This window comes from Nyctibius grandis, chromosome 3 (genome assembly GCF_013368605.1).
Source record: "Nyctibius grandis isolate bNycGra1 chromosome 3, bNycGra1.pri, whole genome shotgun sequence".
NCBI classification, from domain to species: Eukaryota; Metazoa; Chordata; class Aves; order Nyctibiiformes; family Nyctibiidae; genus Nyctibius; species Nyctibius grandis.
In genome coordinates this window covers 56,968,644-57,112,822 of record NC_090660.1, presented here as the reverse complement: position 1 = coordinate 57,112,822, position 144,179 = coordinate 56,968,644, and positions in this window count along the sequence as shown.

Here is a 144,179-nt window from a genome sequence, read left to right as displayed (position 1 = left end):
TAACAAAAGCACCAATAACTGCTTGTACTCTGCTACAACAAAGATGGCCGCCCTTTGACCAAAAGGGCTGTGCAGTGCTCTCTTCCTTCATTTATATAACTGACTAGATTGTAAAGCTGATCAATCCACTAAAAAGGGAATTGAACTCCCATTGCAATTGTTCTCTTTTTAATCCCGGCTTGTTTCTCAGCATTTCCCACATTTCTTAGACACTCCACTGAGACACTGAGTTGAGAGATTGTTCTAATTACTAGTGCTGAAAATGTCCAAGGGAGCTTGGATATATGCAATACATTTACACACTTATTTATTTCAGCTCATTCTAATAATGTTTAGATGTTTTAAGTTTTCAGTTTTTGCATACATTTAATTGATGGAATTTTCTTTCTTTTGTTAACAGTCACAAAAACAATGTAAGCATGAATACTTCTAGAAAGTACATTTTTAGAATGTGAATATACAGGAATATGCATTGAAATTGGTGTATTTAGTGTTTGAGGGACAGAAGCACCTGAAGCCTCAGCTTATTTTTACCTAAAAGCAACTGAAAGATATCACGTGTCTAAGAACTTGGCCCAAGTTTTCTCTTCTGTTTTCTTTAAAAGCCAAATGAAACACTCCATAACAATTCATCTCAGTGGTTGTTCTTGGTGTTCTCACCATTTCATGCAAGGGAGTGGGCTGTAATGGGCTGTAAAATTTTCTTTGCGGATGCATGGTAATGGATATGTTTAATAGAATTACACTGTTGGAGCTGATCACTTCTAATTTGGGCAGGCAGTGATAGTGCTAGATGCATTATTGGTCTTGGCATGGGGTACGGAGGAAAGAAGTGGAAATCAAAGAAGTATCAAAAGCTAAGTTATGATATTACAACATGGTAATCTCCCTCTTTTCATGGAAGTTAGAAATACAATTTTTGTCTCTCATTTCCTAATGTGCAGCACTGTTCCCATAGCCCCACACAGACCATTGCTTTTTTCTCCCCACAACTGAATAAGTATTCCTCTTGCATTTAGACTTCTAACATAAATGGTCATAAAAAGCTAATGTAAACTGGCAGAGAAACTCAAGGACAGGCATAGAACCTGAAAATAATTTAGTTATTTTTTAAAAAAATTTACTAGATTTTAGATGCCCTATTATATCCTTTATTTTGTTGCCAAAGCATTTCTGCAAGGCTACCAATGGGCAGAGTTGCTTTTTTGCATGATTTCCAAGATAATTCTTTGTTCTCAAAAAGAAATGCCGTTATTTCTTTCCTCTGAGGGAAAAAAATCACAATATGAGGGGTGAGATGATAAGGATAATTAGACTAAATAGTGGTATAGAACACAATGGGAAAAATGTCTTTTATGAAGACCACCTGTCTACTCATTTTTGTAGGCTGAATGATGTTTTGTTTTGTTCAGGGAAATAAATTCACTTAATAAAATCCAAAATACAGATGGCAGCTGCTAGAAAAAAACAACACAAGATTTTGTTGCAAAGGGTATAGAAGTGATCTGAGCTCTGAATGGAAGAAAAATTTCCTCCCTCTCTGTCAATGGTGCTGTTTTCCAAGAGCTCTCTCTCATGCAGTCTGGGATTTAGTTAGAGCAGCAATTCTAATCCTGAGTGTTAGAAACAACGCTTTCTTTCATGCCACTCTAAGCTGTTTCTTATGTGTATTCTTTTCATGCATCTTCATTATTTTATTGTAAATGATTTGAAAAACAATGTTTGAATCTACATAGTATTTATTCAGACTAGTTTAAAATGGATCAGGAGAAAATTCTTAGATTTCCATTCCTCTAACAGGTTCAAAGGCATATTTTAATGCAAAACCACATAATAGTTCGAGAAAAGACACCAGATTCTCTTTCTTTAGGTGCTACTGTCCTTTATTAGAATAAGTTTGCCTCTCAGTTTAAATTCAAATCTACAGCAAACGTTGACTCGTTTGGCCAAAAATATACCATGAGATATTTACAAATAATAGTAAAACAAGAGTTACTCCGAGAATTATTTAAGAAAAAAATAATTTTGCATATTCACAGTCTCTCCTTGGAAAGTCCACAAAACCAGAAAAACAGCTTTGTTATGAATTCAGTCTGGTTCTACTCAGGTGTTTAAGAATACGAGGGCTTGACTGAAGACATTTCTAGATGGCAGGTCAGAAGCACATGAGGTGTCTCAGTCTAATTTCAATCTGGCCTAAGTCCTTCAAACACATTTATCTAAATATGCAGCTTAACTGGGAGGTTAAAACAGAGACTGTGAACAGCCAATGGATTTTATGGTTTAGATACAAAATTAATCTTATCCTAAAAAGGATTATCTTTCAAGGAACAAAAATTTAAGTAGTGTTGGAGGCCTACTTGATAATTTTCCCTTAGAAAGGGAACCTCTCCCATGGGAATCTTACCTGTCATTAGAGAGGAAGGTAGATGCTTACAGCACTACTATTCCTTCAAAAAAGCAGCACCTCATCCAAAGAGATCAAATAGCACAAAGACTAGTGCAGACATCTGGTATCACACAATGAAGTTCTCCAGTAAAAAAAAAAAATAAAAATAACAGTATAACAGTCTCTGAGGAGATTAACTTTTCTGTAGTCAGTCTTTGGACAATACGAGTGTCTGGCCGATGGATCATGGCTGAGCATCAGAAGGGTCAGTGCTGATACAGGTTGTGGAAGTGGTTGGTCTGGACGATTCAGTTGATATTAAAAATTTTCTATTTGCTCCCCTATCGCAAACATGTATGTTAAAAAAAAAAAAAGTTTTCCTCTTATAAGATCTTTCCCAGGAAGACTTCCACAGAGTTTCTTACCACATAAGCAAAATGAGAACAACATAACAAGTTGCAGATGTGTTAAGTTCTTGGTTAACTAATTCCATCCTAATTAACTAACTAATTAACTAACTCTGAGACAATCATTATTCTAAGGGTGGTCACAACAATAAAACATAACATCATTTGGAATTGAAAAAAGAAGGTGAAAACCACACAGGCAACATGATAGAATCTTGCCACTGAAATCATATAAACCACCAAAATTTTTCTCACAACTCAGGACAATCGGATTGTAAATCACTGCTTGACAGGAGTAAACCAGGGTGGGTAATAAGCAACTTTTAATTTAAAATAGATGGACATGCATCATACAAAGCTCAATTCCCATCTGCTTGAATGCTTTTTATGCTACTCTGGCAGCAGATTCACTGTGGAAATATGAGAATGCAGCCTTAGTGAGTACAGACTTGCCAGATATCATTGCCAATGTATGCTCCAATCAGATCTATTACATGCATTGAAAGCCTCAACAGTTTGTTTCTGGAAGTAGGGAAACAGGTTATAGAGATTGGTATTTCTTTGGGATAACTTATCTATAAGGAATTTCTACCAGACACATGGTAAAATGTATTTTGTCTTACTGTCATAAAAGTCGAATCTAAACAAATTAAGCACAAATTTTGAAAATAATCTCCACTGCAACCTGAATGAAAGCTCAACAAAGTATTACATGATGAATTTTTACCTACTTCCAAATAATTTACTGAAAAGCGGGAGTAGACTTTGACCAATTGCTTGAGCTGTGAGTTTCTGTTATAACTGGAGAGCATTAATTTCAAAGCTTCTTTTGCAGCATTCATTTACAGCTTCTAGAGCTTGTGAATGTCCAGTGCCTAGAGCATCTATGTTAATATTATGCACTCTAAATCTCTCAGCCAACCAAAGAATGGAGTTGAAAGTAACTTCCCCGTTAGAGGCAATTTCCCTGTAATATATACTGCTTACAAACCCTTTAGAGTTGCTACATTCCCTTGTGTTATTAAGACTAAGTCTATTAAATTAGGAGTGGCAGGTGGTATGTCAATGCTAGACCTCCTCCTGTCTTACATACAAGGGCCAACAGAGTCAGTTCTCTCCAGCTTCATGGTTCTGAAGTTACACCTGTCCTTCCTGTCAGTGCCCCGAAGACTGAAGAAAATCTGAACACACAACTGCTCTCATTAGCAGCATCTGTATGAGAAAATATTACCTTCTTTGAGGTAACAGCAGTAGGTATCCTTTTGTTTGACAACATCTTCACTGAGTGATTTTTATTGCTGAGCATTGCTGATACCACAGCACGTTGGTCCCTTGTCTTGCACTTCTTTCATTGTCTTGGCAAACAAAAATACAATACATTTGACCAGGCAAAGTCTGAGGTCCGCAATCAGAAAATGACTGACTTAACTTACCATATGTCTTTAAGAAGCAGACTGCTTGTGCTTCATACAAAATAATGCAATGGGCTGCATGCCATTCCATAAAATGAAAGCTCAGTTAGAATGGCATTGCACAGAAAAGAACTTGGCTTGGCATTACTCTGTGCTTTAACAATGGATCCCTTTGTCCAACATGGTAAATCCACTAGGATCTGTCACAAAGACAGAAACACTTTTAGTAGCATGGCTGTTAATTAAGGCATCAATAAAGCAAATAGACACATTTCAGAAAGATGATTTAGCTGTTTAAACATATTGTAATTTGATTTTTTTAAAAGGTAATTGTAACACCAGATTCCTAAAATGAACGTAGCACAATACTCTAAATGCCAATGGAGCAAAATTACTATTTTAATACTTTTATGAAGAGTCTTTAAGGGAGTTTTAAGGCAATAATAACCTGGAATTTAAATATCTTCAGAATTTTCTTACTAGACTGACAATTTTTGTCGACAGACATTATACATGAGCCTATTACCTCTGCTAGAGAACCATATTGATAACAGTATTGATAAACCAGAACATTTATATAGGGTCATATACTCTCCCTCTTTATACACATATGTGTGTCTGCATGTACATACCTGTGAATATGCAGTGTCTCCAGCACGATGCCTCGTGCACATGTTGTTATGGATAAGCAGGTAAGAAATGAACCGAACAGATAGACCACAAGATGGGTGGAAAATCAGCTAACCTGCTGGACTCAAAGGGTGGTGAACAATGGCTTAAAGTTCAACTGGCAGCTGATCATTACTGGAGTTCGTCAAGGTGGATACTGGGTCCAATAATATTCAATATCTTTAGAAATTATTTGGGTGACAAGAGTGACTGCACCCTCACCAAATTTGTGCGTGACACCAAATTGGAAGGAGAGATAGATAAGCCAGAAAGAAAAGCCACCACATAGAAACATGTCAACTGGCTGGAAGATTGGTACAGAAGATTTGTAGGAGGTTTAACAAAGATAAATGTGGACTCCTGCATCCTGAATAATTGCACACAGCAGTATGACCTGGGCTCTGACTGTGGGGTGAGCAGCTCTGTGGAAAAGGCCCAGGCGGTCCTGGTGCACAGCAAGCTGAACATGAACCAGCAGGCAAATGTGTCCCAGGCTGCACCAACAGGAGTACAGCCAGCAGATGGAGGGATGTGAGATTGTCCCATTTGCCCTGCACTTGTTAGGCCAAACCTGAAACACTGTATCCTGTTCTGGTCTACCAAGTCCTGATCTCCTCAGTTCAGGAGAGACATCAAAAATTGGAGGGAGCCCAGTGGAGAGTCACCAAGATGATCAGAGGGTTGGAGAAGTTAAAATAGGAAGAAAGGTTGCTGGAAGTGGCTGTGTTCAGCCTGGAGAAGAGAAGGCTTGGGGAATTATCCACAGTCCTGCAATATCTAAAGGTAGTCATAGAGCAGACGGAGTCACTCTCTTCACAAGGATGCCCAGTGATAAAACACTAACAGTGATACAAGGATTACAAACACACAATGGTTGTAGTGGGTTTTTCACTGTATGAAAAATTTACTTAAATTTACTCATGAGCAATCAAGCCATGTCTGAGATATGCTATATATTCCAAACGAGTGTGGACAAAGTCTCCCAAATTGTATCTTAAATGCCCAAGTTTGGTGTCATATTTACTGTGAAATGGGAAAAACTTTGAAATGTTTATAGCATTTTCTAACTTAAAAAATCTTTACTGGACTATTCCTCTATGCATATTTGTAGGCTCTGGATCTTATTGTAAATGAACACCAGAGGATTGAGAAAGAGAGTGAAGTAGGAACACATAATTTACAAAAGTCTAAACCCATCATAATCTAAAGTGATATATCAAATACTTCTATGCAGTAATACAAATGCTTCTGAGACTGTACTTATCAACCTTGTAGTAACAAAGACAATTGATAAACTACAAGATACTGCCCATTGGACTGAGACAATACTGACCATTTTGCATCCGAGGTTACAGCAAACTTAGGGAGCAAAATGAAGCAAAGCCAGATCTCTAGGAACTGAAAATAAGGAACAGCTGCTATCTGACCATGCTCAGAATCTTGGAAATATGTAAAGAGCTGGAATAAAGCTGCAACACAGGGGAATGCACTCTTTCCTTTACATATTGTTGCAGCAGATATAATGTATTATATGAAGGACAGGGTTTTCTATATTAAAATATCGACACTTGAGCAATGTAATATCGCGAGTCAAGTTAACTGAGGTACTCAACACCTCAGTTTGCCTTTTTCTAAAACTGTTTTTTTTTTCCAGCAGACTTAACCAAGCATAGCTTTAGCTGTAGCCTAGATTCTTCTCTGGTGGACAACCATACCTCCTTTCTGTCTGAGTAGCATAAGTCCCTGTCCTATCAGGTCAATGGCATCAATCTTTTTTTTCCTCTGAGGGCCAACACCCGCTAACAGACTGAAATGATAAATGCAATTCTGCCACACTGTTACAGAGAGACTACAGCACTACTCTGTGTTTTCAATTTTTAAAGGCCTATGAGAGAGAAGGAATTCCTTATGTTTCAAGTCACAAGACAGCACACACATCTTTCCAATATTAGAGGGAAGGGAACAGGTAATTTCATCAAAACCCAAAAAGCATTTGCGTGTGTACTTTCCTAAAATAGTGCACAGAGGTTTTACTTATGCAAAACAAAATGAAAACCAAGCATTACGAATAAGTCAGGAAAAATACATAGATGTTACTTGAAAATCTTTTAATGAAGTCTTATGTTTCATAAAACTTACTCTCCTGCTATAATAGTGCCGGCTGCTTCATGTTTGAAAGAAGCATGCAAAGAGGCTGCTTGAAGCTGTAGATAAATAATAGATGATGCTCTTCCCAATGGAAAAGCAGTAAGTGCTTTAAAAGCACAGCAAAATGAAGAAAATCTGTGCTAAGAAGTTGGATGGAGCTAGGATTTCACATGAAAAGAAAGTGCTATTCTGTTTAAATTTGTAAATGATCACTGGATTTCTGGGTCAGTGTCCATTCCCAAGTTAGAATAACTTCTGACATATTTTAAAGTGTTACTCGCACTACTTCAAAGAGAATACAGGAAAAAGAAAGAGAGCTTTCAATGCAAAAAAACCTAATCACTTTCTCTAGTGTTACATTAAGCAAGAAGTCTCTGCACATTTGGAATTTTGAAAGACATTGTAACTTAATATTAATAGGTTAGACTTCACTCCATTACACAGGAAAATATTTTATTTCCTGGTTCATTTCTAAATAAAGTCACAAAATGCAGAAACTATTCTCCTGAGTCCAGGCAAAGATTTCCTTTCCCAGCATGAGAGAAAGAAATCTGTATTTTATTCAGCTTAGCAAGGCCATAAATGAGATCCTGAGACATACGGTTTTCATGAGTAAGAGGAATTTTCTATTTTTTTTTTTTTTCTGCTTTCAAGCTTCATTTTCTTAATCATATCTTTGCATTGAAGAGTGAAAAGCTAAGAAACACAGGCATTAGTCAAGCAAGGAATGACAAAGGATTCCAGTTACTTAGCATGTCCTGGAGTACGAGCCAGAAAGTTGTTTTTGTTTCCATCATAGCATTGTTGTGAAAAGCCAAAGTCAGCACATTGCTGAAAAGCCCCCTAAGTGGAAAGGGAACATTTTGTAAGAAATCCTCTTCTCTCACAGCAAAGGAGCTCTCTCTGAGAACTAAGCTGAGAGAGAACAGCACCACCCTGAAGGAACAATTTCCCAAAAGGGTCATGGGCAGATATTTTCCAACTCCTCTTCAAACAATACCCAACCAGGCAGCCTGCAGTCTGCTTCCAGAGGCTGTATCCACCGTATCTTACAGCTTTTGAGAAGTTTTCTTTGCTTTTGAGAAGTTCTGTCCCAGTCTGCGACTTCATTTAGAAATTTTGTCCCATAAAGTTAGATTACGGACATATCTAAGGGGGGGATTAGGGTAGACTAGTCAGATTGCCGTGAGAAACTTCATGATTACACACACTCTCTCTCTCTCTCTCTTTGTGTTGATATGCTCCATGAGGATGTGTGTGCACAAGAAAACAACAGGAATAAGAAGCAATTCTCCGACTCTTATTTTACACACATACAAACCCTGTTCCTATTCCTATCACCTTTGTTGTCTTTACCAGAAGGTACATCAATTGGTGGACTTGAATAGGCGTAACTGTTCAAGCATGTCAGAGTCCACCTGGGCTGTTGCCAGAATATGCTGCAGCCACAATTCTCCATGAAGCAACACCACTGAATCTGTGCAGCACAACATATAGTTTAACTCCTGACAGTGCTTACCTGGGCCAGTATTTTTGTTCTTAGCATATGCTTGTTCATGTCACTTTTAACAATTAACCAGTTTTATCATAGAATCATAGAATCATTTTGGTTGGAAGGGACCTTTGAGGTCATCGAGTCCAATCGTTAACCTAATGCTACCAAGTCCACCACTAAACCATATCCCTAAGCACCACATCTACTCATCTTTTAAATACCTCCAGAGATGGTGACTCCACCACTTCCCTGGGCAGCCTGTTCCACTGCTTGATAACTCTTTCAGTGAAGAAATTTTTCCTGATATCCAATCTAAACCTCCCCTCGTGCAACTTGAGGCCATTTCCTCTCGTCCTATCACTTGTTACCTGGGAGAAGACTAACACCCTCCTGGCTACAATCTCCTTTCAAGAGGTTCTCAGTTATGATTCTCTTCAGAGACTATTTTGGCATCTAATGGTATTCAGATAACTGTCATTTAGATAATCAAACCTAAACTGTATTTACAAGTATTCAAAGAGAATTCTTTCATCATAACTACTGAAAAAAATCAGGATGCAAAACCCAGAACCTACATTCTCCTTTCTCAACAAATATCCCAACTGGTCCCACAAATTGCTTCTTCTCTGCTCCCTTCTTCAAAATTTGCATTCTTTATTGCACAGTGACCCTGTTAAGCTCAGCAGAGGGAATGGGAAATGCTGGGCAGTTGGGGTACTCAGTACACACTTTGGGGCTGAGGGAAGTCCAGAAGTCAGTTGTTGTACCTCCTAGGCGAGTACTCTAATAAAGCTACCAGACAAAAACTTGTATCATCACCCAAAACATCATCATTACCTTCTTCTCCAGGCATGTATTTTCTTTTTCAGTTTAGCCCAGCATATTCCAAGCATGCTCTGAGTCTACCTAGTAAATCAAGATCTTCAGAAGGTGCTTAGCTTTTGGATCCCACTGTTGGTCTGGCCAAGACACTGACTGTGTAAAAACATACAGTAACACAGGTTTGGATGTGTGAAAAACTTTAAGTGGGAAACTAAGACATCTGTGGTGTTGCAGCATTTTGCTGCTCAGGTGTGCTTTTGCTTTCTAGAGCTTGGACTGCTTTTTCTTCAGTTGCGTTTTAAGGGCCTGAGGACCATTTTGCATCTTACATTTTGTCTAGAATTGTTCTTATAACACAAAATGAAATAACTTTGAGTAACTCGTCTCCTCACTGACAGCAAATGGATTATAGAATACCAAGAAACTGTCCTATCATTAAACAAGTACTGAAATGTATGTATGCTACTTATTTTCATCTCAGTACCACAGATGGTGTCACACAATAACTTTGTAATTCACTTTCATCTCACTTTAAGTGAGCTCTAGATGTTTGCTGCTGTTTTCACATGCAGCTGAATGCATGCATGCATCATTGAAAACAGGTAACATCAATTCAGGATATTAATTTATCAGAAAATGGAAAACATTTGTAAGTTTACCTACATATTGAAATGTATTGATTTAAACACAAGGTTTCCAACAGTTCATGTCACAGATACAGATTTTTCACTATGTAATTAGCAATAAAGGTGCAGTTATAATTCACAGTACACAGGTAATGACATATAAACCTTAGATTTTATGCACTCTATTTTACATCAGATGCCTGCACTTTTACATCTAACAAACTGGAAAATACAATCTTATGCCTGAATACTGAACTAAGAAGTGCAAACACGTTACTAGGAAATTAGTCTTCCCCCCAACTCCCTCCCTAGGACAATTTCACTGGCAGCATCTAATTACTGACAGTTTCTAATAAAAATACAAACCTTTTAGTGAAAAAGTACTTTGGCCAAATCCTCAAATAACTTCATGCTGAAATACTGTTGCAACAGGGCTCTGCATTGCAAAACATATTCTTAAAAAAGTATGACAAGTTCTTATCCTTGTCAAAAAATTAAATCATAATTAAATCTATGTGTAAGTGAATCAGATACATTTTAATGTGCAATCAGGAAAATAATCACAGTTGAAAAGATTAAAAATTGCTATTTCAGTGTGAAATCCCTATCTTGCTACCTTTCAGTGTTCAATTAGGGGAATTTTTAAAGCAGAAAGACTATTCTTAAAGATGCAGTAGAAGTGTAATTGTAATATTCCTCTTCCTTGGGCACTTGAAAAGCCATAGATTGCAAAACTGCCTGCTCAGAGACCAGATTGTGTTGTCCACTAAACTGAGAACGAGTTTAATTGTGGAGTTAAGATGGTGTGGAGTTTTTTTTGGAGAATTTAGGTGGTTTTCACTTCTTCCAAAGGCTGTTCTAACACTCGCCCTTGTACTGCTAGGATTTACTTGGAAGCTCACCTAACACTAATAACATTGTTTTGAATGTGGAAAAATGCACCGGACAGAAAGAACAGATCTTTGAAGTACCAGAGCAACCACACCAAAAGAATACTGTAACCACAGAAGTTTTGGTATGCCTGCACCTCCTGAGCCAGGTATGTTACTGCTCCCAGCATGTTTCAATGCTGAAATACTTTGTGCAGGGAAATCTTGCTGTCATTTTCTAGTTTCCTATCAGGTGCTAAACTGTCTTAATCTCTTTAAATTAGAGATGTAACTGACCAAGACATTTGCTTGAAAGTACACAGCAAGTAAGTATATATTAGCTGTCCAGAGTATACAATTAGTGCCTCTGGGTCGATGCTTGCAGTTGGTTTAGTCCTCAAATGAGCTTTTGCTGTACTCTAGTAAGATATATAAAGGAAAATATTGCAATCTTTTAAGGATTAGGAATTAAAGCACTGGTATAGCGAAGAACCTTGAGCAACATTCTTTTTGTCACAATGATCTGAGCAATGACTTAAGAGTTTGGATCTCCATTGAGACAGTGCATGCTGTAAGTGGGATCATGCCACAAGGAAGCAAATAGCTCCAAAATGAGCTGCTTCACTATTTCCATTAAAGTCATAACTGTGAAAATGGCCTGATCTACTCTACTACTTTTGCAATCCCAGCAAGGCCACCTATCCACTGTACAGCTTTCTCTACTACATCATCTCCGGTTCCCACTACAGATGTGCTCAAAGGAAGACTCTTGTCTTCAAAAGATGAATATTATTTCAAGTTTAGTAAGAAGCAGACCCTTTGCTTGAATCTTCAATAAAATACACTCAAGTGAAAAACATTGCATTGCTGGTACCAACTCTCAGTATCCTTGTATTGCTACTTTTTGCAACTATTTGTTGTACTCCTGAAAGGTCTGCAGTTTTGTTAAGACAGGTGAAAAATGCTAATGAAGAAGTATCCTTCTTAGGTTTGGGTTGGATATTAGGAAAAGGTTATTCACACACAGGGTGGTGGAGCACTGGAACAGGTTCCCCAGGGAAGCAGTCATGGCGTCAAGCCTGACAGCATTCAAGAAGCATTTGGACAATGCCCTCAGACACATGGTGTGAATTCTGGGGTTGTCCTATGCTGGGACAGGAGTTGGACTCGATGATCCTTTTGGGTCCCTTCCAACTCAGGACATTCTATGATTCTACGATTCTATCCTGAGAAGTCAGTGCTGTTATGAACCCAACAGATGTTAGCGTTCTATAGTCCCTGAGGCTAAAGAAATTATTCACTTATAGAATGTAAGACTTTAATTGACAAGTATCTCAATTTGAGACTTTGAAAAATCTCAGATCTTGTTTTACCTCTGTATGTACTGCACTAAAGGGCAAACCTGTTTAGATCAAAATGCAGGCAGAAATTTCACTTTTCATTTGAAACTAGCCCTTTCTGGTGGTGCATGTAAAGAATCAAAATCTGGCCTTACGGTCAGCTCCACATAAGCCTGAGAAGTTTCCAGATGAACCAGGAGAAATGAGACAACTTGGATCTGCACTGTTTCGCTGACGTAACTCAAGTTATACTCAAAAAGCCATCAGATTCATTCTGCTGTTTTGTCTCTTGAAGTCAAAGGACAGTTTGCTGTCAACTTCAATGGGGCGAGACACTCTTATCAAGTGTTTAGCTTGATGATATATCACATGATTAAAATGGGTTTCAAAAAACTTTTGAGTGGAGTTGGAGAGAGACATCCATTAACACTTCAGAGATGCAAAACACGTTAAGGAATAACAAAACAGCACTGTGTTGATTCCAAAAGTGCAATTTTCTTGTCTTGGCAGAAGAGATTTCATAAATAATTTAAGTAAAAATATGTGCGAGAAGATAAACATCTCGTAATCTAAATTCATAATGTTTTGCATAACAAGTGACCACTGAGAAAAATACCACACATGAGTCTGCGTAATGTTTTAACACTGTTCAGGGCATTCAAAAAAGCAAAAAGAAAGAATTTGGAATTTTTGTTAAGGGTTCAGGAAAAGTCAGGGTGCTTGAGCTAAGGCATTTAATCTCTCTCTTTATAAATTGCAGATTTGTATGTAAGATGCATTTTATTTGGAAACAATATATTTTCTTTCTTGGCATGAACTTCTGAGCGTATCATATGGAGTTTTGTGCAAAGCCAGAATGTGCTATAAAGCCTAGTTGTTTTCCCCAAGATATATGGTTCATTGGAATCACATATTCAGAAACATTGTAAAAATCATTTTCAGTGGAAAATAATAATTTTTTTTTTTTTGCAAACTATTTTTTAGGCCAGACACAAGGAATGAAAGTCCTTTTCAAAGCCAGGCTGTACCCAGCCCATTATGAATAGCAAAATTGGACGTTAGAGTCTTTCCTATGCTTTTGTACATAATACAGGTGGTATAAGAATGAATGGAGACTGGGTCTCATTACCCTTTTGTAATACATCCTGTGGCTTCCTGGGTCATGAATTTCATGGATATATGAATTTATAAGCTAACTGTACTATCAATCAGCTGTGGCTTGAAACTACGTATTTGTCCTCTGTGACGGTAGATACATGCACAAACATAAGGCTCAATAAAAGTTAAGACTAACTTAAAAATTGTTACCTATGAAGTACCTTTAAAAGAGACCCCTGGAATAAAATGAAGAAAATGAACCCTACTCAGTAGTAATTTTAACAAAGTTAAGAGGTGGCAGATAAGGAATTAGAACAAAAGTATCCACCAAATCTTTCTTTAAGAGGTGCCTGAGCTGACCCCAGGGAAAATCTATAGGTCAGTTCTAGAGAAGGATGGGCTGGTGGGGAGGAATGAGAAATATCAAAAAAATTCACAAAAATGTAAGTGCTAAATTTGAAAGTTCAAAATACTTGGCTTTCTTCCCTGTTTTTGAACACAATAATACATAACAATTCTAAAAATAGGTATCTGTTATTTGAGCAAGACAAAAAATATCCATTGGAAGAATCTAGGAGGGCAAAATATGCTCACACAATCTGAATTTACCAGGTCACCTGAGCTATTATTAATACTCTTTCAAAATTCTGTAAGATCACAGAATCATAGAATCACAGAATGGTTTGGGTCGGAAGGGACTTTCAAAGATCATCTAGTTCCACTCCCTCTGCCATGGGCAGGGACATCTTTCATTAGATCAGATTGCTCAAAGCCCCATTCTAACCTTGAACACATCCAGTGATGGGGCATCCACAGCTTCTCTGGATAACCTGTTCCAGGGTCTCACCACCCTCATTGTTAGAAATTTCTTCCTTATATCCAATGTAAATCTACACTCTTTCAGTTTAAAACCATTGCCCCTTGTCCTGTCACTACAGGCCTTGGTAAAAAGTCTCTCTCCCTGTGTCTTATAAACCCCCTTTAAGTACATGAAGGGCCACAATAAGGTCTTCCTGGAGCCTTCTCTGTTCCAGGTTGAACAACCCCATCTCTCTCAGCCTTTCTTCATAGGAGAGGTGTTCCAGCCCTTTGACCACTTTTGTGTCCCTCCTCCGGACCCGCTTTAACAGGTCTGTGTCTGTCTTGTGTTGGGGACCCCAGAGCTGGATGCAGTACTCCAGGTGGGGTCTCACGAGAGCAGAGTGGAGGGGCAGAATCACCTGCCTCGGCCTGCTGGCCACGCTGCTTTCGATACAGTCCAGAATACAATTGGCTTTCTGGGCTGCAAGTGCACATTGCCAGCTCACATGTAAATTTTTATCTACCAGTGTTAGTGGATGTTACAGCAGGACCCCTCTCAATTATCTACCAAAGGTCTTGGGAGTCTGGGGAGGTCCCTCCTGACTGGAAGCTAGCCTGCATTATTCCAGTTTATAAGAAGGGCATGAGGGAAGACCCAGGAACCTACAGACGTGTTGGTCTAACCTCAGTTCCTAGAAAAATTATGGAGAAGACCATACTGGGTGCTATCGAAATGCATTTAAGGGACAATACAATCATTAGGCACAGTCAACATGGATTCACAAAGGCAAAGTCCTGTCTAACTAATATGATATCCTTCTATGATAAGGTCACCCACATAGCAGGAGAAGTTGGTGGATGTAGTTTTTCTGGATTTTTAGTAAGGCTTTTGATACTCTCCTTCACAGTAGCCTTCTGGACAAGTTGTCTAGTTGTGGGATGAGGGGGTTCATGGTGTGCTGAGTGAAGAACTGGCTGAATGGCAGGGCTCAAAGGGTGGTGGTGAATGGGGCAAAAACTGGTTGGTGGCCAGTCACCAGTGGTGTTCCTCAGGACTCAATTCTAGGGCCAGTTCTGTTCAATATATTTATCAACAAGCTGGATGTAGGAGTTGAATGCACCATTAGCAAGTTTGCTGATGATACCAAACTGGGAGGAGCTGTTGACTCTCTTGAGGGACAGGAGGCCTTGCAGAGGGATCTGGATAGATGGGAGCATTGGGCTCTGATTAATGGGGTGAAATTTAACATGAACAACGTCTGGATTCTGCACCTGGGATGGAGTAATGCTGGGCACAAGTATAAATTGGAAGAGGAGTGGCTGGAGAGCTGCCCTGCAGAAAGGGATCTGGGGGTGCTGGTCAGCAGCAGGCTGAATATGAGCCAGCAGTGTGCCCTGGCAGCCAAGAGGGCAAATAGCATTCTGGGGTGCATTGAACACAGCATAACCAGCCAGTCAAAAGAGGTTATTATCCCGCTGTATTCAACGTTGAGGTATGGCCTCAACTCGAGTACTGTGTGCAGTTCTGGGCCCCACCATTTAAGAAGGATGTGAAGGTCTTTGAATGTATCCAGACGAGGGCAACAAAGCTGGTGAAAGGGCTGGAAGGAATGTCCTGTGAGGGGTGGCTAAGTATACTGTCATCAAAACAGGCACCATTTTGATCTTAACTGCTCTGGCTTAAAGAAACATACAGAACTGTTTACAGAAAAAAAATGTCTTGAAGAAACTAATACCTACTTTGAATTTGACACCAGTTAATTTACTAAAACATAAACAACCGTAAAAATAGAATACATATCAGCTGTGCAAATGGACACACCTCTATACAGAAAGAAGCACCACAAGAAAAGGTAACTGCACCAAAACTGGCCAAAGCTCAGTTTAAAAGGCCAAATGATTATCTATTGGACTGTTTTGCAGCTAACTGAAAGAAACTTGGCTTGCTGAAAAGACAAGGAGTACAGCACTGAGGAAGACAAATTATGTCCTGGCCAGACTGAAGTAACAGAGCTGGCTTCCGCTGGCTTCTCTGTGATGTGCCCATGTTATAATGAGCTGATGGTTGCACCTTTCCACCAAAAATGGTATAGAAGTTCCTTCTGGGTATAGGGCATGAGAAAGAACAGACACCAGTATTTGTGTTTATTCTATCAAGACCAGTATTTGTGTTTATTCTATCAAGATTAACTTTTATTCTGTCAAGACGTAGCATTTTCACTGATGTGGGACTATTTACGTGCTGCCCAATCTACCAGCTATGCTTCAGGGACTAGGCAAAATCTTTATTCTTTGTCAAAATTGTGGCCTCATAGGTGTGAGTTTTAACCTTATGAAGAAGACACAACTAGATTGGATTGGGGAGAATTCATCTGCTTTCCTTTCCTGCCTTTCTCAGATAGGTAAGGACTTTTCTGCGTTTAAAGTGATTATACTGTGCTTGACTAGGATTTGCACTCAACTTGCTCTTCTGAGTCTAGAGCATGGGGAGTCACCTCATAGTACATCTTAAACTCTGCTTGCATTACGGATTCATATAAATTGTTTTGCTCCAGTTGTGAGCAAAAGGTAAGCTGTGTTTTACCTTCAGTAGCACTTGCGTTATTTCTGGTGTTCACTCCTATGAGAGTTTGGACTAAAATGAAATTTCTGCTACTTTCACATGGAAAAAAAACCCTTTTTCCTAAAAGGAAAACAGAAATTCTGAGGTAATACTAACGTTACTGTGGAAAAACAAGTGGGTGTTGAAAAAGATTTACCAGCCACCATGTTCTAGACCACTGAGCATCCCAGATGTATGGGAAGTTGACATTCTCCCTTTAGAAACAACTGTTAACCTTTCTGACATATATTAAATGTTGACATATGGTATAGCCAGCAAGAGCAGTACCTGAATAATTCAACAATGCAGTCACAGCCAAAGAAGCTGAAACAACTCATATTTAAAGTAGACTTTAAGGATGTGTTCTTGGACTTTTACCTACAGTGATGTCACCTGATACTATGCCACTTGCTTTCTGCCAGCGTAAATAAAAATAAGCAAGGTACACTACTGCTTTGATTTTAGTGATAAACAAAGTTACGTATCTGCTGATTTCTTCTGAAGTGAGTTTGTGACTTTATCCAACACTTCTGGTGAGACTGACTGGGCAAAACATCTCCCAGAGGTAATGGTGGCTAATTTGACAAGATTAAATTTCTGATGGAGGACACAATTTTTGATTGTTAGTTTTTCTATTAATTCAGATTTTCTGAGAAAAATATGGGGATATTTAAATGTTTGCTGTATGTGTCTCTAGCATTTCACAAATTATCAGTGCAGTGATAAAACTAACTTTAAGTTAAAATGAAATATGATGGTTGAAGAAGTGCACAAATTGTTTTCCTATAAATATCTAAATTCTCAACAGATTAGGGATTCTCTGCATGCCATGCTGAGTTAGGTGTGTCCTAAGTTAATTTGTAAGTTTGTTCTAACAATGTTTATTATATGAAAAAATAATATTTAAGACAACATTTCTGTTTCAAAAGGCCTGGCTTAGAAACAGTTGAATTCAGTGATGAGTTTTCTGATTGATTTTGAAATATGTTGTATTAGCTGCTCGAATATTCCTCTTTTGGAGGCTAAAAGACAGCATTTCAAAATTCAGTTAGAGAATTACCAACAGGCTCATTTGACCCAAAAGAAACCTCAAATGGGATTTGTTCTCATTTCAGTCAGATAACATGCTACAAAAGAACAAGGTTGTGTTATGTGCTATATAAGCTGATACTGCTTAGGAAGGAGTAAAAACAATGTGTTTTGTTACACATGCAGGGGACTTGGTACCTTCAGAAGTGCTTCCAACTATTGACAAATGGACAAAATTTGCATACATATATATATATAGATGCTGTACACACAAAACATATTCTAATCATATCAGATATTATCCATGTAGACTTCCAGTCAGTATGTGACAGATGTCTAAAAACTAATCTGTGGAAACCAAACCTTCCAGGAACGGCTTTTTTTGGTGAAGGTGCAAGGACTAGTGCAGCTCTTGACTTCTCTGCTGTTTCTTGGAAGCATACTTCCAAACGACAAACATAATTAGGCACTTCTCTTGCACTGGAATAAATGTTTTTTTAAATGTTTGTGTTTTTTTTTTTCTAAGGGAATTTAATTTCTAAAATAGAGACTTAGCAGATATAAAAACTTTGAGGATCTCAGCTTAAGCCTACAACTATAAATCTGGAACCATTAAAACAGATTGCAGTCACCAAATTCTGGAGGGCCTGAATGCCCATGACAAAACAGCCTCTTGGCCTGTAGCATGATGTCCTAAAAGCATCTATTTATTGTTTTCAGAGTGAATTGGCAGTTTAGCTGTCAAAAGACACACTTTCATGTATACAGCCTTTGCATGACACACAAATACTTACACACAGGCTTATATTCCCTCCCACAAAAAGTATTTTTCTTTTTGCAAAGCCGTACCGGTAATCATTAAACACGTAATGACATACATTCACAGAATGTGACAAACACAGAATCCAAGTGTAGCCATGTCCTAAGGTCCCTGTTTAGCTGAAAATATTAGTGACCTTTTAGGCTAATAGATGCTGGCCCAGTGTGAATCCAGCCTATTCAGCAGAAAGGTCAGCAACTCGTTTCTCATCCTCCCCAAAGACTGGGTTCAAGACTCCCTTAGTCCTCATTCCCCACTGTTTGCTCTTGAACAAAAAGGAATTACTCGCTTCATAAGGTCTGATGCTTGTTGAAACAATTCTCCTCCACAGTCCTATATGCGTGACTGGGGGAGGTATTGCCTACTGCTGACAGTGTGCAAAATAATTTATTTTCTCAGGCTGATGCTTCAGTTACTGTAGATGTACGAAGGGGAAAAAAAGATGAATTATTTAAAACTAGATAAAATTGAGGTTTATGCAACAAGAGATTGCAAAACTGTGACTATCTATTTGAAAAGGAGGAAAACAGGTTTATTCATCAAATCATATAATCATAGAATCACTTAGGTTAGAAAAGACCTACAGAAGCACACAAAGAACACCTACAGCTAAGTTTCACAGAACTCACCTGCTTTTCCTATCACCAATGTAAAAGACCATGGTATGGAAAACAAGGGGAGCCAATTTTACATTTGAAGAACATGGAGCAGAGTCAAAGAGAAAAAAAAATCCACTCAGTTACCATTTGAGCCATGGAGGTGAGACACATGTATACCTGCACTACTTTAACAACTCACTGAAAATACGTTTATGGAGATTTACCAGGTAAAACTATCACTTGTGTACTTAGGCTAAAGAAAAACATGCAGCTTTTCTGGAACTTTGAGCAATAGCTTGAAATTGTGTTAAATCATTTATTCCCTAAAATTACTTTGTAGGTCCATCAGGGAAAAGCAAATGAAAATCTTCCTATTATGCATTTCCCTCAGTTTCTCCAAGCAGACAGTAAGAGGCAAGATTGCTACTTCTCCTGAAGCTTTCCTTGGGGAAGAGCCGTTTCAGGTTATTGCAAATTTCCAAGTAGGCACTTGTGTCAGAGGTACTGAAAGGAAACATTGAGTAGTAACCCCAGCCCCACTGGTTTCTGGCAATACAGCAGTTTCTCTGCGATGTTTAGCTGATGGCTCTCCAGAGTCTCCCTTTTTCAGCGAAGTGGAACTGCACCTGCTTTCCGTTTCAAATAACCACAAGAGCAAAGCCTCTCTGTTGCCAAACCCTTAAACCTGTGTATGTGTTCTTTAGCTAAGTGTAGCACTAATGGTCTATATAACAGGAGCGTGATTAGCAGTGTTCAAGTTCGTTTTCACAGAATCATCTTGGTTGGAAAGGACCTTTAAGATCATCGAGTCCAACCATTAACTTAACACTACCAAGTCAACCACTAAACAGTATCCTTAAACAATATCCCTAAGCACCACATCTACACGTCTTTTAAATACCTCCAGGGATGGTGACTCCACCACTTCCCTGCGCAGCCTGTTCCAATGCTTGATAATCCTTTTGGTGAAGAAATTTTTCTTAATATCCAATCTAAACCTCCGCTGGCGCAACTTGAGTCCATTTCCTCTCATCCTATCACTTGTTACTTGGGAGAAGAGTAACACCCTCCTCTCGACAACCTCCTTTCAGGTACTTGTATACAGCAATAAGGTCTCCCCTGAGCCTCCTTTTCTCCAGGCTAAACAACCCCAGTTCCCTCAGCTGCTCCTCACAAGACTTGTGCTCTAGACCCTTCACCAACTTCGTTGCCCTTCTTTGGACTCTCTCCAGCACCTCAGTGTCTTTCTTGTAGTGAGGGGCCCAAAATTGAACACAACATTCAAGGTGCAGCCTCACCAGTGCTGAGTACAGAGGGATGATCACTTCTTTAGTCCTGCTGACCACACTATTTCTGATACAAGCCAGGATGCTGTTGGCCTTCTTGGCTACCTGGGCACATTGCTGGCTCATATTCAGCTGGCCATCGATCAACACTCCCAGGTCCTTTTCCACCAGGCAACTTTCTAGCCACTCTTCCCCAAGCCTGTAGTGGTGCATGGGGTTGTTGTGCCTCAAGTGCAGGACCTGACACTGCCTTGTTGAATCTCATACAGCTGGCCTCAGCCCATCAATCCAACCTGTTCAGATCCCTCTGCAGAGCCTTCCTACTCTCCAGGAGATCAACATTGCCGTTCAACTTAGTGTCATCTGCAAACTTACTGAGGGTGCACTCGATCCCCTCATCCAGATCATTGATAAAGATATTAAAGAGAACTGGCCCCAACACTGAGCCCTGGGGAACACCGCTTGTGACTGGCTGTCAACTGGATTTAACTCCGTACTCCACAACTCTTTGCACCTGGCCATCCAGCCAATTTTTTACCCACCGAAGTGTACGCCCATTCAAGCCATGAGCAGCCAGTTTCTCCAGGAGAATGCTGTGGGAGACTGTGTCAAAGTGCCGGATTTTGCACCTGGGACATGGCAACCCTGGATGTACATACAGACTGGGGAACGAGAGGCTGGAGAGCAGCCCTGCAGAAAGGGATCTGGGGGTTCTGGTCGACGGCAAGTTGAACATGAGTCAGCAGTGTGCCCTGGCAGCCAAGAGGGCCAACCGTGTCCTGGGGTGCATCAAGCATAGTATTGCTAGCTCTTCGAGGAAGGTGATTGTCCCGCTCTACCGTGCACTGGTGCGGCCTCACCTTGAGTACTGTGTGCAGTTTTGGGTGTCACAGTATAAAAAGGATATGAAGATACTAGAGAGTGTCCAGAAGAGAGCCACAAAGATGGTGAAGGGTTTAGAGGGGAAGCCCTACGAGGAGCAGCTGAAGTCACTGGGTCTGTTCAGCTTGGAGAAGAGAAGACTGAGGGGAGACCTCATTACGGTCTACAACTTCCTCACAAGGGGAAGAGGAGGAGCAGGTGTTGACCTCTTCACTTCTGTTGAGTTCTTCACGAGTGACAGAACTCGAGGGAATAGCAGGAGGATATGCCAGGAGAGGTTTAGGTTGGATATTAGGAAAAGGTTATTCACACACAGGGTGGTGGAGCATCGGAAGATGCTCCCCGGGGAAGCAGTCATGGTGCCAAGCCTGACAGCATTCAAGTAGCATTTGGACAATGCCCTCAGACACATGGTGTGAATTCTGGGGTTGTCTTATGCTGGGACAGGAGCTGGAGTCAATGACCCTTTTGGGTCCATTCCAACTCAGGACATTCTATGATTCTATGATAGGCTTTACTAAAGTCCAGGTACACAACATCCACAGCCTTTCCCTCATCCAGTAAGTGGGTCATCTTGTCATAGAAGGAGATCAGGTTAGTCAAGCAGGACCTGCCTTTCACAAACCCATGTTGACTGGGCCTGATCGCCTGATTGTCCTGTATGTGCCCCATGATAGTGCTCAAGATGATCTGCTCAATAATTTTCTCTGTTTTAGAAAACTCTATTTTCCTATGAGAAATCCTGCCACCTATGAGCAGAAACTTTAAATGTCTCCTCCACAGACTGTCTTGAGGTGTTAACAGCTCTACCTAGAATTTGGACAGGAGTGGTACCTGCCTGTCAGCAGCCTTTTCACTGTTTGGAGGTGGCCTGATGTAGATTGGATGCATATGCATTAATAAAAACTTTCAGTTCATTATATTGGGAATCATGGTCAAGGATATCTGTGCACTGACTGCAGATATGTGAAAATGGTTGCTTTCTGCCTCCTTATACCAGCAATGATATATTTAGCAAACCTAGTGTACCAACAACTACTCAAGTGATTAATATTTAACTAATCTTAGCCTATAAATAAATAAATAAACCCGTCAGTGTCACTGCACCTAGAAGAGCTACTCCTCTAATCTAGTGGTGGATGACCATGTTTTTTGAAAGCATTATGCTTGGTCTGACAGGCAGCCACCCAGATTTCACTGTACTGCTTCTCAACTAAGCAATTTCACTGGAAATTGGTAAATTCATAGAATTTTTCTACAAAGGATGAGAGTTATGAAGTTGCAAATTTAAAAAGTAGATTTAAGATTGGGTTTTTGTTTAGTTTTTATAAGAAATACTGGAGCCTGACAAAGAAGAAAGCAAGGCAGTAGGCTTCTCACATGATCTCTGTATATTCAATCTGGTCATCGTCCCCTTTTTACTTTAGATCCTCTTCAGGTTTTACTTGCTATTTATTTAACTCAGATATATTTGAATTCTGAATACCAGGACTTTTTTCTTCTCCTCCATCTCATTCTTATCATCTCTGTATGCATAAAACATCAGAATCTGTGTCTTTTGTTTGTGTTTGGATGTCAACATGCTTAAATAATTTTCTTTCAAAAAATTCTAGGTTTAATTGCTGTGTAGATGCTTTCAGCTTGCCTCTTCAATACATGAACAAATTCATTCTTATTCTCTTTTTTCCTCTTCCAACCTACTGTATTTGTAGCTTTCTACTCTTGCACATCACGTTTTACACATTATCTGCTTGGATTCAAATCCACTTTGACAAATGGCGGTGATTTATTTCAAAGGACTTAGGAGCTGAAATTCACCATCTCAAATATACCTTATACATTGTCCAGGGGGGGTGTGTGTGAGAGGGGTGGGGCTTATTTTGCTTGGATAAGCAAGAATATACTTTCTAGTAAAAAAAAACAGCAATGAAGTCAGCTGCAGAGTTATCAGTAATCATTATATCTGCCACAAAAAGTCAAATACCAGATTAATTTTTCTCCTCTATAAATAGATACTTTTTGTTGCTAAACAACCCCCTACCTTGATATTATTAGGTATATACTAAGGGTGCAACAGGTGTTAACAGCTGAAAGTGCACTCCTTCCAAAACTCAATCTAGTTTCATTAATAATGCAAATTTATCTGAGAAAGCTGTTCGCAAACACTGTACATGCTGCCAGCTTGCTGAATGCACGCCTGGATTGCATAAAGGCAGTAAATTTCAGATAAGATGGAAAAAAATATTCCTTCCTTTCTGAAAGTTTTATCATTTATCCCTCCAATAAAAAGGTGAACACATACCCTTTATTAGAAATTGTTAAGCAAAGATTATGCCTTTGTATTCCAATGGAGATGCAGTATTCCATATTAAATCTTTTGCTGTCTTGTTCCTTTTTATTTAGGAAATCAGGATAGTCATTTTATATGCCAAGGTAATTAAATGTAACACAGTGAGCTATGATAGTATATTTATAAAATAGGTAATAAAACGGGTGATAAAAGAGTAATAAACCTCAATTCTGTTGCATAAATCTAGGCTTTACATGCTTTTCCACTCCATGTTGGTACATCTCCTGTTTCCAAACTGTACTGAAATTTATTTTTCCAGATTAGTTACAGAGAGTACAATGACAAAGCATGGTAAAGCATTTCCAATTTGTATAGGATTGGACAGACTGGTTACAATTCCTTGATGGTTACTACTGACTATCCAATCAGCAGCAAATCTAGCTTAAAATAATTTTTGTCAAATAAAATAAACTACAGATGAATCCTGCTGTCCATAGTCACAAAACACTGATCCACCTCAACTTCCTCTTTAAAGATGTAATCATTATTTAAGATAGTACCTATCCTACAATGATTACATTCAGGTTACATAAAGGAAATGTCCTTTCTCTTTGTCCCAGTGAAAACAAAAAAACCCTAAAACCAGATTTTGTGGTAAAATGTACATATGCCACTTTTAGAGAGCCAGATTCCCCTCATTTATATGAGAAAGAAGATGAAGTCCTTCCAAAATAACCAAACCCTGTGTATTTTAACTAGTAGCTTTTATAAAACAGTCTAATAAGAATTTGAAAGCAAAGTGCAGGAGTACGACAAAGGAAGAAAGAAAATAAACTATCCATCTGCCTAATCCACCCAGCAATGCTACAGAACTTCATACTCAAAACTCTATACGGTCTCAGAAATCTCAAATTAGCAGCTGGCACTACCCAGTTTTAAAAAAGAGAGTGGAGGATAACACAAAAATTGTTCTCTTTTATATTTTCTCATCATTCAGAGAAGATATTATACTGTACCTGAGCTACGGTTGAGTGACCTGAGCACCTAGATGAGCATGCACTAAAGCAGGCAGAGACAAGAGGAACTGTGGAAGGGTATTTGACAGTGGGAGAGACACAGTGGACGAATGTCAGGCAAATTAAAGGGGAGGGAAGAGGGGAGAAAAACCCAACCCATTCCCAAACACCAAGATGATGTCTTCAGTTCTGAGATAACCAGCCAATAAGGAGAAGCATGGGCACAAGGCAGTCTTCATGGGGAATGCCCTAAGCATTCAATTTCAAATGCTAAGTCCATAACATTATAAACTCCCAAAGCAGACCAAAGGAAACACTGTAGGTATTTTGCTGTAGTAATGCCATTTTAAAATGTAATCTGTATGATGTTTATGGGGATTGATATTTTCTGATTTGTAGTTGAACTATTTTATACATAATTGTTTTGTAATATAAAGCAAAAAAAGCAAATAAGCTTTAGCCAAATTGCAAATTCCTGTACTCTAAGTGTTAATTGAGTCTATGTATATCATAAACTTTGAGGCCTCTTCATGTGATGTCTGATCATTCATTTTACATATTCAGCTCACACAAATACTGGTAATAAAGTATTTTGGATATTTTCTTTACAGTGCTATCTCATTAATTTTGAAAGATATTAGTTAAAAGCTGGGGTTACCAGTTTATCACCAAGTTTTGAGAAAAATGTAATGAAATGAAAGCAGCAGTCAGTTTTCACAGCATTTTTCATGGTTGTAGAAGCATAAACATCTGCTTTTGTGCCTTTTTTCCCAAGTTTCTCCAGGCTTGAAAAATGGTTATGCACCATAAATATCACTCTATGAGTCATTTACTTAAGTGAACAGCTGCCTGCTAATTAGACAAATGCTCTCCATTTTAAATCATACAGTTAAATGAACACACTGCAACAGGCACAAGAATGAAGTGCAGGAACTTTACTAAAATGATGAAATGGCAGAAACTTATTATTTCCATAGCAGCAAACAACAGAGATCATTTCCTTACCCTGTATCTATGGACTGAGACACATAATGATTACTTGCAGTAGACTGTGGATCTGAATATAGAAAACCAGGCAAACACCACAGACTCTTGGTTAAATATGTGAAATGATACAGCTTTTAGACCACACTGTTTTCTACTAATTTAATAATGCTAGCTTTCTTTTTTCTCACAGAACTGCCGAACAGTGCTAACATCTGAAGAGCCAGATTAATAGGCATTAGCAGCGATGACTGTTCACATTTACTGGAAAACTCTTCTGTTCTACAGTGATTCAGAAAGCTAATCAAATATAGACAAAAGATGGAGCAAGCATGCCTTCCTGGAAGAAGGCAAAACACAACAAAATAAAACAAAACACCTTTTTCTCATGACCATTCTCTTCCATCGCTCAAATCTTGTACTTTTTTTTTTTTATTAGCACAATTGTTGGCAATAGAAAAGAACTGTACAAGTCAGCACTTCCCTTTGAGCCTCATATCCTGCCTTCCTAAATTGAAATTCTTTTCATCTTAAATACGATGAAAAAACAACATAGAACCACAGTTCTCAAATGAAACTCAAGTTGCTGAAACAACCCCATGTGCATAGTGAGAACAAAGCATCTGATCTATCTGACTGTAGCTAATGCTATGCAGGTCCACCTTTGAAGGTTACTAGGTTTCAGGCATGCTTTTGCAAAGTTACTTTGGGACAGGATTTAAAGAGTTTTTCATCATCTATTTGAGTCTTTAAGCAATCAAGAAAAGTCAGTTGACATAGGAGCTAAGAAAGTTAGAGCCATATGATCCAATAAATGAATATTTGAAATCCTTACTTAAAGTACATTTTTCATTAAATTCTCAATTCAGATTAAACCTGATGCAAAAAAAACCCCAACAACCAACAAAACAAACAAACAAACAAACAAACCAAGTTAATAATACTCAGGTAATTATTTTTTCCTGAGAAACCTCTGTTTTTCACAGAAAACTGACATAGCTTAGAGAGAGGGCTATTGTGCGTGGTTGGACACATTCTGACCTGATTTTTCACTAGAAGAATAATGCACACATTTCTTCTTTTTTCTATTCATTAAAACTGAGAGGTATACTTAAACAATTAACCAGGTCTACAATATCATTACAACAGTGACCTCCAGTGAAAGATAACCATAAAATGAATCACTCACTGACAGGATAGCCATAGTGAGGGACTTTTAAAATTAAATTGCTTTACAGTATTTGCCATAATTCTATTTTCTTTCAGAAACATTTAATAGAGATAAAAGCTATGAGTACTTTATGAACAGTTTCAGAAGTCCAGTATTCTACATCTTTGCTTACATTATCGAAATATTTTCTGAAATGGTGTGTGATACATTTAAAATAGAATTGTGTGAGAAGTGATTGTTTGTAATAGAAAAAGATTTGACTCAATAATCCCCCAAAATCCTTTAAAATCCTATATTTATACTTTGTGTTATTTTAGTATGATCCCTGACAATACCTTTCTACCATCAGTTACAAGCACACCCTGACCTCTCATTTCAGATGACCTCATGTTACTGTGTTTTACGTTTTCTCATCAGTGCATCAGAGCTGGGGACTTAAAGTAACATACAATTAAGTACACCTACCTTCCTGACGGTTTATCAGTTTTACAGTGATCCATCCACTCATCTAGTTCCACAACCCTGTGAATTCTGTTCAGTAAACCAGGTAAAACTAAAATTAAAAAAATCCACTCCCTACACATACATGCTGGCAATGACATCCTGCTGATTTTTATTTCAAATGCAGCCCATCAACTTTTGAATTTTGGGTTTATAGCTGCTATTCTGTTCTTTTGTAAGATGTAAATGACTTCTTGAGGTCTATGAAAGGAAATGACCAGTGGACAAACAACTTCTGCTCTAATCTGTGCTGCCACTCAGGAATCAATTATTTTAAGGAAGGTGCTTTACCACATGCTCCTTTCATTTGGTTTTCCTCTGTATTTGCAAAAAGAGTGAACATATTGCAGTAGTTTAAAAAAGATTTTATCTCAAAACAACAAATAGTCACAAATTGAAAAGCTTTGCACAAAACCTCAATTGTTTTACCAAGGAGGCAGAGGGCAAAATTTGTTATTAAAAGATGCAGATGCCATCTGTTCATTGGGAAAATAAATGGCATCATTCACCTAGTATGTCTCTCATTCTTGCCAATATGCATGATTCAAACAGAAGTCACATATTTTTGCAAAAATTATTCATATTGCACATGGAGTAGGAACACTTACTTTTTAAGCACAGAGCTCCCCTCTTACCGAGAGCCTTCAGGAAGGCTCCCTGCAACAAAAAACGACTGAATCCTCATAGCTTTCTGAATCCAGCTCTCACCCGGCCAGCAATCTCCTTCCTGTCCTATTGACAACACCGCGTGCCAAATAAATAGGCAAATTCTTTTAGGAGTGGAACAGCCACAGGTATAGCTGAGGCAGGATTTGAGTACTGTTACATAAAGATTAACTATTTGAGCTCTATCTTGTCATGGGATTAAGCACAAATGCGAGGAGAAGAACAGTAACAGAAAAGGGCATAAGGAAAATAAGAAACTTTTCAGGAAAGGGAAGAGGAGCATATGTTTTGGGTTTCAAAGCCAAAAGTCAGAAGAGATTTGCAGAGGGGGTTACAAATGTTCATGTTTATGAAAACCACCTCTACTGTGGGTCAGGACTCTGGGCACAGCCATATGCTTTTTTAGCTTGAACTGTCTATGACTGTTGTGTGCATACAGAAAAGACACACCAATGTCCACAGAGACACACTAAAGCCAAACTGACTGCAGTACATTTAAAAAAAGTATGCAAGCACCAAAAAATGCATCAATAACAATGAAAATCTGCAAACCATAATCAGAAGTTCTTAGCTTACACAGTCAATTATTTTAAATTAACTGTTTCTTACATAGAAGAATAAATAACAAGACACAGGAAGTAGAAAATCGACTTTAGATGGATACCTTCATTATTTGCAATGTCTCTTTCAGTCATATCTGAATATGTCAGCAATGATATGTCTCTTTCATCTTAAATATCCTAAAAATGCAGAAATTGGTCTGAGATGCTTCTCTCCACAGGGTTTAATGACAGTTAGATTTTTCCTCTTTGTTCATAACACTCAAACAGAAGTAGTCACCTTGAACTTCTGTGCACTAGTTATGTGTAAGGAAGACATACAGCCCAAAGCAAATGGAAAACCAGTCAAGATGTTTGAAAATACAGCTTCTGCAGCAGTGAAATGAAATTAATTTGTATTCCCAGATTAGGGGGCAGAAAAATCAAGAGTAACTTCCCTTTCTCATTCTCTCCTTTTCTCAATCTCCAACCTTATATACGTATTCTATAGCACAGGACATTTTCATATCTGTATTAAACTTACAGTGCTACTTGCCTGGAATAAGACAGCCGTGAATTTTACTGACAGCCTCAGCTGTACGTCAAAAGCCTACACACAGCTGAAAGTCTTCCTAGCACGACCAGCATATGACTCTATGCATTGTGTGCCCAGAGACAGATCAATGCCTGAAGACTTTCCATCTACTTGTCCAATTACAAAAGCAAAGTTCACAAACTCGCAGTCTTCAGCTTTGTAGCTCTTCAGTGTGGGTGTTTTAATATGCATACTGGGCTAGGTGTCACAAAAGGATGTAATTAATTTAAAAGCCTTTATGTATTGTCTCACCAATGCAGGGAAATTAAACTCGGATGGCAGAGAACAGTTGCCATCCTCAGCTGTTTGCTCTACTTCTCTCCAATGGATTACCATCAACACTGCATGGATGGGCAAACCACATATGAAGCATATCCTGAAACCATCACAGTTAACAGCCCGATGCTTTCAGGCAAACGAAAATTAATTCTGGGCTGTAAATTGCAGCAGGAAATGCTTAACAAAAAGCTCAGCAGTTTACATAGTGTGAGTAGGGCAGACTGCTCAGGACAGCTGCTTAATCAAACGTCTCAAAAAACTGTCCCTGTCCAACCTCAAACTCAAAATGGATCTAAGCAGCTTGACGCTTTGAAATCATGCAAGTGCTAAACAGGTTTTTTTTCAGCAATATTGTTGCATATTTACTTTTGCAGGTAATGCAGGTATTTCTGTTAATCTCCTTCTGCTTTGCAAACTCAGAAAAAACAAAAAAGAAGAGAGGTCTGTCAGGGGGCTTTTGTAAGAGCCTGCTGAGAGTGTGCAGCTCCTCCAGGGAGTGATTTATCCCTTTATAGACAGTTAGCTGAGACATGGAGTTGCTTTCTGAACTCTCACCATTCCTTGATCACAAAGCAAGACTAGGTGATGCTCTCAGACAACACACCTAACTCTTAAACATTCAGTTGCATATCTCCTATCCTGAGTAAACTTCTATTCTGATTCAGGTTTCTCCTTACCATGTATTTCCTCTTTTCTCAGACAGAAAAAAAGAAAAGAGAAAGGTATTTCAGCCACTTTGTACACCAGATTACTACCTGTCTACTGAATTTTTAGATTAGAAGATTCTCCTAATGCTCAGACTAGATTTTTCCTCCTTTAATGTTATCATATACTCTTAATTACACTCCCACTTTCTTCTGTGCTAAATAGATCTACTGTTACTATTTATGGAATTTAGAAGAGATATTTCCAGGTCTATGAACAGTGAAAAGAGCTTGCTCTTGCATTTGATAAATGAGTAGATACCATATCAGAACAAAAGGAAATAACATGCTTCTGAAGACACACTTGGCTTTGCTTTGTCAAATCATCCACATGACTCATTTAAATCTCAACTATTCTCTGCGGGATTGGCAGAATTCCCTGCACATCTAAACATACTAAAACTTCACAGATAGTCTTTTCAGCCTGGAAGTGCTTGCTGCTATGCAAGCATTACTTGTTTCCTATGGAAATCAGAATTTGTGCATTGTTTTTAATAACAGCAAAAATGTGAGCTGAAAATATTAGATGAGACATCAAAAAGAATTTTATCAGGTAAATTTGTACTCAAATTCTAGCTTTAATATTTCAAAAAATTATTAGTTAAATTATTATTATCTCTAAAACTAAATATCAATGTAGTAAGATGATTTATGTTTGGTGAGGACTCCACACTTCCTTTGCATAGATTTTACATTAAAATTCTTTTTCTCACCAAGTAATTTTTTTTGAAAAGATGAGTAAGAGGAAGCTGTCATTCAGTCTAAATTAGATCATTTCTAAATTCTAGCCAGACAAGATTATTTTCTCCTCGCCTCCAAACACTTCACTAGGTGTCAGTATCCTAAGATCATACCCAGCATGTTACATATATGTGAGAAACTAAAAGCCCTCCTAAGAAAGTTCAGTTTGGAATAAATCTCCAAAATAAAAAGAACTTTTCTGCTGTTTCTGTTCCATAATATTTTCTTTTAACACTAAAACTTCATGGAGTCCTTACCATTTGGAAAAGATATGAGGCAAAGTTTATCTATCACAGAGTCAAAAACAATCACAGAATCACAGAATCACAGAATCACAGAATGTTAGGGATTGGAAGGGACCTCGAAAGATCATCTAGTCCAATCCCCCTGCCGGAGCAGGATTACCTAGACCATATCACACAGGAACGCGTCCAGGCGGGTTTTGAATGTCACCAGAGAAGGAGACTCCACAACCTCTCTGGGCAGCCTGTTCCAGTGTTTGGTTACCCTCACCGTAAAGAAGTTTTTCCTCATATTTATGTGGAACCTCCTGTGTTCCAGCTTGCACCCATTGCCCCTTGTCCTGTCAAGGGATGTCACTGAGAAGAGCCTGGCTCCATCCTCTTGACACTTGCCCTTTACATATTTATAAACATTAATGAGGTCACCCCTCAGTCTCCTCTTCTCTAAGCTAAAGAGACCCAGCTCCCTCAGCCTCTCCTCATAAGGGAGATGTTCCACTCCCTTAATCATCTTCGTGGCTCTACACTGGACTCTCTCTAGCAGTTCCCTGTCCTTCTTGAACTGAGGGGCCCAGAACTGGACACAATATTCCAGATGCGGCCTCACCAGGGCAGAGTAGAGGGGGAGGAGAACCTCTCTTGACCTGCTAACCACACCCCTTCTAATACACCCCAGGATGCCATTGGCCTTCTTGGCCACAAGGGCACACTGCTGGCTCATGGTCATCCTGTTGTCCACTAGGACCCCTAGGTCCCTTTCCCCTACGCTGGTCTCCAGCAGCTCTGCCCCCAACTTGTACTGGTACATGGGGTTGTTCTTGCCCAGATGCAGGACTCTACACTTGCCCTTGTTATATTTCATTAAATTTCTCCCCGTCCAACTCTCCAGCCTGTCCAGGTCTCTCTGAATGGCTGCGCAGCCTGCCGTTGTGTCAGCCACTCCTCCCAGTTTTGTGTCATCAGCGAACTTGCTGACAGTGCACTCTATTCCCTCATCCAAGTCATTAATGAATATATTGAATAGTACTGGTCCCAGTACCGACCCTTGAGGGACTCCGCTAGACACAGGCCTCCAACTGGACTCAGTCCCATTGACCACCACTCTCTGGCTTCTTTCCTTCAGCCAGTTCACAATCCACCTCACTACCCGATCATCCAGACCACACTTCCTCAGTTTAGCTGTGAGGATGCTGTGGGAGACCGTGTCAAATGCTTTACTGAAATCGAGATAGACCACATCCACAGCTTTACCATCATCTATCCACCGGGTTACGTCCTCATAAAAGGCTATCAAGTTGGTTAAGCATGACTTCCCCTTGGTGAAGCCATGCTGAGTGCCCCTAATGATCCCCCTATCCTTGATGTGCCTAGAGACAGCACCAAGGACAAGTTGTTCCATCACCTTTCCGGGGATGGAGGTGAGGCTGACCGGTCTATAGTTCCCCGGGTCCTCCTTCCTGCCCTTTTTGAAGACTGGAGTGACATTCGCTTTCCTCCAGTCCTCAGGCACCTCTCCCGTTGCCCACGACTTAGTAAAGATGATGGAGAGTGGCCTAGCAATGACTTCCGCCAGCTCCCTCAGCACCCGCGGGTCCATCCCATCAGGGCCCATGGATTTATGGACGTCCAGGTTGCTTAATTGGTCCCTGACCCAGCCCTCATCTACCAAGACAGACTCCTCCTCTATCCTGACTTCTTCTGGGGCCGCAGGGGTCCGGGGCTCCTCAGGACAGCCTCCAACAGTATAGACAGAGGCAAAGAAGGCATTCAGTAACTCCGCCTTCTTTTTATCCTCTGTCTCCAGGGCCCCCACCTCATTCATCAGTGGGCCTACATTGCCTCTAGTGTTGGCTTTACCTGCAATGTATTTGAAGAAGCCCTTTCTGTTGTCCTTGACCTCTCTTGCAAGGTTTAATTCCAAGGAGGCCTTAGCTTTCCTAGTTGCCTCCCTGCATCCTCTGACAACAGACTTCTATTCCTCCCAAGTGGCCAGCCCCTCCTTCCATGATCTGTACACCCTCTTCTTCCACTTGAGTTTGCCCAGCAGTTCCCTGTTTAACCATGCAGGTCTCCTGGTACCCTTCCTTGACTTCCTACTTGTTGGGATGCTCTGATCTTGAGCTCGGAAGAAGCAGTCCTTGAATGCTAACCAACTATCTTGAGCCCCCTTACCTTCTAGTACCCTGTCCCATGGGATTTCCCCTAGCAATTGCTTGAAAAGGCCAAAGTTGGCCCTCCTGAAGTCCAGGGTTGTGATTCTGCTAGCTATTCTGGTCCTGCCACATGAGATCCTGAACTCTGCCATCTCATGGTCACTACAACCAAGGCTGCCCTCAACCTTCACCTCTTCAACCAGACCCTCCTTGTTAGTAAGGATAAGATCCAGCAGCGCTCCTCTCCTAGTTGGCCCATCCACCATTTGCATCAGAAAGTTATCATCAATGCACTGGAGGAACCTCCTGGACTGAGGATGGCTGGCTGAATACGCCTTCCAGCAAATATCAGGGTAGTTGAAATCCCCCATGACAACCAGGCCCTGTAATTGAGAGACTGCTCTCAGCTGCCTGTAGAAGGCCTCATCACCCTCCTCATCCTGATCCGGTGGCCTGTAATAGACACCCACAACAGTATCACCCCTGCCAGCCTGCCCCTTAATTCGCACCCACAAACTCTCAACTCGCTCCTGATCCGCCCCTGGACAGAACTCAATACATTCTAGCTGCTCACTCACATAAAGAGCAACTCCACCACCTCTCCTTAGTGGCCTGTCTTTCCTGAACAGGACATAGTCATCCATGACCACATTCCAGTCATGCAAGGCGTCCCACCAAGTCTCTGTAATTGCCACTAGATCATAGCCCCCCGACCGAACACGGATTTCCAACTCCTCCTGTTTATTCCCCATGCTGCGTGCATTGGTGTACAGGCATTTCAGGGAGTGAGCTGAGCACACCGATTTCACCCCAGGGGGATGGAGGGCCTCCTGGTCTACCTCAACACTAGAGCGTTGCCCCAGTGGTGCAAGCCCAGCTACTACCCCATCCCCCTTCGAAACAATCTTCTCATGAACTTTACTATGGCAAGGAAAATAAATTAGAAATAAAGGTCAATGAAGAAGACGAACAAAGATTTGATATTTTATGTAAAAATAGTCCCAGAGTGGTTAGTGGAAACGATAGATGCAGAAAGAACAATCACACAAAATCTCTGAAAGAAAAATGGTATTGATTTCTAAAGCTAACAGAAAACTTTGTCAGGTATGTTAATGAGGGGAGCAAGTTACGCTCATGTGTTCCCTATTATCGTTTGGTTTTGAATTAAGCACTGTTAATTTATGCAAACCCCTGTAATTTTTCATAATGTAAATATATTGCTTCTAGGCTGATTTATTACCCTTATTTTCAAAATTGTAAGGTCTTTGCAATAGAGGCATTTGTAAAGTCTGTATGTTTTTACAGCAACTTGTACAATGGAGGCCTGACTTATTAATGCGTCTGGGTACTCTAAAATAAACTGATAAATAAGTATCAACACAATACTCTTAGAAAGGTTGAGATCTGTTAAGAAACACATAAAGAACCTGGTTTTTCCTTTCTCTTTTTTTTTTGCAGATAGTGCATCTGTCTTTTTTGTGAAGGGGAAAAAAACAACAAAAATAAGTGTTTTTAAACACTTCACATCATATTTTGCAATATTAATTCAATATGAAAGCAAATAATAGTATGTTGCCTCAGACATTCAAAATATTGGCAGTTACTTCATTAAAATTCATGACAGTTCTTTAAAATTGCATGGATTTTTTGATAGATTTTGAGAAATGGAAGTGAAAAATCCATACTAAGCATACAGAAACACATAATGTGATATATGAACAGATTTTCAATTTGGAAAAAAAGGAGAAAAATAAGAGGCAGGGCAAAAAGACGGAACAAGAAAGAGATTTAACTACACTATAAATGTACATTATTATTGTACTTCTCAGCCTTAAAGTGAGGAAGAGACCAGTCTACCAGAAAACACAGCATACACTGTAACAAATTAGGTTTTAAGTCACATAAGGAGAAAAAAAAAGCCTCAAACATGCATCATTTGTAAGGGTTTCTTCTCCTTTAATTACAGATATTTGATGTGACATTAAATGATTAAGAGGACCAGATTGTCAGTTTTCATCAACAGACACTTAAATAAGATGACAACAAGTAGCTTTTAAAGAAATTGTTGTGAGAGGGGGCATCTTTACAAGAAATTCCTCGCTGTTGCAACATGGAAATTCTTCTCTGAAATCCTCTCTAGGTCAGTGCTGAAGATTAAGACTTTAGTGAGATGAGAAAAATACCAAGAAAAAGGCAAAGGGGAACAGATGAACACAAAGTGGGCACTGACTGGCAGTCCATCATGACTTGAGAGGGAAATCAATGGATCCACATTTCTCACGTATCTTGTCTTCAGGGCACGCACGTGTCAAGGTTTAAAGCTGGGCTGGCTAGTAAAGGGATGACAGATGCTCTCTGTTAACCCTTTCCCCTCCCCAGAAGGGGGAAGGAAAAGAGAAAAGAAAGAGAGACTTACAGGTTGGAAAGTTAAAACAGTTTTAATAAACATTAACAATGAAAAAGGGTATAATGATAATAATAGAAATAATTAAATATATACAAATATATACAAAACCAAGATCGAGCTCCCTTGATGTAGATCACGTCATCACTGGCACTGCAGGGCAGGCTCTGGGAAGTCCCGGACTGGACTCAGCGACAGACAGGAACTGGATTTGGGAATGCACAGATTGGGATTGAGGGTGGGAGAAACAGAGTCCTCTTCGGACACCCGCCACAGAAGAAGAGAACGCAACTCTTATGATCAATCAGCTTTAAACTGAGAATAACATGTATGGGATGGAATACTTCATTGGTCAATTTTGGGTCACCTGTCCTGCCCGCTTCTCCCTGCAAGTGTGACCCTTTTACACCCTTTCACTTGTGGACCATAAGAAATTTAGCAGTGACCTTGGTTTCTATAGGAATAAGTACATGCAAGAGCCTTTCTGCATACCATTCCTATCGTTACCTTAGTAATAACTATAAACTTCAAGCGTTATCAATTCTAAAAGTGGACACTGTCTGACAAACATGTAATTATCTTCAGAAAGTGCAGTTACTTAGCAGAAACTTACCTGAAAGAAAAATTGGTTCTGTCCTAGTCCAAAGCAGGACATGATCAGGTATTTTCAGAAGTATCTATTTTCACATCTTGATTTTGAAGCGTAATCTGTGTCAGAGTCTGGTATCTAAGGAAACTGGAGGTGGATATTATGAAAAACTGAGATCTAGATTTTTTGCTCTGTTTCAGTGTTCTGTATCAATGAGGCACAAGCAGCCAAGGGGTTGTATGAGGATCAAAGAGTCAAGTGCGGGTAAAACACTGGATATGTGAAGTGTAATTTAAAAACTGAAACATTGGCTGGGCTGGGCCCAAGTAGCCTCAGTGAGCTGGCTTTACAAACCAGCTCATGCTGGTTTTACAGCACCTGTGTTCAGAAAGGGCTTTCTGAAGTGGAAAACAACCTTACAATGTCATCCCTCCTTTCCCACAGAATCTCGAAGTGATAGAATCACAGAATTGGATGGAAATGGTTGGAAAGGACCTTTAAGATCATCAAGTCCAACTGTTAACTGCCAAGTCCAGCACTAAACCATGTCCCTAAGCACCACATCTACACGTCTTTTAAATACCTCCAGGGATGGTGACCACCACTTCCCTGCGCAGCATGTTCCAACGATTGATAATCCTTTTGGTGAAGAAATTTTTCCTGATATCCAATCTAAACCTCCCCTGGCACAATTTGAGGACGTTTCCTCTTGTTCTATCACTTGTTACTTGGAAGAAGAGACCAACACTCACCTTGCTACAACCTCCTTTCAGGTAATTATAGACAGCAATAAGGTCTCCCCTGAGCCTCCTTTTCTCCAGGCTAAACAACCCCAGTTCCCTCAGCTGCTCCTCATAAGGCTTGTTCTCCAGACCCTTCACCAGCTTCATTGTCCTCCTTTGGATTCGCTCCAGCACCTCAATGTCTTTCTTGTAGTGAGGGGCCCAAAACTGAACACTATTCGAGGTGCAGTTTCACCAGTGCTGAGTGCAGGGGGATGATCACTTCCTTAGCGCTGCTGACCACACTATTTCTGATACAAGCCAGAATGCTGTTGGCCTTCTTGGCTACCTGGGCACATTGCTGGCTCATATTCAGCTGGCCATCGATCAACACCCCCAGGTCCTTTTCCACCAGGAAGCTTTACATCCACTCTTCCCCATGCCAGTAACATTGCATGGGGTTGTTGTGCCCCAAGTGCAGGACCTGACACAGCCTTGTTGAACCTCATACAGCTGGCCTCGGCCCATCGGTCCAGCCTGTTCAGATCCCTCTGCAGAGCCTTTCTACTCTCCAGCAGATCAACATTCCTGTCCAACTTGGTGTTATCTGTGAACTTACTGAGGGTGCACTTGTTCCCCTCGTCCAGCTCATTGATAAAGATATTAAAGAGAACTGGCCCCAATACTGAGCCCTGGGGAACATCACTTGTGACCGGCCACCAACTGGATTTAATTCCATTCACCACAACTCTTTGGGCCTGGCCACCCAGCCAGTTTTTCACCCACCGAAACGTACACCCATCCAAGCCATGAGCAGCCAGTTTCTCCAGGAGAATGCTGTGGGAGACTGTGTCAAAGGCTTTACTAAAGTCCACATACACAACATCCACAGTTTTCCCTCACCCAGTAAGTGGGTCATCTTGTTATAGAAGGAGATCAGGTTAGTCAAGCAGGACCTGCCTTTCATAAACCCATGCTGACTGGGCCTGATCACCTGGTTGTCCTGTACGTGCCATGTGATGGCACTCAAGATGATCTGCTCCATAACCTTCCCCAGCACCACAGTCATACTGACAGGCTTAGAGTTCCCCAGATCCTCCTTCTGGCCCTTCTTGTAGATGGGTGTCACGTTTTCTAACCTCCAGTCAGCTGGGACCTCCCTGGTTAGCCAGGACTGCTGATAAATGATGGAAAGTGGCTCGGTGAGCACCTCTGCCAGCTCCCTCTGTAGACTTGGGTGGATCCCATCTGGCCCCATAGACTTATGTGTAAGTGGTATAGCAGGTCGCTAAGCAGTGCAGACCAGGAGTCTGCACATTCTGTTGATGGACACTGCATTTCTTGATATTACAATTTTTTTTGAAGCCTGTTAATGACAGATTCTTTGGTACTTCTGTGATTCACCTACTGAAACAGAACAACCACCTGCAAAATCAATTCAAATATGTTTGTTTGCATTAAGACTTTGTAACTATGTGTCAGTCCTACAATGTATTGTGTAATCACTCCCATGGATTTTGCTCACAGCCCTCAAAGTAGTGATTCAAGAATTGGTTTTGCATTAAATGCCTTTTTATCTCAATAATGAATCCCTCCAAAGGTAATTTTAAACTTTACCCTTCTCAATTAAGGTGTAAAGCAAGAAAAAGTATTCTACTTCTTGCATTAAATGGCGTACCAAAAAATTGCTCTACTTAAAACTTATCATCCTTTGAAGAAGATGCAGCTTTTTTGTTCACCTGCAGTATTTTTGTTCACCTGCAGTGCTTGCTCCAGCTGCTTCACTTTTCAGAATTAAAATGATCATGCTGTCAGCTTTGATCACTGTGGACGCTTTCCAGGTTTCACTCTTCCCTGGAATATAAACATTAAAGTTAACATAGATGAATTGCATTTGGTCATAATAACGCCTTGGCAATTTCTCTACCAGTCGAAATAGACAATTTAGGCAGCATGTAATATTTAAATCCTTTATGCTCACTTCACTTTTTCCAAAGGATGTCTAAGGCCTCTCCCTCATATATTAGAGCAGTCATTTTAAATAGTGCTTCCTAATGAGAAGGCTCTATGGTAGTAATGTCTGCACTATGGAGAGATGCAGTTTTAAGTAAAAATAAAAGGAATTATTTGCTGTAAGCTTCTGCCTGAGTGACAAAGGTGTTTAGACATTCAAGAAAAAAGAAAATAGCCAGTTCTAGCATTGTTACCTAAATATCCTAGATTTTTTTTCGTAAAATTAATTACCTATACATGTTGCAGTTATATAACATGAATTACACTTTCTGGAGTTTATTAATAGACTCCCCTAGTCTTAAAAACAATGTGAAAAAAGGCAAAAAAATACCCAAAAACCCCAAACCAGGAGCCATCCCCCGATATTCATCTTGCAGTTTTCTAAATCTCATCCCCTTCATAGTCCAAGCAACACATTTCACTCCTTGCTATTTACATCCTTTAAGTTCTTAAATATGTTATTGCCTATGCTGATACTTCTATGGACAGCATCAGTCCTCACAAACACAAATGAGATTAACTTCAAAACAGCAGTGCCTCGAAAGAAACTTTGACAGACTAGGAGACTTGCCCACTGTCACCCAGGATATTGCTTGCAGAACAAGAAAAGAAACACAAAACTTTCATCTAATTTGTTGATGTCATTTTGACAATAAAGCACCCAAAACTAAATACAAGGAATACTGGTTTCATTAATGCCACAACTGGAAGACCCAGTGCCCAGATGGAGCTCTGTAAAGTATGGATTCTGCATGCCTTCTGCTCCTTTGGCTGTGGTTGGGATGTTTTTGATAATGCCGCGTGTAAGCAGCACCGAGCACAGACTATCAGAGCAGGCAGTAAGAGCGGCAGGAGAAAGCTGAAGAACAGTACAGCTTCTAATTTGTGCAGTAGCTCCATCTACCCAAGTGGAGTTTCCTTGTAAAGACCCCCTGCCTAGAAAATGTTCTGCACAGTTTTGGAAAACAATATTCAGTGCCTGTGATGAATACTTGTAAACCAGGAGCTTGTCAGAGTCTATGGAAAGAGTATTACTGAAGGTGCGCTACTGCAGCTTACTGTTATTGTGTGCATCATTATCACCCACACAAACCTTTTGATGGATGGATGAATAATTCCTGTGTGGGGGAAAGTAACACCAAGTGATGGATTTCACCAGCATAAATATCACCTGCAATTAGCTGGAACAGTTTTTTTTTAAAAAAAAAAAGAAAAAAGAAAGACAGTGCAGTCAACACTTCAATTTGGAAATACATTAATTTTTAGATTAGTAATTCTAATTGAGAGATTTATATATTATGCCATAAGAGAGCTTTCAGAAGGGGATGAAGTTTCTTCTACCTTTACTATGATTGCAAAAGGGATGAATGAACAATGAAACATCTTTCAAAGAAGGACAATGAAGAATATTTTCAGTTTACCTTTCCATCTGTTTTGCTAATACAGAATGTGAATATTCATGTGTAATATGATCTCCATATAGACCGTCCCTCACAAATGATACAATGAAATTCTCCATGCCCAGTATCTGACCAGCAAAAGTTTAACATTATTATGGGTAAAATCAATTTTGCTCATAAGCAATACAGTAGATGATAGCCATGATACAGGCTGGCCCAATAACTGCCAACCACTTGCAGAAGGCCCAGAGAGCTCTTATTTCAGAGCAGCCATTGATATTCCTGCCTAACAACAAAATTATGCCTATTTTTCGTTGAAAACAGAGTCTTTTCAGGAGGACTAAGACATACACTGCTTCTGTTCTCCACTAACTCAAGTCACTCAAACTCTCCTTGGTATGTATCATACTTTGTAAGAAATATCAAATTAATCTATACAGTGTTTCTTAAATTTTGCCAATATATTCCAGGTTTCTCTGCCTCCTGTAGTATGAAATATGTCTGTAAATCACTTGTCTCTCTACCAAGAATTGCTCTACTTGCAGATACTAGAAAATGACAAAATGAGTGGCCAGAAAATGTAAGCAGAAAACTGAAACTGCTGATGGAGCCTCTCTGTGTCACTGAAGCACAAAACTGATTTCTAAAGACAGAACAGAGAAGGAGCTGGTAAATTATGAACAATATTGGGGGAAGTCTCCTACGGTGGATGTTAAGTAGGGCCTGCAATCAAGGGCTAAATGACAAAGCATCACAGTAGGCCAAACTGGCTTGAGGAGGACTTTAAAAGCTCTTATTTAAAGGATGGAACAGCCTTTAATGACATGCAGTTCTGTATCTGTATATACACATATAAATGATAGAAAGAAGAAAACAGAATAGATCTTAGATTCTTGATGTACAATTAAAGAAACAGATGTGCCTGAAGCATAGTTCAGCAGCTTCATGTCTTTTGAAGGTCTTATTCTGGTGTGAAATCAGAGTATTGGAACAACAAATCAAATTTTAGGAACTTCATGGTGTTTAACTGATTGATGTTATATGGCATATATTCTTTAATTGTTAGAAGTTCATAAATAAATAAATAGGAGTATCATGTCACTGCTTAGGTTGTACAAGTATTCTTTTCTATTCTAAGATTAAACATTCACCATTGGCTTCATGCTCCCTCCAATGTAATCTACGTAGCGTCAATTTCCTTTTTGAAAAAAAAAACCAAACCAAAACACAGCAAGAATATTTCTGGGGCAGCACCTAGGCTATTTTTAAGCCTGCTACAATGTATGTATAAGACACTATATAACTAGATTTATACTTCCTTGGTCTTACACTGAGTGCACATATTAGCCAAAAGACTAAATGGCATTAGGTATTACATTATCTTATGAGTCTTGAGAAGGGAAGTTGTAGTGAAGTGGGAGTTGGCCTCTTCTCCCGGGCAACTAGCAATAGGACAAGAGGGCACAGCCTCAAGCTTCGCCAGGGGAGGTTCAGGTTGGACATTAGGAAGAATTTCTTTACAGAAAGGGTTATTAGACATTGGAATGGGCTGCCCAGGGAGGTGGTGGAGTCACCATCTCTGGATGTATTTAAGAAAAGACTGGACGTGGCACTTAGTGCCATGGTCTAGTTAACAGGGTGGTGTAGGGGCAGCGGTTGGACTCGATGATCCCTGAGGTCTCTTCCAACCTGGTTGATTCTGTGTGATTCTGTGTGTGATTCTGAATGCTTTAAGACATGCACTGAAAGTTATGAACTGCATTTAGCAGAAAATAAGGCCATGTAGGAGGGACTGTACATGCAACCTCTTGATGTCCAGATGGCTGTAACACACTTCTGGGAGAAGGTGTTTGAAGGTACTGTTTCCACTGGCATTAGGCACTGACTACTCCTGTTTTTTAACTGAAGGTTGTAATTTTTTTCTGGATTTGGTTCCTGCAGTTTATGTGACACTTCCAAATTCATTCTATCAGTTTTGGGAATACTGAAACTCCAGCCCTACTTCACTTCTTGTTCCTTAGACACATCTTTTGCACTTATTTGCTGTCCTTAAAACTGTGAAGCCCCTTGAGCTCCAGACAGATAGCAAGGCCTATTTAGTTACTAAATGTTCTTCTGAGGAGACAAATTCAGTTAGGGAAGGAGGATTACCTATGGCTAGACCTATATTTTAACAGGTTACTGGCTCCATTGAAAACACTATTTTAAATAATACCTTATGGATGTTCATATTACGAAAAAAATCCATTATTTGAGTCTTTTGGAGCAAGGAGAGAGAAAGCAATCTTTAATTAGATTATATGTTATAAATATTACAGCTTGAATCATCTGAAAGAAAGTGGATATATTCAAGAATGAGAAATCAAAGTCCCATTTTTTCATTTTGGATTAGCAGAACTGTTTTCTGTTATAATTGTGCTTTTTGATGCTTCATTTATAATCCAAAAGGCAGTATGGTATGGTAAGTATGTATAAACACACACACATGCTCTCTTTCTCTTTATATTATACGCTTAAACAGTATGTGACAAGCAGTAACAGCAACACATACAGTATGTGGCACACAACTGAAGCACATCTTAAGACTGATAGCAAATAGTCCTGCCACTTGTTTTGAGATTTGTATTCTGATGATTGCTGTATTGTCTTAATTTCCTTTTGACCATTAGGTGTCTGTCTTTCCTTCTTATTAAACGTTCATTGCATGTTCTCTCCTTTCTCTCTTAGGTGCAGAAGCACTTTGCTTCCCCTTACCTCTCTATTTTGAGTCAGTTCCCCACAGGTATATACGCTACTTATGCATTTTTAATGATCTTATCCCTACAGTATCTAAGCTCCAGAAAAAAACATTTATGTACACTATCTTGCAGATCAGAGATTCTTTCCTGTATCTACACAATAGAATGGTTTTAAACTTAAAAGGCAGGTTGGGGCAAAGCTAGTTTTTCCTTGCTCCTTGTGGATCTGGTCATAGAAGCTGAAAAAGCAGCTACCTATACAAATCACTTCTACTATAGAGTTTAAATTGTTATTTTTGGATACCTGTGATCTCCTATGTGATTCCTCAGACCCAGCTATACAGTATTTCAATTGCCAGGCCCAGTCTTGAATGTTTTTAAAATAATTATTTTAAATCTGATTGAGCTGATGGAATTGCAATCACTGTATGAACTAGCTGTTACCTGTCTTAAAGACAATGTTACCTTGGTTTCATTAGAAAGAAAACATGTTAGTACTAAACTAAAAAGAATATGGAGAGCAGAAGTAGGTATCCATATACAGATTCTTCATTAAGTTAATGAAATTGGCTTAAAAACAATGCAAGTTAGGGCAAAAATCTCTTCCCTTTGGAGACAAGATCTAAATCAAGTTCAGCATTACAATACATGGTAAAGATAGAAACGTCAGTCTAGCAGGTTACTACAGATAGTTTCACTTTCATTTTCCACATTCTGCTCCCAAGCAAAGAGTTGTGGAAAAAAAATGAAACAAAATATAAGATTATACATATTTTTGATAGCAGTACACAATGAAAATTCCTGTCCCTCCATTGACCTTCCTTGACTGGAAACGTCCTGAAGGACAGAGACGAAGATATTCTGGCATTATCTGCCACCTCATTCCAGAGAAAGCAGACTGACTGCGTTTCACCCTGGGCTGAGCTGCCAGGTTGCTACATGACCCTGAGTTCATCCCCTGTGAAACACATGTCTCCATTTATTGACCTTTTACAAATGGAATAATGACACTCATTCACCCATTTAAGGGTCTCTAAGGAAAATTATTTATTACTTTTATTATTCTATTATCTTGTTGAGATTTCTGGTTCCTTTTCAGGCATTTCAGTATCTGAAATTTTTTTCTTTTTTTTTTGCGGGGGGGGGTTATAAAGTAAAACTGACAGTTAAATTTCACATCATGTATTTACTGAATTGAAAGAGTCTTAAAAATTAATGAAGAGAACGGAATATTACTTAAAGAAGCAGAAAAAATAGAAAAGCAGACTAAAGAAACAATTTGAGTTGTGACTTCAATAGGGTAGTTAATGATTCAAATTAGCTTGGTAAAGGAATTTGAAATAGACAATCAATGCTTTGATGTTTTTTAATCACAGTAAGCAGTAATCGTATCTCATGCTATACAGTTGAAAGGAAGCCTTGGGGAAATTAGACCACTGGGTCCATCAAAAACACTGGGCAGAAGAACATTTTAAAATCACTTTAAAAGTATAATTTAAAATACATTAATGGACAGAAGTAATTTCTGCTACGTAATTTACAAATGGAAATTCTACACTGACCTAAGTTGCAGGTGGTATCTCATCTTAAAATGACAATATATTCTGCTTTCATATACTTTTCTCTTGCTTCAGAGATTGGCAGGCTGATAAGTTGAGTGCCACTGGCAATTCTGCACAGGGAAATTTCTCTGCAAACAAGTCAAAATTAGTTTCCATATGTCTTCATTCCTAAACAGAGATTTACAACAATTGAGTGGCATTCCAATACATTTCAGTGGTTTTAATAATTAAGTCCTCAGAACAAAATACTGTAGCCTTCAAAAAATACTTCAGTAAACACACTTCAGGGAGCTGATCTAGCTGAAGTCTCTCTCATTCTTTCAGAGATAACTTTGTTTTCTTAAAGTAATTTTGACCCAAGTGCTGTCTGTCTTGCTCCTTCACCCCAGAAAAAAGTCTTATCCACTGACTTATCCAGTAACACTCAAACCTTAGGCTCTCTTGAGCTGCTGGCTGTAGGCCAGCTGAAATTTTCCAAGTGAGGATGTAGAATAAGCCACATGAGCATAGTGGGTTTCCCAGTGCCTTTCTCTGATTTATGACTCTGTGGCCAGAAGGACAATCAAGTTCTAGATTTCTCTACAAAGAAAAAAGATATACAGCTGCTTGGCTTAACAAAGCACTAAGACCCACGTATACCATGCAGCACACCACATACCTTGGCATATGCAGCACAGGAAGGATGCAGCGACTTAGGTAGGGCTTTCCCAATCCTGCCAATATTCTTAAGTCAGTTAACTCAGTGGCTCAGACTCAAATGTAGGTCTTTCAAGCCTACATTCAGTGAACACACACAAACACGGTGGTTAAGTTGCTGCTAACTTGAGGCAAAAGAGATCCAAAATTGGAGATCTGTCAAATGTGAGTGCTCTTCAGAGGGAAAAACCACAAATCATGGCTTCATTCCAGAACACATTCTTTATCTGTGTCTCCTATAAATACTAGAAAAGGTTTTCTAGAAGACATCCAGAGAGGAATTCAATGTGTGTCACAGCATCAATATACATAATCTTATAACTAATGTAATACTTTCTTCTCTAAGTAGAAAGTAATAGAAGATACTTCCTGAATTGAGCACAACCTTTAGAAATGGCAAGTGTTTAAGTGAGAACTCCATATAATGGTATACCACAGGAAAATGAAAAGGTGTAGGGTGTAGTTACTCCTCTAAAGTTTTTACTTTCATTTTTGGGAAGAAAGACTTGTTCTTCCCGTTAATGGTCTTTCAGTGACTTATGATAAGAAGTGAAGCATCATACCTTCTTGCTCTTTATATCCCATTTCCCAGTTCATAGGAAAGAAGAGGATGGATTAATGAAGACACAAAGGAAAGACAAAGATTGGAGAAGAAACATAAATTTCAGACAAGGGATGGCAGGTAAAGAGAGACCAACTGAATGAGTTAGGACACTAAATGGATAGTTGCAAGGGGTTTACAATGAGGTACAAATTGAAAGCAAGCTACTACATTCTGTATTTTGGCTCTTCTGTTGCATGCATTTATTTCTCAGTGATGTTACCATCCCTGAATGCGGTTAACACTACAAATCCATATTTATGGTCGTTTTTTGTTAAATTTCCATACCAAGGGATGCTCAGTGGTGATTTGGTAGCATTTGCTGTTAATGCATCTTATACACTACAATGATCCTGAGATTCACACCACACTGATTTCACTAATTTTACTGTCATAGGAGCATGGCAGGAATTAACCAGTGAAAGTATTATTTTTGCCTATTTCATATACCAAATATTTATAGGTGTATTAAGAAGCATTAATATTTCAACAGATTAATAAGTTTAATATCATCAGATGCCAAACTCCCAAATAAAACTGAAAACTATTTTATTTATCACTGAAAAAACAAGAAAAAAACTTCTGTAGGTTTTGATAAAAGGATGCATATGTATGTACACAGCTACGCACTGCTCACAAGCACCACTAGTAGTGTATTAAAAACAATCCCATATTATTACCAACATTTCATCTCCTTTTACTGACAAAAATATAAAGTGATGTGACTTCTATTCAGAAGTTGAAAGAAATAATATAAAGGCAATTTGGGGTTTATCAATGTAAATAACTCATAGGTATAAAACTTGAACAGTAAATTCTTGTAATTACAGACTACTTGTTAGCAATACCACTATTCTTAATGAGTAAACAGCAGCAGCATTTTCAAAGTTACCTTCCTTTTTTGAAAATCTTGTTTATTTGTTAACAATCAATTTTGATGATTTAGTGATTGAATTTACTGATAGGTGTTCCAATCTCTTTGATCCTTATCTAAAGTCTGTTGAAATGAAGACGAGTCGTTCAAGTAACTCCCATTAATTTGGGAGGCTGCAGAAGCTCAATGACTGATTATTTCTTTACTCATAAATTAAACGAAATATAAATAGCAAGATCTCAAATTATCTTAGTATACATTGTTTTGATGGAGGCATTGAATTTATCAGCAGCTGTCTAGCCTGCAATTGCTGAGGGTCAGATACAAAATTCTAAACATGCTCTCACTGGAGGTATTTAAAAAAAGAGGTGTTAACACACTACTCAGGGATTTGACAGGCAAGACCAAGTTGCATTGAACTTTTTTTCCTGACAAACTGAGCAGCAAGTTCAGAATGCATCTCGTGTCCTCTGATATAAGTCTCATGGCACAAAACTGCCTTCCAAGTGTTCTGGCCTCCCTAAGAGTGTATATTTTTCGCTGCCTTTCTTCAAGTTGATCAGTTTTCATTTTTTCGAGCTGAACATCTGATATTTTATCTAGATTGAGAAACACACTAAGGTCTATTTGTTTGTTTCTCCTCGAGGTGCTTGCAACATCTTTCTAATTAATAAAATCTGCATACTTCACCAGCATGCACTTTATTTTCTTTCCTCAACACTCACTTAAATGTTAATGAAATTGAATCTAACTCTATCTCTAGGTTTTCTCTTTAAGATGTCTCCTAGACATTGATTGTTGCAATTTACCAACTTGCTTTCAGTTCCAGAACAGAGCAGTATTTTATTCAATATACTGTAGATAATTACAGTAGATACCACATGTCTTATTGTAAAACAGGAATAGCACTGAATGCCCCATTGGTTTAGATTCGCTTCCCTACCCTACCAGCCTCTATGAATTGCTGGAGCTGGAGATCACAGTCGAGTCACTCAGTGGAGAAACCGTCCTGGCTATTTGTATTTAAACCAGAGCATTTTATACCACTGAAAATTGATCCCAGATGTGAGAGTGTTGCCAGCTCTGAGCATAATTTGGTGTACACTTACCCTAGTACCAAATATTCTTAGGGATTTGCTTCCACTACTTTATACATTGGAGCTGTAATTACATCCTGCTAGTTTCACAGCATACAAACCTTCCAAGTAAGAGCCTGTAGTTACAATGTTGTGAAAGTTCCACTGTTCAGTAGTACAAATTACCATTGAACATTTTGGTGCAAGTCAGTAGACAAAATCATTGGTACAGTCAAAGTAAAGAGAAACGAAGGTGGCTTTACAGCACCTTTACACTTTACCCTCTCTGTGTCTCAGACATCCAGTTGCCCTACATTATTACATGATGATGGCTGCAATAAGCCCATGCAGAAATTATGAGCCAGAGTGAGTATGAGGAAGCAATTACAGCAATTAATTTTGTGACAAATATATGTCACACACAGTTTTGTCAATGTTAAGCTTCCTTTGCTGTAAGGTCTCCAAAATAAAGTTGAATGTACTCCCCAGCCTAGCAACAGCAAGACCATGCTTCATTTTAGTGATAGCACTTTTACAGCAGAGATTATACTAAGGAAGTTCCTACAGCTAGAAAAAAGCTCAGTGAGGCACAACAGAGAATGGAAAAAAAATCACTACTAATAAACAGAGAAGCTTTGGGTGGACAAAGTAAAAACCAAAACCATGCTGCTGTAGCCAAGCTTAGACTAGCTTAAGCTCCAGACAACAGCTCCAGACAATAGCTCCAGAATGGGGATACAGATCAGGCATTGTACCAAAAGCTGACTGCAACTGACTTGAACTTAATTCAAAGAATATCCCAGCTTGAAAAGAAACTGGCTGTATACAGAAGACTTTCATGGTGGGCAGAGCCCTGCCTTCCTAACCTAATACACAGTTTGTATTTTTCAGTCCTGAAGGACATGCAAGTATAAGTTGAGCTTGAAAAGGGTATTATGTTTAGATGATATTTTAATAGTCTGCACTAGTTGATGTTTTAATTAAAAGTGGCAGTATGTTTAGAAATGTCTTCTCAATGTTCCCCAACCAGAGAACATGTAGATTCAATGAAATTTCAGAAAAGTCAGAAAAGGCAACATTGGACTAATTTTAGATAGATGACAGTGTTTCATACCCCAGTGAAAACATCTTACAAATCTTTCCACAGTGTGCTTTCTTCCTTGTGAGTGCCATGGGAATAAAACAGCATACAAATAATTTTCATTATTGAAGTCACACATAAATTTCCCAACGCTAACAAAATCTTCAATCTGCTACGTTAGGTAGTGCATGCTTTCAGCTAGTGGGATACAGTCCAAATTCTTTGCAGAAGTGGGAGACTGTGGTGGGTTTGACCTTGTCTGACTGCCAAGCACCCACCCAGCTGCTTTCTCATTCTCCCCCTCAACAGGAAAGGGGAAGAAAATAAGATGAAAAAGCATGAGATAAAGGCAGGGAGATCACTCACCAATTATCATCATGGGCAAACAGACTCGACTTGGGAAACTGATTTCATTTATAGCCAATTAAAAATAGAGTAGGATGGTGAGAAACAAAGACAAAACTAAAAATTCTTCCCCCCTACCCTTCTTCCCAGGCTCAACTTCATGCCTTCACTCCCAACTCTTCTACCTGCCCACCAGCAGTGCAGGGGGTTGGGGAATGGTGATTATAGCCATTCCACAATGCTTTATCTTTGCTGCTCCTTCCTCCTCATACTGTTCCCCTGCTCCAGTGTAGGATCCCTCCACTAGGATACAGTCCTTCACGAACTGTTTCTACATGGGTCCTTCCCACAGGCTGCAGTTCTACAAGAACTGCTTCAGCATGTGTCCTTTCCATGGGGTATAGTCCTTCAGGAACAGACTGCCCTCTGCTCCTATGTGGGCTCTTTTCCATGGTCTGCAGCTCCTGCCAGAAGCCTGCTCCAGCATGGGCTCCAGCATGGGCTGCAGTTTCCTTCAGGACACATCCATCTGCTCCAGTGTGCAGTCATCCACAGGCTGCAGTGTGGATATCTGCTCCACTGTGGTCCTCCATGGGTTGCAGAAAGACAACCTGTGTCACCACAGTCTTCTCCATGGGCTCCAGGGGAACCTCTGCTCCAGTGCCTGGAGCACCTCCTCTCCCTCCTTCTTGTCCGACCTTGATGTCTGCAGGGCTATTTCTTTCACATTTTTCTCACTCCTCTCTCTCACACCTACTGTGCAGCATTTCTTACCCTTTCTTAACTATGTTATTATAGAGGCACCACCAGCGTCACTGCTGGGCTCAGCTGTGCCCTGCGATGTGTTGGTTGGAGCTGGCTGGAACCATCTGTGTCCATCACAGGGCAGCCCCAGCCTCTTCCCACAGAAGCCACCCCAGCAGCCCCCCCAGCCAGTGCCTGGGCACAAACACCCAATACAGAAACAAAAAAAGTGAAGGCAATAAGTTATGATATATAGAATGCTTTTTTTTAAAAAAAGTAGTAACTTTCCTCTTGTCAAAACAATAATTTAAGAGTTCAGCTCAAGAACATTCGTGGTGACTCAACTGGCTGCCTTACTTACCTCATTAAAAAAGTCATTTCACTTGGACAGAAATAAATTGAGATACTTGATAAGTGATTCTGAAAAATGAAATAAAACCAAAAATCTGAGGGAAAACAGACAGGTTTAAGGGGCACAGTTCACAATATCTATATTCACCTCCCTATGATAAATAGTATGTTATGATGTCATCCCATTAGGTGGTACCATAAGCTCAGAATTTCATATTAATATAAGAGAAAAAAAATGTATCAAGAATTAGGGCATGTAGATAGACAACACCAAAAAGTATTTAGAAAAATTTAAGCATACACTTGAGTATGAAATTAACTTCATTACACCTTGTTTTTCAAAGTAAGTTGAAAGCCACAATTAATGTAGTTCTTTCCATCAAAGGGTCATTAAATTTATTGTCTCTACTGAGTTCTGTGCCGAATGGCTAACATGAACAGGTGTTGAAACTTCTGGATAGAACAGGCTATCAAAACAGTGAATTAGCTGATGGCAGAAGCTATACAAAGTGTAACAGGAACATAATCCCAGAAAGTAAAGTTAATTTTTCAGTAAGATTACAAGAATTTAGGGAAAGACAGATGCATCTAAAAAGCATGTTCCTCATGTTTGACATCTTCCTTAGAGTATTGTTTTCCTAATGTCAAATAATTTGGCACTAATGGAACCTGGTTTTGTTTTTATGTTCTTTATTAATATAGAATGAAAGCCAGAGTAACACTCATGTCACACTTAGTAGAACAGGTTTACCTTTGTTTATGTGCTATAAAAATATAATTTTTTCCTTAGTTTCTTGGTTTTACCACTAGGAAACCTGTTTTGTGATCCTTAGCCTTTCTTACAGTGATGCTGAGATAAGTCTTAAAATCCTATTTAAAATGAGCAAAATCTTTCTTGATATTTTAAAGATTTCTGATGTAGTCACAAGTGATACTAAATTATCCACTGTAAATTTTTATTCTGAGTAGTTTTATGGATAAATTTCAGTACTGTATTCATTATTAATTTATAGCTCAAGAATGTTGCATACAAGACTAAGCCACCTGGAGCAAAAAGAAAGTGACATTAATTACCTCATGCTATTTAAAGTGTATTGATGTTCTTTTTAGACATATATAGAGGTTATTTAGAAAATATGAAAACAATTTGCTTTATTTCAAGGGGGAAACTCCCTGAGGTCTAGGCAATACCAACCTGATAACTACTGTTCGGAAAAATGCAGTGATCATATAGATTGGTCAAGCAAAAGATCATTTATCAGATGTAAATAGATTTCTTTTTAGCACAATCAGGCCTATTTTGAGCTACAAAAGAGGAAATTATTTGATTAAAACTTACTATGATCCTTGGCCCACTGCTGATGGGCCAATCCATGACTCCAAGGGTTATTAGACATTGGAATGGGCTGCCCAGGGAGGTGGTGGAGTCACTATCTCTGGATGTGTTTAAGAAAAGACTGGACATGGCACTTAGTGCCATGGTCTAGTTGACAGGGTGGTGTCAGGGCAACGGTTGGACTCGATGATCCCTGAGGTCTCTTCCAACCTGGTTGATTCTGTGAATCTGTGATTCTGTGTAGGTGCAATATTTCAAGGAAATTTTATTCTAAATTGCATGGTGTCTGTTGCACTTGCACATCAAAGACTCCTGTACCTGTGATTGGCCTAGTCTGACTATATGTTATGTTACTGAAGAAAAAATAAATGCAGAGGCCAATAGCAGCTCTCAGGCAATAATATGATTTCCTTCTGAGTCTCCTGTAGCTTGGATCTTAACCAAAACCCCAGGTTATAATGCACAAAATTTAAAGTAGCTCTGTGTTCTCTCTATGCTGAGTGCTACCTTAATCACAAAACTACAGCATGGTTTGGGTCAGAAGATCATCTAGTCCAGCTCCCCACTGCCATGGGCAGGGACATCTTTCACTAGACCAGGCTGCTCAAAGTCCCATCTAACCTGACCTTGAACACATCCAGCGATAGGGCATCCACAACTTCTCCGGGTAACCTGTTCCAGGGCCTCACCACCCTCATTGTGAAAAATTTCTTCCTTATATCTAATCTATATCTACCCTCTTTCAGTTTAAAACCATTGCCCCTTGTCCTGTCACTACAGGCTCTGGTAAAAAGTATCTCTCCATCTTTCTTATTATCTCCTATTGTATATTAAATGGCCACAAGAAGGTCTCCCCGGAGCCTTCTTTTCTCCAGGCTGAACAACCACAACACTCTCAGCCTTTCTTCACAGGAGAGTTGTCCCAGCCGTCTGATCATCTTCCTGGCCCTCCTCTGGACCCATTCTAACAAGCTCATGTCTTTCTTGTGCTGGGGGCTCCAGTGCTGGATGGATGAAGTACTCCAGGTGGGGTTTCATGTTAAATATAACTTGGATCTAATTTGAAAAAAACCCAGCAAAACAACCCCAATCAAAACCTCTCTGAGGTAAACAAAGATATGATAGATTTTTAAAAGTACATTTGTGCAGAGATTCTATCTTTTTATTAGACCAGCTGACAGAGTGGAAGGAGACCAGCGACGCTCTCAAGCACAAAAGGTCTTTTTCAGCTCAAATGTAAAATGCCTTTGTGCACCTGTCCTAGTCAAAACACACTTTCACTTCTCCCAAGCCAAAAAAAAGGAAGAAAAAAACCTGAATTACTCTTCAACAGTACTACTGCAGAAAAGCACATGGTCACAAGAGAGACCAAAAGGTATAAACATGTGAGGCTGAATTAGGTAGCATTTCCAACCGTGCAGTTTTCAAACACCTTGGTCAAGACTGATTTATATAAATATAATAACTACTTCAGCAGCTCCAGAAGAACAAGCAGAATCCTCACAAAATAGTAAACATATTTGTACCTAAATGGGTCTAAGTCTACACTCTACAAAAACCAGTTTGGGGTGAGATGGGTGAAGAAGGCTGCACAGCAAATTTTGGCTGCACTGGACTTTGCACTCCAGAGACTTTTTGTCAGTAATGCAAACAATAAAAATAATACATAGCAGGACTTTGGTATCAGCCAAGATCTACAGAGGTTAAAAAAGAAAACTCATTTAAAGTTATTTCTGTGGGTTTTGGCCTAAACATAATTTAGGAGAAAATGAATGGAAGGTCTAAACAAATTGGCTTGTTCACATATCCCTGAAAGTACACATTTGAAGAAAATACTGAACAGTAAGAAGGCAATCCAGCTTCAACTTTAGATACCTACTAGAGCTGACAGACCTGGAATCTGAAATGCATCATTTTATGAAAAAGATGAAGGACAGCAAGGAACATGAATGGTGAAATGCTTACATGGTTTTGTTTAGAGAACAATTTTCTTCGGATCAGAATGACATTGTGCACTATTTTGCATTACTGAAATATTATCTTTGAAAAAGCAAAAAAGCCATTTCCAAAGTTTACTTTTTGAAGACAGAACAGAGTCCAAAAAGTAAGAATGACATACTGTAACTTATAAACTATTGTACAGTTATAAGCAATGTTATGTTTTCAATTCTATTTTAATAATATTCTGTCATGTATAATAAGAATGTGGAGTCCCATAGTGTATCTCAGAAAAGAGAAAAAAATAATGAAAGACCAATGGCCACCAGAAAAAGCACACAATCCTTTTCTGTAGTCAGTTACTATCAGAAATAATAACTTGATCAAATTCCTAAGAAGTTCTGTGCTGCAGTCTTACTAGACATCAGGCTAGTTATTCCTCTGCCTTAAAAATGGAAGAACAATCCTTGAAAAGCCGCAACATTTATTGGGGTGCATGAGAAAAGCCCTCAGTCTGGTGGGAAGGCCCAGATCATTACATTAACAGTTTGTCTCGTTATAGATGATGACATCTGAAAGGTATATGCTTCTATTAATCAACAGATCTGCAGTATGCACCTTTGCTGTCTTCAGGTATGTGAACCAGCTGCTTGCAGCTCCTCTCAAGGCAGGGTCTAGTGAACGCCCAAATATCCCGCCTTTCCTAGTCCTACTCATGATGCCAAGTACTATATCAGTATCCCATTCATACACTACTGACAAGCTTGTCTCCTTCTCCTGAATGATGTCTTATTTCATTTGCAGCTTTCCAATATGCTGTTCTTGCCTAGGCAGATAGAGGAGGCTGCAGATATTTAATTTGAAAAAGCTACTGTCATAACAAAATTACTCTTGACAAACTTTAACTGAAAAAAAAAAGATGATCAAATGTAGGATCACTCCACTTTCTTTCAGCTGCATTGCTGGGCTTCTGGAACTGAATTTCATCCATTCAATTAAATCCATTTTGAAATGTAAAAATAACATTTACTGCAAAAGGGCTGAAGACTTTCCTTGTTTACCTTGTTTTAGCATTTCCCAGTCTTTGGGATAAGAGCAATGAGATTCCTCTGAATTAAAAATGCAAATTCACCTGCCCCAGAAAGATGAAAACTGTATCTGTGGGTGCTGTGTTATTGGGATATTGATTTATACTGGTTTATGGTCATCTGGACACCTCAGGAACCGCTTATCATCTCAGGATGTTTACACCATACCACCTATGATGAAATACTCTACTGAACGTTATGTTCCACCATTAATGCATTAACCTTCATTCCAGTGCTCCCACATACCATCCTACTGCACTGTGGGCTAAAGACATTTTCGCAGCTTGTCACATTGCCATCACACCACTGACTTACTTGACACTCTAAAAGATGCTAATGGCTGTGTCTAGGGATTTGATGTTTTCACCCCTTAATTATCAAAGGACTCATTAAGTTTATCTATCAGCTCTGTGGAAAGTTGGAGGAGGCAGATGCTTCTCTCTTGGCCATGCGATGGCAGCCATGATTACAGTGTTCATATTGCAGACACTGCACGTCTGCCTGAGATGCTGCAGCAGGTCCTGCTCAGCTAAAGTGCCTTCATCCATACCTTCCTTCACTGATCTCAACCCATATGCAGCTCCAGATGTAACAAGCCTTGCACTGAGCTGAGAACCACAAACCTCAAGGCCCCGTGTCCTAACTCCTCTGATTTCTAACACAGGGACGACAGTGACCATGAAAAAAAAAAAGCAGCTGGATTTGTCTCTTTATGATGAAACTAGGAAGTCTACCCTGTTCAGGGATCTCTTTTCTCAGGACAAAGCCTACCAGGAGGAAGGTGTTCAGAAGAAAGGTTGCCTTGCACCAACAGGGCTACTTCAGCTGAAGCTGGTTGCTGGGTGACTCCTGGCTGCAGTGGGAAGGGCTAACCATATTACGTGGCTCACTCCTGGAGGTTTAAAGGGAAGGCTTCCTTCTTACAGCTCCTGACCGAAAAGCTTCTTAGCAATCTGTTCAAACAATGAACCACTTCCTTCAGCAATTTTAAATTAATATGACAGTCTTCTGTGGCAGGGAAATATACAACTTATGTATTTCTGAATATAGTTCATTTAGTAAATTATACTCTTATTCGTGAAGGGATCCACTATTAGACATTTTCACATTTTTTAAAGGGATTTTTTTTCTCCCTTTTCCCCCTTGAAGAATGGAGGAAGAAACATCATTTCTATAATTAAACTGCTAAGTTGCCGTGGTCTTTGGGAAAAAAACAGAGATTGTCTCCCACCAGCTCTGTGAGCTATTGGTACACGAGGCAGGCCAGGCACGCGGTGTGCTGTAAGGAGCACAGCATGCCATCAGCACAGGCGCCCTTACAGAGTGAGACAGGATCAAACACTCGGCAAGTGCAAATTGAGCATTCAGGATTTGTACTAGAAAGCCTTACAGGAGCACAGGTTCCTTCAGTAAGCCATAGCACATTATTATTTGTTACGACAAACACTCCCAGCAGTTTCTGCCTCCTGTTATCTACACTTAAAACAACAGGAGGGTTCTGTACTGCCCCATTATGTGCTACAGGAACAGACTGCGCACTCCTTTTAGCGGTAGGAAGAAGATCGGTTTTAATCCATCTTTCTAGGGGCTGAATTTTTGTTGGGGTGTATCCCAAAGCCTTAAATGGTTTTTAGCCTGTGTTGGGCATACACCTGATCTTGCACAGTCCCCTAAGGATACTCCTGTCTCACATCAGGTCTCCTTTCCTTTCTCTTGAATACTGCCTGAGACATCCCCAACATCTGGTCTTACAAGGAAATCTACAGAGGACAACACCATGGCAACCTTTCCCTAACACAAGTAGAAGCTCCAACACCAATTGTTGTAACTAATCCGTAGTCAGTTCTGGACAGGAATTAAACACTGATCTCTACTTAGTAAACAAGCAAACACTAATTTACAAATAAGAAGCTGAAATTAAGGAAAAGTCTAAGTTTTCTGCTGAATGTGGATTTTAATAAAATATGTTATGTAATAAACATTTTTCAAAGCATATGAGAATGTCTACGTTAGTGAGAAAAAACTATTAAAATCTAAAACATCATTTAGGAGTGAATGTTAATTTAAATGGCACTTCATACATTGACAAAGTCTGAGTTTATATTTTATATTAATGAAATACTATTAAATGTAATCCAAACAATTTAATGGTTGGCTGGGTTAATTAACATTTTTCAAAGATTGATAATTAGTATTTTTTTTAACCTCAAGGTCACAGCTCAGACCCAAAATCTTACTAGTTAGAGCACTGACAATAATTAGGAGGACAAATATAGCATTTTCATCTGAGGTTCTTAACAAGTTTTACTTCTGCATGTTTTTCCTCAAAACACGTACAAGTTAAGTCACAATTTTTATGGCTCGTGTTACAAATAAGTAGGCTAAGACACTGACAGAAAACAGCATTTTCTTCAATCATCATAGTAGAACACAGGCAAAAAGATTTTGCACATAGTCTGGTAAACTGTCTTGACAACTTTGCAAGGCTGATAAAATATATATCCCTTTTTATCCTCTTCCAAAATGGAAGTATCACTGTTGAGCTCACACAGTGTCATACAAATACATAAAAGTGCTTTCAGCAAAGATAGTAAGGTTCAAAATACTCAGAATCACTAAGACCACTGAGCATTTCCTTTATTTAATTAAAACTTCCCTTTACTAGAAATTCATGTTTTAATTAAGTACAAGACTGCTTGTATAGTACTCAGCAATATGAAACCACTTTCCATACAGAAGTAATTGATTTACCTTTCCTATCACCATTAATATTAATTACCACAAACAACTCCTGTGTGAGGTGTATTGACATTTATGGTTTAGGGCAGTTTAAGTCCCAAGTCATCTACAAATATCAGAACAAAGACCTCCTTTCCCAAACTGTTTATCAGCTTTTCACTTCATTTACTACTATTTCAGTAGTAGTAGGCACAAGAGACACCCACTTGAAATCACAGCTAAGCTGTGGTAAGTGCTAGCCTGAGATCTTGCCACAGGAACCTTCCAGTTGATCTAGTCAAGACAGATGAACAGCAGGAACAAGGAAATATTAGGTCCTTTTATGGAACTGGAGAAAACCCACAAACATATGGGAAGAAATTTGCTGGCAGTTAAGCAGAAAGCCTGCAGTGAAAACTCAGTTTGATGCCTTAGCAACAAGACCCTCTAAGTGGTACAGTAAGAGGCAGAATTCAGGCACCTAAATACAGGCATCTTGTGTCATTTTGGATGCCCTAATCATCTGCAGTTTCTGAGACATTTTTTGTGGGGCTGGCAGGTACAAACTAGGAGTGAGACCTGAGCTGTGCCCTGTTGGAGCCACAGCTTCAAGCCAGGCAGGATAACTTACAGCATCTACAATGGCCACAGCTCAGTTCCCTAAACTTGAGTCCAACCTGTGTTTGGTTCATGCCTGAGAGAGAAAACAGTCTCCAGTATTTTAAACAGGGAAAGCTGAGAAATCTGTATCTTTTGGTTTTAGCTTTGGTTGATTTTGAGCTCCACTTGAAAAAGCAGTGGAAAGCTGGTATGCTGTCAGAATCAGGTAATCATTAGAAAAGTCTCCTTTCATACAAAGAGCATAATGTAATGTTAGTGTCAAATTTCCTGATTTTCTTCTGCAGGCTGGTGACCTGTAGAATCACCTCTTCAACTCATTATTTTACAAGCACATTATAATTAAAATAAAGTAAAATCTGAAAAATGAAGTCTGTTGAAAATGAATACAAAAAAGTAAACTTCTCTTTATTATTATATGCTTTCATAAAAAAGATGGTTCATTGTACTGCACATTACATTTTTCAGGTTTATCTCTTTTCTATGAAACCATTTTTAAAAATCTATGAAAGAAAAACATCAAGTAAATGAGGCATAAACTGGTAATATCCCTAGGTACTGACTAGTTTTGCACATGCACCTCTTCTAAATTCCCTTAAACATATTGTGCTCTATACCACATGGGACACATAATTCTTACACTAATTTTCATGCTTTCTTCAGTAGGTTTCAGGGCATCGAGAAAAGTTTGTTTTCTGCCACAAAGTCTAGCAGGCTTCTTTATTCTCTGATCATAAGGAACCTACATAAACACTTTACAAATTTAAAAAAAATTCATTGATTACAATGATAGGACTAAAAAGAACAAAATTCCAAATCTTGTCAACTATGACAAAAAACACTAAAAAGTGCAGCCGGTGCAATTTTCTATGCATATTCGTGCATGCATGTATATCTGTCCCTGTCGGTTTCAGCACTCTGGATCAGGCAAAATATTTGCAACGGAGCTCAAATCCAAATCTGCCTGTTTGACACTGCAAGATATTTGGAGTGGAAATCAAAGACTGTGCTACTTTAGAAAGCTGAGGTACCCTGTGATGTGTCAAGCACACAGTCCCTGCTTTTCTGGGCAAAGGCCTTAAATCATCCTTCTGCTGACAGGTGTGGTCAGGGAGAAAGAAGGATTGTTTATCGTAGTGTCTTCATGTGTTTTCTGCAGCCTATTCACATTAAATGCAACAAAGCATCTCAGAAAACATGCTACTGAGGTTATTCTGTGCTGTGGCTGAATAACATAAACAAAATTTATCTAGCCTTTGAAGTGCAACCTTTTAGTTCTCTATTCTAAATAGTGAAATAAGTAAAAATTAAAGCTTTCATGTTAGCTGTCCCATCATTATCTCCCTTTTCTCCAGCAAACACAAGCAAACACAATGAAAGCTGGACTAGCAAGCGGACAGTAATCTATCATAGTGAACTACACATCTGTTGCAAAATTTGGTGACATAATAGAAAAAGAAATCAGAACTTCTCAAAAGTGCTTATATAAGAATTTTTACCTACACTTGCATTTTAATTTTTCATTAAGACTATGAGCCAAATTCTGTAGCTGTTTATACTCAGTCTATGGCAGCTCAGAACATAGAGTCCTGCTTCTCTATGCAATTAATTGTTTGGCACAAGATATCCATGCCTGAACACTAGAAGCATATTCACTTTTCCCGAGTTTTTTTAAGCCCGTATCTGTATTGACGTATGTTGCTATGTCATATTTGAACACAGTGAAGCATTCCCCATAAACATGTTGAATATTCCTGGTTAATATCTCCGTAATGCAGTACAAAACAAATCTGTAATAGCCTAACACAGATTAACACAAATGAGTCATTTTTTATTAATATATGCATTAAAAAAGTGCCTAAACACCTTCTGGCTTCCAGACTGAGCTATTTTTGTCAGGTGTTCTAAAAGAAATTGTCAAAGTACTTTCAAGCATAAAGATCTAAGCTCCTATGATGAATTCAAAGGCATTGACTCTCCATATTCAGTTCTCTGTTGCACAGTGAGCCAAATAACAATGCCCGTACCACAGAGCTGATTGTATCACAGGAGCAGCAGAAGGGTGCTGTGGCTCAATTGATGTGTGCTCTTCCTATCCACACTTAGCAAAAAACCTTGAGAGCCCAGCATGAGGTGGTGGCCCTGGGTAGGCAAGGCAGGGATGTGCTGTATTACAGTATCTCCTTTTTGGCTGCTGTGCAGCTATGCTCTGCCAAGTCAGGCAGCTTTGGGGGACAGAGCCATAAAATAATCTAGGCTGGCAGGGACCTCTGAAAGTCATCTGGTCCGACCCTTTGGTCAAAGCAAGTCCAACTTCAAAGTTAAAGCTAACTTCAAAGCAAGATCATGTTGCTCAGGGGCATGTCCAGTCAAGTTCTGAATATCTCCAAGGACGGAGATGCCACAGCCTCTCTCAGAGATCTGCTCCAGTGCTTGACCACCCTAACTGTAAATTATTTTCCCTAATATCAAATTGGAAATTGTTTGTGATTCGGTGGAGCTGAAGATAGCAATATTTTCCCACTCTTTTCTGAGCAGCACTGAGCAAATCCAGCTCTCAGCCTCCCTTTGTTGCAACCCCCTAATCATCTTGATGACCCTCCTCAGTGTATGATGCCAATTTTACTCCTCTCTTGTTTTGCAGCTTCCTTATCTGCAGTGGTGAAGGGCTTTTTCAAAAGGGGAAGAATTATTTTGTAATGAGCAATGGCCTGGGCCACAGGGTATTTGAGCTCTGCCTCTCTTCCTTCTATTTTTCTTGTGTGAATATGGGGAAGTCACCCCCTTGGGTTTGATTCTAGTAGGGGTTGTTGAGCTCTACGACTTGGATTAAACCTACCTAAATTTAGTTATCTAGTATGCAAAAACAATGTTTGTCTGTATTGATTAAATGAGAAACAAGGGGCAGTTGGGCCCCTGAAATAGCCTCTTCAGTTAATTGCCAAAGGTAATTTGAAAGATGGATTAGAGCCTAATGTAATACAAAAAGGGAATGATATAAGACTGAGCTAAATCTGGCTAAGTGTGGTGTAATAAATGCCTTTTATCAATGGTGTCAACTTTGAACTTGATCACTTTTTGCGTGTGCTTTTTTAACAGAAGAGAATGGCCAAGGCAGAGTTATTAAAGTGCAAGTCAGACCCAAAAATCAAGAGTTGGGGCAAAAAAATGATGAAGGCTGTAAAGAAGGTTAAGCTAGATTTCTTTTACCTATCTTCTAATTCTCCACTTGAGATATATCATTTCAGATATAAGTATAATAATAACTACTTTGCCACTCCTTGCAAATGTGCAGGCAGTTTAATATGCCTCCAGGGGCATGAGCTTTTACCAGGGAATCAGGATCCCATTGTGCTCGGCCAGGAATGCAGCAAATGCTAAGGGATGCTGCAGCACTGAAGAGCTAACAAAACTCAGGACACTGAACTGGAGCACAAATTCACCAAAACCTCATCGCATAGAGATGCCAAATATCTCTTAGATGCAAATGGCACTTAAAACCCACTGAGCTGTGTAGGATTCAAACTGGACCTGTAAGGGAATAGCTTTATGTATGACTAGAAATAGCTTGAGACATCCCATGTCCTTAAAGAACTTAGGTTACATCTTTCAGAACGAGCTGAAAGACAAGCTTATTCACTCAAATTTTAACATTTTTGTAGCTTACATCAGCAGATGCCCTGCTTACAAGAAATGGGCAAAATATCCCATAGCAGGTTTTGAGTATACACATTTAGATGAATATAATACTGTTTTCAGAGGAATAGTTTTTCTTAGCTGAAAACATAAAAATGAACATTATCACACCATCCAAATTCACTTCCAAGTGCAAATGTTTTGCAATATAAAAATTATTTTCCGTAATCCTGTTGAAAGGCTGGCAAAGCAGATGAGTCTTGATGCCAATGTAATAGAAATCTGAAGTCTGTTCCCAGCTCTACTTAAAGTGACCTTGAGGAGCTGTCCAATATTTTATTTGTGAAAATAAACCACTGAAAGATACTGTCAAAAGTAGAAATATGAACCATGTGTAATGTGAAGGAAATAGAAATATTAACAGCAATTAGGAGGAGAGCTGGAATTGAAATTTATGGTTTCTGGGCTTCCTATCAAACGTATCTTTGTACATAATAACAGGGGTAATAACGGACTGTCTGTGTCTCTCCCACAGTTGTTCTGGTTCAGATAAAATCATGTGCTCTGGCTGTTGTGTTAATCTTAATGCTGTGTATGAAATAAATGTGAGCAACTGAGAATATGAAATGATGGAAATCTGAAGGTCCAAGCCAGAATCAGTGGCACATAGATCACTTATTCTTCTCCCTAATGCAGAATGCTTTGATTTTCCCTTTCGCAACTATGAAATACTTTCAAGAAGCGAGACTCAAAATACATTTCTTCAGTTTAAAAGTAAATCAGATTATAATTTCACTGAAGATACTTTTTTAATCTTCTTCAATAATAAAAACATTTAAAGAAAAATATATAATCTTTCCCATAGCAACACAACTCTCTCCCTTCTCCTAGAAGGGATCTCACTAGAAAAAGGACAAATAGCAGGATTGCATTGCCTAAATGAGCCACTATTTGTGTTGCAAAACTCAACCATTAATGATAATAACTGGAAATAAAATAAATACCACTTGACTCTCAGGAAATAAAGTGAGGTTGCAACACTCAGTTGTTTTTACTTGCAAAATGAAGACCTGAGACACCGTGACATGGGCCATTACAAGGCTGCTTTCACTCCTATTTTGAGGGTAAAGCTAGACCTGAAAATACTGGTGTAGACTTTTCATAGTATTAGAATAATGACAGGTAAAAAGTGTTTAGATTTTATTTCCACTAGAATATGAAAACATGACAATTGTTAAATCATCTGCAGTTTTTTCAGATGTCTAAACTACATACTTTTTATCAGGATGATATTTCATTATATGATATGACTAAGTCTTACGATACTGAAATGGTTTAAAATTTTTATATGTAACTAAATTTATTAATAGTGATTTTTATGTCAGTATCATTCTGATTCTATAATCAGCAATAAATGTGTTTAAAAGCATGTCCTACTGGACTCTACAGGGATGTTTAGTTAAAAGGAACCAAAATCATTGAGAGTATTAAATTGGACTTTGAGTTGTCATTTTCTGAGGGTAGCTTAGAGAAAGCTAATACACATCAAAGTGATCAATCATGTCAGCTTTTTAGCGGAATTCTCCAGGCCTCCTTTTTCTGTCAACTTTGTGTTGTAGTATCATCAGACATGACGGCCTGTTCTCCCACTTGCAGGCGGTTAAGTCAGAAACAGCTTGCAGGACTGATAGGAACAACTTTGATATAAAGTAAACAGAAGGAGAAAACTGGATTCAATGTTTGTAAAATCCCCCAGCAATGAAATTATTTGTGTGTTTATCTTGCCAGAGAAGTAGAGAGATCATAACACTGGACTAATGTCTTCGAAAAGCCTGTAGAAACTGCAAAAAATTGACTTTGTTTTCAGAACCTTCTCCTGATTTTAAGTCAGGAGTCTAATTTTTTCAATTTTCCTTTTCATCCATAACAATTTTCTTCTGGTGATATGAAAGGTTCATGCTGCTGTTTGATGACATACCAAGTCCCCCATTTCTGCCTGCAGAAACATACTATATATGCCACTCGTTAGCTATAAAAATATTGTATCTTCTCTCTACATAGATATTTCCTGGAGTGATGAAACTTCTCCTTAAGCAATTCCTAAATTTTAAGCTTTTTTCTTCCTTTTCAGTAGTGAATTACTCCCCTGCCCACTCTCAATACCTCATTTCAATGTTTTCTGCTGGACAAATTGGGAATACATGGGTTTGTCTGGATCTCTACTATGATCTGTTTTTCAATTAGAGAAGGTGGACTTGTAAAAATTCTTAAAGCAAATTTATTAAGAATTTTTTATTTTAGAAGTAAAATATATGTAGTCTATCAATTTTATGAAGTACTTCTTTTTGCTGAAGAGCTTTACAAAAAAATCTCTATAAAGGGGAAGTAATTTACCTTTTTAAGAGAAAAATCTTCCTACATTTGCTGCTATTGCATGTGTCATGCCCTTTCATGAATCAAACAGTTAGCTCCAAGACATCTTTGGATGAACTATAGATCAGCTGTATTAGAGGATCATATTTCATTTACTAGACATATTTAGCTTCTTCAAGCAGTACCACCTCAGCACCCACCCAGAAAAATCTCCAGTTTGCATTAGCAGTACAGTTATATTTTATGGTATGTGACAAAGAATGTGAGAAACTCACTCATTGCCTTAAAAATAAAGTAAATTTCTAATACTCAGCTGTGTGAACACAAGATTCAAGGGACTCCTAAAAACTTAGGAACCAGCAAATGAACAAAAAGAATCATAAGTCAATGATTTCTGGAACTTGATGGATGGCTTTGTACATCTGGAGTTAACATTGCTGACTTTATTACACATTTACACTATGATAGGTCCACTGTGACTATCTTGTGTTGTATCTAAAGCTTACTTAGTGCCTGGAAAAATCTTGTGTTATGCCTAGGAGTTACCAGTGATAACATGTATTTCTACTTTGAGTGGGCAAAACTAAGCTGGAAGATGTATTTTATTTCCTAATTTTTTTTGGTAGTAAAAGAACTGATGTTTTTTCCTGCTCAAATACACTGAGAAGATCTCTACCTTTACTATTTTTTTTTTTCTTTATGTTTCTGGTATTTTAAATACTCTGCATATTCAGAATGTACAGCAGTGCAATTATTGAAAGTAACCAGTAAGCAGCTGTAGTGGTAGGGATTTTTTTTAAAAAAAAACAGTACTACTTTGCTGTATTATGCATTCATAATTATCATGATGCAACAGAAATTAAGGAGCAAATCTAGCAGGTGAGTCCACAGGGTTGGAGACTTCCTACTAACACCATTTACTCCTTTATCCCCCTCTGTGACTTGCTTTCAAGCATCCCATGCAGGCTTGAGATGAATCTATAGGATTCAAAATGGTGCATGGGAAATTAATTTTGCACTTGTCCTCAGATTATAGGGTCTTCTGAAAGAGTACAAAACTATGCAAATACTTGCCCTTGTCCTTTTATTACTTTCTTACAGGAGATTTAGTATGTCAGCTACCGTGGAACAGTAATGCACCATTCAAGTTCACTGCAGGAAACCATATGGAGATTCTCAAGGGGTGTCCTTTGGTCCCCCGAAATGGTAGCTATAACATCAGATTTTTTTTGGTCTTCTGTAAAATGAGCACACACAATCCCACCCCCAACCATCGGATCATGGAAGCATCTGTAAGTATCAGCACAGGCTGAAACGATTAAAAGTTACTAATTTTTACAGATAGGGATGAGATACTTTTGTATCAGTAGAGACTTACTTCTTTATATTACAAGTTCAAACAGAAGTTTCTATGAAATTGTATGGGCACTAAAAGCAAGTTACACTAAATGTTACAATTTCTTAATGCATGGTGTTCAGATATGCTTATAAGAGTTCTATTGCTATAAATACACACAGACAAGAAAACTGAAATATTTCATATCCGAGCATGCACAGAAATTTTATCTAAATTAGAACATGATTGCTCTTACTGGAAGCAGTTTCATTACTGTTAGCACTCAGTAGGTCTCATCTCTTTCTCCCTGGGGAGAAAAACAATGGCTGGAGAATGCCGTATCTAGTGTAGCGTCTTCCTATAATTATCACAGAGATTTCTAATATTAGGCGCATTTATTTCCTAAGTTTGTTGGAAGAAAGTCAACACAATCACTTTTTGAAAACCCTGCTGTGCCAGCTTTATTTATGTTCTAATATTTTCTAACAGCCTTTCCCAGGTATAAATGAGATGTCAAATCTAAATTAACACTGGAAACATGACCTGCCTTGTGCTTTTACTGCAAAATGACAGCTCAGCCGCGTATGTCAAATGTGAATCTCCCTCCCAGCTAACTAAAGACTCAGGATCGGCATATTGCTGAACTGCAAAACTTACTAACAAAACACCATAAAGAATAAGGAATCCCAAACAATTCCATAAACCCTATTTTTTACTTCTTTTTTTTTTTTAAATAATTGTACAGTGTTAATTCTTAAAAATTAAATTTACAGGGCCTTACAAAGTCTTCCTGCTTAGGAAAAATATGGCTTTCAAATAAACCTCTTCCCCAGAGAGCTAACTGCTTTTCCCACTCCCAGTTCTTACATGCTGTCATTTGGATTCCGCTTTGTCCCTTCCTAGCTCATGATCTAAGAAAAAAAACAACCTGGGATAAACTGCAGATGGTCATTTTATTAATCCTCCTACCAAAACTGAATATACCTATATATTTTTGAATCTTTCTTTCTGAAAAGCAAGCCTGTTAGCTTTTGTCAAATCCTTTACAGAATGGAAAAATAAATTCCTTTCCTCTTTGTAGCAGCTTCCTGGTTAAGTAAAGGTTATAGTATCTCCTCTTCATTTTCTTTTTTTTCTAAGCAACCATTGTTAATGAAGACTTTCCTCTCAATAGTCCATTTCCTAGACTCATATCATTTCAATTGTTCTCTCCTGAACTTTATCCTGTGGGTCCTAATCTTTCCTGAAGCACAGGGCCTAGAAGCAGAAACAGTACTTCAGCTGAAACCCTTCAATGCCACCTCTTTCGCTCCTGTTAAAAGTTCTATGAAAAATCCTTCCAAAACAGCAAATAAATCAAAACAATTAATATAAAAATAGATAATACAAGCAGAAGACGGACGTTCTGAAACCTGTGAGTCTTCATTTACCAAACTTTGCTTATCTTCAGATCACCAAAAAAGAGGTTTCTAGGTCACATGGACTAAAAAAGATCTGAGAAAGTTGGAAGACTTGTGAAAGCTTAACGTTTCATGTCAGATAAAAGTAAAGATTAAAAACTCCTATTCCTTTTTATGCAGATGATAAAACCATATTCTCCATGGAGCCCGAAAAGAACAGGAAGAAGGAAAGCATTTTGCAACACTATGCCATCAAATTAATAGAAAAATAGAGGATGATAAAAAACATTGAAGACTGACAAGAAAATAAGATCTACTATTTTATCATGTTGATTTTCGTTACCGTATCTTCTAATATTGACTCATCAGTCATGGCTAAACATAGTTTATATAATTGCACTGAAATATCTTTTAGCTCTTAAGTGTGAGAGACTCATCTGTGGTCTTTCTCCTTTGGCAAGTGAATAGTTGTTCAGCACCTCAGATTTCACTACATTTCCAGTTCAGTGGCCAGCCTCTCCTTTTCCTTTGCCATTTTACCTTACCTCTCTACTTTTCAAAACAGGACTTCTGCCTATACATACCACTGTAGATCTCTGCTGATCCACTTTATCAACATCATCCTTATTTCACACAGGCAAGTTAATACTATTACTGATTTTCATCCAAAAAGGATCTATATTGCCATAGATTTTGAAGGACATTAGTGTCAGCTCCTGAACTAAAGTTGAGGGCAAGAAACAGGAGTAGAAAGGGTGGATGGAAATATTCCTAATTCACAGCATGGGGGAATTCCAGCCTGCCCCTTCTTCCACAGTACTTTTAAGGCTGCTCTAGGAGCTGTCAGAGCCTGGTGGCAGTGGGAGTAGTGGTACATTGGCATATGATTGCGCAATAGGTATGTATAGGAGTCAAGATTATTTCTAGGTGAAGTGGAAGATTCAGCATTAAACCAACCGTGTTCCACCTCAGGCATTCATATAGATGACAGCTATGTAGGAAGTAGCCGTTTCCTGAGCAGCTAATTAGAATACTCCTCAGAATAAACAAGAATAACAACTAGTCATTATTGTAATTATTAATTTCTGTGCCAGTCACTTTGCCTTTTCAGTGTACGTTAATGTATTTTAGAGATGGCAAGCACAGCTGAACAAATACCATGTTGCACCTGAAGTTATTGAAGTACAAAAAATAAACACAGTACATTGATAGTTCTGTGATAGCAATATGAAGTCATCACTGAAAGACAACAAACTAGATGCTGTCATATGTCAAAGTCTAAGTCATCCTTCGGAAAGAGATGCACACTGTATATACAAACTGCAGTTACATGTCTAGATAATAAATGTATCAGACATATAGGTTCATACATCTGGTCCATGTGCAAATAAGTGAATGCTCAACCACTGATTACATGTACATTCTAGCCAGAACAGAGGTATACGTTTGAATTGTTTCAAGTGTTCACAGTTGCAGTACTTAATTTGCATTTCATATTTCTGATATGTGTAAGGTTTATTACCAAATGTAGAGATGAAAGTTATCTCTGTGTTTATAGTTCTAGAATTCAGCAACCCAGCGGTGTAGGAAAACCCATTCACTGCACTACACATTCATTGCACTACTCCAGGAACAGCTTTTAAGTATCTGAGTGACCAAGTGTGTCTACCACAGCTGTCTATTGCTCTATGAAAAGCTGATCTTGCTTTAACTCCCCACAGCCAAGTGCCATTCATGAAGTGAATTCCATCAATAAGCTTTCTATCTCAATTTTTTTTTTTTTCTGTATGCAAGGTCAACATCACAAATTAAACATTTCTTACCACTGCAATATTGAAGATTTTACAGCCACTCCTATTACAAGTGTAAGCATATACTGCATTACCTAGTCAGTAAAAACTGACTACTGATAAATGTTAACTTCAAATCTCAATTACTTTGGTATTTGAATAAAGTGATATAGGCAAAAATGACCTGCATTCTAGGATACAAAATGTGATATGATTCCACAAAGTCATTACAGAATAAGGAAGAAAAACAGAAACATTTTTATGGTAAAGGGTCATAACAGATATTTCTCACAAGTCTTTTATCACTTCTTTGACAATGTAACTGCCAAGCAGTTGCATAACATCAGCAGACCCATATAAAACAAACATGTCATGTCAACAAATGACAGCCACCCACTGGCAAACACTGTGATAGATCAGAAATAATACAAGAGTAGGATGAATCCTTGTGGCATTCCCAAATTAAAATCACCAAATATTGACTGGGAGTAATTTGGAACAACCACCTGGCCTCATTACACTAAGATTTTAAAATCTGATCATAACTGATCTGAATCAGTGCCATATGTTTTGCAGGTGTAGTCATATTCCATAAATAAACTTGAAAAGAGATATAGTAATTCTTAATGGGAGGTTTTGTGGCATTGGGAAAAATGGCAGTAAAACAGTAAACACATTTGAAATCATCCTTCCCTCCTTCTTTTCTGATAAGATTTTTAATATACTTATTTTCATATAAGATGATAATTCACTAATACGTCATGACAGAGTATACATTTTAACATTAGACAAAAGATATTAGAGTATGATCTCAATGTGACTTCAGTTTCTAAAATTTCTTAGACTCATCTGTAAATGTCTCCTCTAACTTAATTAACTGAAACCTCTTAAACATACTTGTACTGAAGGCAGTATATGTGATTCCATCCAAATAATAATAAAAAGTAGAGGAGAAGGAAGGAAATAATGTTTTCCACTTAAAACTACTAGAGACTATTTGTTAATCCTTACTCATACAAATAAAAAGTAAAGGACCATCTTTTACTTCAAGAACTGAAGTCGTAATTTGGCCTGTCTTGAAAGCCCCATTAGCCTCTTAGGTCCCATGTAGGAGATGGACCCAATATCTCTTTACCTGCACAAGATGCTAGCTGAAAAGTGTGGCAATATTTGACAACTTTACATCCTCTTTGAACAAGGCATACATTTGCCTTTACCCATACAAAGTCCCAGTGGCAGTCCTCTGAGGTACTGTAAGAAGTGGACAGAAAAGTGCTCTGGGCATCTTTTTACTCTCATATGGAGAGGAAGGTCACTCGTTAAGCTTCCTACAGACCATTTCCAGCAAACACGCCAGTGATGAGGAGGGCGGCCCCCACCTACAATAATGACTATTTCTCACAAGGTGTTTAAGGCATAAGGGAACAAGTTTCTGACCACATGATATTGGGAGGACAAAACAGCGCTCAGCCTCACCCCCATGCCCATCTGAGACTTTCACAGCCTGGGAGGAGGAGAAAGGGACTCAGGGCAGAAGAGAGGCTCACTGGCTCTCACTGGCCAGGCCAAAGTAGGTGACAATGTCAACAATGCTGTATCTCAAAAGCAGTGTGTCATACCGTTTCCCTTCACAGAGACATGTGGCATTTAAAGTGGAAGTACATGAAAGCATTCTAGAGAAGGAAGCAGTTGGTTAAGCTGTTTGTTAATACTTGCAATTTTTCTGAAGTTTTTTAGTTACTTAAAATAAACTCCTCCACATATCCTGCCCAAGCTGCTCTATCAGCAAGGAGTGAGTATGCCATCAGGTTTTCTCTGGCAGTTATGAAAATGCTGTGTTAAATCCCCACGCTGGTGCAGAAAAAGAGCCTGCTACGAAGTCTCAGAGACCAGGCTCTCTGCTCTCTTTTCGCTGTCACAAGCCTTTAAGCTGACACTGGTTTTCCCTTTGGAGGTGAAAGCATTCCTGCACCATGTGATAGGCTACTAGCTTGCCTGGGGTGCTGTGAGGAGCTGACAGAAAGAGCCAAGCTTATCAACTGGTTACGTTTCCTCTTTCCCACTAAATTTGCTGTGATTTCACACATCAAACTCTGGCTAAAAAGCAGGGAATGTGCAAATACGCAAAGCTTCACAGGAAAGAGACCCGAACCCTAGAGATCAATGCACAGACAGCCACAAAATGCATTTTTAACAATGCAACAACTCACAACCCTATGTCATTAGAAATCCAGTCAACTGTTACTACAGCAGTTCCACTTAATGAAAATTAATAGCTCATTCCATAAATTTGCAGTTTCGACATTTTTAGGTGCAGAAGCTGAAGACATTTTATGTGTGGGTGTACCTTTTGACACTGACACTTCTGCTTCATGTCTGCAAAATAGCAGCCTGCAACCTGTACTGTTTTTCATCCTTTTCTATCTCCCAATGAGTGTTTCTAGCCCTTCAACAAGGGCTATTTTAAGATGAGCCATTGCATCTTCTGCTTGAATCAACATTCCTTTATGTCTCTTCTTTCTTCTTCTTTTGTTAAGCGCTGCCAACTCCAAAATGGAGTATTCAGAAACTTCTTTTATACATTTAGCTGTTTATGTTGATTGCAACACGGCCAAATCATCTCGTGTGTACTGTATTTATCACTACACATTGCTAAACTAATAGAATTTCATTATTTTCTGTTTTATTAGGACTAAACTTTGAGTTTGGGTGCTGGTTTTCCAGATATATGCCATTAATGTACGTCTTCAAAACATTAAAATAATTTTTAGATTTTTGAAACAAAGTAACAGAAATTCTGCAAATGTTCTCATTATGCCTGTTTTATGCTTCCATTTTTATTTCTGGTGATCAATAGAGTGTCTGTCATCAAATCCTGTATGCTGGTGAAGAAGTCAGGTAGTACTTCTCAAGTATGTTAGTATTCTATCATAAAATTAAAAGGTGTGCAATGATCTCAGTTTAAACTCTGTGAAAACTTAGATGCTTATTTTATTTTTTTCTTATTTGTAGACTTGTGTAATATAAGCTACAGAACTGGGACTTCATAAATATTCTGAATTTCTGATAAAAAAAAGTAACAAATGTTCACAGAAAAAACTAAGCTACTACTTGCTGGAAGATCTGGAAACAATATATTGAATGAAAAAACTACTGAAAAACAGTCAGGATCTGTGCAGCCTTTAATTTCCCAAAGGATGTAGTTCTGAGGAATAACTGTAGCTCAGCTACAGGTTTGGTTTTTTTTTTACAGTGCAATCAGAGGTTGGTCACCTCCAAGCTAGATACATCTTTTAATCCAAATTAGATGACTGATACTGATCCCGCCCCCCCACCCCGCACCCACAGGGATAGGTATATTTACAGAAGAAGGTTTTTTTAATCCTTTTCTGTAACACTTTTTATCCTGTTCTCCATTCTGTCACACCACACCACCACATTCTCAGAGACCTTTTCTTTCAAAACAACCACTTTGAATGTCTATGCTTTCTGGATTGTCCACCTCCAAAAGTAACTTGAAAACATTAGGTTTTTTCTTTGCTCACTGGAACAAATGAACAGTAATCTCTCAATTGCTCATGCTTGATACGCAGCAGAATTATTGCCTTATTGGCAATATTTCCTACAATGGAAAGGGCCAGCACAGGCCATTTTAATATTTATAAAACCCTGCTCTAATGAATTTCTTCTAGGCAGAATTAAAACCCTACTCTAATGAATTTCTCCTAGACAGAATTAAAATGGCAAGTACTGCAAATACAAAATGAAAGGTAAAGTGAAAGTTGCTTCTAGGCTGACATGTCTAACCAGGGCATTTAAAAATACAATGGAATGGAGTGAAAAATCAATCAACCTTAAGAGAAGAAAAGTTTATTTGAGAATACAAATGTGGAAAGACTGCTGCAGAAAAATAAGCTGGTAGCTCAGTAAAACATAAAAAGGTTATAGCTGGAAAAGCAGGTGGGGAAACCTTTCTACAGGGGCATCATGGTGTATTCCAAAGCACGCTGTTATGCCAGGTACAAAGAAACCTACAATGGTACAACAGTGCTGAGAGTTGCAAAGATGTCTTAAGAAAACTACTGATTAAAGATCATGTTCATCAGATGTCCCCCCCATCAAAAGTAACTAGGGGGAAGCTTCTAGTCACCAAGATGCGGAAATCTTGGCTGGACTATAAGTTACTATTGATTCAGTTTGCTTGAATTGTGTTTGCTCTCAATCTTTACATAGATGTTTGGATTAATAATCAGCTAATGTAAAGAAATTTGGTCATAACTACAGAATTTTCTTTTTTTTTTAACATGAGATACCAGTAGATAATCTTAAAAAGGGAGTAGTCCAGACTTCAAACAGCAGAAACTAAACTAGATTCTAAATTGTAAAACTGCTCTAGTTCTTCATAGTAAGCCAAAACCAGTCTTAAATCAACTTACCCTAAATGTTGACCGCTGCTAAAAATACACCTCCAGAATTTGTTTTGCTCACAGATACTTTCTAACTCTGCCTAAATACAGTGATTCTTCATAAGGAAAAGATCGGTTATGTATATTGGATAAGAATTATAAAAAATAATGTACAATTTCTCTCCTGATTTCAAATTTAGATGCATAGAACATATCAGAGAGCCATTTTGTTCCTCAGAATATGATGGATCAATAAATGGTTGTCATCTGTTTAAGTCAGAAAAAGGCAGTCTGGGGCTACTTGATAGGGACTACTTGCTCTAAATGGTACTAGACTTTCTCATAAAACTTGTTTATATCTTTTGTGTAGTAAGCTATATATGATTTGTACTTTTTAATTATTGCAATTTACTTCACTTATATGAACTACTTTATTTCATTCTCTATTTTAATACTACCAGTGATCATGAAATGCCAGTCCAATAAAGAAACTATAATTTTAGTATCATAAATGTCCCAAGACCCTGTTTCGATGGCATGGTATCCTACTAAAATACTTATCATGCTAAATTCTGTTATTTCATTAAAAATGTTTTGTAGCTTCTACTCAAATAACAGCATCTTGCTTATCAGAAATGTGATATCAGTTAATAAACTTTGCTCAACTCAGACTCAAAGCTCTGTTTTAAGCCACTAAAATAACCAAAATATTGTACTATGTTGTCTGGTTAAATTTAGAACCATTAATTCGTAAGAGTGAATTCTAAGATCTTTTTGATATTCTGTATCATTATGCTGGGCAGTACAAGGCTCTAAAACAACACTGAGAACTGACTACAGATATTAATATCTAAGGTCGTATTTTGAAAAACTGAAATGGAAGATCCTTTTGAGATGCTAGACAGGTCATTCACTGTACCCAGATATTTATCAAACCACTGTCTGTGAGTTGGTGGAAAACCAGTATATTCTGAGAACATTTTTTGACATATGGTTTGTATCAACTGCTATTATAAACACATTTATAAAATCCAGGGCAGAAGTCTACTTACTACCTTACAATCAAGAAAATCTCTATTAAAAATGTATGGGAAGAAAAGGACACATAGTTTCCTGCATGAAATCCACTTTGGCTTCAGTCACTTGATATTTGTTTGTTCTCTGTGTGCTGTACAAAATTACTGAAGCACACAGAAATGACACTTTGCCCTTGGGTGCAATGGAATGACAGACTAAATGAGTAAATGGAAGACTTGGAGCTTCCTCCAAACGGAAAAAATAACCTACTTAAATACTTTCAAAGCCTTTTCAAGTGTCAGGTTTTTTTGGTGTTTTTTTTTGTTTGTTTTGGTTTTGTTTGTTTGGTTGGTTGGTTGGTTGTTTTTTTTGTGTGTGTGTTTTTTTTTTTTTTTTCCAAATCAAGAGAATAATTATTTAGTGAACCAACCCGAGTCTCTTGAAAAAGTAGGGAGCATGAGGGAAATGGGTGGGACATGGAACTTCATTAGTTCATCCACAGCTGTGACCATCTTAATAAACACCTGATTTTAACCTAAAGCTATAAAAGTCCTTACTTGTGTAAGGAAAGACAACTTATATCATCAGCTGATGCATCAGAATGCTTCTTTCTGTGGCATCACAGATGAAACCACTAACTGTGTGTCACCTCCAGAAACTAAATATATTATATAACATTTTTTGACCCTTCACCATAACTTAAGGGACCCTTATAAAGCACAGTAAAAGAAGAGTCAAATTTCAATTAAATCAAACTGCAGACTTATACCAGTTTACAATTTCTATAGGAATCACAGACAAATTGCAATAGCTTTATACTAATACAGTGTTTTGTTACAGTCAAATACCTACCTAATATTCATTAACAATGGCACAGAACAGACTCAACCTCTTATCCCTGAATTAAAGAACCTCCTTTAAGCAATTTTAACATTTCACAAGGCATGCTTTACATCATTTGAGTGTTTCCCAGTTTCAATTATGTAACGCTTTTCTGTTTTCTCTTAGGTTACATTTTGCAGATATTTGTTACTGAAGAGGAATATTTTATTCTCTTTTCAATTTATATATTACAAGCCTTTCATCAAAACAAATAACAAGTTAAAACCCTTATCTCTGAGAATAAAGTGACAAAATCAAACTTAGGATGGATCAGAAATATGAATTTATTGAGCTCATTGATCAAAGGAGCAAATTAAAGAAATAGGTAAGCACCACTTGGATTGTAGTCTTCTGCTCTCGTTTTAAGCAACTATTTTGAAAGGGAAACAGATGATAATATCAAAGTCAACAAGACTCATGCAAGAACTCACTTTTTTTCTGAAAGAAAGTATATATATGTCTTTTGTACAGCACAAGAAAATTAAGAAATGGTCTCATTTATTTGCCAGAAATTTTTCAGGGAATAGAAAGCATAGGTGTTGTAGCACTGTGAGCCAAATGTGAAAAAAAAAGCAACTTAAACTAAAGAGGGAGGAGAATAGCAGAAAGAAATCCTGAGACACTTCTTTACACAACTGATGTCCCACACTTAAAGAAAACTGGAGCTTCACTAGAAACATTAACATGAAATAACACTCCCAGAGCACTTATGAGATAATGATAACAGCTTAATCTTCCCAGACAAAAGCAAAAAGGAACTGTGAGGATAGTTGAGGGTATGTGTTAGGATATACTTTTAATTCACATGCATTGAAAACTGTTGCTTATGTGTTAAGAACAATCTATAACTAACCACAGGCTTTCCTGAAGCAGACAGATTTGACCTCCCCTATGAAGAACAGCTGAGAGAGCTGGGGTTGTTCAGCAGGGCCTGTAGTGACAGAACAAGGGGTGACAGATTTAAACTGAAAGAGGGTAGATTTAGACTGAACATAAGGAAAAAAATCTTCACAATGAGGGTGGTGAGACCATGGAACAGGTTGCCCAGAGAAGTTGTGGATGCCTCAAGCCTGGAAGTGTTCAAGATCAGGTTGGGCAGGACTTTGATCTAGTGAAAGATGTCCCTGCCCATGGCAGGGGGAGTGGGAATAGATGATCTTTAAAGGTCCCTTTCAACCCTAACCATTCTAGAAGTTTGTGATTGTATGATAGCTCTCCTACCTTGAGACTAAATGGATGCCTCATTGAAGGTTTGGTATGGTGCTGCAGATGTGAAGTCAACAGATGCTGATTGCTGAGGCACCAACACAACTACTAGGTTCCGGGGAGCTGAGGTTTCTTTGGGGAAGTGGTGATGGTACAGGCTACATTACTAAACTGCTTGCAACTTGGATGTAATGGAGGTCTATCAAATCCGAAATAGCATAAAGAGGATCAACAGATAACTGATTACTGTCTTTTCTGAATAATATGGGGCATCAGATTAAAGTAGCTGATAGTAGGTACAAAACTGAAATACTCTTGCACGATGTTGAAGATACTAAAACCTCATACTGCTTCAACAGATAAATAGGCACATCTGCAGAAGAAAGATCCATCATAGGCTAGTCAACACAAATACGAAACTTTGAGCTAACCAAGTCCCTAATCCTTAAACGGTTAGAGGCTGGGAGAAGATTTTTGAGCAATATCTCTCACTGTATGTTTTGCCCTAGTCCTATATTTTTCCCATGGTAGCTGCTGTTCCTCGTGGCTGAAGACAGGATATGGCATATGTGGCTAAATGGACTTTTAACTTGATAAGATATGGTTGTTAATATATTCTTAGCAGTGTCAAGCCACAGCTCCATCAGATTGAACTGTTCAGTGTCAATCCCAGCTTAAAGACTTTCCAACCAGACCAACCCTATTCCTCTCAGACTGTGTCACAGTGAAGTCAACTTTTTGTTGCAATGGAACAACTGGGTCTGCATGATGAAGTAGGCAGAAATTCCTTTAACTACTCCTTTATAGAACACCGTATCTTAGGAAAACATACCTTCAGAATTCACCAGCAGCCAAAAGCCAAGGGTCAAGCAGCAGGAAACTAGAGAGGTGCAATATGTCTCCTTCTACAGAGGTTAAAAAATAAACCCATAGTACACAGGACAGGCTGAAAAGGCAGCGATGGCCTTTCAGGCCAGGAAATTGCCTGCTGTTTGTTCTTCCTGCATTCAGAAAAAGATGCTTTCTGTATGCTTTTTGTTAATAAACAGGAGATCATTAAAGACATAGTTGATTCTTATAATCCATTTCACCTCCCAGCAGAAGCAGCTTGCCAAGGGTCCAAATATTGGCCTAAGTAATTTTGCCATGAGCCAGCAGAACTTTCCAGAACTTGATCAGTGATTCAGATATGGTATTCCATCAGAAGCAAGGCATTAAGTTAATATTCAAACAGTGATGCAAATAAATAAAAATAAATAAATAATCAGCATCTTTTTAATTTTCTGTTTTCCCTCCTCATTTTTAGACCTGCAGTTTTCAGTGGCTCTCAGTGCTTCAAATCTTTCTCAGGAGAGTACAGTCCTTCATACAGTAAACAGCCTGCTGATAAGAAGCTTGTTTTAATTAGTGTTCTTTCCTAGACCTCCTTGGAGTTGTCTATTGACTGTGAGCATCCAAGAATCATAGGTTTAAAAAGTCTTGGAAGACAGAAGACGGGTTGATTGACTTCCAACAGGCAGTGAATTATCAGGGATAGAAGAACAACTAACGCTACACAATTTATCTCAATTTATTTTGCTAAGGTTTGATTCTGTCACTTTTCAGATTTGTTGTTCAACTGCTGATGGAAAAGCCCATAGGCAAAGCAGAAGACACAATTCTGGCAGTCTTGTTTAATCACAATTATCTAATCAAATCTTTCCTCATTCATTCATCGTATTTTTCATCTTATAATGAAGATACTGCTAAAATAGCACACCCAGAAGCTTCCTCATCTTACCTTCTTTAAAAAAAATAAACTAAGATTATTGGTTAGAACTTTGGGTATGCCATACTGAAAACGACAGTACGGTGAGGACAACATTAAGATTTCCGGATCTTTACACAAGGTTGACTAAGTAGCCTATTAAATATCTATTTTTCAAGAAGAGTTCCTAGCAAATATTTCGAGCTTAAAAATATTCATAATTTTGGTCTGATATGCAAAATATATCCTGCATATAAATACAATTTTGGCACATTAGAATACTCTTAGAAATAATAAACTCATGCATTTCCATCCATAACAGAAGTATGTAACACTCATGAGCATATATATTGTTACAAGCTTTCTGGAAGAGACTTGCAGATTGAGAATCGTTACATGGGTGAAAAAATAAGAAAGTTTCCCACCTACAAGCACCAAAGCCTAAGTGTGACACTAAACTCTGGATTTCAAAATGACAAAAAATAAACACTGTGGGAGGATGATGCACTACTTGAAGAGAATAAAAACCATATTAGCAAGAAAAAAAAAGAAGAATGAAAGATAATGGCTTGTCTTTGACAGTCTTTGTAGTATGTTCTGTTATGAGCTTGCTACAAATGCGTAACTACATAGATATAGCTGTTCAGCATGAAAATGACACTAACACAGGTAACACAAATTTGCTTCCATGTGCATCAACATCAGCTTGTGGGATAAGGTACAATTCACCAGAAGTATAGGATCAATCTGACTCTTTAAGAAACTTATTGCATCAATAAAAAAACCCCAAACATTTTACTTTGATGTTCCCATAGGTCAGAATATGTAAAACAGACACATGTGTTCTGGGATGTAAATTTTTGGTAAAAGCTTAATTCTAATATCACAGAGGATGTTTCCAGTAAATATACAGGTCTCCTTATTCTAATTTACAGTAGGTAACTTGAGAGGCTTTACTATATGAAAATTTTATGTTTTTTGGTGGAATCTGGTAGTCTCTCTTTAACTGTATTAATTAATTTGTGTATCATTGTAGCTTTCAATACCTACCATTGTCTTAAAGTTTTTTAAATTTATTTCTTATATGTGGTATAATGAAGAGATAAAAAGGGAAAACCAGAGCTCGCATAAGGAGTAAAGAAATGAAAGATATGTTTCAAAATGGTGATATGAGGCATATGTTCAAGGAAAAGTGACTGAAAATACTAGACTGACCCCCCAAAAACTGGTAACTTAAATATCATAACAGGGGAAAAGAAGATGTAAAAGAGTATAAGAACAGAGAAGGGATGAAGTGCATGTCATCATCAGATCATACTCTTATGGTACCAGTATTCTTCTAAACTAAAGGAAATTTGTCTACACCTTCATGTTCATAGAGCTTGACTTGGAAAGAAATCCAGTTCAGTTTCATAATGAGAACTAGGGGAAATAAAAAGATATGAGTTCTTTATGAAAACTTACAGCTACAGACAGGATCACTGTCACACCACCTGCACTGCTGATTAGTAGAAATGTACCCTGGCCCAAAGAAAAATGCCTCAAGAAATGTTTACACCGCAGTGTGCAACAGAAGAATCTTGCAAAGATCCTTCAGACAAAAACACTGCCATTAATTTAAGGAAAGTCAGCTTTTCCCCCTGCATAGGCGGGATCCAGGGTTCAACAGCAAGAACTGGCATGAATGGAAAAAAAAAAAATCACCCCCAAAACCCCCACAAGCAGCAGAAACAAGATACTATCAAAATAGATGTCTCTTGTCACACTTTATACACTTTCAGGACAAGTAATGGTGCTGTGCCACAGACACAAATAAATCTTCTTGATGCTGGCACAGCACTTGCTTTCCAGAAAGCTTTGGGTCTGAGTAGACTTTGGGTCTGAGCAGGCTTTCTCTCTGCCTTGCGCACTTCTGCGTTGCAGGTGGGGAGCACAATCCTCATTTTCATCAGGACACCACATCAGTGTTCTGTAAGAGCACTTATTGGGCTTTTCCCTCAGTCAACTTCCAAGTGTTTCACTTCCATGTGAAATTTGCTGAGGAAAGGCAAGCTGACTTGCCCAGAACTCATTCAGACCAACAAGAGCAGAGCAGCTAATGGGACAGTCTTAGGTGCTCTCTCTCCAAAAGTCGAGCTTCAGCCCCATGCAATACTAGTTTTCAGGTGGGTCAGACATACCAGGACAAAAGACGTACCCACAGGTGTGGATGGAGACAGGCAGAGGTCAGCCACCACAAAACAAAATCTGTGTAGATCTGCTAACAAGGTACTGCTTTTCAGATAGGAAGGATGACAGGGAGGTAGGATATATCCCCTGAGCTCAGCCCGGCACCAGCAGGGCTCCTCATACATAGCTTACGAGTACCAGCTGTGAGGCTCATTCCCCTAATATTTACTAGTATTTCTTTTACCACACAGGGGCCTCTATTTTTCATTATTTAGGGGTAGAAAACAAATATGTAGGTAAAAAGCAGAAGCAGTAACTGTAAAAAATTAGCCATCAGAGTATTTTTAAATTTTCATAGAATTTGTAATTTCTGTCAAAATTTTTTGTCTTTAATTCCAAAACGAATGAAGATTAACTCAAAGTGGTTTTCAGCTTTGTGTTTTGAAACAAAAACACTATAACTAAGATTTTTAAAATTTTTTTCTTTTTCTCTACCATTTCTGACAGCTGGTTAAGCATCTCAAGAGCAAGCCCAAAACCACTCGTAGTATTTAAAAGGTTTTCATGAGTATTCTCAGTCCTTCTCACTGCAGTTTAAATTTATGTCATTAGTGCCAAGTCAACAGTAGGACTGCATGGACAAGGAGGGTGATAGTAACTGTACTGTCTGATGGTCATTTTTTTTGGTGCAATGCAACATTTAAATCCTATTATACTAAAGAAAAGGCAGTGTGAAGGGAGATAAGATTAAACCTGTAAATACCAGATGGCCTTTTTTCATAAATTGTAAGATCACAAGGAACATCTAACTTAAGCTCCAATGGTTAGGTACTGAACAGCCTTCATTGCCTTTCCCTAAGCCAGCCAGCCTTACAAAAAACACTGTGGTTGAGGGATTCGGCCAAAAAGTTTCTTCTGAAGTTTGCACAGCCTTCAATCTTGATACACAACAATTAAAGGTGTCTCAAAAAGTGAGAATGACCACTGAATTGGCTCCCTCTAACACTTTTCCAAAATTCTGCATCTAAAGCCATACACCAGAGAAGAGAGGAGCCAGTGACTGCTTGCATATAGGAGGTTTTTTCCGCACATTTGTAGCAGCAGCTGCCTATAGAGTGCTCAGGGGAACTAAACTCATCTGACTCCCTGCCTTTCCACATCTTCACTGGACCTACACTGCCTCAAGTCCCCAGTCAAAGCCCCACTCTTGAGACTTAAATCAAATGAGTAGCTGAAGGACCTGTGCTATTTGAACAAGAGTCAGAGTGCACCTGAAATCAGTGAATGTTTAAACTGAAGGAAACGGTGACAATATAATAGCACTAAAAGGGATAGAAAGTGAAGAAATTGTCTTATAAAAATACTCATTATTAAGTATATAGGATTCTTAGAGCACTGCCCCAGTCCTTCCCCATACTGCCAAAACTCAGCCTGGAGAAACTGAACAAGATGGTCTAGGAAAGACGAAGCAAACCTGGACAAATATTGTCACTATTAACAAGTAAGTTCCATCACTTCTGGATCCAAGTATGACAAGGCCGGAAGAAAAGAGACTATATGACTGCCCTTAAAAAACTACAGATTTAGTAATAGCACAAAACAATGTAATAAAGGAAAAAATAAGATGGTCTCTCAATACAGGTTCAGTGCATATACAGTGCTTTGCTGACCTCTTAAATCAGTGTAAATGAACATTTATGGAGGCATGCATAAAAGGCACAGAGAAGTTAGACCATGCTTGACTTCAGTTATGGCAGCAGCATATAAAATGACCAGAAAATACTAAAGTCAGAATGAGAAATGAGACAAAATTGCCATGTGCTGAAAGGAGTAAATGATCCTGACAGATGAAAAACAAGAGATTTGTTTGCCTTTCAAAAATTTTGTATTAGTAACTGATATATTTTGGCCCCATATAGAGTAAGATGATTTGAAATATGTAACACCTGTGTGCATTATACAGATAAAGAAAATTTTATGTTAATAAAGATAGAAGAAGGGTTCTGCTCTGAGACATTGCTCCCCCTACACTGTCAATGTAGATTCCCACTTGCATATGGGAAGAGTTATTTTTTGGAACACAGTTTCCAAAATTACAGAATCATAGAACAATTTAGGTTGGAAAAGACCTTTAAGATCATCGAGTCCAACTGTAAACCTAACACTGCCAAGTCCACCACTAAACCATGTCCCTAAGTGCCACATCAACTCGTCTTTTAAATATCTCCAGGGATGGTGACGCCACCACTTCCCTGGTTAGCCTGTTCCAATGCTTGACAACCTTTCAGTGAAGAAATTTTTCCTAACATCCAATCTAAACTCCCCTGGTGCAACTTGAGGCTGTTTCTTCTCGTCCTATCGCATGTTACTTGGGAAAGAGAAACCAGCACCCACCTCGCTACAACCTCCTTTCAGGTAGCTGTAGAGAGCAATAAGGTCTCCCCTCAGCCTCCTTTTCTCCAGACTAAACAGTCCCAGTTCCCTCAGCCGCTGCTCATAAGACTTGCTCTCTAGACCCTTCACCAGCTTCATTGCTCTTCATTGGATGCACCTCAATGTTTTTCTTATGTAGGATGTAAGACTTCCCAACAGGTGGGCAAACAGCTGACAATCCTCAATGTTCAATTTTAAGGTCCTGACTACAAATATAATTATTGAAAAAAAATAACCTATGGATTCATATTGCTGACTTTGTATAAGTCTTTTTCAAAGAGAAAAGATGCAAATACCTTATTTGCATTAGTCTTCAATCATTTTACTGCATGTTTAATATTTAAACCAAAGTTCTTTTCATGTATTTCTGTGAGAAAATGTTTTTGTTTCTGTTTTTTTTTTCTGGGGAAGACTCCTTGAAATTCATAGGTTTCCATATCAAGCCTGGAAGTTATTGCAGATGACATCTACAAGTACACGACTCTCACATGAGAAAAATATGTTTAATTATGATAAATTCTATAAACTTTTTCTTTCATTTTCTTCCTCAACTTTCTAGCTCTCAGTCAGAAACAAATTTAATATTTGCACTGTGGGATTCATGTATCCTGCTGTCACAAGGATCCTTTTTAAGAAACAATGCGAAAATGTTAAGATTTCTAAGATGACCAGGACTTCTTGCATGTTTAGTGCCCCTGTTCCTTCTTTCTGTCACACACTAATTTTCCTTCCAAGAAATAGCAAAGACATACTAAATTTTTAATGGCCTTCACTCACTCTTTGATTTTAACCAGCCAAGTATAGAAAAAAAAAGTGTACTGACATGGAATGACATTCGTGCCTTAGCAGGATGTCAGCACAGGGCTTTCATAACGCCTAAGAAAGAGGGATTGCTACTTAAGAACAAATTTGCTTCATTCAGTGGCAATGAAAGTACTAAACCTTGGAGACTGACTATTTTAAGAAACGCTCCTGACAAGGGCTTGTGTCAATCAATGTTCAGACCACATTACATTTGCTGTGATCCTGTCGTTCTCCTTTTACATGAGAATCTGGGCTTGTTTTCTCATTATTCCAGATATTAGGATCCTATAACCTCTGATTTTCTTTAGGAAATGGGTTCTCCCAATCTGTTTTCAGTTTGCAAAGGTGAGTTACCAAGGAACAAGCACTCTATCGAATAATTGCCACCTAAGTTGTATTAACATGAACATTTAAACTAACCTTACTTATTTCATCCTTACACACTTACTGACTCCAAACAATTTGCTCTGTCCATATACACGTATGATCCATCTATCAAACTTGTTAAACAACGCACTTCTCACAAAAGTGGAAGCTGAGCCCCTACTGAGGACAAAAAGTTGTAAACCAAATTGTTAGTGAGGCAAGAAGTTTTCTTTTCTCTTGGTTAGCTTTCCTAATTCTGCAGAGCTTTCCTAGTTCTCAGTCTATGTCAGCATGGTATCACTCCCCCAACTCTATTTTCATTGACTGTGTGTTCCAGATTATGTTTTCCTATACATAATAATTCGAAGTTGCAGCATAACATTATTAATTACTAATTACCCATCTTAGAAGTTATTATTTAATACTTTCATAATTGATTAATTACCACATAAGTTCTACTGTGAAGTGGAAACAAAGCGGCTGTGCTTTGAGAAAGTGCTCTGATTACATCCGTATAAAACAAGACAGTCTTTGCTTGTATAAACTTTCTTGCTTATTCACTTGCATGACACATGCACAAACATTCTTCCTCTTCATGATTCAGTGACTCTGAATTTTAATAGTCCCTTTAGGTAGAACCACTGTAGAGAAATCAATTTAAGAAGCAAAATAAAAGTCAGTGAACGGTGGTAGAACTCGAGGAATTACAGCTGATACTTAGGTTGAAAGATTTTCACAGAAACATGCAATGTATCAAGACTGGATGCATTCAATCAAGAATTCATTCTTGATACAAGGTCTACAAAACATCTCCTCAAAATTAAAACAGTTATTTTAAAATAACCTTTAAAGTATTTGTGACTTTTGAAGAATACTGACAAAACAACAATAATAATTTACTTAGAATTTACATTTACGGTTGTTAGAAGGCTTTACCCTGCAAGTAAATGTTATCAAGCTGTCCAATTAATTTCTTAAAGACCATAAAAGAATATCATTAATTGCATAAAACAGTTAAAAGTAGATTATCTTGACTAGAAATGGAGCAGCCAAACAATAAAGGTCATATATTTAATCCCTAATCTGACGGAAAGTCAATATGAAAAGGCTCTACTTGACTCTTACTACTCATTCAGTTTATTCACTGTAGTTATCACGTAAATATTTTTGCTAGATTTTTTTTTTTAATAAACACATTCTGTAAGTATGCATTTAACTTAAGACTTGTGAAAGAGCTAAATATAGTAGCAAGCATGTTGCCTGTTGCATGTTGCAGAAGTGTGATATTTGGTATCCAAACTGTGATAATATGGAAAATAGGAAAGAGAGAACGGATTAGATAGGATTAAGCACTGCGACCTGAATAGGACACTATACATAATATACCTGTATACATTACAGGTATTCATTATATAATAGCTGTAAATCCTTTTTCCTTGCCTTTCTGCCAGTTAGGAGTTTACAAAAATAATCTGTGCTTGAGTTGTTCTTAGAAAACAGATACAAACGAAGATACCAAGTTAAAAATGAAAAAGTAGGATGCCTTTACCTATGCACAAATTATTATTTTGGGATGGTTGGTCAAGAATTATAGTAGTTATTAAGCGTGGACACAAACTGCTGAGGTGTCCTGGTTTTAGGCTCAAATTATAAATTGTTTTGTATTGAGTAATGATACATGACAGCTTTTGTATGTTATCATATAGGTTTTGCTCTATAATGGAAACAGAAAAATCCCAGTATAAAAATATTAATAATGAAATCCTAACTCTACAGAACATATTTTCAAGGACAGAGGTAAATTTTTCCATGACAATGGTATAACACCTTGCATGAACATTCACATGCCTCGTGTTTTCTAGTATGAAAGTCCAAAAAAAAAAGGAATCTGCTAAGTGCAAGCAGAGTGAACTTCATGCCCCACCACAGCCTACTCCCCAGCACCTTGCAAATCCATCCCAAGGCCTATGAAGCACTTACGACCAACTTCAGCTATGATTTGAATAATACATTCTGTCAAGTTATGCAATTTTCAGAACAAGTCTACATCATGTATTTGGTAGTAATGTTTCCTATTGGAAATTAAAGTGGTCTGCAAACTCACAGTTAGTGACATGAATATTATTAAAAATGCGCATAAGAGTTTTTCGGTCTGAGATTACATATCAGTAATCTAAAAGGTGAAATTATGAATTATTCCATTTTAATAATTAAAAGAGGGATGATAAAGACAACCAGAAAATCATACCCTGCCTTGTAGGTTCTTAGGCCTACTAACATTCTGGGTTAAGAAACAGTTCATTGCACTTCTGAAAACTACTGGACTTGCACTTCTGTACAGTAAGTTGTATTTTATGAAGAAGGATATTTAAAAAATACCTAGGAGTCTTTTTTCCTTGCTGAAGTCCAGCTATTCATCTATTTTAAGTGGACTTTCTTTTTCTAAACAGGAAACGTAGTTTTCAATTTAAAATCTGTTTTCTTGCATAAAAAGGCAACCCTGAATTCTGTTACTTAACAGGCTGAAGCAATGGCAAATGCTCTGGTCTTCTGCAAACCCATTTCTCCTGTCCCTATAACCCAGGCCAGGTAACTTTCTTGCTGTTAGATCTAGCTACAGGATAAATTTCATAACCCAGACAATCCTTTTCTAGGGAAAGAATCATCCCTTCCAGGATGAAGTGAAAAGCAAATAGAAAAAAGTGTTTGCTGCTAGACACAAGCAGTTCAAGGAGGCTCTCCTGCAAATAGAAAGGGTTTGGGTGACTGGTATCACTTAGTCCATACTCCTTAACTCCTGAAAAGGCAGGAGGGCAGAAAGGAGAAAGAGTGCAGAACACGTAAATATTTTAGAGACTTTAAGACCAAGGGGAAAGTACATAAATAAAATGCCTACCAAGCACTTTCCTGTTCTCAAAAGCAGAAAAAACACACTGGGGACATTCCTCATTGGAGAAAAATGCTGTTGCTTAAACCACACAGAGGAGAAAGAAGACATTTCACACAGAATCACATACTTTCTATATGTTGGCATTTAATGTTACAAACCAGGGTTCACAAATGTACATCAGATACTGCAATACAATCCTTCTAGTACTTCACATGGACTAAAAAAGGTTTTGAGAAATATGACTGGCTGTTGAAAAAAAATGAATATATTCTTAACAAAATTTCTATTCTAAAGAACATCCAGGGTGTAAAATATAGATGCTGCAGGTCTGATAGTTTTTTTTTAACTTGTGTTTTGAGAACAACCAAAGGAAATGAAAGACAGATTTCTTTTGCTAAGCAGGGCCACTTTCAAATGGTTTCTTGTGCTGTTGTATTTCTTGATTCATTCAAGAATATATGGATGACAAAATTATACGTTGTAACTCATATTGGAAAGCCACACACAACCAGAAATAACTTCTGGGCTCAACCAAATGTTCTCCTTTCAGATGTTCTGCAAAAAAACCCTATTATTAAACAATAGTGATATAAAAGACTTCCAGTGGGATTCATATTTTTAAAAATCAGTCAGCTAGTCTCGGCTCTTTGCCAGTGGTTCCTCTAGAGCTGGAGAGAGAGAGAGGCACATCGAGAGGCTGGGGGGGCGTGTGGAGTAATCTGTCCTCTTTGTTTAGGGATTTGGTCTGTCCTGGTTTGGCCTAAACCAGGCCAATTTTCCTTTCAGTGATTTTTACTTTCAGCTAAGTCTCCTCTAAGTAACTGCACTTTCTGAAACTAACTGCATGTTTTGCAGACAGTGTCTGCTTGCAGGACAGGTAACGCTTGAAGTTTGTAGTTATCACTGAGGCACTGGTAGGGATGTTATTCAGAAAGACTCTTGCTGTACTTATTCTTAGAGAAACCAAGGTCACTGCTAAATTTGTCACTGCTTACGAGTGAAGAGTCGAAGGGGGGGTCGCACCTGCAGGGAGGAGCGGACAGGGCAGGTGACCCAAAATTGACCAGCGAGGTATTCCATCCCATACACGTCATTCTCAGTATAAAGCAGGGGGATCACGAGGGTCTCGGCCCCCTTCTCTTCTTCCTTCTGCTGTTTTGGGGGGCCTCTGCCTGCTTGGGCTGCTGCTGCTGCTTTGGGCTGCTTCTGTGGCTGGAGCCTTTGGCCAGTGTCCAAAGAGGACTCTGTCCGTTTTCCTGCTGCCCCTGATCCCGATCCGTGCATCCCTGAATCCAGCTCTCGACCGTCACTGGGCCCAGCCTGGGCCTTCCCGGAGGCTGCCCTGCAGTGATGGTGGTGACGTGGCTGACTTCAGGGGAGCTCGATCTTGGTTTTGTATATATTTGTATATATTTGATTATTCCAATATTATTATTATACTCTTTTTCATTATTATAGTTTATTAAAACTGTTTTAACTTTCTAACCCATAAATCTCTCTCCCTTTTCCCTTTCCCTTTGGTGGGGGGGGAGGGTTAACAGAGAGCGTCTGCCACAGGTTTAATAGCCGGCCCAGCTTTAAACCGTGACAGGTCAAAACCATTCTTTGTTGATGCTATTTCCACAGCCTAAAGACAGACCCTAGAGAACTATTTTAGACTAAACCAGTAACTTCGGACTGGTCACCTCAGGTGAGAGGTATTCATCCATAGCATCTTGACTAATGCCACTTGTGTGAAGCATTTGAGAATGAGAATTGAGAATGAAAAGTAAAATAAGAAACTTTTTAAAAAGCATCCATAATGTCGCAAAATAAATTTGCGACTGCTATTAAATGGTCATTTCAGAATTGGTGCAACAGGTAGTACCATCATGTTTTAACAAAAAAATCATTTATTTATAGGAAAAAATAATCATTATATGCATTGAAGAAAAATGTTTATTTATAGATATGATTATTATATATTCCCATCAACTACAATCTCTGTGTAGCTGTACATAATTTAAATTGTGAAATAAATAACACTATGCTATGCTAAGCACTAACATTCATCAATTATATTGTTGATTCTTCTAGCCCAATTTAGCACTCATTCATGCTTAGGTAAATAGATGATCCTTGGCTGACCAAAGGATAATAGTTTCTGAGCTAACAGCCTTCCCAGTGGGTACATACCTCTGCCAGCTTTTACATTATACCCCCAAGCAGAAGTTCAGCTATCAAAGTTGAAAACAAAAATGACAACATTAGTGTTGACACAAGCTATTTGTGGGTTAAGTGATGATGACAGGTGAGAATTAATAGTGTCTAGCAATAGATTTATTTCCCAGAGAATCCCACTCATTGTAGAACAAGCTCTCTTTGGCTTTATCAGCTAAAAGAGTTCCTCAACCGCAAGCCCACAGTAATGACACAGGAGACAAGTGTGCCAACATAAACCAGCGATAGCAGAAACACTGTATTAGCTGGGTCTTGTCAAACACCTGGATTTAATGGCATCAGTGGGAATAATCAAAGGTTGTTAGTAGCTCATTAAGTTTTCCTCGTTCCCTGGAGAGTAACCAGTGCAAATCCAAGTCCATTTCCCAGAGGTATTTCAAACACCGCAGACTCCCATCTTCCCTGATGGCAAAGAGACACTGATCACTCAAGCAGTGGCTTAGTCGTCCACAACAAAACTGCCTTCCTGAGACACCTGCCTGCCCTCTAAAATTGCCATAAACAATACATCTCCTCTTGGAGATCCTTCCACTTTCAGGACCCTCAGATCCCTCCTCGCAATAGAGGAATATGAAGAAAACTAACTGCTTAACTTGTCTCAGGATATCAGGTACTGTCATGATGACCAAAACAGAAAAGTATAATTAACAGATTAAATAGGTTCTGCACAGAAATAGTGCCTTCTTTTCCTAGCTATAAAGAGGTAGATTTTTGATTTTGTGATTAAAAAAGAAATATATATCAATATAGCTAGAGAGATTTTGGGATCTAAATAATATTTATTCAAACTGGGATACAAAAGTCCCAGATTTCATATATTTTTGGGGGGTCAGGAGGATTACTAAAAACTGCAGGGCAAACCATCAAAAAGTTTAAGAGAATTCATGTAAGTTTAATCAAGATTTGCCAGAGTAATGTTTGACATATAAGTAATTCAAGTTTGAAAAATATGCCACAAGTTTGCATATTGTTTCCCTGAAAGACTACAACAAAGCATTCATTCCTCATACATCTTTCCTTGTTTTAGTACCACTGTAGCTATGAAGAAGACCATAAGCTAATATTATGCATCGAGAAGGATAATCAAAACTAGTAGTATTTCAAAGTCAGAATTTTTTCCTCCTTTTGCAGAGAGGTCCAATTCCTCTATGGAAGGCATTTCATTTTGTAAAGTTGAAAAAGAACACTATATCACATCTCTGTAAAAAACAAAGCATTAAATTTATTCAAGTTTTTCTCACAGAAAATAAATAGGTTTTCATTTCTCAAACACACATTAAATGAACAGTCTGATAGACTGTATAGCAGCACAAACATCAGTAACTATAACGATACAAATTATTCCACCAATCCTTTTCAAACATTCTAACCAAGAAGGATCTCTGATGAAGTATCAAAATTGTTATGAAGACCTACAACATAATGATATTTTTGCATATAATTAGTAAATCAAATGGAACTGCATTGGAGACAGAACAGCTGTAATACAGGAAAGTAGTGATCTATTGATTCAATAAACTGCATTTGTCATTCTCAATTTGCTTTACCATTTGGATTTTAATTACAAATCAAGTACCTAATCTAAGCTGAAACCAGATAATTCAATTTATGCCAGGTATGTATTTCCAGAAAGTAATCAATCTAACATTTTAGAAAGAGGAAGAAAAAGGTTTTGTTTTAGTTAATTATGATTAATTTTTTTAACTATGAGGAAACAACTGAGAAAATAAATACAATAAAAATAAAATAGTCGTACAGAGCTGTACATATAACAAGAGCTACTTAATATGAGAAACATTTGATTTAGAATTTAAGAGCTAAAAGGTATTGGTATTATTGATTTTCTCTTGTTCCAGGACAACTAACCAATTACTCAGAGAAAACTTGCTACAAGCACACAATCTTACCATATCATGTGCAGTAAAAATTAGTAATCGAAAATAAAAAACCCACCAGGCTGTTGAAGGCTACAATAGCCAAGCAGTACAGGATGAACAAATTCTTGTAGTAGAAGAATATCAGGATACAGCAATTATTTTCTTCTTTCTCAGATACTCAGGCTATTGACGTCTCAACAAAAGATCAATTCATTACCCAAACAGACTCAAGGTATTAATTTGTCTAACCCTAAACCAGATGCTCTGTAAAATAAGGTAATTTCTAAAACTATGCCATGTTATATTTGGTTCTGGCCTTTCTGCACAACACCTGCTTCTTTGCTTATTGTTACTCTAAGACACTAATTCTTGTCATGATATTTTAAGAAATCTGACTGGTGTCACCAAGTAGCAAAGAGTCAGAGCTAGATCAGAAATCTTGCTGCAGGACAAAGTTCATCCTTGCTACAAATTTCCACTGAAAAAAAAATTATCTTACAATGGTTCAATAGCATCTGTGTGGAGGTTCTGGATTTAGTATCTTAGCTCACTTATTTCTGGTGAATTAAAATAGCTGCATCTCCTACAAAGTCGCTTAGATGTCTCTCTCTTTTATTGGGTTGCTCCTGATCTTAAACTAAAGAAGTTCTATAGTTACTTAAAGTCATATTGCAACCCAGTGGTGTTATTTCCTTCTTGATGTCATACAGACTGCCTTCAGTCCTGCCTAGTATTATTTTGCTTATGGGCAGATTCCGCATCACATATTAAAGAAAATACGTTTTGACCTAATCAGTCCAATTTGTACCTCCTGGGACAGCTAGGTTGCTTCACCTCCTTGAACACACTTTATGAGTTACATTTTCAAATAGGAAAGAAAAAAAATCTTGCATGTCTTATATTTAAAAAATGCTTTAGAAAACTAGATATATGTATATGCACAAACACACATATTTAACATAATATAAAGAAACTTAATGTAATAATTACATGACTTAGTCTGTGCAAGCATTTCTCAGACTCATTTGGCAAAATCAAGAACTGAACTTGCTTACTTTATCATAAAGCAGCACAACTCAATTTTTACTGTGTTCAAAATGCAATTTCAACAAGGTCTATCCATTGGGAAGCAGTGCACCCTCCAGAGTAGAGTGTATCTTCATGCAGTGCTCTGAAGCTAAAATCCCAACAACCTTACAGGAAAGCTGTACACTTCTCTGAGGCATGGGAGCAAATTGGAATGTATTATTTGAATAGCTGTATTATAAAGCTATTGAAGTTAACAAGGATATATATTACTTTGGGCCTTGCTCACTTACAGAAACAAAAAATCCCAAACTGCTAACATCTGCACTTTCATTTTCTCAGTCACTAATGTAAAACAATCAATCAACTGCATGGATGTTGGGCACCTTCAACTCAAGTGCCTAGCTGGAATGTCTTGATCTTGAAAATGTAATATATTTTAAAATTAGTTTACACTTAGTTCTTTTTCCAGCATTATATGTCACAATAGCTGCTTTTGTAAGCTGTGTAAAGAAAACACACAGCAGTTGTCATCAATAATTTGTCTGAAATACATGCTGCTGCATCTCCTTGTTGGACTTATTAGACCATGCAGAGGATCTAGTGATAATGATGAGAAATGCAGCAATCAGTAGTATAATTTTTATTCTGATAATGATATATAGTTTATAAAGATGACAAATAGCTTTTATATACTGATACAGTACCAACAACTTAATATTGTAACTTTGTCGTCACGCTGATGTCTTGGATAAACAGATTTCCAAAATATCTGTGATATATCAACCAGTAGCTAAGCACTTATTTCTCTTTGTACTTTATATTAAACTAAATTCACTTTTATACAGACTATAACCATTTATACCCTGAGTTTTTAACACTGGCCTGACATAAGCCTGTTTCTTTATACAACAAAAAGTAAGTTTTTTAAACTGTTGAGCAGGGACACATAAGTTATAATTTCATTAAGTGTTAATAACCACAAACAGACTATTCATTTTCTGTATTAATTGTTTCCATGTTGTTAATTTGTGCATTCTCGCAAATAAAAGTGAAGGAAAAAACCCAAAACCTCAATGTTCTAGGATGCTGCTCTGTAGTTATATAGTGTTTATGAGGCAGAATTTGGATTTCTAGACCCTCACAAAACTAGGCTTTGTGACTAAACAAAACTCAGGACAGAATCCAGCTCTGATTCAAGGGATACAGTGATCTTCCTCACCCATAGGTGAACTTCGTTCTCCATGACCATCCTATTTCAGGCGCATATCTCTGAAAAGTAATACTAGGAAACTGGTTTGCAAATAGTTCTTTTACTGATTACAGATCTGGTTTACAGGACAGGTGGCTTTTAGCCATGCAGACCCTAGGTAGTGAAATGTAAAAAAGAAAGAAAATAGTTCATTTCTACAGTAAAGGTTACAGTGTCCAGTGACAGTGAAATTGCTGTTTGTACTGGTGCATGACTGGATGTTCAATATGTTTGCGTAGGCTCTAGTTCAATGTACCTCTCACGAAGGTAAAATCAAGCCAACCAGACTTACTTATTTAAGATCAAAGTTTTCTTGGTGAGAGACAGTGATCTGAAGTGAATTCTGTATACAGACAATATTACAGCAAACCAAGAAATGCTTAGTTAATATATCTATCTAGTCATATTTCAGGACCTCCTCTGGTCAACACACTCGGATCACAGAGAAGGTCCTGAAATATGACTGACCATTTCTGCTCTGGCAATCAAATTACCTGCTGAAAGCCTAACAGAAACAAAGCTGTTGCTAAGCTCCTCGATGCCATCTATGTACACAGGCCTGGTCTTTCAGTCTTTTCCCTACCAGCAGCAGAAGAATGGAGGTGAAATAGCATCCTACTACTATAGCACGAGTGAATCAGAGTCATCTTGTTAAGCAGAGTGTAAGAAAACACTTTGAAAGTACTTCAAAAGCAATCTCAAGTAGTTCCTATCAGGTTAGAACAGTTTTTAGCTTTTCTCATGTAGGAATAAACAAACTCACTGACTCTGTGAACAAAAGAGGCCACTGGGACAATACAGTCTAACCTGCTGTGTAACATACCATGGAATATCTCATACCACTCCATAGCACCTTCAGTCAAGCACCATTTGTGAATCAAATGCAGCATACTGCTTTTAGCTTTGTTGCCTTTCTAGAGGAACCCAAGAGATCGTGGTGAATTTAATGAGCACATTTCAAGGATGTTTGAGCATCTAATTCCCTAAATTGCTTCAGCAATCCTAGCCTTAATTCCAAATGAAGTCTTTTAAGTTACAAGAATCCACAACAGTGTTTAGTAAATTGTTCCAGTGTGTATTCACTTCTGCTTAAAAATACATACTTTGCTTCCATTTCTAGGTTTAACTTCCATGTATTGGATCTTTTTTGTCATTGCTTATGAGTCTCAGAAGTTCAGTATTTTGTTGCCTTCCACAGTGAGAAAATTGTTTTCTGACTCCCCCCCAAACATTGAACCACACCAGCCATTATTTTTAGTCTCATTTGAATCAATCTTGTGGCTTCTCTCAAAGTCTCTCTGGTTTTCAACAACTTTTTCAAACATGAGTACCTTAATGAAGTATGTCCTGGAGTGGCCATATTTGGAATAGAAAGGTGATCCTCTCGTATTCGTAAGCCCAAGTAGTGCATTAACCTGTCACCTGCAGAATCCTGTTACAGCTGGTAATGTACCACACCCTCAAAAACCTTTTCAGAATTTTGGTTTATGGGATCATATCCCCATTTTGTACTCCTTTATTCTTGTACTGCCTAATTCTTAACCACGATATTTGTCTATATTTATATCGATATAGGACGTACAGAATGATGCTTTACATACAAACTCATCCAAAACATTTAAACAACTCACCCAAACCATTTAAGCAACTCACCCTCCTCGGTATCTATCACTTCACCAATTTTTGAACTACTTACAGACTTTACTTTGGATGATTTCAAATTCTCTTCAATTGAAATTTTCAATTGAAGTTGTCCTGTTTTCCAGGATTTGCAAGATCTGAATTCTAGTTGTTGAACTTCCTAGCCAGCTCATAAAACCTAGGTGCAAATTATTTCATTGTGCTGATTTTGTAACACTGAAATATTCCTTCCCACTTCTAAAATAAAAACAATAACATGAGTATTTGCAGGAAATTTCTAGCCTAATTAAACTTCATCAAAGTGCTCAGATGAATTCATGCTTTAAGAGCAAAGGCAATTCAGAAAGCTTCAATAATATACATGATTATACATTTTGTTCTTGAGGAATGATACTTTGTTAAACTCTTTTTCTTGTTTTTTTTTATTTTGATCTTGAAGACATAGTCACTGCATCCAACCACAACTATGGTCTCTCTTGAGCATCCAAGTCCTGAATACCAGAATTCTTTGCTGTGTCCCTACTGTGACCCACTGCTATCCTGCCCCTTTCCAAATCATTAGCCAGCTTTTAAAAATGTGCCTGCAGCACATAAAAAGAAGGTAAAAGAGCTCCAGGAAAGGGCAACAAAACAAAAAATTAGTAGAAATCATGCAATAGAAATAAAATAGATTACAAAACCAGTTTAAAATAATAACCATATGGCAGAGAGGGTTTCATACAAAATAAGGCTTTCAGAAGAACATAATTTTGTATTACCCAATGAATTGGAAAAGCTTATTAATATACCTTGGCCAGACTTCCACTATTCAGCAAGGACAAATTTATCTTTTTGTTTTGCACAATTCAGGTTCCATGTCTGCAAAACCAGACTAAAAAGACTATCTGAATCAGATTTTTTATGATGTTATTTCTTTAGTTGTTGTAATCATATAAAAATATAAAGACAGACCATATAAGGAGAGATTTTACTTCCTATACTCTTTCCAGTGTAAGGATACACATGGAGCCCCTGATTCCATGAAGCCATCAGGAGGTGGTGAGATAGTTATCATTGCACCTATGTGTGCTTGTGATGTGCAATGCAAACCTAAGAAAGACACCTCTCCCTGCATCAGCAGCCTAAAAACAGTGCCAGTTCCATTGATCAGTTTGTTTCTAAGGTAATGAATTATTTCATAGTTACAATTTTATACCATGGGAGAAAACAGGATTTCCCACTTTGTTGAATCTGAAATTTTTCACTGGAAGAGAATAATGGCCACACAGAATCACAGAATCACAAAATCAATCAGGTTGGAAGAGACCTCTGGGATCATCAAGTCCAACCATTGCCCTGACACCACCAAGTCAACTAGACCATGACACTAAGTGCCATGTCCAGTCTTTTCTTAAACACATCCAGAGATGGTGACTCTACCGCCTCCCTGGGCAACACAAGGCATGTTCCCTTTCTCAGAGTTAATGGTGTTATTACTTTTGATCCACCATTCAAGCTTCTTACTGGCATCCACTTGCAACAGTATGCACTTGCAAAAATAGCCATGCTGGGTGAATTCAAAGGCCCATCGAGCCACTGTCATAAAGAACAGTGGAAGTAGCTGCCTAAGGAAGAGTATAGAAAGACATAAAGACATTGGATAATTATGGTATTTCCTGAGCTAGAGGTGACATCTTCTGAGGCTTAAGAGACCTTACAAGAGCGTTACATATATCTGATACTATGTCCCTTGGCCTCAGGGTTGCCACTCAACAGTCATGCACTTGCAAGCATTTCTAGTTTGGCTGTGTCTTTCACTCCAAGAAAAGAAAGTCACGAGGAAAGGCATTTTAAAATTAAAGGGCCATTTAGCGTTCCACAGGATTAGTACAAAATAGGAAGAAAGGGTGTAATAAATAAAAAACTAGATGCTTAAATATTTAGCCTCACTTCCTTAACTATCTTCTACCTCATACTTATCAAGGCAATGGGAAGTGGGTTGCGAAGCAGGCAATGCTGCACTGAAGTTACTTTCTCTCTTTTCCTGAGCCTGTTCCTCTGAGTTTACCAACCTGTTTACTTTTGTCACGGTTTAATTTAAATAAAAGGAAATAAAATATTAAAAATGATTTAAAATAAAAAATAATGATTTAAAAATTAAATAAAAGATTCTGTTTTGGTACCTTGACATGGTTTATATAAAAGCATAAACAGGCATGTTTCTTTCCTACTCTCTGATTAAATCCTGAAGGTGTAATGTAGCCATGCTTTAAAGATGGTATAATAAAATAATTGATCCAAAGGTTACAAAGTTTCTCTCTATATTTTTACAGAAGTTAAGGTCAGCTGTAGAAAACAGAGCCTTCTGGCAATCTAGGACAATTTCCTCTACTAATTTCCCATATTCCATAAAAAAAAAACCAAACAAAAACAATCTAGATGGCAGAAGAAGAAGGACCACACCTTTTTCTAGAATTCAGTCAATAAATATCTGGAAGACACCAACTGTTAAAAGGCAGGAGATCAAAGGTGAGTTTCTGAAATAAATTTTAATATAAAAATTGTTATAGCTGTGAGGAATTATCTAATTCTGCTAGATGTGATGAAGTGAAATTTTCTTCAAACTGATACAGAAAAAAAATGATGGCCTTAGCTATATCCAATTTCAACCTTCCCCTTTATTTTGTTTCTTTCCCCAGTTACATATTTAAGTAGTGTAAGCAAATTCATCACAATGTTCTATTATTCAAAGATAAGGCTCTATAGTTTCTAGATATTAATGTTTTTTTCCTTATTTATCAGTAGAAATGAAATTTTTGATACAATATTTTACTCTATATCTCAACACCTCCCTATCTGCAGTTTTTGATATTTTCTCCATCTATATACTGTGAATCCATTTTCCCCTATGCCTACACGGATCACAATCGTTCAGAGTTATAACATTTTTGTTGTCACTACGGCACTCAAACCTAAGGAGTTTCCAGGAGTAGTTTCAGTATCCACCTCATCCCAAAAGATTATGGATATTCCCTGGATTTCAACCTTGCCACTGGATGCAAAAATGCATTTGGCTCTTTACATCTCATCAGGTCTCTCTTGTTGCCTACACACTGTTGCTTAAAAAAGCTATCCCTATCTTTTATTTTGATGTTTGTTTGATTTTTGCATAAGTAGAGAAGGGAGTGGAATATATAAAATGTATTTTCATTTGAATTTTTCTATTTTATCTAATAAACAAGACAATTCACCTGCCTATCTCATTGTCATTTAAGTTTCTTTTCTCTGATTCACAGGCTTTGTATATCCAATCAGGGAATTACTATTCAAGCTATAATAAAACATCTTGTCTAAATTTTTCTTTAAAAAACTCCAGGCAAGTCATGATCAGTTTTCAATTAGCATCTGAAAGCTGATTTTTCTTTATATTTGATCACACTCTTTTTGCCTCATCTAAGCTTTTGTGGCTTCTCAGTGTACTTTACCGGAGGCAATACTCCTAATTTTTCTCATTACAGGTGTTACCTTCACACAAGCATTATTAGTAAGATACCTTACACTTCCTCTTGTACTGCATCAAAGATCATCATATCTTTTAACTGGTAATTTGTTCTCTATGTCTTGTGTCCTTTTTCCCTAAGGAACAATATATTTTGAAGAGCCTCAGAGTACTTCATAATTAGATCATACCAAGCATCCGCTACCCTATCTCCCAATAAGACAGGAAGACCTTAAGATTTACATTTCTTTCATACAATCTCTCTGTAGAGGATTATTATATTCCTTTTGTTTGGTCTCATTAAAGTTCAGCTTCTTCTGTGTCCCTAATACACTTCATACAGATTCTCCTCATCTGACTTTTTCAAAGCCTAGTCATCTCCCTGATGATAAATGTCTTGAATTAATAGCATATTTAAGTTACATCTGTATCTCCCTTGAACAAAATTCACAATAGAGTAACGTACATCATTGATACCCTTCTGAAAATAGATGGACCACACCCTGTTCTTTCTAATAAATCTGTCACTAGTCAAAACACCTTCTTCAATGACAAAGTTTTCTTTTGTATTCCTTTTTAAAAATAGTTCTTATGCCTCAATCTCACATCCTTTTGCACCAAGCAAAATGTCCCCTTTAAGGAAGGGCAATAAACTGATAGGAATCCTCACAGAAACTGGTGTTTCTTCTGATAAGCACCTATGTCCTCATGGGAGTACTTAATTTCTATAATTTTCTTCATTCAGATTATTCTAAAATGAATGGTTTTTTTTGTGTAGTTCTAACAGTGTTTTGGTCACATTCATGCTGCTGCTCCCAGTATTTCAGCTTGCCATTTTTATGAACAATCAATTAATTCTCCAACAAGGCAGTGTATTTACAATTAAAAAATCACTCCCCTCTGCATTCTCCAATACAATCCTCTATATTGAAAGAATTCCCTGTGACACCTCTTCTCCCAACATACAGTGAAAAAAAGTCTCTATTCCACCCTCCCAGTGGTGATGCCTTTGCTTCTTGTGAGTAAGCAGAGGGTTGCTTTATTAGGAGGAATGTGTGTATCTGTATATATCTACAAATATCCTATCCAAAATCTTAAATACTCTATCCAAACCTGGGTGGATTGACTGGATATGTGGAATCTATAAAACATTATAAGAAGGATCAAATTTAATAATATAACTAAATCACAAGTTTACTTCTTAATCATTAAAAAAGGAAACCACCAATACTCAGGTGAACTTCAAGTAAAACCATAGGGAAAAAAAAGGTATATGAAGTTGTTGTTGGAAAACATCTGTAATGATGCATGTGAACAGATGACATGTATTTTGGCATTTCCTAATTTTTGCAGAGGTCACTGTGCAGCCCTAATAATGTTCTTACCACGTCATTCATAACTTCCTTGACCCTTTGAAAAGACACATCCCCAAATCTAGGTGCATATAACAGATAAAGTTGAGCAGAGCTGTAAGAAACTGAACACTGGAAATGCCAGAGATAGATAGCAGTTTTAACCAACCACAGGAAACTGAGGGGATAGATTTTTTTTTGTGTATGAAAATGCACAGTAACTGATATAAATATATGTAAGTGATAAGTAAATGTATTATTATGAAAAACAAATTCCTAAGCTAAAAATCCAATTCTTACTTGGGAAAACTACATCATTACAAACATTATATCACCATTTCAATGAATTTTTACTTTTACAGAAGGCTAAACTGAGGCAAAGGTGGCTGAACAGATCTAATTAGTTTAGATAGTCAGAAGATATGTGTTTGCTCCCAGTCCTGTTCTGCAAAGAAAATGCATCACTTTTTCTAACTCATATGTACCTTAGAAATATATACTTGTAATACATAAGTACATATATTTATGCTACATATGTAACATACAAAATACATATATGTTATGTATAATAAATTGTCATGGATACAGTTTTATGGCTATTGAAATGTTGCAGCAGCATCCGTATTTTCTCCTCTTAGAGTTGTTTACTAAAATACAAAGCAATTGTTATGCTGGATAATTAGATAATACTCTAATTGTAAGAAATTATTTTTTTAAGTGAGATATCCATTGGAATTTTTTAAGTAAAGGGAAAACAATGAATAAAGATCACTCTTGAGTGATACAAAGAGTATTCCAGAGATGTAAAACATTTCACTCAATAACTTAAACTTACTCTTCACTCAGGGAAATTTACAAGTTGAAGTACAGTATCATACCTAACTAATCCTGATATACCCATAACCAAATATATAATTAACTAATATATTAATTTAACAATATAATTAAATTGCTTGTTACTGAACTGTAAACAGTTGAATATAGCATAGTTCTAAGAGTTACTTTTAAAATCATATGAAATCATAAGCAGCATGACCACCATTTTAAAAAGAAATATTAATTTAAAATATTCTCCCTGTTTCTAGTGCATTTATGTTTAAGTCTGTCATGTGTTAATACAGAAACAGGATATAGAACTGTTGATTTTATTTTGTCTCCCTATAATTAGCTCTGTGAAATACCTATAGTTCACTATACGTAGACATTTCACTGCTATTCAATTTGTGTTCAGGAGGCTACAGTTACCAGAGGTCTGCTTATCTTCTGTATGTCATCTACCAGATCAGTAAGGTCCTTGTCTTTTCCAGCTTTTAGTGTAAAAAAAAAAAAAAAAAAAAAAGCTGCAGAAACAGTGGAAAAGGAAGTTCTTTCCCTACTAGAGCTTCTCTAGGCCATTTCAATGTTGCTTCCAAGATGCTGTAAGCACTCCCCCATGCTGTCTTCTGTACTTTGTTTTTTGGCTCTGATCTCTCTCTTCAGTTATACCCCTCCAGGCCAACTCCATCCTTTCCTCTCATTCTCTCTAAACTCGCTCCATAACTACAGCACATCTAGTTCTATGGGGCTCTACTCAACATTTAAGTTTATACGCTACGTTTTTATGTTCATGTCAGACTCATGAAAATCATTCACCACAAAGACACCTGATATTAACACTGTCTGCAGCCTGCAGACCTAGATAAGTATAAAGATGGGTTACCATTTTCTAAGCCAAAACTGCAAGCTATCAGGCTAAATTCATTTCCATTAAAGCAGTTCAGAATTTGCAATCATTTGGCTTCCTTCCTTTTACAAGCTAATATGTAGAAAAATGAATAAAAGTGATGTAGAGGCAGATCAAGGAGAACAATCAGAGAGTAAGAAGAAAGGACTCACCTTCTTTAGTCAGTTTTCCATTTTAGTTGTTTTCAATAGTTAAAAAGGGAAGAGGTTTTTTGCACACTCTTTAATTCAGAAGTCAGTTCCAATATTTGATTGACTTGCTTGACAGCTTGACTGTTCTGAAATACAATCAAAGTGTAGCAGTTAAAACTACCAGCCTGAAACAAGGTAAAATTATTAATATGGCAAGCAGCTATGTATTCATCAAAAATCACTGCAGTGTTGAGGCTTTTGTATCAATGGTCTGTGGCAAAACTTTCACATGGTACCATACTCTTCTCCTCACAACAGAAAAGCACAAAAAAAGGATATTTTGACTGTGTAATGCTGCATTTTTGGTGCAATATCTCACATGTTTTACTCTCCCTGCACAAAATATGAAGAGTTTATCGGTTCTCTTACAAAAAGATACAAAGACTAGCTACATTCGATTGCCCCAGTAAATCTACTGACTCTCTGCAAGCACACCTTTTCCCCTGTCTCATCCTTCTACAACCTTTTCTCACACTTCATAAGCACCATGGAGTCCTACTGTCTCTGACAGGAAAAGCAGAGGAGAATGGTGAGAAAACTTGGCCAAGCATCCAGATGTATACACGGCACTTCCCTACTGGCATCTTATGGGCGGTGAACAGAATTGCAATGCCAAATCATTGCACATTTAAATATATGAATTTTTAGAATTATATAAACTGAAAATACTTATTTCCAAGCCATTTTCTTTCTCTGGTAAGGAAAATGATATATATGTTTTTCCCTTCTTAATTCTCTAGTACTACTCACTGAGAGCAACAGAAATAAATGGCTTTCCTCTGTGCTCTGTATTTGAGCTCTGTGACTCATCTCACTATTTCTATTTTATTCTGTTTTTTCATCTGAACAATTTGTAAGTGCAAGCCAGAATAAGCAAAAAAGTTTTTTTCTTGTAAATGCAGTTAACATCTCCAATCAAACTTTTACTGAAAAGCATATTAAAAGAGAGAAAAAAATGTATGGCTAAGTGTAGTTTGATACTAATCTCAGACTATACTGAATTACAATTAGTACAACAACTTGTTTGACATGCTGAAAATTCCTAAGTTATTTTACTCTCTTGACGCTTGTTCAAAGAAACACCTTTACACAGACCACAATTAACTGTTAGGCACTAGTTGTGAGAAAAAGTAAAATTTTTCAGAGCAAAACAAACCTACAAATATTACAAACTCATGTTTATAAAGCCAGAAGAGACCAACCTTATCAGAGCGTTTGATGTCCCACTTCCCATAGGCTAGAAAACGTTTTTAAATTAACTCCTTTGGAAATGGGATGCACATCTTAGTAAATCATCAAGCTTTGGATTAAAGTTCTTCCAAATAACTACTTAAGAGGACAAAACCAGCCTCTATACACAAGATAAACTTATTTCTGGGAATACCTTAACCTCAAAAGCAGTCATATTGATGAAGGCTGCAGCCTGGCTTTTGTTATTGTCTTTTTATTTACAATGAGACCCATTACAAAATGAACTAAGTTCTGACACTGGTTCAGAGTCTCTGAAATTAAAGTCAGAATAGAAAAACATTCCACTAGTACTCCAATGACAGCACTTTGTGTATAGCTAGCTTTGAGGGCCTGCCTCTCCCCTGAGGTACACAACCATCTTTAGTGTATTTCTTCTTAAGTCTAAAACTAACTTTCCATTTCTTTCTGTACAGTTGGTCTTTCAATAATTTTTCTTTCTTGGTTGTGCAGGTTTTTGTGTCAGAAGGGGGAAAAATATGTTTAAAGCAGGAAAATGTGGTGGTAAAACCATCAGATTGATGCCAGGATCAAGAGAGAGGTACAGAACCAGAAATTACTTTTAAATCGTTTCAGAAATGCATAGATTTCCAGTTGACAGGATCTCTTTTGAGAGAGGCTTTAATTTGACTACAATATTGACTACATCATAACCATTTTAGATTTTTCCCTGAGAGTATAAAATTGACAGAGTATATTTAATTGTAACAAGTAAACTGGATTGATTTTTCCATATAAGATCCTCTTAGGGAGCTTTCAAAGATAAATCTCTAAAGGATCAAATTGGGCATGTCTTTACACAGAGCCTTCAGTTGTAAGGACTTCTCTGAACCCATTGAAACCCCCGTGTTTGAAGATGTGTGCTTGAGAAGCTTGCTAAAGCTGAGCTCAAATGGGTTTCTCTTAGCTGACAGCATTTTCTTGGACAAGAGAAATTTTAACTTATCTGATATGTTTAGTGATGACAGAGACACTGAGTCCAGGTGATGTAAAGGTATCACCCGCATCACACAAGTGTTAAGCACACTGTAAGCCACTGCCTAAAATGTAAAAGAGAAGACAAAATTTGAGAGGAACTTTCTGCAGAGATATAAGTATATAGGGCACAGTTTTCAGAGATGATCATGCATTAGTGTGCTTCAGGTTCTGTACTACACATGGTACTATCCACATCAACAGCTCAAATTAAATCAATATTGTTTTAATAGTTTTAAAATTTGTTTAATCCTTCATCCCTTTTGCTTTTGATCCTTCTTATTTGTGTATGTCCATGCATGCTAGTCTTCTCTGCCCACTTTCTCTATTTTTTTTTTTTTCAATCAGAGACATACAACCAGAAAAGTTTCACAGAAGAGCAAAATTATGATGGAAGGTACATAATGACTTCTGCATGAGGGACAAATGAATAGGGTAAGACTCTTTGGTCTATGAAAGAGAGAATTGAATCATGGAAGACTGAAAACATGACTAGCATGGAAAGGGTTAGTAAAGTTATTTTTTTCACTGCCTCTTTCTGCCCAATGGAAGAGCTAGAGGGCCTCAAATGAAGCTGGTTAAGAATCACATTCATAAAAAGGAAGAAAGCAGAACAAATGGACAAAGGGAGGTGGCTCTTTCTGCAATGTGCAGTTGTGCTGTGGAACTTGCTGCCACAGGAGGACATGGACATCAAATCATGCCTTCTAGAGGAGTCTGGACAGGTGTGGGAAAATTAAATCCCCTGAATTTAGCGAACTACAAATCCAGCTCAGAAAGACACAAAGTTCAAGACAGCTGAAGGCTAAGGGCATGTGTGCCACATTCTTATATTCTTTCTTTTGGTCTCTCATGCATGAAACAGGACGCAGGACAAAAGGACTTCTGACCTTGACATTGTAGCCATTTTTATGATCTTTTTGTGGTACAACCAACAAGTTGTGCACATGACATTCCCATCCGTCATACAGGAAAAGGAAGGCAATTGAATAGATGGTGGACAGGATTCAAATGTTGCTTTTTTAGGCTGATATGTTTACTGCACTTTGAATGACGTTTAACTAAAGTACAGAAGTACAAACTATAGAGTATCTGATCCCTTTTGATTAGTTTCAGACTATTGCTTTTTCATGAAATAAGAGGACATTATGAATTGACTTTTCACTCCACAGAATGACCTGAAAATGCTTCATAGCCTGCAGTCACCACCATAGCAGGAATCAGACATCTTAAACCCCCCAGTTTATTGTTCAGTTTCAGCACACAACAGTAACTCAAATTACCCCATTATTGTATGGCAGATCATTTACAAAAAGCGGAGTCTCTAAAACCAGCTTTTAGGTGTGAAATAGTAACTTAACTGCCACTATGTGATTCTAGCTAGATTTAGTTAGAAAGACACTTGGAAAAAGTGCAGCGAAGAACAGGAACAAAGAATAACCTGGAACAGGTTTTCAGGGAGGATGTGGCATCTCCATACTGGGAGATATTGAACACTCAGTTGAACAAGACACTCAGCAACTTGATGTAATTTTGACATTAGCCTCTTTAGCAGGGGCTTCAACTAGGTGACCGCCTATAATTCCTTTCCACGTAAATTATTCTGCAATTCTGTAATTCTAAGAAACAGACTCTAATCACATCTGTACGACTCCTGTAGAGAACACCAATTCACAGTGTGACTGTTATCATTAAACTAAATTTCAATGCAAAAATGAAGGGCAGGTCTTCAAGTGTCTTATTACATAGTAAGACACTTGATTTCTATTCTACATGATGCATCTTTACTTTCCTGGGGTTTTGCTGCCATGTGCCATTTTTAGTTAACAAAGATACACTGTAAAGGAGATGGATCAAATTTTTACCTAATTTTTTTTATTTCCCATGCTTTTTTTCCCACTTTCATATTTTTATTAAGTAAAAGTAATTCATAGTGAAAGTGCATGACTATCCATTTTTCTGTAAGCAATATCAAAATACTGACCTACTTTAACAGCCCAAATCTGCTCCATTACAAATATGTGCTTAGACGGGCTTTATATATAGTGCAACCTTTCAATGAGGGTATCTAGGGTGGCAAACAGCAGATAACCTCAGATGTTCAAAAGAGGCCTCTTTCAGAACAAAATTTAGTGCATATTAAGCCACTACCATCAACAATTTTTTACATTTTAAGCACTAGGCAGGAACCTCATATATTTGCTACCCAAATTATAGCAAAATAGTAATAATTACAGAAATGAGGACTGCCTAGTAATTACTGGCAAATTAACTTCTAAAAATTTAATGAGAACCATACTAGTGTAGTAGTAGCGGGAATACCATAGAACTTGGCAATGAACACAAAACTCAACCTTCTTCCTATAAAGCCAAGACTGCAATATTACACACACTTATTCCACCTCATTTGTAAAATTAACAGTCTCCCTCAGACAATTAAAAATCATGCTGAGTACTGAGCCACAGTAAATTACAAATATAATTAAGTAAATAGTAAGAAAGGCCAACTCCCTACTTAAATACGCTGCCAATTCAGCTAATCCAAGCACAGCAAATATTAATGTAATACTTCAGTGTCTACAGCTCAGCTCCTGATCTACAGTAATAATCACACATTAAGATTTTGTCCATAGTCAGAGCAAAACACTTATTTTTCCCAAGACAACTGGAGCACCAAGTTACCAATAATAAGCTGCTCATATCTTCCATCATCCTGCTGGGGAAGGTAGACAGAGAAGATGCACACTGTTAGCCCGGTTTATTTGCCACCAATTATACAGACACAGTCTTTTGACTATACTTTACTCTAAACTGAAAAGAAGATAACTTGAAGCTATTTAATGATAAAGGATTAAAATCAATGCCAATTAAAGGGCTCTGCAAAGTGTGGTTTTTAATTATGCTACTTTAGATAGTCACTAGACAATCACTACTGGCATTCCCTTGTTTCTGCATACAAAATGGAAAAAATGCATACCTTGAGAAAATTTCATTTCAGTAGCTAGCACATCAATGAAAAAAAGTTTAAAATTCTGTATCAGTGATAACTTCAGGTCAGTATTATGCAAGAAATGAAATGCGTCTAAAATTATGCTGACAACACATGTCACTTGCCAACAACGTACACTAGTGCTGATATGCGCTGGTATCTGTTTACAAGCTCATAGAGAAAGGATTAAATACAACTTAATTCATTCAATCTTAAATATGTATTTATACCACTATATAGCAGCATGTGAATGGCAGGCATTTCACTGTCTCACAGCAGTTGTATTATTCTCAGCCCAATCTCATAAATATTAATTGCTTTTGAAACTGAGTTATAAGTCTGCACGTGACATAAAGGAAAAATCCCAAGCACAGGCTTTCCCTCAGCATCAGTCCACAGAAGGAATAAAATATTCTTTATGAAATGTTCCTGCATCAGCACCAGTGGGAAGTTCTGCAGTCTCTTCTAGTTGGAGGTAAATGGTTTTAATTTGCTCTTCATTGTAAGTGAAAGATCATTTAGTTATATAAAGTCTTAATATTTCCAAACCTGTTTTGCCATAAGGAATCCACAGCTCCTCACCCAAGACTGCCCCACTGTGAGATTTTTCGTGTTATGTGCATGGACGACTTGGCTCAAAAGCAGGCAGAATACTAAAATAGAGGCAAATTTTTAAAAAAATCATAAAAACATAATCTTGTGTATCCACCATCGCCTGAGAAGTCTACGTATACTAAACAGGAATAGTTACAAAACACAAAACTAACAACTGTCCTAAAGGGATGAGAGAAATCAAAAAATCTGAGTGCAACCAGTGAGAGAGCAAAGAAAGAAAGGCCAAAGGCAACACCTATGGTCTTGCTCACTCCTCACAGCTGCTGCATTACTCCTGTTGATAACTCCTCACCCTACCTCGCTCGTGTCTGGTAGACACAAGTACTTCCAGTGAGGTGAAACTCTCACCTCGCCCTGACTGTGGGTAAGAACCAAGTAGCTAACCCAAACAGCATGGTGGCTGCTGTGCAAAATGGTCAATGAAGTATGAGAGATGTCCAGACATAGCAACTAGGCATCTGGCACACATGCAGTATCATCCCAGTTTCAACTGTGTTAATGGCATGAGCAATGGAAATACATAAAACAGCCTCATGAAATTTGTAGAGCACATTAACAGCCAGGGCCAGGCAGCCTGTCTCTTGTTCCTAAGGAAGGAAACAAGAAAAAAAAAAATTTAGGCCATGACTATTTATATAAAAAAAATTTCAGTGTGAAGTACTGTATAGAGACTGGCCAATCCATCTCCCCTTATCATTTGATACATATACATACAGAGATATACTTATTCACACCACATATGTGGTGGAAGTCTCTATATCATACCTCTAGTGTCAAGTGAAATATTATAAAAAACAGCTACCATTTCTTTTCTTTCACATACTATTGTACATCTTATGCAATTTCTGCTTAAAAATATCTGTACATCATAGAATTGCTTCTAACACAACTCTGCCAATTTCTAAAAACTGGTGTACCTCAAACGAATGTATAATGCTCCTTCTCAGATTTTACTTGTCGCCATATTCCTCACAAAGTCTTTACATTACATCAGTTCACCCTCACTTCTGGGAACATGTATGGAAGCAAATATGTCAGTAGCACTGCAAGAATTATTGTGGTTTTAAACCACTATAACTTTTCATGCCTCTCTTCCTCAAAATAGTATGATGAGCAGTAAAAATCAGGAAACAAAAAACTAGGTGTATTGTTTTTCACAGTATACATTGGAAAGTAGACAGCTTGAAAGTACATCTTCCAGAACCTACATGTGAATTTTTAAACATGTCCAGATCATGTTTGTATTGTATGAAGTCCTATTCCTGCAATCATTGAAATTCTCTTTGCTTTGAAATGACAAAAATCTGTTTTCAGCCTAAATAGCAATCATGACGCATTTGAGTAGTTTTTGATACTAAACATCTTAAAAAAACCGTATCCAGCTGTTGCAGTGAGAAATTCTCAGTTACACAGTTCATTGAAAATATGCTGTGTAGTAAAGAACTCTCCTTGTGCAGCACAATTAGGAAGCTGTAAAGAGGGGGATACTTTGATAATCTAGTCACCATTTTCATAAAAGTTACATTTCTCATAACACAAATCAGCCAATGTAACAGACCATCTTTCAAAATACTTAAGTGAACATTTATTTCTCTTTACCATTTCCTGGTGAAAAACTGTCCTATTTCTTTTCTTTCATCTGGTCCATGGCATTCCACACTTGATACTACACTGGATGTGGAAAAAAAATCTGTCAACAGAAAATTCATTATCTTTGCATCATGATACACTGGGTGGTAAAACGAAGAAAGTTTACTCCTGCACAAATTCCTGCCAAACTGAACTGTCGTAGTTAGTCGAGGCACAGTAGAGATTGTGTGTTATGTCCTGCACAATTAAACGTTCCTTTAGTTAGAAGAGAAACTGCCTTTTTTTTTTTTTAATGAGGGTAAGCCATGTATTTTCCCACCTCAACAAGTTGAAAACAAAAGCATTAGGCAAGTTCAAACCATCTTGTCAATAGAGCTGATTCATGTCTACAAAATAGCTTCATACATCACTGGCACTAATCATGGCAAGTGGTCATATGTAAGTTCCTGGTACACATACAAGCAAACGAAAAATTACAGTATACCAGATTTATCTTTATTAGCTGTAAATTAGTTACATTATTTTAAAAAACCCAAAATAACAGACAATACTACCAGGTTGACCCTAACAAAGATTTTTTGCCTGATTTTGTGCTAATAAGCAAGACACATCAAGACAATTATGGAGTCATGAATGTGGTACCTTAGTCACAGGAGTTTGCTGCTGGCCTATCTCTGCTCACACTGGCTGCCAATATTGCTGTTGATTTGAAAGGGAACATAGGTTGAAGTAAAAAGCTTTTTAGAAATCCCACACAGTGTAATCAGGTTTATTTTATCTAACTACAGAAGCACTGGGTTTCGATTATATTTTAGGTAATTTCTTCAATTTTCTCACAGTAATCAGGAGAACTTTTTATACATGTTTTTGATTATAGACTTCACAGCATACTGGCATGCTAGAGGATTGTACGAGGACAAAGAGAGAATACAACTCCTGCAACTGCATGTTGGTTTTGCTTAGTTTATTAACTGCTTGATTAGCTAGTTTGTGCAGTACGTAGGAAATGTAAAGCAGTAATAAATGCTAATAAATCAGTTTATTTATGTAACATTCAACTACAGCTGCAAATTGTACACATGTATCAAAAAAATATGAACTGCATAATTGTGAAGAAACAAGCCTACGTTGCTGGTGAACTTCCTTTATCAACAAAAACAGAACTGGAAAGCAGGCACAGGCAGGAAACATTAGGCAACTAAGTGCCAGAAGGCAAACAAGTGAAATACCATACTAGGGCTACTCTCTTGGTTCTTGAGTCTGTCTACTCCTGATGTCATCCAAAGTGATAATGGCTCACACTTCTCATGTAAAGAGGTACAACAGTGGGCAAAACATGAAGAAATCAAATGGATATTTCATACCCTCTATTATCCTTTAAAAAATGGGATGGTAGAAAGAGTTAATGGCCTATTGAAAAAGAGCTTTAAACCACATGAGGTCCAGTGGGACACTTGACTTTCCAAGGTGCTTCATCAATTGAATAATCAGTATGGGTCCACTGGAAGTCCTAACCTCACCCCCCAGGCCACGTTGCAATGTCAGGAACAGTCAATATTAATTACAGGTGTAGTGAGTGGTCTGAGACAATCAGGAGCTCTCTGATCCTGCCTGTTGGTGCAGTGAGTTTAGACTATCCAGTACCTTCTTGTCCTGGGTACAAGTACAGTGAGTTAGGATGATTAGGCACCCCCTAACCACACCTGAAACTCCTGTTGCCTAGGAAACAGACGAAAAGAGAGAGTTGGGACAATTACGCGCTCTCTAACCATATCAAAAACTTCTGTTGCCTGAGAAATGTACCTGAAACTCCTCCTGCCTGGATCATAGCCCACTCTGAAAGGTCCCAAGATTACCTGACAAGAATAAAGCCATAATGAAAAAGTACTGACCAAAGTCAATCTTCTTGTGATCCTATAAATACCTATCCTAAGTGAGGTCCTTTGAGCTCTCCAGGATCACAGTGGGCTGTGACCCAATATCTCCCTCTGAGTTGGGATGCCTCTCAGGGTAGATTTCACAAGGTTCAAGGTAGATTTGCAAAGTAATTCAGATCGTCCCCTAGTAGATGCCGACAAAGGAAAAGAGCGAGTAATTCACTGTAAGCAGGTTTTGAGAGGTTCAAGGTAGATTCATGAGATAATTCAGATCGGCCACCGATAGATGTCAATGAAGGAAAAGAGTGAGTAATTCACTATAATTAGATTTTGCAAGGTTCAAAGATCAAAAGAGTGAATAGATTCAGTATAATTCAATTTTACGAAGTTTCAAAGATGATTGGGTACCAAAATATACTATAATCTGCAGAGAAAGAAACATCTTAATCACAGGTTAACTTCTGCATCGGTGCGTGCATGTGCGTTTATGTGTATGTGGTTTGATTTAGGAAACTGTGTGGAATCTTTAACTAATCTGCTCTGTTGATTATAACAAATCTAATTAAATCACCCTGATTATTGACTAATTAAGTATAGCCAGAAAAATCATACAATCTAATCCTGTGATTTATTGTAATAGCATTGATAAATCTTAAATTGCTGCTACCTCAAAGTTATATAGAACCCATAATAGCATATTGAAGCAATACCACTGAAATCCCTGCATCCAACTCCCTTAGACATTGACCAAGTCTGCGGCTAAGTTTGGATCCAGCTGCACCTAGACTCCTCTCTGAGAAGGAGTTTAGAAAGCAAGGGGGTCCTTTCTGAACCTCGTGACTCAATGAGAGGGTCTCCCTTACTCTTTTCTCCATTATCCTTTTCATTCCCAATCTCTGTGTAAACCATTCTAGCCCAATTCCAACTCTATTTCCCTTTTGTATGTTTCTCCCATGTAGTAAGTAATAGAGTGAACCTTGCCGTTGTGCTTTGTTAAGCCACACTTTTACAAATTTGTATTAAAATCACTTTTGCTACTATCTTTAATGGCAATTCTTAAAGTGACCTAAACCTTAAATCACTCCTCTGTGACAGAGCTGCAGAAAGCCTGCTTCATGGTGAGTGACAGAAGCAAGAGATGAAGTGAATGAATGATACTAAAAGCAGTGCCCAACTGCTTATATTAAGGAGAACATATGGTGGAAAAGAAGCAGAACTGCAAGGAAAAATGACAGTTTCATTGAATTGCAAATGAGAGGTAATAATTTCAACATTCACTGTGATAGAATACTTCCATGTGTTATTACAAGCTCTGGTGGATGCTGTCTTAGACCAATTCATGAATAGGATCATTTGATGCTGCTGCATTTAGTGCAGTAAGGTTGGAGGTGGAACCGTGCTCCTGCTAGCACTTTCTGATGACCTAATGAATCTGCACTAACTGGAACAGCAGTTTCTGCTGTCAGAATGACTTAAGAGCTGAGTGATAAAAGGGAGACAGCATTTATCACTTCTTCCAAGTCCAAAATCATGCATAAATGGATGAAGCAAATGGAACAGAGTACCTAGTGATGTTAAAAAAGCAGGAGAAAGGGCCTAGTGGTATGAAACATGCAGAAGAGATATATTTGCTGCTCAAAGAATAAAGTCAATTTTTCTACGAAAACACCCACAAAGAATGAGAAGAAAAAGAAACTTCACATCATTTATGCCAAAAGTCAAACCCTTGACAGTGAACTTCCAAAGAAAGAAAGAAAGAAAGAAAAAGGCTAGAGTATTCTGCAAGTGAAAATAAAACTCTTCCCAAATACTTCTGCCATAATTTTCAGTGGTTAAGTTATACAATGAATAATAATGAGAGTTTAAGTGTACAGCTGGATATTCAAAGGTAAAACAAACGAATGGAACAAAAGATGATACATTAAATTAACATATTAATCATCATAAGCACAAATATTCAGAGTCTTAAATACTATTATTTCTATGATATCAAAAGTTTTCCATATGATACTAAAGAGAGTTTGAATACAACCTTATGAAGAGGTGGATTTCTATTCCTTATTTTTTGGTTGGTTTCTTTTCTTCAGCCTGCCAGTATGTGTAAAACAGGCTGCAGAGATGATTTAGTAGCACAACATATAAGGGGATTTTCTGTTGCTTTAAATCCAGAGAATGCAGAAAAATCTGATGGATGCATATCTTAAGAGATAAAGAAGCCAAAACCATTTTTCAATAGAATTGTTGAATTTGTCTAATAATGCACAAAATGTCCATTAGAGTTCATTTGCAATTTTCAATTAATTTGCTCTGATACATTATTAACCCTTTTTATATTTTGTGTTTTGTGATCATGTCCTACTGAGTCTTCCTTTTATTACCTAGGGGAATCAGTGCTGTTTTCATTATTTATTATTATTATTTATGAAATTCTCTTTAAGATCTAGTGCTAAGGCAAACAAGGATTAACCTTGTTAGGTACTCTGTGTTTTAGATTGTTTATCATAATAAGGGACAAGTACCCAGGAATCAGAGTTTTCTTATTCTGGAAGGCACTATGTGCACCCTCTTTCTCTGGAGAATTTTGAAGTGAAATGTAGATCAGAGTTTTACCTTAATGGTCATGGAATGTAGGAAAAAATAATTAATAAGCTGAAACCGAGATAGTCAGCACCAGCTGCTTCAGTGCACTGATCCCATCCTCTTGTGTTGCGGGGGTTTCTGAACAGACACAGATACTGCCATGCGTGGCACCCAGAGTCCCAGTGCCCCGTCCACCATCGCTTGCATGTTTGGTGCTTGCACTTTTTTACTGTCAAAAGCTGCATACTCCCCAAGTGATGATGACAATGAAGTCATATGTAGTAAGACAACAAAATGCAAGTCTCCAAGTAAATTTTGTCCTCTATCAAGCCATGCTGGAGGAATGGCCCACTCTAGGCTAAGGCTGCTAATGGGGGACAGGCAATTCGTTAGCAGTCATGTCTGTTCCTTTCTTCCCTCCCAGACATTGCCTTCAGGCACCACATCACAACCTGCGTTATGCTCAGTTTACAAGTTTCTGCCAAAACGATGAGGCAAGAAACCATTTTCTTTCAGGAAAGCTGAAGTTATTACTCCAGGAACCATTCTTCATATGGCGTATCTAAGCCCCACTGACGAAAAATGAGTGTGTGAGGCTTAGCAGACCCTACATGATCATATTTTGAGCATAAGGAAAATATGCTTTGAATGGTAGCTCATTCTAGCCTTTAAGGAAATGCATCTAAGCATCTCTTCTAAAAGCCTTTGGGCTTTTCATTTGTTTGTATTTTACAATCCTTCCAGAAGTAACACTACACAGCAAAATGCATATCTTCAGTTTCTTCGCACTTTAAAGTTCCATTTTATTCAAGTTGGAACGTTTTTGCAAGTTTTGTAAGTAGATTGCAATTGTGTATGTGTACATCTTAGTGAAAGAATTTTTTTTTTCTTTTAAATATTTTTTTTTGCTACCATCTGAGTAAAGTCCACAGTCAACAGCTCTTGTATATTGTTAGCTGAACACAACCACCTACATGTACTAAAACTTGACCATGTGGGGCATGTACTGATCACTTCATGTGCAAAGTGACATACAAATTGCTCACCTATGCACCTTGTCTGTTTATATGCCTCTACATAAAGAGCAAAATGAGTTGTGACAGATTTTTTTGCCACATTTGCACAAAAGCAGCTGATTTTTAGTGTCTCTGGGCTAGCAAATCTCATAGAAGTCCCACGGAACTCAGAAAACACCCCTAACAGATGAACCTTCATGATATGCTACAGAAAACAATTTTATTGTTTAAGCTTGTAATGACATGCTGGATGTTACATGGTGCATGACCCACAGTCCTAACGAAGACTTTATAACAGAACTGACAGTATCCTAAGTATATCCATCTTGGTTTTGACAGCTCACTTGGTAAATTTTGCACTAATGGCAAATGACAACCTTAGGAAGGAAAAGCACCCTCAAAATATTTATCAAGAATACCAGTTGTTTCTTCAGGTGGCTCTTGCTTTTTTCCAGTTTTTAAATAATTAATGAGTTACTGTGACAGAGAAATCAAATCTTGATATGAAAAAATTCCTTGCAACAATTTTTTTAGAATGAGTATAGGGACTTTTCCATTTCAGTTTTCCCAACCCCTGCAAACATACTCCTTAATCCTCTAGGAAAATATTTCTCCTGTTTGGAACTTTCTTGTTATTGGCTTTACAGGTTCTCCTTTTATCAGCCATGTTTCTCTGAAATCTTGCTATTTAAAATGTAGTATAATTTATTAATTGACATATTCAGAGATGGATAATTCAAACTTTTTTTAACATAAGCTCTTGAGGAAGTGATTAATAAATGCACTGGGAAAATATGCAATAAGTGCCTCTGGCACCATCTCCACATAATGTTGGCTGAACATTTGAATATGTTCACTTTGTTCTTTTGCGGTCTGAACTGTTGATTTGTAACATTGACTTCTCTCTGCTGGATTACAGAAGATGACTGGATGAGAGATGCTTTCATTCCAGGTTAGTGAATACAAGATACCAGAACAATACAATGCTTAAGTGCTCCAGCACTTCAATAACTTCCTGTTGTAGCAGCCACTTGTAATACAAACATCAAATGTGCATATTTGCTTACTTTTGGTAAACACATTTTGTGTTCTGGATTTCCTTGATAAACCATGCCTGTCTAGGTATTTGGCAGCTGACTGTCATGCAGAATCCGTCACTGAATAATAGTTTCCCTTAAATATGTTGGCACTCAAAACTTCTCACGCTATGGCACATGATAGACATGGCTTGAGTGGTAACATTGTCCATCCATAAAACCTAACCTGTGATTTGCAAAGAAATCTTTAGATTGGAGGAACCTTCACTTAAACTGACATAGACTTCTCCACTGAAGTTATTCTTATCAGAAAGTTAAAAACAAAGTGATAAGTCAAGTGTAAAGACTTGAAGAAACAAATGCTGCTTGTGAAAATTCAAATCACTACGTTGAATGTTGAATGAAATATATTAATAGCTTGTGAATTAGATTTCTGGTCCAAAGTGATTGAACTACTTCAGTTGGTATTTGAAAACATTGTGGCAGCATTATAAATGGATAAGGTTTCTCAAAAATAAGACACAATACTTGTTCTTTTAAAATAATCTTAGCAGAAAACCAAAACAACTTTAAGGAAAAAAAGCCTTGATTTTGCATGCAACTACAATGAGTACTGGTTTTCTGTCTAAGAAACAAGTATGATTTGATGGGTTTTTAAATAGTTTCCTAGCATTTTTCTGAGCAGCCTGTAACACTAATATTGTGAGTCTTATTTTGCATTTGCAACCAGAATGAGCCACAGCTAAAGATTTTTAATACAATCCTTGTATAAGACATAGTACCATGACATCACTGCATATAATTTGCATTCATTGTAGATAATTTTTATAAAGAAATAGCTATTACGATTGCATAAAACTTGGTAAAATAGAATTTTACCAAATGACTTCAGCATTATTTGCTTTCATCTGAAATTTTTTCATTATTAGACTAATTATAACTAGCCTTTTTACTTGGCTGAATATTTTTCGGCTTTCTGTAAAGGCAGATTTTTCAGTTAAAGTTCTTGAGTATAAGATGAACAAAATAATCAAACCAGTGTTTAAAATTCTGACTGTAACCTGTATCTACTGTTCTGTTGATTACAACTCCTGCCAAAACATTCAAAACAGACACATCAGGGCAAGAAACTCAGATACCATATTTTCTAATATCCTGCTTATTGAGCTCAAACAAGAGTTTTCCTATACCTTACTCAGAATTACTATTGTGCAGTATCTCTCCTGAATCCCAGTATCAATAAACATGATATGTTAAGGCTGGCCAAGCCAACAAAAAAATTATACAGTAGCCCATGTGATTTACCAAAACGGATTGCAACAATAGTCAAACTTCTTTTCCTTACAACCCCACTATCCACAGTTGCATCCCAATAACATAATTTTCTTTTTATCTGTGAAGACCTTTTTTCTCAAGAATAATTCTAAGGAAAAATGTTCTGTAGCAATATCTCCACTAGATCTGACCAGCAGTCAATATACTCTAGTACCGCATCTGCAACAGACATCAAAGCCAGGAAAGTCAAAGAAGATGCAAGTCATAGAACTGCTACCATGTGGCTTGCAGTAGGCAGGCTGATCTTCTACTTCAGTTCCCAAAGGTCCAACTGAGCTAACACATGAGATTGTACTACTGATCTACGGCCATCTATGTGAGTCATTATCTTTCCTACCTCTTCTTTGCTCATTATCAAAATTAAAATCTCCTTTTCTATAGTTATATTTTCCCCAAATCTTCCATTTTGAATGCAAAAAAGATACAGTTGACAAGTTTCAAGTTGGGATGGCAGAAAACTATTGAAAACCACTCAGTATCTTGAGATCATAAATATTAAAACACAGAAATCCTGGTGGATAAAGGATTTTGCATGTAAAATATCAAACTGATATCATACCTGTTTTCAAACCAATTCATTAATGTGTCATTCTATACAGAGAAATGAACTGAAGTGACATAACTGGCAATTTCATAGGCAATGCTTAAGTGGAAGCTATTAAGACTGTAATCAAAAGCTGAGGGAATTATATACAATAACAGGGAGGAAGGTGTTTACAGGGCTGTTGCTTATGTCTCAAGTTGCTCACCAGCATAACAAGCAAGTGTACCCTCTTTGCAACAAACTTGACAGAGATATACTATGCATTTGTGAGTTGGGTCTCTCTCTGATGCAAAAAGGCAGGTATAAGAAGAATTTCTGTTGTGCACTTCTCCAGCCTTATCTTGGAACTCTGTTATGTTTAGTTATTGCATACAAGCATACTGACAAGGTTAAAACTGACAAAGTAAATAATGTTATAAGATAAAGAAGGAATTATAAATATCCCAACTCAAACATCAATATGCATCCTTCTTTTTCTTTAAAAAAAAAAAAGCACATCTATTATGCCAAATAACATTTACTTAAGTTTTTCTGAAGCGCAGAAATATTAGCAGTATGTCTTTCTTTTAACCAACCAGTTAAACACTCATTCTCTGAAATTTGGTATCAATTGCAGGGCCCTCATGTCCTCTGTATCCTACAGAACATCTGCACAACCTGTATTTCTCCAAATCACAGCTATTTCAGTTCTGTAAAGGATTCCCTTTCACTCCATTTTAACGGTCCTTTTAGTATTTTAAGTTAGTTACACGTGTGCACATGAATTTACAATGCCTCTGAACTTAACATCTGGATATTTGGAAAAACTACATTGCTGCTTTGCCTGTGCAAGGCTACATAGATAGTAGTAGTGCTGTGGCAGAGTCTACTGCAAAGGACAGTCCTGTTTTTCTCAATTTCTTTAGTCTCAGGTTAGCAAGCACTTCAGACTCAAGTGAAGTTTGCATCCCATCATCCACAAAGGGAACAAATTTCTGCAGTGAAGGATGATTAATAATTTTCCTACTTTCCCCTTTCCCAAGCTGGTTGTGTTTTCACAATTTGCAAATAAGTTACACAGTTTAATTTGACAATGACTCACTTTCTATGAGTCCCAGACAGCCATACATGAGGAGCTCAGAAATTCTGATCTTACTGGTTACAAAACAATTACTGACCCATTTTGCCTTCTCTTAACTATCCAGAGAGCTGTGCGGAACTGGCTGGTGTGTCTGTGTTCAAAAGACATGTTTTTATTTCTGTCACACGAGACAGATATATGCTAGGTTTCGGGATGGGGGAATGGATCGCAGTTCTTTAAGGATTCTTTTAATGATTTCATTTCTTTAACAATTCTCCAGGCTGGGACTGTTTTTTTTCATACAATGCCTGAAACAATAGGTCTTTGATTATTGATTGGACTTCCCACATACTGCAGTGACCTCTGCATTAAATAGTAGCACGATAACAGTATTAGGAGTCTGTTTCAATAGCAATGCACTAATGAAACAAAACCTCAATTCACAGTATATGCATGTGGGAAAGCAAGCCGGCTAAAGCAAGAGAGAATGCTACTGAAGCAGGAAATGCTTTAATACCAGATGCAGCTGAGCTCCCTCAACAGAGCTCACTTTGACTGTAAGAGGAAGGGATGGATAAGAAATGGAATTCAGTCAGGGCTGAATCAGATTGGTAGGAATATTTGCCAGGTATTTCGGTTTAATTTTGTTTTGCATGACGAAAGGATTGTCCTTGGTGGGTTAGATAGGTTTTCACATAGATAAAGGTTATGTGTGTTTCTGATTAAAATAAATTTCACTCAAAAAGGTCAAGAAAAATTATATCATTAGACCAAATCAATACTTGAGAGTCTATTTCGCAAAATATTTTTGCAGTGTACACAGAACAGTACTTAGGTAGTTCTAAGAAAGAGTATCCCCCTTTTAAAGCTCCATGGAGTGTAATAAATGGCCAGCCTGAACAGAGCATGGACTAGAAGAAACTCTCTTTGCCACTGAGAAGATGGTGTGGAACTTCATAATGTTAACTTTACTCACAGAATAGATCATGGTTTAAGGGAAGATGTTTGATTTATAAAGTCTTCATCATCTCAGCCCAAAGCCTAGATGCCAGACTTTCAAAAATCTAGAAAGGCAGATGCAAGACTAGTAGGACAAGATGTTCAGAGGTACCACAAAGAGATGAAATGTTTACGTTCCACTTGTTTTCAACCGAGATCACTGTTAGAAAGCTTCCCTATTTGAATGTCTAAAAATGATAGTATCTGATAATTTCTCCTCCCCACTTTCTTGGTAACTTAAAAAAACCATACCAGATGATACGCCTCATTATATGTTACCTCTCTAGGGAAAAATGCAAGGAGTGGAATCTTTCTTAATCTTCTTACTGTTGTTACAGTAACCTGCCTGTCTGTATAGGTTTGCAAAAATGTTGTCATTCAGACAACCTAAATTCTGAACAAACATTAACACCTAACTACCATCTCATTCCTAGCTGTATTTATTGTGGGATTAAAGAGAAACATTGCTGGGGAAAATCATGAGTGCCTTTTTCCTTTGTCCTGTTTTACAGTACAATATCAGATATTTTAAGCACTTTATGCTGACCCTCACTCACCTTCAGTAATATTACAATCAATAGTTCACATGCCGCATTTCCAAGTGCCATCTCCCTTACTCTATCTTTCCATTTGAAAAGTAACTCTATTCTGCCTTTTAAAAACATTTACTTATTGATAGAGCAACTCTCCCACATTGTTATCTGACAGAGGCTGGATGAACAGGTTTTACGATTTCTAGAGGAATATATAGCCAAAAAGAGTCATAAAGTGCATACACACATGGAACAGTATTGCTGAAAGCAAGGTCGTGAGCTGTTTTGAGTACTGCAACTGCCCATGCAAGCCATTTGCTCTCATATACAAATATTTCCTTGTCACACACACATGAAACCCCCAACTTGAATCCATTTCAAGAATATTCTCCTCTATTGTTTGCTTTGCCAGTTTATACACAGTCCAATATATCAATATTGCTGCAGAGAACAATGTATAACTTAGTCCCTGAGACAGAAAGTTTTGTGCTATGTTACTGACCTCTTTTTAGAGTCTGAAAGAGTAGCAACAATGGGAGATGAAATGGCAATAGAAAGATGACTGGCTTAAAATAGGGCTTTGGGAGAAAGGGTGGAAGGAAAAGAAGTAAGTACGGAACATGATACCAGGAATTAAATCAATCAATCAAAGAAAACATTAGCTCAGGAGATGAGTCTTGCTTATAGTATCATTTATCAACAGAAAATAACCTCAGTTTAGGGTAAGCTAGTATTTTCAGAACTGCTTAAGTGCAAAACTTCTAAAACTTGTGAGAAACTTTCTACTGGTTTTGTCTAGATTGTAATCAGTGCTATAGACTGTAGCACAACCTAGGTATTTTTGAACTAGTTTGGATGCAATAAGCAGTTTCGTCATGGTAACACAAGATAGAGCAAGACATGCTATGCTCTGAACTCCACGTTGATAAAATTTATGTTAGTACTTAAGCAGGTGAGCACGTTTGCAGATGGAGAAATAACTGTACTGATGTTTGACCAGTTGGATCAGTTTTAGTGGAAAAGCGCCCTGAAAAATGCTAAGCACTTCAAAATTCCCAATGATAACAGACAACAGCCTGCTCAGAAGAACCCAGCAGGATAATAGAAAATGCTTTGCTTTAGCTCATGGACTAAAATGCTGAGCTTTAGCTCAGACACACTATTCCAGCAGTAGCAATGTGGCTGAAGAGCTGTTCCACCTGCAGCTTCCCCTCAGCTGCTTGTGAGTCCCATTCTGTTCGACTCGCCAACTGAATTGCACCTGTAGCCACTCCCTAATCCTACTCCGCCAAATGCAGTTTAGCTTGAACTCCTTTCTCTTTCTCTTTCTCTTTATTATTCCTTCATTGTTGCCTTTCTTCTTCTTCTTTTTTTTTTTTTTTTTTTTAAAACAAGCCTTTTTGAGAGAAAAAGGCTGGTGAGCAGCCAAGCTTCATAAGCATATTTGACTTGATTTTACTAAGCATCATCCAAACTACACACTCTTCTGTATGACAAAGACAAGCTGCTATATCAGAAAAAGGATTAGCTACTTGTAAGATAAAACAAGGAGCAATTACAGATAATGTGATCTCTCCTCTAAGGTCTTCTTTCAGACACAGAATCTCTGAAATAAAAATAACTAACTTCATTGCCCCTTACAGTCTTTTGAAAAGCTCCTTTGAAATACTAACCTATTTTTTCATTGTATTGAATAGGTGTAACGTTTTGTAAAGGCTGAACAAACTTATGATTTACCAAAGTAAAACCAGATAATTTATCATTTATGAAGGGGATGATTCACAGTCTCTTAACAATTTTTTAACATGTAGATTCTCTTGCACTTTGGATTGAAACCAATGTGCTTAATTTAATTCAAATTATCTTTCCATGACAAAGTAAATAAAAGGTCTTTCATGCCTGTTTTTCATGTATTCAAGCCCAGTGTCCCTTGTAAAGAAAATTACTTATCTATTAATGTTTCAAAATTATTTTAAATATAATTATATTAAAGATATAATTATGAGTCTTAAAATTACAAATTCAAATTTGCATGTACTGCTCATGTTGAAATAATACATCTGGAACAAGTCATGAAAGGGTACAAATATAAATATATCATGATTTCATAAATAGACCTTCTGAAGATATTTCATGACAATCATATTCTCTGGACATAATAAAATTAGTAAAGTTGTTTTTCCTGACTATTTTGAGATCTTTATTTTCTCCTGAATTGTATCTCCAGTCAAGAGATGGCTGCTACTTTGTAGTAAATTGTCCTCTAGATAAACACAGTTGGTTAAACATATTTTAAAAACTACTGTTGTTATCGCAGTTTATGGTCCACAGCTGAAGGTGCATGAAAAGCAAATGAATTTCATTAGAAACTCCCAAAACAAATTTAGTTTTTCTTGCATCATAGTTGCATTGCCTGTTCATGAAATAAAAAGCTGAGACAAACATCAGTGAAAACGCAGCCATTCTTGAACCAACGAAACCAAATAGTCACTCGCACATGGTGTTGGTACTTCAGGGAAATATTAATATTAATAATTTCCTAAAACTTAAATGGAAGGAGGTCTTACCTTGACAACATCTGAGTTTGAAGTTATAAGGACTCTGACAAGACTGCAACTTCCTTTAGTATGAGAAAAGAAAGCCAAGGTTCCCACATTGCAACATGGATGCTGAGGATAAAAAGCTAGAAAAACCTCTACAATAGATTATCACAGCTGACACATTTAATTAGTTTTGACACACAGCCTCCTCCTTTTGCCATTTTTAAAGAGATTTGTCCTTGAAAGGGCAAACAAACCCTGAAATTCTGGAGGGAAGAGAGACTACTGTAAATCCAGGTGAGGGAGCATATCCTTCCATAGGTCATCTTCTTTGTGGAGAAAAAGGAGAAAAATTCTGTATCATAAAGATTATAAGCTCCAGTCTGTCCTATTTTAAAGCTTATAAATGCAGTAATTCAAAGGACTGTTGCTTATAGCAACAAATATAAGATAGTATAGATGGAGAGGGAAAAAAACACTGCAAATTTACACCTCTGAGAGCATGTTGGGTTTGATAAAGGAGGAAAAAGGCAGACGTTAATGTTGCGGTAGTGAGGAGTACACTTGTCAGTGTTTATATACCCCAAGTCACCCTTAGGAGGCCTTCTGTAATTTAAACACAGGTACTTATCTCTCAAAAGCATGTCTCAAGACTACGAAGTGGTAAGGCATATTTTATTTAAATGGACAGCAAATAAACTTGCTGTCAACTAATTAGCTCACTAGGTTTCCTTTTAGTTAGAGATAAATACTTCCAAGAATAAAGTAGTAAATATTACTAAGGAAAATAAAAATGTTCTGACAAAAGATCAGCACTTCAGTAAAAGCACAGCAGGCTGAATGGCTATGATTGTGCCAGCACATACTTGGTTGACAGAAAATAATGCAATATATAATAACTGCATAATCATTACCTAAGAAATAATGAATTTTCAGTAATGGCACAAACATGCTTCCTTTGATCTACTACAGTAGATAAGATGTTACTAACTACAGAAATGACCTGACCAAAGTGTACTCACGTAATTTGATAGAACCATCAAAGGATCGCAGTTCCCCAATTCTCCATCTACTGGCAAGTGAGCTGATATTACACTCCCTCTTTCACCAGCAGCGATTTTTGCTGCTATGACTAGGAAACTAGTTTTTGTTTTGGCAAATTCTTATGAAGAGCTGAGTTTTTATTACAACTGTTATCACTGCCGTTGGTACATCTTTGCTCTATGCAGTAATAGAGGCACAGTAGTGCTCAATGTTTACTCTTCTGCAGTGAAGTTCAATATAGACATTTGCTATTGATTCCCTCTCCCACCACAACCATTGTTCATGCAAACTGGATGCACGCTTCAGTGAGCTGTTAGGCTGTCTTGCCTATCACCATCAGGCTTGCACATGCCAAGCAACCACATGACAAGTGAGTTTGCTTAAGCATGGTCTGTAAGAACTTAGTTAACATAGGAGAAGGTGTGCATGAAGGAATATAACGTAGTCCCCTCTCTCCTAGCAGCACTGGTTTAGGCATGCCGGTGAAAATAAAAACCCCTAATTTTGCGCACAAACTCACATAGATAGAAACCTGTTTTGTAAATAGCTCATTTTTTACATAGAGTAGAAGTCATTGTTGACAAGTTTTAACAGCAAAATCAGTGTGACGTGTCACACTGGAAAACTGGTGATAACATGTAGCTTGTGGAGTGGCACGGACTGTTATGCTAGCGTTTGTGAAAGGCAAATTTTTGCATGTTTTCAGGACGGCAGATGACTACTCTGGAAGCATTACAAACATGAAAAAAGACTGCCTTCACTTTGAAATACTCTGAGAGATGTAGGAACAAGGAAATATAAAGCAAGGGCATGGCCTTGGTGTCGTGCCTGGAATATGGTGCATGTCACATTGACTTTTAAAGGTTCCACAAGAATTTTACAGACCTGTAAGTACAGAAGTGATGGATATAAAGATAACATATAAAGTATTGGGGAATGGCCAACACAGCATTTGCAAAGGGAAGTCATGCTTCATTATGCAGCATGTGTTCTTTGAAGGGGTTTATGAGCATGTGGATAAGGATAATTCATTCATCTCCTCTACTGAATTTCTGTCTGGATTTCCAAAACAATTCTGAAAACATTCCTCACAAAAGAAAAAAAGCAGTAGGACAAAAAGGGAAGATGATTGCCTAGATACAATATTGATTAAAAAAACAGGAAAAGGAAAGTTCTTGCATTGGAAAGAAACCGCCTATAAAATCAAAGATCTTTTCCGGGAACAATGCTCTTAAGCATTTTCATAAATAATTAAGAAAAAGAGGTGTGTAATGAACTGACCTAAAGTTTGCTGATGATACTATGTTCTACTGGGTAATAAATGAGGACAAACTGAAAAAAACTACAGAAAGATCTTAAAAGATTGAGCAGTACTGTGACTGTATAAATTCAGTGCACATACATGGAAAGTGACACAAACAGGGAAAAAAAAATCCCTAAATTTACACATAAAAAGATGGTCTCTAAGCTAACTATTACCACTTAGCAGCTAGATCCTACAGCTATTGTCTTTCCAGGAAAATGTCAACTGAGTGACCAGCAATGCTAGGAATTATCGGGAATGGAGTAAAGAACAAGACAGAGCTTCCTTAGGTCACTGATTGAATAAATGGCCCACTTGCATCTGATACACTGCATGTAGCTTTGTTCACCATCTCAAAGTGATTCAGTAGAACTAGAAAAGGGTAGTGAGGATGACCAGTGTTCTGGAAATATTTCTACAGAAAAAAAAAAAAAACAAAACAATTAAATAGGCTGGAATTTGTCAAGCTGGAAAAGTGGCTTTTGAAATGATGGCACGGAGAGTGTGAAAAGGGATGAGTTCTTCACCTTGTGATACAGAGTGAGAAGGCCATCAAATGAAGCTGCCAGACCACAGGTTTCAAACAAACTGGAGGCAGTTCTTCATATAACATCCCATTAATCTGTGGACATCCTTTCCATCTTGTCGATGTTAACAGTTTACATGGTTAAAACAGAAAACTGAAAATCTCCATAGGTGAAAATTCATCCTGCCATCGAATATAAAGACACCACTTCTGTGAAATGCAGTCCTTGTTCAGGAACCCAGACGAAAGCAAAGTCTTATGGGAATATTATGGAAAGTTTCACTGTGAGCTTTCACAATTTTTATATATTTCCCTAGGCTTCTGGGTCTGATCATTGCTGGAAACAGGATACTGGTATAAGTACACTTGGTCTGAGTCATATTCAAGTGCAGTGAATTAATGATTTGAGGCAAGCTTTAATCTGATGGACATCGTCAGTGGTTGTAGTCATCTACTATTTCAGAACTTTAAAAGAAATTATTATTATTATTTCAATACTTGCTGGATTGTTTAGGCATAACATTTTCAAGAACTTGGGTCAGATTTTTGGAGGCTGCCAGAGCACTCAAGTGGTTAAACATTTCATCCCTAGGGTATCCGAAATGCGGATCTGACCTAACTGTGTTTATATCCTCCTTTATGTTTTTTAGGAAATCCAAAGAATGAGATTTTCACAATTTGTTGAAGGCATCCAGTTTATGAAATAGTTTTCTCTCCTTATGGCATTAACAGTGAAAATTATGTTTGATTTTTCTGAAACTGTGATTTCAGTTTCTTTTCAATCTGGGGCTGGATCTATCACAGTCAGTCACAAACTAATAAAATAACAGTGTTGTCCCTATGCTTGCCAGAAAATCTGCCCAAGAACGACTTTAGACTTCAGGAAAAAAAGATCACTGAACCAATGTATTACTTTTCCAAGACAAGTAGGACACTGTAGGGTTTTACCAACATTCATCATCTCATTGAAGACTGCATTTAAGTAACAGGGACACATACCTTCCTTGACAAAGGGTGGATACTTTTATTAGGGATGTTACTAGAAAGCCTTCGAAAGGAGTGTCAGGCTCTGGGACTGGAATACCCAAGAAAATCTTCTGTTCTCTATTCCATGGACTAACTAAATTAGTTTTAAACTTTTTGCTGCAACTCCAAGGTTTTGATTGAGTTTTCATAGTGCCTAACCTGGGTGACCGAATTTTGGTGCGTAAGTTAGGAAGCCAGTCTTTACAGGCTCTCTTTGCAGTCAGCAGAGAAAGGCAGGCATGTGGTTCACGTCAAGACCACAACCTTGGTATCTGATGAGCCCTCCAGTATCCAGGCTCTGAAACGAAGACTGGTTTGAAGAAGTCCCTCCTTCCTATTTAGGGCATCCCCTCACCTTCAGAGCTACTATTCTGAATGACTGATGGGAATACTGTTCAGTAATACCTTCACAGCACATGACCATGTCATCATAACCATCAGATTTCTAGAGGACTAGCCATGGTGCTGCAGCTGAGTCCTGCTTTCCACGATGGACTGGGAAAGCATATTAGATATCGGTGCATGTGTGTCTTTTCCTCATAGTTTTCACCTGGAATAGGCCCCTCAAAGGGGCACTGAAAATAAAAAATAAGCTGTCATTTGGAATAGAGACATGCTTTCTGTAGTAAGAAGAAACATAGCTTCGATCTGGTTCTTATTCTAAGTCATTTTCACTGGTGTAAAACAGCATTTTGTTGGACGATTGAACTCATGGTTGGAAAAGAAAATTTCATGTGAATTTTCTGTAGAGGATCTTTATAATTTGTTCACCTCAGCACGATTCTATCTTATTTTGCAGCTCAGTAACTTCAAAATAATTGTTTTCTATCCTTTCATTTGGCATTTTGGATGGCACTCTTATTGTGACTGTATGAGGATTTTTCACTATGAAAAGAGTCTTTTGTTAACATTTATATCCAATAATTCAGGAGCCAGCTGCTCCATAAATAATATCAAATCATCTTCACCATCTGAAAGACCAAGTAATCTAATATTAGTCTTGTGGCTTCATCGCTGAGAATTTTATTCACCTTTGAAAGGCTACTAGCAGTTTGAGATAAAAAGTCTATTTTCTAATCCTCCTCTTTTATAGTGTTTCCAGCTTTAAAGGTTTTGGTGTACACCACATCTGTACAAGTTTCCACATTTGATGAATGTAATCTTGCAAAATCCATTTACCATCCAAAGCTGTTACAGCACATGTACACCTTAAAATGTTCTGTTAATCTATTTCATCAGTAAATTACTGAAATGGCTCTTTTTAGGCTTCAATCACAGGAGGAATGGCTAAAAGACCATAGAAAAAAAGATTGGTTTATATTTATTTTCCCCTCTCTCTATAAGATGATGTCATTCAGTATGCTCAGGCCAGATTTTGGTTCTCTTATTACCCTTCAGTCTGTTAGAGGCCAGAGTCTAGGTAAAACATCTGAACAAATGACCAAAATTTCCATAATATTCAAATGAGACAAATATTATAGTGAAGTCACATCATAAAAGAGGCTTAAAAAGAACATTATGCTCTGACATAAAATTTACCTGTCAAGGAAGACAAAAGAATATTAATAGCTTTTCGGTGTGTGCTTAATGAAATACTTCCCAGACTTCTCCCAAGCTCCTTTATTAAGAGCAAGGACCTTTTTCCTGAGATCAATGACATAGTTTTAATACAGAACATCTAATCAAGTGAAGTTTGTTCTATCTTTGTTACTCTAGACAATAAAACCTACAATAGCAGTGATTCAAATATAAGCAATTTCTAGACATAAAATATGACTGCAACTGTCATTCAAATAAATTACCTCCAAATGTGCCAAGAATCACAAGCATAGTTCTTGGTCTGAAGAACATAAATTCATTGTGATTCAGAGAGATCTTCAACACAAAATGGTTGAGAAAAAGGACATCAGGTCACATTTACCTCGGAGAACTCTATGTCAGTATTGACGTTATTTTTACCTATATTTTCTTTTGCTTCTTACAGTCAGGAAAGAGGAAATGAGGGACAATTTATTATGATTGTTTTACAAAATTTTTGGGGGTGATCACATGGAAGAGTCTACAGACTCTGTGACCATGTTTCATCTAGAAGCATAGGAAAAAAGATATTAAGGAAAAAAAGCATTCAACACAAGACTGGGGCTGGAAATAGAGTAGAAAAGAGGGAAAATGCAAAGATGTACAAAGGACTGTTTCTTTTCTTTCATCAGCCTTCTCTCTCTTACAATAGTTTTGTTTTCCATTGGGCTTTTTAGTGGGTCTTGAAACTTTTATGATCATACTTGCACAGAGAGTATCAGTCCATCCTCAGTTAACGACCATTAAGTATCATTGTAGCAACATACTACTGCACAACAAAGTAATTCAGCTGAACTGTAACCATCAAATCTGTCCTAAAACTCTTTGCAAGATGACTGTCTGCAATATATCAGTTGCACAACAGACATTCACAACAGCTCTAGAGAATTTGCAAAACTCTGGGAAAACAATACAAGACTCTCTTTTTTCTGTACTATTAATAGTAGTAACGTGAAACTGTTTCAGTAAAGCCATTTGGCAGCTGTACTACCATACTCAAACTGTGCTATTAGGTACTTTTCTTTATATTTAATTGTTTGCTGTTACCCAGCTTCCTTCTCAATTTCTTTCTTCTCCTAACCAAGTTCATCTTTAAAGCTGAGTGACTCAGCGACTTCACTGAAAAAAATTGTGTCGCTGCCGTACATCTTGTCCTGTAAAAATAAACTATGATGATAAATTTTTCTATTTAGTACAAAGCTTCTAGAACTAGGAGGTTTTTGATTGGACTAATATCTTCCTCTCATTTAACAGGAAGCTATGCAATGTTTCTTATAATGTCCCTCTTTTCATCCCCAAAATTTTTGACTTTCAAATTACATTGAGAATTTCCCTGTGGTTGCTAACAAGGTTGATCACAAGCCAGGACCTTATTCTTTGCATGCAGGAATACAGATGAGTTCAGTCTGCCTATGCAGGCAAGCACTGGTCAAGACTTTCACTTAATTTCCTGTGATGTGAATGAAGAAACATACTAAATTAGCTGTGTGGAATGATTGAATCACTACAGTTGAATGATCAAATGCCAGCACGGAGCTGCCATAGAAGCTCAGGCCACTAATGAGACTTTTCTGCTTTACTGAATTAGTTAGTTTGGGTTTCAGGACTTTTTTTTAGCAGTGTTCAGAAGCAGGAACTGAACTCACCTGAAGAAAGAAGAAAATGCATTATTTCTGTTTGTTACCTTTTAAATCAAATTCAAAGCTGTTACAACAAGTACTAAATTCACTTTTTCAACATGATTCAAACTGCAGCAGAAAACTGGTTCATTTGCTTTTAATCTACTAGGGTAGCTGCTTGCAAATCTGCTTTTTAATACCATGTTGCCACAGAACAAATAGAACAAGCTGTCGCTTAATGTTAACAGAGAATGTAAGTACTTGAAAGTGCTTCTAGAGAAAGAAATTAAGATGCTAAAATAAGCAACATTTAATTCCAAATGCTAAAGCTTTGCATCACTGTATAATACTACAGAAATGAACAACTAATATTTCCAAAATAAAGGATGCATGCTAAAATGTTGAGAATCTAACCTAGAATCTCTTGATAAAACATTTGACAGTGGAGCCTTTAACTCAAGTTGGCTATGCAAAAACTGAAGCAACCCACGAACTTTAATCCCTTTTTAAAATCATGGCCAACTTTATATTTACAATTGCCATGGAGATGTAACCTAAAGGATCTAATTCCATTTGACTTAGCAATATCTGGGAGACAAATTGCCTATTTTACTTTCTTCAAATTATCATAAACGCGTTTGCAAGTTCTTCAGTGCGTTATTTCAAGTTGATATGCTCGCTCGGTAAATAAATCTCTCCCTTATGGAATTTCTTCTGAATATTAGTTAAAAGAAAAAGAGTGTGTTTCTCATTTAGGAGCATCAGATATCAGGACAAATTATAATGAGTTAAATGCTCATGATGTGGAAAGAAGATTTTAATGCCATCCTTAAGGATGTATCTGTGACTTTTTTACAGAAGATGTAGTAACTGGGAAAACTTTATGCTTTAGAACATCAGAATTTTAAATGATCCAGTAAACCTCTTTCACCGTTAGAAAGACAAGCATTTTAGTGGCACTGAGCTAAACCTTAAATACCTAATGAAACTCAGTTCAGTTTGAAAGAAGGAACATATTATATACTAAAAGATGGAAGCCTGAGTGGAACTCCAAAAGTCTTTAAATGAAACTGTGTTATTAGATGTGCAATGGCACGTGAATCTGGCGGGGACTAGGCTGGTTCAAGGAGAGCAGGCTGAAGGAAAATTTATATCATCAGATCCCAGCTTCTGTTGCAAATGGGGATGACAGTTCCTATCTACTTTACTACTGATTGAGAGCTCCTTAGTGTAGCAATACTCATGAACTCTGCTAAATTTAATTTCTATTTCCATCTGACAACAGGCAGGAAAGCACCCTGTCAGTCAGCTTTTAATAGCCATTACCTTCCACATTGCCAAACATCATTATAGATTTTAGTTTCTTTTCCAAGGCTATTTCAGGAAACTTTCAAGATAGAATACATTAGAATAAGTGGAATAAACAGCCGTGAATTGCATATGAAGGTTTAGTACGGTAAAAAAAGGGAATTGGTGCCAACAAAGGCATCAGTCATAGTCCCACCTTTTTGGGGGAGTGACTCAGAGGGGAAGTTAGGAAGCAAAGTTCTAACATGACTGAACCCCAAATTTGCCCCATTTTCAGGTTCTGGTTACATTTATTGTTACCAGGAGCGGTGGCTCCCATCTGGCCTGATCACCAAAGAGGTTTCCTTCCCATGGAAAGCAGGGTATGGCAAGCAGGCCAGGAGGAAAGAGGCACTCTGTGGTCTCACCCAGCAGGATGCTGGGATGCAGCTGGAATGCCTTCCCATGTCTGGGAAACGAAGGAGCATTTCTACTATGAGTTATAGCTTCTCACCTTCAAGCCACCTCAGCCACCTCAACTGTACAACATTTCAGTATTTGTTCCTCAGAATAAGCTTTTGCTCACCTTTCCCTTAGGCAATAGGCCATTATTGAACACAAGACTTGGCATGGTAGACAGGAAATATAATCACAGCTTGCCAGAAAAAAGGTTCTCCAAAATTAGATATGACTTCCTTATTCAACCTTAATGTTATATTCACCGTAAGTCTTTGGTATTTTTATTACCTGCTGCAGTAAACAGCATAAATCTGGACAGCTTCATAGTAAAAAATACCACTCTGAGAAGCAGTTTCTGTTTTGATGACATCACTGTTGTATTGATACGAGAATTTAGTGAAATGTATGATCAAATTAGCTGCACACTGTGCTTCGACTAAAACATGAAAAACATCTACCAGGTGAAATTCAAGGCATCCATGAGACATATTTCCACAACTCTGTCTTGATTTATAACAATTGAAGTTTTGACCTAAGATATTTGAAAGTTATATGTGGCAAGTCAGTTAGGTTTTTTTTTTCCTGTGTAAAAATCGCTTCACTGTAATTGGTATAGACTAATGGGTGCAGTGTTTTTAATTCAGATGTTCTATGTAAACGGCAGAGAAAATGTAAAATGAAGGATCTTTAGAATACGGGACTGCCACACCTACAACACTATGTTAGTTCAAGATCTCTCTGAGTTTCTCTCTAGAATAATTTTTTAAGTATGATGTCATAAACCTGAATCATTTCCGTGCTTTCTCTCTCAGTCACTGCTTGTTTCTAATGAAGCCTTATACAAGTGCAGCCTAGCAATGCCCAATATTATTCCTTGCCTGTCTCTGAAATATTATTGAGTATACTAGTATATGCAAAAAAAGAACATAAGAACATCATAATAACTTTTGCCAAAGAGACAAAAAAAAGAGTAAATTTAAGTTTAGGATTTTATCACAAATAACGTTTTAAAAGGTTTATTAAAAAATCAAAACTATACAAGTTTAATGCCTTTTAAAAGTGGAAATGTGTTTAATTCTTAAACTAGAAGAATGAAGTTGTCATAATCTAGGTTAATAGTCTATTTTTGTGAAGGTCTTATTTTATATGACTGTGCAAATTACTTCTCATCTCTCTGCTCCACTTTTGCCCTCTACAAAATGGAATGACAACCCTTTTTTTGAAAACCAGTATTGAGCCATAATCCTTTCAAGATGCAAAAGCACACGTGATCCTAAGATAAGAAAGATTCTTTTACAGCATGTTCTTAAGCACTTTTCTTTCCTTTTGAACTGGGATGTGTGAATGCTCTCCTAAAGTATAACCTTGAGAATCTTATGAGAAGAGCCATTACTAAGTGCACATTTAATTTTTTCAAATACCTATTCATATTTATATTCTTAGATCTTATAAGAGCAAAGAAACTAGCAGCTTTTCAACATAAACCTATTTATGTAAATGAATAAAATCTTTACAGCTCAGACTTGTACTTTTACTGAGTTTGTGGACTGTATAGTACAAATTGATACAGCACATATTGAGAAGTCAGTGTAGCCACTGCTGAAGAGCTCAGACTGCTTATACAGGTGATGTGAGTTAACTGCATTCATATTTCACGGCAAGGGCAACAGTAACATAGGAATGTCTGTAGAAGTAGTAGCAATTACAAATGATAGGTGCTAACAACGTAGCAGTTTTCCAATAATTTTGCAGCATACTTATGTCATCACATAAGTTAGCTCCCATAGCTGTCTTTGCTGGAAGGTACATTTACTCAGAGTTACCTGTAGTATTTTATTTCTTACTTATTCTGCACATTGTGAAGCTTTATGTACTTGAACAAAGATGTCACCTAATTCTATTCCTATACCTACTTTTTAATGTGTAATAGTGTCCAGATCTCTGGATTACAGGGTACAGTACTAACTTGGCTGTCGTACATGCAGAGAGAAAGTTTTAGTTTTAGTATATAAGTGTCAGCAACTACTCTTGAACCCTTACAAATGCGTGAACAATCCTGTTTCACAAATAAGAAGGAAAGCCAAACGACTCAACCACGACCTAGAAGAAGGGAATTCCTGGCTCAGCCTGTAAAGCAGACTGACTGGTAATTCTTAATTTTTTGAATTACTTTTGCTATTCTTTTCCTCACTTCTCTCCCATATTAAGAACCTCGGGTAAACTTACACAAATTTCCATGCTGGTCATTCATACCACAAGTTCACATAGTTCACTTAGACTCCTGTCTCATAGCAGTGACTAGGAATAGATAGAATCATAGAATCATAGAACCATTTAGGTTGGAAAAGACCTTTAAGATCATCAAGTCCAATCGTCAACCTAGCACTGCCAAGTCCACCACTAAACCATGTCCCTAAGCATCACATCTACACATCTTTTAAAAACCTCCAGAGACAGTGACTCAACCACTTCCCTGCACAACCTGTTCCAATGCTTGACAACCCTTCCAGTGAAGAAATTTTTCCTAATATCCAATTTCAACCTCCCCTGGTGCAACCTGAGGCCGTTTCCTTTTGTCCTATCGCTTGTTACTTGGGAAAAGAGACCGACACCCACCACACTACAACCGTCTTTCAGGTAGTTGTAGAGAGCAATAAGGTCTCCCCTCAGCTTCCTCTTCTCCAGACTAAACAACCCCAGTTCCCTCAGCTGCTCCTCACAAGTCTTGTTCTCCAGACCCTTCACCAGCTTCGTTGCCCTTCTTTGGACTCTCTCCAGCACCTCAATGTCTTTCTTGCATTGAGGGGCCCAAAGCAGAACACAGCATGGTGTGGCGTCACCAGTGCCTTGCACCACTGTAATCACATATTTTATTTTCACTTTTAAAACGGATTTTTAAATCACTTAAATAGAGAATTTCACTTGCCTGTCTTTCTCGTCTTCTCTCTTCTTGAGATCTTCTCTTCACCTAATGTTTGTACTGAAAGAGCCTGGCTCAGGACTCGATGTTGCAGACTGTCAAGCGGGAGGCACATTAAAAGATTCATCTCGTCATCTCAAGAGATCCTTAAAACTCTGGCAGAACTACTGAAATCCTCTAATGGAATGTGACTGAATTATAATTCGTAATATTACCAATTTTTGCAAGTATATTTAGAGATTAAGGTCAAATAACAGCATTTTCATATGCATTTATGCATCATATCCAGAGAACTCTTGCATTAGCTCAGACCTATTCCCTAAGCAGATCTCTTTCTGCCTGGAAATACATGTTCCACTTGGCTACACAGTATGGAAGGTAAGGAAAAATACCACTTCACCTTGTGGCCAGGGAAATGGGTGGAGTTCTGCACAGAAAAAAGTGAAAATAAATACTGCAGTAATATTACAGAGCATCTCAACCTCTTAGAAATATTCCATAAATTTCAGCAATCCTTTTGATCTCTTCCATATAAACCATACTAAATCTATTATAAATCCATATAAATCTATTCCATATAGAACTTGAAAGAATAAATCTCATTCCTCTGACAGAACCCTGTGCACCTCATTGCAAACAAAGGATCAAGAACTGTGACAGGGAACTGATAAATTATTTTATGCAAAATATGGTGAAATACAATCTCTGCAGTTGTATTCACTCTGCATTGCACATAGCAGTGTGCTTGCAACTGCCACTGATGGCAGTTAATGGAAGCCTTTACTTTGAAGAGAAAAACTGTAGTAGGATGCCAACAACTCGGAAAAACTCAGATCTGATTTTTCTTATATTTGAAACAAGTCTCTTACTCCTTGACAACATCTAACACCTTTTTGTATGTGAAGCATTTGCATACAATGATGAATGTTCTTCACACAGTACAGAGAAGAGTGCAGGAAGAAAGTGAGGAGGGGAATCTGGACACAGGCAGAGAGGAGATAAGATGGAGAACAGGAGCATGGAAAAAACTGACAGTGGAAGCCAGGGTGGGCTCAACGGTTTGGAGAAGACTAAGGATCAAACAGAAAGTAGAAGCAAGAAATAGAGATGTGGAATAGCAGAGAGAGATGAAAATTTTCTTACTGTGCTATACTAACAAGCGTAGCCAGTAGGTTAAGGAAAGTGGTTCTTCCTCTGTTTTTGGCACTTGTGAGACCACATTGCAAGAACCACGTCTGGTTTTGAGCTTCCCAGAAAGACATTAATATACTGTATCAAGCCCAACAGAGAGCTACTGAGATGACTAGGGGCCTGGAGCAGATGCCATACAAGTAGGCTTCGAAGGAACTGGCTTCCTCAGTCTTGAGGAGGCTAAGGATGGATATTAGTGCAGTATTCAACTAATCAGTGGGAAGGTGTGGAGAAGACAGAGACAGCCTCTTGTCAGTGGTGCTCAATGAAAGGTTGCAAGGCAACAGATACAAGTTGTGACAAAGGATATTCCAATTCAATTTTAAGAAAAAAAATGTTAACTGTGGATATTGGTGGTCAAACCCTGGATTGTGTTTGCCCAGAAGAGCTGTAGAATCTCCATTCTTTGAGAATGAGATTCTTTGAGACTCTTAAAACCTGCCTGTACACAACCCTGAGCAACTTACTCAAGCTTGGAAATTGGCTCTATCTTTGAAGCTGGCCTCACTTTGAGGGCCACAGTATTTGGACCAGATGACCTCCAGAAGTCCTTTCCTACCTAACTTGTTCTGTGATTCTATGAATTTGAAATGAGGAATAGACCCGAGGACAGAAAGTTAGAAGACAGCAGATGAGTAGTCGTAAGACCATACCCTACACAGCCTAAAAATGAAGAAAATTTTCTAGAATCTCGACTTCTGCAACGAAATAACTGCAAAACTTCGTGATAAAACATGTGTCTCATCCCCCCTCTAGTGGCTAGCACACATAGGACAAGTCACTGATGAAACCGCTATGTAAACTCCAGTGGCAAGTACTTGGGAAGAAGTGTGAAAGACATTTATCACACATCTGGATATCAATACAACCTGACATCATGGAATTAGTGGGGTTTGTTTTCAATTTTTTCTTTTTTAAAGTTAGCAAATGGCATATGACTTACGTATTCTTAGCATTTAAGTTCTTCCTCTGTCCCTAAAGCCACCTTAAATGTGCTTTTTCCTGATTTTTGAACTCATTTTTTCTTCTATTTTCAAATGGGTTTTGCATGTTCTATATTTATGCATATATGCACATGCATATATATATGATTATCTCTCTGTGTACGTGCATAATTTTTGTGGTTGTATATATATTTACATTTATGTGCCGATTTTCTTAGTGGACTAAGTTGATAAAGCATTTCCAAGATTCATTTCTTCAAAGTCACCTAAAGTCATCTTTTACATCTATGAACGAATAAAAATGTCTAAGCTTCAAAGATAATTGTACAATTACCAATTATGTCAAAGAAGTTCATGTATTCAGATCAGAGAAAAATACATCATGCTTCCATGCCTAAGCATGAAAGGAGGTATGTAAAATAAATATTACAAAAAAAATTAGGTTTACATGCTTCAGTCGAAAATTTTAAGAAATGTGGCATAATCTACTGTAACTTAAAGGGAAATATAAAGAAAATAATAAAAATAACATTAAACTGCTTATGAGTGGGAATACTATACAAATATTTACTTACAGAGCTATTTTTCGTTGGTCATATTTGACGTTTGTCAACTAGTGAAGGAAATATAGAAACACTGTTGATGCTGATTATGCAAATACGATTCTTATAGCCAGGACAAATAAAGAAGTCAAAATAAAACGTTTAAAATATTATTCACAAGAAAATTATGTCTAGCTACTGGGTAAAGGGCTCTGAATTTTCACACAGATAAGAGAACAAAAGAATGTTTTCCAAATATTTTAATGATAGCAAATGAAATTAAATCATTAAAGTTCATAGGAAATTATATTACTGAGGAAAAGATGCAAGTGGTGATAACTTTTACCATAGTTTCAGCTATGGTAAGAGACAACCACTATTCTCAGACTGCTTGGCCTCCAGTGTACTGAAAACATTTTTCTTTTCATCTGAACAGCAATGATAAAACAACACCTACCATACAGCATATCAAATACCAGTTCTTCACTTGATAAGTTAGATATGCCTTCATGCAGCTCTTTTCTATAGATAAGTGATATATAGGCTGCGGCTACCAGAAATAAATAGCACATGCAGTATCTTAACAAGCCATTTTGCAAGGGTTTCCTAACAACAGTCTTGTGTATTCACAACAGGCAGTTTTAATTTAGGTACCAGTCTGTCAAATAGTTCTACATGTATCAATACTTTCAAGCATCCAAAGACCTAAAAATTTCAATGGGGCAAATCACCCACTTAAAGGTAATCTATGCCAACTATGTGCAGAGTGGGGCTGTAGACATTTCATTTGGTAGCAGAGACAACCTGTTATAAAAAAGGGGAGAGAAAGCACTTGTTTCCACAGCATGGAATGAAAAATCATCTTTGACCACCTGCCAGTGCTGATAGCTCTATTCTCCTACCTCCAACAGCTGCTATTAATATTTCACAGTACCAAAAAATGTACTAGGCATTGCAGAGAAAACAGTAAAAACTGCAGCCAGTGTCCAGAAATTTAAACAATCCAAGTTACACTTCTCACTACAGATAATGACATTTATAAATAGGGTGGAAAAAGCCTGCAGGTGGATACAATTTACAAGAGTAGACTTACGGGGCAATGTCTTTATCAGGCTGCTTTTGAAACTGCATCCATTAATCAAATGTTCTAAATGTATCTGGGTTAATTCCTCTACAGAAGCAACAAAATATGTCAGTCAGACAGTGATGCCCAAGTACATACTCTACAATTCAGTCTTGCACACCCAAAGAATCAGCTTATAGTGGTATCACTAAACTTGGAAGTAGGCATTCGGTCTAAGCTGGGCTCCCTTAGTAGAAAATGGAGAGAAACAGGCATCTCTATATCCTTTAAGTTATGAAAGTACTTTAAAATGGGAAGAACCATACTTTGTGAATGTCCTTTTCTCACCACTACCTCTAGAGACACCTTTAGAAACTAGTTTTGACTAGACACTTAGCTCTTAGCTCAAGCTAAATAAGATCTCTGCTTTTATTTTCGGACTTCAGATTTAGATATGGATATTGGAATAATCAAGATACACCTGGTTTAGCACCAGCTAAAAAAAGGATAAATAGGCTACGCTAGGAGGTAAGCCTTTCCACAAGCATGTGAAAAGCCCCAAAGAAAAACATATGAATCAATCCTGTTTTAACAGCCATAACAGCATGCCAGAACTCCAGTTACAAAAACTGATGGAAATTTAGTAATGCCAATGCAATGCTGGTGATTGCCAGGGAAAGGGATACCTTTTTCATACTCCTACAGACTCCAGGAAAAGACATGGATTGGAAAAAAAGGAACAAAGAAATCTGGTGAATAATTACTAATTTAACTAGAACAAAAACATATTCACTAAACAATATGGTATCCTGAATATCGGATATTCAGAAACACCTCAGAAGATATAATGCACGAAAGTAATTTTTCAGGTGCGCTAACAAAAGACAGAGAGCATCCTTAAGGCAAAATATTTACGTAATGGGGCACAAACTGAGCAGTCATGTTCCACAGAGAAGCACTTCCTGTAAGATTTGTTCTTGCATTTTTCTTCTAAAATTGTACAATTTTCCTAAAGTTTTACAGTTCCAGGATACAAAATGAAACAAAATGATTCAGATGATAATTGGCTGAGCCACAGACTGTTAAATATTCGAGGATATGAAAATAGTTCTTTTCCGTAAAGGATGATGGCCAATTTAAATACCATTTTTTTTAGGTTCTGAAATACAGTTCCATTAATAAACATTTATTGAAAAACAACAACTTGTACTATTCCATGGATTGATCTTGACCTTTTGTATTATACATTTCAGGATCTGCTTGGCCGTTGCTGGGGTGAGATATATCTTCTAAATCAACCCCTTGCAGCTGGAACTTCTCCACCTCTCAGTGATTCGGCTAATTAGGATTGCACTGGATACTATTTATCAAGTCTTTCAGTAAAATAAGCTTGCCTGATCAAATGACACAAAATGAAAAACTGTGTGTGTGGCAAGTCACTACATTATTTTGCTCTGAAGTACTGTTTTAGGAAATACAAGTGAAAAAGCAAATCTACCTGTGAATTCACTTCATCAGTTCAGGAGGTTTCAAGAACACACCAGTAATATGTCTTCCCAAATGACTTCTTGTTGAGCTTTGTCACTTCAGTGACCCAGTGTGGGATTTAAAAAATGCTGTGTAACTATCAGCATAATAATATCCTATAAATAAGTTGAACTAAAATATGACGTTATCTGTTGCCTAAAAGGAAAAAGTGAAGGGCACAGAATGGAAAAGATGTCACTTCCAAGTATGACTTAATAACAGAAATACTGAAAAATATCTTTTTTAAATGGTGAAATTTAAGATAATGACAAAAAAAAAAAGAAACTGGATTTAATTTCATGCTATTCCATATCGATGAATAATTCTGTGAGTTTCCCTCATGGAAAAGTGATACAACTCTAATAAAATTATTCATAGCTCTAAACCTTGTTCCTTAGCAAACACTGTGTATATTAGCAGGACTTCTACAGGAGAATGTTTCTTTGCAAGATTTATTGTTGTGAGATTATGGTAAAATGATCTAGATGGCTCCGTGTATGAAATCTTCTCATCCTGCCAGAAGTACTTTGCTCTCCCAAGAGGCAGACACACATTTGGAAGCAGACAATAGTGCTCAAATTCTGAAGCTACCGAGATGGAGTCTGCACAGGCTCATGTTGACTTGGTAATAGGTAGTAAATTAGAATAAGTGTGAACCATTAACCCCACCCCAAGCAACACATGCTGGCATGAGCAGTGGAAGAGGTCCACTTATTTGTTGAATTGAAGGAAACACTGCAGTAACAAAGCATGTGTACAGGGAGGTAAGGCAAGGAAGAAAGAATGCACTCTGATGTTTTTAGTGTGACTGTTAGAGGTTTGTTTACCAAAAGAAAAAAAATCTTTTCCTATGACCACTATCAATATACCAGAAAATAGCTAAGGGAAAAGCAATCTTGCTGAGCAAATTGCACATATGATATAAAGAACATGAACTTAAAAATGAGGTTTTTGCGGATCAGATTCTCTAACTACCCCATGAAAATACCTCCAGTCTAACCCCTTGAAACAGATGGATTTAAAAATAACAACATAAGCTATAGCTTAAATAGTATCTGTCAAAGCTGCAAAGGTAGTGTAACTGACTATATGAACAGTTACATATACTGGTTCAGTTTAGGTTGCATCATCATAAAAAAAAATAAGATGTATCAGAAAACCCAGTGGGTGATAAATGTTTTTACATGACCCATGAGGCAAACCAGATGGCCTAATGATTTCAGCAGTGAGCCCACCTCCAAGTTACTGGGTGACACTGAAAGCAAATCCAGCCACCAGCTGGATTACTAGCCAATGCGGTTCACAGATGCCAGCTTCTACCCTTCCCACCCCTTCTCTGCCTTGTTCTACCCCCAAAGACTCTGTATACAATGCAGGATTCACATGGCAGACCATCACCTGACTGTAGGCACATAAGGCAACATGAGAAAGGGAGGAGCACAGTGTCAGGGCACAGCTTGCAAGGACCACCTTTCTACCGGAGCACTTTTGACGGCAGGGTCACAGCACAAACAGCGTAGCCTCCTTTCAGCCCGGGAGCCTGCATAGCAGACCAGGAACCAGGATGAGCACCTTGGGTTAGCACACAAGATCTCAGAGCCAGAGAGTAGCTATGACTGCAGAGAAGCTGCACATGTTGGCAGCATGGCTCTAGTTGCAGCCCTAAGTTCATCTTCCAAACCACCAACTTCTTGCCAATGAGAGATGCTGAGGTGAAGGAGCCATGCACGGAGTTGTACAGGTCGTAAGAGGAGAGTTTAGAGGAGGAGGCAGTTCTGGAGAACTGGCAACCCGGTATGAGTACAGCTCGTATGTTAGGGATGAGAAGCAGGGCAGGGAATACAGAGTGAGAGCAGCTGGAAGGTGGGAGGACATACATTTGGTTGAAGAAGCAGAAATATGGAATGAAGGAGTGGGATTTATGGCAGGAATAGCAGAAGATCCTATTCTGGATAGCTATAGGGAATCCATCAGGAAGCTGTGGCTCTCGAACACATTGCAGCATGGCTTAAAGATCCAGAAAGTCTGGCAAATGTTACTGTGTACTTTCTACTATAAAGTTATTCTTTTGTCTCAATGTCACTTGTTCCTGCATTAAACTGTTCTCCCCCTGCCCCACCCTGCTTTGCATCCCACACATCCCCACAACCCCACTACACTTAGAATAACTTCTATAAAAACTAGAGAATACACTCCCCAGAGGCTTACATACCATATCTTTCTGTAATATCAAATAAAATGAAAAGTGAAGTGTGCAAATTCAAACTGTGAAAGTGGTCAGGTGAAGGAATTAGGTTCCATAGGTATTCCCAAGACCCCATGTGCTCATCATTATCCCGGCAGGTGGCAGGGGAGCACCACTCCGAAGCAGAACCCTAAACTTGGTTGACTTCACTGTGTGCCGTGCACGTGCATCACATGGGCCCAAATTCTACAGACAGTCCTGTCATAAAATTTAATTAATTTCAGTGGGATTTAAGTGAATATTGTTCATTAGTCTGTCATCTGTGCTTCAGGAATTAGCCAGGTGTACCACGTAGTAACCATAAAGCCCCAAATGCCAATATGTTTAAATGACTGGTGCTATCTTAATTATTGCTATTAATGTCAGTGCAACATCACAGTGGTAAACTTCCAGTACAGCTAAGAGAAACACAGGCTAAACTCCCAGTGCTCAGGCTTACTTTCTGTATCTGAGGTGAGTAATGATTAAAACCCTTTTGAAGATCACCATCAAAGCCTATTTTGCTATTGATTTATACTGAATGTTAATAATTAAACAGCTGGTGTATTTCTCAGCTTCCTCTCATTGAGACCCAATAAAAGGTAATCTATTTATATTCCACTCAAGATCTCTAGTGGTTCTTTACTACCTCAGTATCCAGTAAATACTCACTAAGCTTATTATGGAGCAGGACTAATATTTCACTTGAATTGGTAGGAAAATGGCTTCTTTAGCTCCCAACAATAGCTGTTGCTGAATCTGTATAGTGGGAAGGAATCTGTGTAACATGTGAAGAAGCTACCCAATCCCGTAAAGCAGCTGCCTTTCAACAGGAGTTGGACCTGATTCATGAAAAAAATGTGTATGTTCAGTGGGTGGTAACTTTGATGTAATTCTTTTATGTATATAAGGGTTAGCCAGAGTGCCTGAATAAAAAAGGAAGCCAATATGCTTTTATTCAGACATAGCACCATGTGGGCTGAATGTGAAAAACAGGAATGGTATATTAAATGGGATTCAGAGAAAAGACTCATTTTCTTGTTAGTACAAATTATGGGAATAGGACCCCTGTTGAAATGTGTAACACAATGATATGAATCACTGATGACTGTAAATGTGGGTCTCAGAACAAATCTTGTTTTTCCTAAAGCCAAGGATTACAATAATCTATTTGTTTCTACCATCCTCCCAGAATAGCTGGAAACACCTGTGAGAGAAGTGACTGATCCCCAGTGATGTTCCAGCCTTTCCCACACTCCTCCTTCGTAACGCTGGCACAGTGCGTGTGAGATTGTCCTTAAAATCTCATCATTCAAGGCTCTGCAATAATTGTGACATTAAAACCAAACCACATTTGATATCGAAGATATCCTCTTCCTTCAGTCTGTATGTCCTTGTTTATCTCCATTCTGGGGCAGAACACCAGGAGACCAACTGCAGTAGAAAATTAATGTACTTTTCCTAGATGAAATTTACGTTTCTAACTCACTACACATCTCATAAAAGGAACAGCTGTCTAAAATTGAAAATCAAACCATCAGTTTCTGCCACATTAAAAAGAAAAAAAAACAGAAGCAGCAATTTAAGTCACATTTAAAGTTCACAGGGATTACTTCATTTCATGAAAAGGGGTCCACCTTCGTCATTAAAAATCCATTGCTGCAAAGGAATCTTTTTACAGGGATAACAGTTTAGAACAGCTTCCTGATGATTTTGTAATTGTATTTTCTAGAAAAACACCACTCAAAAGGATCAAAACAACTTCACACTCCTGTACAAATTATTTTTTTCTGTTTTCATGAAAAAGTGGAAATGAAGAAGACCACCATCAAGAAGCGTCTTCATAAATTATCAACCCAGTATCACCTAGAAGACTGAAATCTCTTACAGAGTTTCTATCTTTAAAACCCCTTCAACGAGTCTTTGCCTGTACCATTTTTAACAAAGCATCTTGTATGACACAAGTATTTGAAAAAGAACTAGACAGTAAATAATTTTACTGTAATTCAGAAAGGGTAAAATATTTGCAGGAAGCAGATCAACAATTTATGGCTGTACAGGTGAACTGCCAGTATCACAGGCATGATTTAGGCTGTGTCTGTTACATAAATGACTGATGGATTTGGGTTTAAGATTACAATTTGCAGTCTATGCTGAACACAAAATTGCAATTCAGTTCTACCCTTTTCTTTCAGAAAGTGATCATTTGATCATCTTTATTGAAGCAAGAGTGCAAGCCATGAAGACACATGCTGCTTGTGGGGGGCCTGTGATGGACTGCAGTGCATAAAAACATACTCAGGCTGGTAATACTCTAGGTGTGACATTCAGTGCATGTAATTTCATCTGGTCACATTAAGACCTGTCACCACTTTGCCAGTGGCTAGAAAAGGCAGCCAGACAGTGCCTCAGACTAGATGCCCAGTTTTCAGACTGCTAAAATGTCCAAATCAAATGGGGAAATGAATCTTGTTTGCAATTACTAAGAGCACTGCACTCATTCATAGCCAAACACGCTCCACCACAGGCTTTTCAAGGCCACTCACAATTCTAAGTATTTACTCGGGGTCTCCAGCATGCACTGAAACTCATGATGTTCAAAGCTGTCACTACACCTAACTAGATTAATGTCATCTTGCACCTACCTACATCGACAGCCAGCCCATGTTAGAGAGAAATATAGCCGTACCTTTCAGGAGAGTTC